Below are 144,179 nucleotides of genomic sequence, written 5' to 3' on the forward strand. Positions count from 1 at the left end.
GCAAGCTCACTAGGGATATTATATGGATATTCACTAGATGAATATCCATACCAGATTCTCTCGACAAGGTTTCCATTGATGTTTCTGAAGGAACTAAAATATAAGCAATTATGCACACCTCAGGAAAGTACGGGGGTCCTTCACGAACTGTAAATATTCTAAAGGTTACGCTTTTAGAGATTAAAAGATTACCATTTTAGAGAGACTTTTTTAAAGATTAGGCTTGATATTCCTTTAGCGCTTTTGAGGACAATTTTAATCACCTTCAATAATTTTTTAGGAAATGAGACTATATTAATTTACTACTGATTGTGAACTGAAACACAATTTTTTTCTCTCAGGTCCTTCCTCCCCTAGGATAAACTAAAGCTGGCTTCCAACAAGAGTTCAATTTCACTTTGGCAGCCGGATTCCACATCTCTCAGTGAAAATGAATATTCAAGCAGGGAAAAACTCGGTTCACTTCTGTTCCAGTTTAGAGTTTTGAATTCGCTCTTTGGTTAGCAAAATCACGTTGATATAAATAAAGACTTTCTGTTCACTGGTAAAGATTTGCTATCCTTTTTAAGACGGCCAATCGAACGTTTTTTTTTCTCGAGACTTTCAAGTAACATCAGAGATTGTCCCTTTCAATTGGATATGTACAATTAAGATAGGTACAGACAGAAGGTGGCAAGCTTTATTAAGTGTGAATAACCAAGTTTCGGCTTGTTCGTTTGGTCAAAAGTGAAATTTAGGAAGCCTTCTCAGAAAATATTTGAAAAAATAGAGCTTGAATATCTATCCAACTAAGAATGTCGGCAAACAATTATTGGTAGGTCGTTATTACTACTGCTAACTCACTAAAGTAATAAGCCACCTGATGCCAACACAGCTACCTAAGCTTTTCGTCTATCCCAATCTTTTTAAAGCCTCTCTATTTGCACCCTCCCAAGAAGTCCCCATTTCCATTAAATCTTTCCTTACGACATACTCCCAGCCCATTCGGGGACGACCTACTTTTCGTTAAGTCCTAGACTGTTGGCCGACAGGTACAAACTTTGAAAACCTATTATTCTTCATTCGCAGAACATATCCCAGCAATCTCGTCCTTTCTCATATCATAGCCCTAGAAAACGGGATTGAACAATATCTTGAAACAGTTTACTGTTTCAGATACGGCCAATCAGTCCGGTACCTAAGACAATCTGTAGGCAATTTCTCTGGAAAACATCCGACAAATAGTCCTCTGTTTTTTGGTGCAACCACGCTTCTGAAGCACACTAGACCACTGTTATCACTGTAGCTTCCAGTGTTATACTCTTGGTTCACATACTTATCATCCTATTCTTCCAAAAAAATTTCAACTTTGAGAAAACACAGTAGGGTGTTAGCAAATACAAAATGAAGATTATTGCTCGATACTTCCTTAATAAGAAGTGTGTTTTGGTACCCCCCCCTTTTTTGTTCAGATTTTCACAAGGGAAATGGGAACTTCTGGGAGGGTGTAAAGAGAGGAAGGCTTTGAATAGACTAGGATGGAGGACGAGCGTGTGTAGTTGTGTCAGCCTCAGGTAGTTTGGTGCTGCGGTGAGGTTTTAGTAGTAGTAGTAGTGTAGAACGTGATGTCAACAGGATGACCTAATGTGAAGCCTTTTATTTTACACTGAGCAAATAAAACTGTTCAAACTGGAAAAATAAGCTGTAGAAAGCTATACAAGCTATATACCTGTTTATAGTTAATGATAATTTTTTAATTTGTAATATTATAGTTGGACAAACACACGCTTATAACCCTGTTTAAACATAGGGCTAGATAGGTTAGAAACAATATATTTGAATTAAATATTTTTGGAAGGGAAAATTATTTGGTGTCTTTCTCCCTTATTACTCAGACGGCTCAAAGTTAACCAGAACCTTTTTTTTATTCTATCATGAACAAATCAAAAATTTCTAAGAGGGAAGCAACAAGTTTAACCAACAGCATTTTGTAATTTTTAGCCAAAGTTTTGTCGGCCGCAGAATTTTTTTTTTTTCAATTTTGAATCAAAGCATAGCAAAGTAAAATATTCAACTTTAATACAAGACTAACTGGAAGGTAGCCTATATGATTTTACTTCAAGAAAATTCCACAGCTATTATGGAAGAAACTCCAGGTTAGCTGTTCTGATATTAGAGTAAGATATACAACCATTTTTATTTGTATTTTTTGTAAGAAGCTTGTGTTAGTCTTTAAAGGTACAAACAAACAAACGTATTCTATTTTATATCAGTTAATTTTTAACTGTCTTTAAAATAGATAAAAGTAAAAAAGTAAAACATGTAGAATTTCTTTCTTAAGATAGGTTTTCAAATGAGTTTTTTCAATAGATTTCTTAGTATCACATCAAAGAATTACAATTTCAAAAATAAATACATGCTGGAACTCGGGTAGCTTTTCTCGATCGCTTACGTCCACGTAGCCGTAACCAAACTCATTTAGTTGTTTTCGATTGAAAAACTTAATCGCCTTCTATCTGAATTAGATAAGGCCATATTCAATTTTCCTATACCAGATTTAAGGTGGTTTATATAAATTTTTTTCCTATTTTTATCAATTCACAAGCAATAGAAGCTCAGAGAGCAGCGATACAGTGTGAGTTATATCTGAAAATGCTAAATTTTTATGCATGAATTCTTACACTGTAAGACTCCTAATCCCCATCTCCTCCTAAGTCTCTGACAATGGTTACAAAAGTGTCATTGCTGGCGAGTAAACAAAAATAGGTTTGTTAGCGATTAATTTATTATTGCGGAAAAGAGTATTCGTTAAAAAGAAAGGTCACACAAAACTGTTGATACTTCGTCAGTGTCTTAGGTCCGTTGGTCAATATCCTCAATAATGTATGGGATAATATCCACCGTATCTGTAGGCATAAGGTGAGTAGCCAAATGGTGATGTGTAAACATAAGAACGACCTGGGTAGCCATAACCATGTCCATAGTAGCCATAAAATGACTCTGATGAGCTCAAATCCTGAGTTGGCTCAGCTACTTTTTCATCTGCTGAGCAAAATGCAGCTGCTAATATAGCAACAAATATGAATATAACCTGAAAGTAAAGTTTCATTACCATAGGATCAAATTTGACTAATTGGAAAACTGAACAGACAACTGCTTCGCTTGTTTTTGAAATACGCAACATTCATTACATTTTTAGTTTTTAACCGTTTTTAACAATAATCGAAAAGTGAACGTAATGCATCCTCACTTCTTTAAAGAATTTATCCAAAATACAATATAATGAAAAATGGACATTCTATTTTAAGATCATCGAAAAATTCATTATGTTTAAGCACAAGAAAGGAAAAATAGTACAAACAAAAGAGGATGATACGCTAGAGGTTTTTAAGACAAATTACTAGGCATGTCCTTGTGATAAACAAGATCGTATTCCTAAAACATTTTGAAAAAAGTGCCCGCAAAGTTTTAGAGGAAGCTAGACCAGGCTGGGTCAAGATTATAAATGACTTTAAATTTTCAAAAATTTCTTGGAATGTGGCCAAAGCAGAAGCTTCAAAAATGATAAAACGGAGGAAGATTGTTCACTAGTTTATCACCTTGGGGCTACTAGATGCATAGTAGCTTTTTACTAGCGGCATTTCTGATTTAAGCTTGAGTTATAAAACCACATTTTTATCATTTTATTAGACTTTTATGATTTTGGAAAAAAAATGGTTAGATAAAAAATTTGTGAGGAGCATTAAATGTGAATTATTCAATTATTAATTTCAATCAGCTCAGTCATAAGGTTCATCTCGCTCAACAATACACATTTCACTATTCAACACTCCTCAGCTCAGATTCTATATCGTGTGTAATTGCTGTGGAAGGAATGCTAAAGCCAACAAAGAGCTACCTATTGAATGGCAACTAACATAGATGGAAGCATTGTACTTTTCCAAAGAGCAATATAGTATTTAATGTACTCAAGTTTCAAGAACTAATAAACCAATTTGCTCTTTTACCTCGATTTTGTGCAATAAGGGTTTGTTTTTTCAGACAATCTGATTTTTCATAATTAGGGAAATGGTATAAACCCAAACCCTTCGATTGGAATTGTAAATGTAAATGAGTAAAAAATTTAAATGAATAGTAATACAAAACAGATTATTGCATAACAATTATCAGACAATCCTAATTATTGAAAAGAGCATTGAAAAAAGGATGAGACCCGAGGAAGGTAAATAGGGTGGGTGAGTAAAAGCACAGGATTGCTGGCCCCTAATCCCCTATTGCACTTTCCGGCTGAGGAGCCATGAAAGAGATCAACACTGCCGGTGAAAGTCCAATGTCGTATTTTTTTCCCTTTTTTTGCCATTACCTAAACTTGCCTTTTGAGAAATTCAAGGCGGTCCCAATATCAATAATATTATTCTGAAAAATACCTTTTCCAGTTCCAGAATTCGTAAAAGGGTATTTGGACTACCGCACAATGTCTTTTAACTTCAGAGTCGAATTGTGTAAACGGGATATTTCATGTTCATTTTATCATAATTGTAATTGCTCAACTTTGCTTAAAAATAACGTATGAAAGAGAAGATAAGAGATTCCAAAGGTTCTATCTGCATTACTTACCCTTAAGTCTTACGATTTAATGTCTTCTGGTATGTGTTTTTTAAATTTAAATTTCAAATCAAGAATATAATCCTTTTCATTTTAGAACATGTATAACTGTGGAAAATCCATAAAGTAAGGCAATAGGCCTCGGATCAACTCTAAAGTAAGGCCACCGCTCTGATGCTCGTTTTTACCCTCCAAGTTTTCCGAAAGACATTCTTTTGCTGACAGAACATAAATAACATTTGCTTATATCGAAGCAGCTTATAGGAAATAAAAACAACCAAAAGCAGCACTTACCAACTTTTGCATGATTTAGCCTTGCTAGTTGAGATGCTATCTTGCTATTAAACTGTAAAACTCTTAGAGGTTATCTGAATTGGGCAACTATTTATAGGACATTTACAGGGCGGTGCTACTAGCACTTCCGAGTTCCTTGACTTTTCAGGCACTGAAATTTTGCTCTTTAGAAAAAAATCAACAGCTTTAAAACGTATTCTTTGTATTTTTTCACTCAAGCTTTGAGTTTTTGTTAGTACAAAGTAATTATTTCGAAACATTTAATCGTCAAATTGTTTGCTTGAACGATAGTACTTAACTTTGAACAATACAAACATAGCCTTTGCTTTTTACGTTTTTAAAGTAACTCAGCAACTAAACAAGGAATTTTTTATTTTTGTTTATATATATATATATATGAGAACATGTATTTCATATTCACACTGAACATATGTATATATATGTTTATAATGTTTATATATATATATATATATATATATATATATATATATATATATATATATATATATATATATATATATATATATATATATATATATATATATATATATATATATATATATATATATATATATATATATATATATATATATATATATTGTTAAGTTTTATTTTTATTAATAAACTTAACTTAGCTTAAAGTGTGGAGAGGAAGAAATAAAGAAAGAGAGTAGACAAAAAAGGGCAGTCAGATAGAGACATAGAGAGAAAGAGAGAGGAGAAAAGAAATTCTTTATAAAGTCAATGCATGACATTAATATTTCAGTATGTCACTCATTCGATTCTTCAAATTGTATTTTTTTTTAACTGACCAGGGAACAAAAACTTTTTGCCTGTTTCCAGGACCCCTAATCCCCACATAAATTGTTCTCTATTACGAGCGGAGCTGTCATTCCGTAGTACATACATTAGAGACTTCTTCCGAAAATATTCCTCGGAGTCAAGAGAAATCAGGGTAGGAATCTTCTTGTTTTTTAATATTTGTCTGAAATCTCACTGAAATTCAGAATATTTGGGCCTGAAACTTATGCTCGAGACTTCAGACCCGCCTCTTAAACAGAAAGATTTACATATTCTCTATGTAGCCTAATTGAACAAACCCAATTGCTTGAAGCTACATTTATCGTTTATTTTGAAGACTACATGACATGTGGTCCAAAGATACATCGTAATTTTTGGTACAATTAGCTACTGTGCAGTATTATTGCGTCTGAAAGTAGGAAACTGGATATACAGCTTTTTGCATTAGATTGACTATCTCGAAATTATTCCGAGATTGTTTTTCGACTCACTTCGAGCCAAAATTGTGGCTTAACATCATAAAATGGCAGAAATGTCAATTTGTTGTAATTTCTTTTACCTTTTTAAAAGGAAACTAGAAACTCCATTTCAGGTTGAAAGATTCCTCTTTCGATATTCTAGGACCACTGGCTTGACACAATCACCCCTAGGTAAAGAAAATTAAAATAAACAATGAAATAATCACGCATCCATGACCTACCTTATATAAAGAAAAATACAAACACGGGATTTAAACGCATGTAGAAAGATTCTATGAAACACTGAAAATCTATGGAGTAATTTTTATCAAGATCACTTCACCACTTGGGGAAGGGGGTTCCACCTTTTTCTATAATTAGGCAAGCTTTCCCACACTATTAACTTTTCATACGTAGTTTTAACCTTAATGAGTATTGTATATATGTAATCATCGTAGAAATTCATTTCTTTTTATGTACACAATGTTGTAAAGTTCTTGTATTTTTAAAGTTTTGAGTCAATCTTTACTTGAAGTAAAATACACTGAGCCATCTACAATAAAACTGTTTTTTCAGTTCTCTACTATTCTGTACAAAACATCTATAAACAATTTTGATCAGTTGTTTTTTAGGTTTACTACAGCATTCGAAGACGAAGAAAGAACTTTCAGTTCAATAGGCACTAGAATTTCAGTTTCCAATTGAGCCAGTTCCGTTCCAAGCTTCTACGACCACTCTTTCTGTTTAAAATGGAAGGGGAAGGGGATGTAAATGGGTGGAACATTGTTCTTTACTAAGTCACCGCTATAGTGGCGACTCTGATGAATGTCTGAGGTGGAGAAAAAGAGACATGAATGCAAGAACAAAATCAATTAATGAATGTAAAAACCGCGATCAATTTGGAAAATATCTATAAAGTATGACGGATTGATATACTTGAAATTCTAAATAGTTTTAAAGTCATTTAAAACCATCCTCTTTGCCTACGGATAATATTGTAATTTCTTTATAACCTAAAAGAATTAGCAAAATACCTCTGTGTTTTGAGTTTTACATCCTACGGTAGTTTATGTCCTGGCCATAAAATAGGCAACATCTGTTTTATTAAACAATATCGCTAGTGTTCTTCGCTAACTTGATTTAGATAGAATGTTAATTCTTTACTTAATATTTTTATTTTTCAGTGACTTATTTGTGCAATGTGCCTATCACGACACCGATGAAAAGATAGTTGGTGGAGAAGTAGCAAATCGAGGAGAGCACCCTTTCATGGTATTATACGTACAATAATCGACTTTATTCCAGTTCAATATTGCCAGCCTGATTAATTCCTATTACTCCTCAGTTCCTAACCATTATCACTCGTTACATAACCGTTACATAAACGTTATATAACTTGATAAATGTGACAAAAGATAAAGTTACCGAATATAACTTAGAAATTAATATTGTTTGATGAAAACCAAACCTTCTGCTATTTCTCACCGTAAATTTCAAGATTGTATTCTAAAAATGTTGTTATTTCTGATTATGGTGAATACTGAGGAAGGAGGGGAGATGCGTCTAATCCAAGGTAATATTCTAGAGGCATTGACCATGCGTTTATTGACAGAAATGTGAGAAATTGAATTTTTGTTGTTGAAAGCAATGCAATACACTTGTACGTACGAGCTTGTCCCTCCGATGATTGACATGACGTCCCTAACAATTTCTAACATTATCCACATACTTTTCTTATTTCTTAGTAATATTTTCAAAGTCGTACCCCCCCTCCCTGAAACAAAATTCCCGTGTGCATACCTAATAACACCATTAATTAAACATTTAAAATTAACAAGAGCTAAGAGCTCATATGGCACTTGTGACGAGGTCGGAAGAGCCGAGAACTCATATGGTACGAGGTCGGAACAGCCAAGAGCCAAGAGCTCATGCTTCCTTCTCAAACATGTTTCCTTCTTAAATCGTAAGTTAAAAATACCTAATTTTTATAATCTTTCAGAATTAACCCTCGCCCCCACTCCCCCAAAGAGAGCGGATCCGCCCTTGCAACTCCCCCGAATGTCACAGGATCTGGTCGGAATTTGAAATTAGAACTTTATAGCACAAGATCCTTCTAAATTTCAAATTTCATTAAGATCTGGTTACCCTTTCGTAAGTTACAAATACCTCAATTTTCAAAATTACCTCCCCCCTCCCAATTCCACCAAAGAGAGCAGATCCGGTCCAGTTATGTCAGTCACGTATCTTAGACAGGTTTCTATTCTTCCCATCCAGTTTCATCCTGATCTCACCGCTTTAAGTATTTTCTAAGATTTCCGGTCCCCCCAACTGCCCCCCCCCCAATTACGTTTGATCCGGTTGAGATTTAAAATAAGATATCGGAGTTACGAGGTCCTTCTAAATATGAAGTTTCATGAAGATCCGATCACTCCTTCGTAAGTTAAAAATACGTTATTTTTCTTATTTTTCAGAATTACCCCCTCCCCCCGCAATTGAGCGGATCCGTTCCAATTATGTAAATTACGTATGCAAGACTTTTGCTTATTTTTCCAACCAAGTTTCATCCCAATCCCTCCAATCTAAGCGTTTCCCATCATTTTAGGTCTCCCCACCCCAAACTTCCCCCAATGTCACCAGATCCGGTCAGGGTTTAAAATAAGAGCTTTGAGCCACGATATCCTTCTAAAAATCAAATTTCATGGAGATCCAATCACCCGTTCGTAAGTTAAAAATACCTCATTTTTTCTAATTTTTCAGAATTAACCCCCCCCCCCAACTACCCAAAAGAGAGCGGATCCGTTCCGTTTATGTCAATCATCTATCTAGGACTTGTGCTTATTTTTCCCACCATGTTTCATCCCGATCCCTCCACTCTAAGTGTTTTCCAAGTTTTAGGTTTCCCCCTCCCAACTCCCCGCCCCCATCACCAGATCCGGTCGGGATTTAAAATAAGAGCTCTAAGACACGATATCCTTCTAAACATCAAATTTCATTGAGATCCGATCACCCGTTCGTAAGTTGAAAATACCTCATTTTTCTAATTTTTAAGACTTACTCCCCCCCCCCAACTACCCCAAAGAGAGCAAATAGGTTCCGATTATGTCAATCATGTATCTGGGACTTGCGCTTATTTTTCCCATCAAGTTTCATCCCGATCCCTCTACTCTAAGTGTTTTCCAAGATTTTAGGTTTCCCCCCTCCAACTCCCCCCAATGTCATCAGACCCAGTCGGGATTTAAAATAAGAGCTCTGAGACACAATATCATTCCAAACATCAAATTTCATTAAGATACAATCACCCGCTCATAAGTTAAAAATACTTCATTTTTTCTATTTTCCCGAATTAACCGGCCCCTACTCCCCCCCCCCCAGATGGTCAAATCAGGAAAACGACTATTTCTAATTTAATCTGGTCCGGTCCCTGATACGCTTGCCAAATTTCATCGTCCTAGCTTACCTGGAAGTGCCTAAAGTAGCAAAACCGGGACTTTAGGTTTTCCCCCTCCAACTCCCCCCAATGTCATCAGATCCGGTCGGAATTTAAAATAAGAGCTCTAAGACACAATATCATTCCAAACATCAAATTTCATTAAGATCCAAATACCCGCTGATAAGTTAAAAATACTTCATTTTTTCTATTTTTTGCGAGTTAACCGGGCCCCCACTCCCCCCCAGATGGTCAAATTGGGAAAACGACTATTTCTAATTTAATATGGTCCGGTCCCTGATACGCTTGCCAAATTTCATCGTCCTAGCTTACCTGGAAGTGCCTAAAGTAGCAAAACCGGGACCGACAGACCGACAGACAGACCGACAGACCGACAGAATTGGCGACTGCTATATGTCACTTGGTTAATACCAAGTGCCATAAAAACAGTACATGGAAAACTAAATATTTAGATTCATTAGTACTTAGATCGGCTAACCAAGGCAGGTGCATGATACTATGCCAGAGAGCCTGGACCTTATAAAATGCCCCCTTTTTGAAATAAGTTATCCTGTTTATGGTCCCTTGTTTTAGATAATTACCCCCTCCATACTTTTTCAAAATTTACTTTTTTAGGCTTTTGTTTCGTCTCAGAACCGCCCCCTTTTGGAGACCCTTTATTCCCGCTCTGGATTCTATTGCCTTTGCTTTCTACAGGAGGTCAATTTGTAAAATCATTGCTTTAACATTTCATCATCTTCCTTAATCTAAAACTCGTTACGCAAATTACTAACATTTTGTGGACCTGTCATCGTTCAGAATATAAAGTGATAAGAGATTCGTAGAAATTCATCTTTTTTTAAACCTGTTAAACAGAAATTGATATATTCTTTCAATTAAGTGACAACTGAATTTAATTCCCTCGATACCTTGGTTACAGTAGTAGCTGCAGCTTGGTAAAGATCGAGTCATAGCCCATAATGACAAAAATATAAAAATAGTTTTGGAAGAGGCTGTCTAGTGCGAGATATTTGTTAAACATTAGTATTTTTGAGAACTTGATAATATTACCATTTCTGGATTCAACTTAATAATATTTAAAATAAAAAAAAATTCGCGAGCGTTTCGAAAAGGACGGTAAAATCCTTCGAAAGCGGCGTCATATAAAAAAAAAAACTAATCATCTGAATCCTAAGTTTTTGGAAACCTCGACCATAGACTTGTAGTTCCCCATAAAACATGGACCTTTTCTTAAATTAAATAAAAAAAGTTTTATTAACTGAAAGTAAGGAGCGACATTAAAATTTAAAACGAACAGAAATTACTTCGTATATGAAAGGGGCTGCTCGTTCCTCAACGCCCCGCTCTTTACGCTAAAGTTTGAGTCTTTCTCTCAACTATACTTTTTAAAACAGTAAAAAACTTTAGCGTAAAGAGCGGGGCGTTCAGGAACGAGCAGCCCCTTCATATACGGAGTAATTTCTGTTCGTTTTAAGTTTTAATGTCACTCCTTACTTTCAGCTAAAAAAACTCGTTTTTTTACATTTAATATCTGAACGTTTTCGAATTAATGTTCTGATTTTGGCTCTAATTAAAACGAAATTTTTATATATTTTTTTTTGGCTACATGACTTTCTCATGGTTTTGATCGGACGATTCTGAGAAAAAAAGGAGCACGGGAGTAGGCCTAGTTACCCTCCAATTTTTTGGTTATTTAAAAAGGCAACTAGAACTGTTAATTTTTTACGAACGTTTTTATTAGTAAAAACATACGTAACTTACAAATTAACTTACGTAACAATCTTCTATATACATATGTTTTTATAACTTATATGTGGGGGTTCACCCCCTCGTCAATACCTCGCTATTTACACTAAAGCTTAAATTTCGTCCCAATTCCTTAAGAATGACCCCTGTTTCACAAAGGCCGTAAAATAATTAGTTGAAATTGATAAAATTACTTTAGCATAAAGAGCAAGGCATTAGGAGGAGGTGAACCCCTCATATTCGTAATAATTCCTGTTCGTTTTAATTTTTAATGCTGCTCCTTACTTTCAGTTGAAAAAACTTTTTCATATTTATTTTTTCATTGTTTTTTTTCAAAAAATGCAAAAAAGTCCTGTGCCCACTTCATGGAAAATTTTCCCCCCATTAAAAATTCCTCCATGGAAAGCTCCCCCTCATAGCCCCCCCCCCAACCAAAGAAATTCCCCTGATAGCGTCTGTACACTTCCCAATAACCATTACTACGTGTAAACACCGGTCAAAGTTTGTAATTTGCAGCCCCTCTCATGGGGACTGTGGGGGAGTAAGTCATCCCCAAATACATAGTTATTAGGTTTTTCGACTATGCTGAATAAAATGGCTATCTCAGAATCTTGATCCAGTGACTTTGGGAAAAAATAAGCGAGGGAGGGGGCCTAGGTGCCCTCCAATTTTTTTGGTTACTTAAAAAGGGCACTTGAAATTCTAATTTCTGTTAGAATGAGCCCTCTCGTGACAGTCTAGGACCACTGGGTCGATACAAATACCCCTAGAAAAAAAAACAACAAAAACAAAAAAACACGCATCCGTTATCTGTCTTGTGGCAAAAAACACAGATACGAGCTTGAAACTTCTACTGTATGGTTCTCTGATATGCTGAACCTGATGGTGTGATTTTCGTTAAGATTCTATGACCTTTAAGGGGTGTTTCTCTCTATTTTCTAAAATGAGGCAAATTTTCTCAGCCTCGTAACTTTTGATGGGTAAATCTAAACTTGATGAAAATTATATATTTAAAATCACCATTAAAATGCCATTCTTTTGATGTAAGTATTGTTATAAAAATTCCGTTTTGTACAGATTCAGTTACTATTGAGCCGGGTCGCTCATTACTACAGTTTGTCGCCACGAACTGTTTGAAAAGCAGGGCTCGAATGTAGGAGAACAGAAAAAAACAGGCCCTTGTTTTTATTTCTGGTAGAAATTGAAAACGGACGTCTTTTTTGAAAAAGCAGACGTTTAAACCGCTATTTTTTTTCTATTATTTGGTATTTTGAAGGCCAACTACTCTTGTAAATATGAGAGAAAGAGTCATTTATAACTTAATCCCTGAAAAGAATAAATTGAAAACGTATCAAAGATACACCCATTCACACGGCACAGGTACTAAAGTCAGTAGCTTTTGTAGACGACAATGCTTTCTCAGTAATGTAAAAACATCTTGACTCCAAGATGTTCTGGAAATATCTCTGACTAAATTTGGTACAAACAGCTATACAACATAAGTGTCCACAAAAAATGCAATATCTTACCTCAAAGAGATAAAAAAGGAATTGGAAAAACCTGCTTAGAAAATTTTCTCGGTTACTAGGCGTGTCGATCACGATAATTCTTGCAGTAAGCATTGTCACAGAGAGAAATGCCTGGCAAAAAGCCAGGTAGCGTGTAAGAAAGTAGCAGAAATGCAAATTACAGCACACAGTACACGGAGTTATTTATTCGAGCTTTAGAGGTTACCATTTAGAAACATGCACCTTCCCAAAATCCTAGCCTTTGTCAAGGGACACTCCTTTCTCATGAAATACCCAGCGATCGAAACCACTAATTCGCTTGGCAAACTAAAATCAAGTATGTTAAGATGTTTAAAAGCCGATATTTACGAGCTTCAGACAAAAATTATTCTTTGTGGTTTGAGGAACAGAATGGGTCTCCAATCTGAAAAGAGTAACTTTGACTTCTCTCAGTGATCTCTCATTAGGGTTGCCACGGGTGATATTTAACTTCTATTTCAAGCCCTTTTCTGGAAGAAGCACTTTTGAGGAAATGGAGTAGTATTATGTCACTTTTCTGCCAAAAAAGGATAACTTTTAAAATAAAGGAACGGACAACTTGCTACATAGACAAGCATTGTCATCCTTTTTTAGAATTTAACACCTTTTATTCTATTTACCGTCCCAATTTTCCAAAAATATGATATTATGTGTATACAGCCACCCCTCAAATCTCTTGCAAATGCATACTAGTTATTTGAGACAAATCGAAATTGAAACAATTTTTGACATTAATACATCTTGTGAACTTAAAATCCTTCGTATTTAGGCACGGCCTTCAGTTTCTATTGCGCTGAAGGAAGTTGCACCCCTTTCATGACCTCTGTTTAAACCTTTTTATAATAGTGAGGTTTATTAAAGATAAACCGTATAAATTTTCATAATGTATTACCCACGTGTGTGGACGTCTCCTTTTTATAGTCTTCCTAAAATTCATAAGCCTGGTAATCTACTTCAGCCCATTGGTACCTCCTTTAATTCTCCTAAAGCAAAAATAGGAAAATTCTTATCAGTTGTATTCGCCCACTAATTCAGGCTCAAAATCCTATATTAAAAATTCGACCGATTTTGTTTCCAAGTTAAAGCAAGTCTCTGTTAAACCAAATACAAAAATAGGCAGTTTTGATGCGGATTCAATGTATACCAATTATCATCCTCAAAAGGCCGAAAGGATTTTGTAGGATAAATTCAGTTCAAACCCATCTGTATCAGAAAAATCTACACTTTCCAACCAGACACTTCTTTCACTTACAGCCCTTTGTAACAGAACTTCTTTTTACTTGCATTACAGAGGCATTTTTTATAGATATAAATATGGGCTTTCAATGGGCACCCCCTTTCACCAATTGAGGCTGATATCTTCATGAAAAACCTTGAAGAAAAGGCATTTTTCAAAGTTTTTGTAAACCGGAATTTTGGGTTTGTTTTAAAGATGATATTTCTTATTTGTGGGAGCATGGTGATGAATCTCTTGAGTCTTTCCTTCACTTGCTTAACTCTTTGGGTCCAATACTTAAATTTACTTAGGAATTAGAGGTAGAAAGGCGTCTTCCTTTCTTAGATGTCCTGGTTCACCGAAATGATATATGCTTCGAGTTTGGAGTCTATAGAAAACCCACACATCAATACGGTTACTTAAATTATTCCTTTAATCATTTTCTTGCTGTGAAAAGAGGAGTGGTTACTTCTCTAGTTGACAGAGCCTTGCAAGTTTGCTCTCCACGTTTCCTGGATTCAGAGCTTGACCACCTTAGAGATATTTTATTTGGGAATGGTTATCCAATTAGTTTAATAAATTCTGCAAATGCAAAACGTATTAAAAAATTATCAGATAGTGACACAGTAAACAAAAATCAAAGGGAAAATTCAGTTTATCTTGGTCTCCCGTATGTTAAAGGGGTTTCAGACCACATTTCCAAAAATCTAAAGAAAAATAATACGTTAACTTACTGTAAACCCAGAAAAACTATTAGTTCCCAAATCTACCAAGGTAAAGACCCTATCCCGATAGGGTCTGATGAACGACTTACGGATAGATTAACTCAGCACTCTACCTCAATTAATAACACCCTTAAAAAGCGGAAAAAAACAGAAAATTTTGACTCTGCCCTCTCAGAACACATATTTAATAATTCATACCATACTGTTTTATCTAACCAAGCTAGCATAATTTCGCATGACAAAGGCATTGTCCAGCAGTACAGAGAAGCTGTTGAAATTTACTAATACAAAAATTTAGGTCTAGCAAGGGCAGAGATTCAGGTGATTTAAGAATAAGTGAGTCTTATTTCGGTTTTCTCAAAAGAGAAGCTGATACATTAGTAATCTCTAAAATAAATGTTGAACCACTTCCCCAGTCACATAATCATTTACATCATCAACCCCTTAGGTCTCAAAGGGTATCCTCAAGAAATGCAATGGTTAAAATCAGAAGTCAGGTGATCTAGTTCTCCAATTTATTCAATTTCTGCATCGTTTGTTTGAGTTGATGGAAATTTTTTTCTTTTATTTCTCAGTTGTTCGTTAGTATCCGTCGTTGGCAGTTTCATTTTGTTTGGATTTTATGCAAATCGCGGATATTGGCGAATGACTCACTTTATTGTTTGTTAGGTATTTGATTTTAATTCTTTAAATTTTGGGTCTTTTGTTGAATTTTATTTAATTTTTAAGGCGTTTTTTTTTCATTGGTTTTGTTGTACTTTCCCCACTTGTTTTTTGTTTTTTTTCTTGATATTATTATTTTGTTCGCGCTGAAGAAGAGAGGCGATTTATCTTTTGAAATATTCGCTTTCTGCGTTTTTTTCAATATTTTCACTTGGCCTTTAAAAACCCCAATGTCTTAGCAACATTACAAAGAACAATTCAACAATTCAAAAACTGACATTTTTTTGTCCCAAGAAACCTTCGTTTGCTTCTATTCACGTTCTGAATTTCGGAGGTTGTCTTATTAACTCAAAAAAGATTATCAAAAGGAGATAAATGCAAGGAAAAAAGACACTTCTTAGTCCTCAATTCGAAAATTTTCCCCACGCCGCTGCATAGGACACCCTTTCAGGATAATTTATTTCCTAGTTAATGTGTCTGAGAGGCAAAACAAAGAAAAATACATATCTTAATGGCGCATCTCCGACAACTTTCACGGCGCTTTGTGCAAGAAAATATCCTACTGTTCTTGGCCATATATCGAATAAATTACCATAAAAACAATAATAAATTATACAAATGTCACGTTCAAAAGGAAAGATGAAAACAATGAAATAATAAAACAAAATTTCTTAAACACTGAATCTCAAAGAAACTTAGACAATTTGCCGCAAAAAATTTATTTCATGTATTCGCTTCTCTAAAGCTGGGGCTTGAAGGGAAGCAAATACAAGACAAACTTACTAGTAACTTACTTACTTACTAGTAACTATTCAGTAACATACTTCTAAATGTTCCGCTGCTTGGCAGAAGATGTTTTGGAAATTGAAATTTTGGAAATTTTGTAGCAGTTCAACTTTTTTGTAGATACGAGTCGGCATGCTGTTGATTTTGTCAACGCGTTTTCGCGTTCAACCCCCGAAACGTTCCCCATGACTAACTAAAAAGGTTAAATAAATTCAAAAATATTAACTTATTCACACCCCCCCCCCTCCCTATCAAAATTCGGATTGAATTTCAAGGATTCACCCTCCAGAATTCTCCCAAGCTTACGCTACTGAATTTAAGGAAATTAATGAAAAATAGAAAGATTCTCGGACGATTGGTTCTATGTCTATGTCACTGTGAAATATAGCCTAAGGCCTTTTCTTCATACAGTTTTAAAGCAATTTCGGCAGAGTTGCCGATGCCGCAGGAGCTTTTAATTTTTGAGAAACCTGTTGTGTCCAAAAATAAAAGGAGTAACTTCTCCTCAATGGACTCCATCATAGCCTCAGAAGCTTCAAATGTACGAGGACGAGTCAAAATAGGCCTCAGTCCAGAGATAAGAATTAAAAACACAGATAAAGGTCAAAAGGACAATCTAAACAGACAAATCAGGCAACGCTATAGCGTTGGCTATAGTAAAGCCCATAAGGCTCCAATGTTTTATTATTTCTTTATTTTCTTTTTCCATAGGCACTTCATATGGAAAGGGTGGTCATATAAACTTCGGTGGGGGCTCATTCGAATGGAAATTGGAAGTTCTATTGCGCTTTTTAAGACTCAAGAGTGATCGAAGAGCAACTAGCCCTCCGCCCTTTTCCCCTAATTTATCTGATAAAAATTGTGTGATAGCCATTTTGTATAAAAAAAAAAGTTCAAAGATCAGATATCAAAAACTCTCGGGTCAACATAACACTCAAGGGCCCAGGGGCAAGTGTTGTAAGTTCCACCCTGAGGGCAATTATGGTTTTTATAGAAGGGATGATCGTATAAATTTCAGAGGGGGGAGGGCTCATTCGATTGTAAATCGGAAGTTCTAGTGCATTTCATAAGAGTTAAAAGTGATCGGAGGGAACTACCCTTCGAGGCTCCTTTTCCACAAATACATTTTGAGATTACTATTTTGTTCAGAATATTTCAAAGATGAAATAAAATTACTCTATAGCTTTTTTTATGCTATAGTATTATTACTCTATAGTTTTTTTTTATGTTTTATTGTTAATTCTTCACCGAGGACGGTCGAGTGGAGATCTCAATCGAAATAATTGCAGTATTTTTTTTCTTCTCTTGCTGTGATTACCCTCGTTTTTCTTCTTCGTTGTGATTTTTCGTTTTGCAATGAGTTTTTTTCTCAGGAGTCGTTTTTTCCTCTGATAGAAATAGGTTTTAACTGGCTCGTTCTATTTTGAAAATCCGCGCTATATTTTAAACAGAACAGAAACAGAAACGGAATTCAAATAAAGTCGTACTTTGGGACGTAGGATAAAATTTTCTTTTCTTTTATTTTTTCTACCCGTGCAAGTAGCCTAACAAATAGTGGTAAGACGGCAGTTCAGGACACATTCGAAAGACAATTTTTCTCGCGCGCTTTTTAAAATGTTAACCTGACACCGTAAGGACGAATTTACATAAAAATAGCATTGGCATAGTAACGAATGGTAAATGGAGGCTGGACTTAAAGGAACCAAAATCATGAAAAGCGAAATTTGGTAGGAATGTGTAAAACAATAGTATTTCACCCCAATCAAGGTCAAAATTACTGTTTTAAGGGCAGAATTTGACACTTTTTTGCCGTGTTATGACCTGTTTTGTCACTTGTAACACTCCAACACTGCGGATAGTAATTGAGGACATGGCTTCCATGTATTATTCTTCCTTCCCCCCCCCCCTCAGCCACTACTTATGGAAGGGTGGTATGTAAACTTGGAATAAGACTCATCCTGCTGGATCATCGAAAATTCTAATGCTCTTTTAAGAGTCAAAAGTGATTGAAGCACAAACAGCCTCCCTCCAGTTCAACAGTTCACAATAGTCAAGAGGTCAAATAAATATGCCTTCGGGGATAACCTTGTCGTTAGAGCCCTTGGAGGCGTCATTATGCAAATTACCAATTGTTTAAAGATATGTGTTATATTAGAAAAAGGGATATACATTTAATCTTTATTAAGAGGTCTTTTTTCCTGGACAGTTCGAAATTTATAGGCGTGAATCCTCGGGCCAAGGAAAACATAATATAACAAAAAACTGTTTTTGGGGCAGAACCTCCAAAATGGAGCTTAAAAAAGAACAGAAAATTTCTGATTGAATCGGAATATATGACTACTCCTTAGTTGGTAGGCTATGAGGATCCGAATGTAAAAATAAAATTTGAAATATATTGATTCCCGTGAAAACGGAATCCAACTGTTTTTGACAAAACCTTTTCTCCTGATCGACACGAAACTTAAAGCCATAAGTACTTGGGCTAAGGGGATCCTGAAGTGAAAAAAATTTATATTGGGTAAAATAATGAATCGCAGAAATAAATCAAACAGTTTGTGATAAAGACCTGTAGTACTGTAGTAAGGAGCGACTAGGCTCGATAGTAACTGAAACTCAAAAAACGGAATTTTGTTACCAATAATTACATGAAAAGAATCGCATTTTAATGCTGATTTTAAATACACAAGTTTTATCAAGTTTAATCTTATAAATAAAAAGTTAAGAGCCTGAAAAAATTTGGCTTATTTTAGAAAATAGGGGGAAACACCCCCTAAAAGTCATGGAATGACTTTCAGAAAAGTCAAACGAAAATCACTCCACCAGATTCAGCGTATCAGAGAACCCTATTGTAGAAGTTTCAAGCTCCTATCTACAAAAATGTGGAATTTTGTATTTTTTGCCAGAAGACAGATCACGGATGCGTATTTATTTGTTTGTTTGTTCTTTGTTTTTTTTTTTTTTTTTTCGCAGGGGTGATCGTATCGACCCAGTGGTCCTAGAATGTCGCGAGTGGGCTCATCCTAACGGAAATTAAGAGTTCTAGTACCATTTTTGAGTGACCAAGAAATTGGACGGCACCTAGGCCCCCTCCCACACTCATTCTTTCCTAAAGTCACCGGATCAAAATTCTGAGAAAGCTATTTCATTCAGCATAGTCGAAAAACCTAATTACCATGTCTTTGGGAATGATTTACTCCGCCACAGTCCCCGTGGGTGGGGGTGCTAGTTACATACTCTTACCAGTGTTTACATATAGTAATGGTTATTGGGAAGTGTACATACGTTTTCAGGGGGATTTTTTTTGGTTGGGGGAGGATGGGCTGAGGGGAGAGGGTTATGTGGGGGGAACTTTCCACGGAGGAATTTGTCATGGGGGAAGAGAATTTCCATGAAGGAAGTGCAGGATGTTCTAGCATTAGTAAAAAAATAAAACAGTCAAAAAATAAATATTGAAAAGTTTTTTCAACTGAAAGTAAGAAGCAGCATTAAAACTCAAAACAAGCAGAAATTATTACGCATATAGGCTTCACCTCCTCCTAATACCTCGCTCTTTACGCTAAAGTATTTTTAGTAATTTCAACTATTTATTCTACGGCCTTTGTGATTCAGGGGTCATTATTAAAGATTTGGGATAAAATTCAAGCTTTAGTTTAAAGAGCGAGGTATTGAAGAGGGGACGAACCCCCTCACATATGAAATAAAAACATACGAATATAGAAGTTCGTTACGTAAGTTAATTCGTAAGTTACACATACTTTTTTACTAATAAAAACGTTCGTAAAAAATCAAAAGCTCTAGTTACCTTTTGAATTAACCAAAAAATTGGAGGGCAACAGGGCGTCCTCCCCCACGCCTTTTTTCTCAAAATCGTCCGATCAAAACTATGAGAATGCCATTTGGCAAAAAAAAAAATATGCAAATTTCGTTTTAATTATTCATGTGAGGAGAGCCAAAGTCAAAACATTAATTCAAAAACGTTCAGAAATTAAATAAAAAAAAAACAATTTTTTTTAAACTGAAAGTAAGGAGCGACATTAAGACTTAAAACGAATAGAAATCAGTCCGTATATGAAAGGGGCAGTTCCCTCCTCAGCGCACCGCTCTTTACGTTAAAGTTATTTTTTCTGTTTTAAAAAGTAGAGTTGAGAGAAAGTTGTCAAACTTTAGCGTAAAGAGCGGGGCGTTGAGGAGAGAACAGCCCCTTTCATATACGGATTATTTTCTGTTCGTTTTAAGTCTTGATGTCGCTCCTTGCTTTTCAGTTAAAAAAACTTGTTTTTTAATATTTAATCCTTAAAAAGGATCAAATCTCACTTCAGCTTGAAACTTATATCTTTAAACTCTTGAACCTTCGGGACCCCATCATCCAAGAAAGATTTAAAAGAAAATTTAGATTCCCTGAAAATGGGGCCCCAAAAGGGCTAAGAATGCAGGAGTACAGGTCCTCTAAACATGGGGCTAAAAGAGATCCAGCATTTTTTTATTAGGCTCGCTTGGAACTGTTGAGAATGTGTTGCCAGGACTATGGAGACCAAAAATTGTTCTGGGAAGAATAAGGGCTATCAAACCGAAATCCTTCTTCTTCTTCCCAGAGAAGAAGAAGGAGCTCTGGGAAGAAATTCCTCTATGAACTTTTTGAAAGGAGTTCTGGTTCAATCAAAACCATTATCCTTAAATGCTTGGGTAGAGATGACATTTTATAAAGCTCGCATTTACAGACACTCCCTTAGACTAAGCAAATTGCATCAATATGCCAAATGTGTTTTCCCCTATCCTGTTTGGTTCTCAATACATTTAGAAGTGTCAGTCTTTTCTTTCCATACGCATTAAATCCTTTTTTCACATGTAGAGACAACGCATTATATCCTTTTTTCACATGTAGAGACAAATGGAGAGGGAAGCTTCTGATATCAAATCTATTTATGTTGTTTCTTAGATGGTAAAAATAAATCCCTTGTACATTCGACCAGTCATGAATCACAACTAAAAACCTTGAAAATCATTTTTTTCCCACTCTCCTTTAAAATTTACGTGGCTTGAGATGATGTCTTTTGAGTTACCACATTTGACATCTACTCTGATAATTTGATATCGCCACGGTTGGGTAGAGCTAGCTCTTTCTTTCGCTTCTATCTTCTTTCACAGTTTCCTTACATAGGATACAATTTCTAATTGTAGGGAATATAGATTTAGAGAGATTAGCTAGAGATATAGCCTTAGAGGGGCTTTTTTCACAGAAATACCTGTACCTGTACTGATTTAAAAGTAAAGAAATTGAAAGAAAAGTTCTTTTCAGTCAAAAAAGGACAATATTAAAATTACCAAAAGAAATAAAAGCAAGTGAACTGATTTTCCTAGTCTTTTTAACGAAGATGTTTGACTGATAGCGCTTATATTTGAAATTAGAGAACTTGGACGCAGAGCCAAGTAACATTTATCGATTGCAATGCTTTTTTTTCAATTTCTGAAATAAACAAACCCTTTTCCAATTTAAAATAACATAATTTTCTTTCGATTACTCCCATAGGTATCGCTACAGAAGATATCTCAAAAGGGTATGAGAAGCCATTTTTGCGGAGGAGCTTTAATAGAGCCAGGTTACGTTGCAACAGCTGCACATTGTGTCATGAGGTATGGTCCTTAATTTGATAACCCTATTAGAACTTGGACTGTCGTTACTAAGCTAGATTCGAAAATTGAAATACCCACCACACTGCCATTTTTAAGAAGGTTGAATCCAGACACAGCCTTTAACCTTCGAGGTTTTGTAGCTACGTCAGTTCCAAAACCGCTTGAAGATATTTTACAAACAGGTTGTACACCTTGGGTCATAATAGTGGCGGAAGGATTGTTGTATCCAAGTTAACGAAACATTATAGGTGAGCGAAAAAAATTAAGTATTGACATCAACTGACAAACTAAAAAAAACAAAATACCATGAACACGACTAAAAATTGGAATACAATTCTTAATAGGAAGTAAAAGTGATCAAGATTCCTATTTATGCCTCTGCCAAACTATAGTCAAACATAAGGATAAAAAACCAAGACTTATGAGCAATAGTTCTTGATTTGAATTTGTCACTCGTGCTACTGAAGTGGAAAACTGGAAAGTCAACTGGAAATGGATTAAAATCTAGTATCAACACTAATTCACTCCCAGCTTTTGCCTGACAATGTTACGTCTTTGTCTATTTTGTCACATTCATTTTACATATAGGAAAAACTACTATTTCAAGTTTCCGTCTTTTCTAATTTGAAAAAATTATACGTTAAAACTTTACTCTGACTGGTCGATCACGAAGATTATGCCTAAAAGTTAACGATGTTGAACTCGACAAATTACCAATCGAATGCAAAGTGTTGCATTCGTGCATAATCTTGATTTTATCCATAGTATGACATAATGGGACACAGGCATTGATATAAATTAATTAATCACAAAGAATATATAATCTTCATTCATGAATCAAATCCATTTTTAAGTGTTTTTTTTGTTGCTCTGTCGGCTCTACAGAAGTATTTGTAAACACAGTTATTTGTGTACATGCATCAATGAAACAGGAAAGTGCGCTGTAGGGAAAACTTCATGCTGTTGTATGTTTGAGAATATAGCTTTTGTGAACCTAAGAAAAAGAGATTTGTCATCAATATCATCTTACCTTAAATTAGTAGAGGTCATTCCAAAAAAGCTCTGACTTTTAAATGAAAATAATACGGTTAAATATACAGTTTGGGTGCTTAAATGTAACTTTTGAAACCATGTTATGGTATTTTATATATAATAAATAAAACAATTCCTTTATTCCCCCTAAATCCTTAAGTGGCAAAAATTCAGCATGCTCGGTTTATCTCTGGAACATGGTCAAAATTTTGTGAAAAGAAATTCTTTTTTTTAAACTTGGATATTCCAAACCAAAAATAGTATTAAAAAACAATAAAGGAATGACTAATTTCTTTATTAATACCGCAGCAAATATGAACTGAATTACAGGCACACATATATAATCGTCGAAAATCCTGGGAAAACCATTCGAAACCGACAAGACCAATCGAATAGCAAAAGGGTGAAAATCATGATTACTAGCAGTAATGACTCATCGCAGCGCCAAGTGGCATGAAGTCAACATTGCTGCGCACACTCCTCCTCCACACAAGCCTACTTAAACCCTCACTCAATAATCCCTCCAATAAAGTTCAATTTCCTCTAATTCTGCCTCATGGCACTTTCGGGTGATCTGCATCAATCACCATCACTTACAAACATCACCATTTTTACAAATAATTTAAAGAAGATGTTCTTTCGGCTTACAGTAGCGGCTGCTCTAGTGCTTTCTATGTTTTTTGGTCATAATCATCCATAGGTCCAGTTACTCTTTTTCTCCCATTACTTCCCCATCACTTTCTATTTTCTCCTCTTCTTCTTTTTCTTTTTGAGAAGTGAATATTTTTGATGTTGTTGGTTTATTTTTTGTGTTGAAAGAGACTACCAATTTCTACCTCTCTTTGTTACGAGTTGATACGTATAATATGTGTTATGTTAATTCAAATAAACTGTTCAGCCTCAGATAGACAGTCAAAAGGCAAGTAAAATGTCTGTCAAAATCTGGCATGACCTAAGTTTTCCTTCATTATAGCCCTAGGTTGTAGAATAGAACTAAATTCTTGGACCAGCTTTTTGTTTGAAATGGGGTCAGTCAAACCTTCCTTAGATAATTCCTCTAGAAGACGAGTTCAGACATATCACATATCAAGGGTTGCCAATCCTAGTGATTTACCAATATTTCTAGTGACTTTTTTATTGCCTAAAGTTAAAATCACTAAATCAGCACATAAATCACTAGATCATTCTAGATTAATCACTAGAAAATCACTAAAATCCTGTGATTTTTTTCACCGGCCGGCAACCCTGCTTACGGGTCGTAATTGATAAGCGTAAATATCAAAAAGACAAGGCACATAATATCAGAACACCTTATAGAATAAAACACTGTGAAATTGAAAATAAAAACATAAGTAGTGATAGGTCTCCAACTCTCATGCTTACACCCTTATTTGGGCAATAAAGCTTCCCTACACTAAACTAGAGCATTGACCTACTTACATAACCAGCCGCCAAGGCAGGTATCCGACGCTTTTGGGTGAATGACCTGTCCGGACATGATTAGCAAATATTCGATCTTCGCTGAGTAAAAGCAATGTCCAGTTATTATAATACTTGATATTCAAGTCATGACAATTATATGAATAATTTTTTGGTTTTTTGAAAATATTGTTTAATATTGGGGTCTGCACAAAGTCGAAATTAATAAAGTCGTACATATTTTAAGCAAAAATACGACAGCCGGTCATCAATGACCCAACCTCCAAGGCCCTCATTACCCCTTCCTCCAAAATGTTTGCCTTTTGTACTTAGTTTTTTAACTTGAAATTAAAAAAATTGATTTAATTTTTTGCTTAAAAATATTTTCAGCTTCTTTCTTCATGTCTTAAAATGACATAAAGTATATTTCAAACAAAAAAAATTTACTTACGATATTTTCTAAATACAAAATGAAGATGATATATATATGTTAGTCGTAATTTTTCTTATTAAAAAAATAATGTTTGTAGTAACAGTTTTAATTTTTTTTTTACTAAAAATTTTCTGAAATGAATTTTTTGACTTTTTGATGTCTCAAAAAGACTCAAAATATACTGAAGACAAAAAAATCCCGCGTGATATCTTCGAAATACGACATGAAGATGAAATAGATATGTTAGTCGTAATTTTTGCTATTAGAAAAATAATATTTGTAGAAATATGTTTTTTTTACTTAGAACTTTTCGGGACTTAAAATAAGGCTGGTTATTGACAGTACCTAGTTTATTGTGTTTTTTCAAACAGTGTTATTTATACATTCGAGGGATAAACACTTATAAAATATTAAAAAAAAGTGAAGATGAAATATTCCAAGAAAGTGTGTGCACATGATAAAGTCATTGTTGTGTGGAATGCTGACAATGACAAGCCTTTAAACTATGAAACAACTACAAGTGGTAAAACTAATGAAAATGTATGCGTGCCTCGTCATGGCAGTGAAAGATTAGAATCCTTTGGAGTACCGAAAAAATTCAACTTTAATATGGTGGATATGTGAGAGTAACTTTTCCAGAGATGTTAGTACTTAAAGAGAATGCAAACGTAAAACTATTAGTTGATGACAAAGGCCATATTATTGATACTGCTGTTGGTAAAACGTTACCTAATGATAGATGATATCTTTATCTTCTGGTATTAGCATTCAAATGAAAACAAAGGGAAAATAAATGCTTACTGCTGCACTAATTTCATAATGCATATTTTTCTATGTGCCAAAACTGCAAACTACGTAAAAATAATATGGTAATAGACAGTGAAATCGAAAGCAAAATAAAAATGGCATTGGCACACACGATAACAACAGGTACAAAGATGAATTGACGAAAAACAAAGCGCATGTGAATATTATTACTACCATTGATTGTATACCAACAAATATAGTTAATGAACCCGATAATATCAATGAAAAAAAAAAATGTGTGATACGGTTGTAACTAACACCATGTTATAGCTCGTGTATAGCCCCAAAATGGAAAAAGTGTCATGTCAAGAGAAAACATACTGAATTATTTTATGGAATGGATTCAAAGCATTCAAAGCAAAATTTTTTTTTTATTCATTACCTTTTTATGATTCGATTCTTTGGGTTTGCTACGAAGTCGAACATTTAGAATGTTTATTTAAAAGTTGGAGATGTAAGAAAATGGATTTTCAAGGACATAGAGACTGCTATCAGGCTCACAGGAGTATATTAGAATCTGAGATAGATTACAAGAGTTGTTACAAAAGCCTGAATGATGAACTGGATTTTTCCCAAAATCCCCAAAGACAAGAAAACACCTGCTCAGACACACAAGCATAGAGAGAGAGAGAGAGAGAGATAGAGAGGAGAGAGAGAGAGAGAGAGAGAGAGAGAGAGAGAGAGAGAGAGAGAGAGGAGAGAGAGAGAGAGAGAGAGAGAGAGAGAGAGAGAGAGAGAGAGAGAGAGAGAGCGCGCGAGATATATATATATATATATAATATATATATATATATATATATATATATATATATATATATATATATATATATATATATATATATAGAGAGAGAGAGAGACGCATACAAACACCCAGATTAAAACATACAAACAGAGAACCCTGTACACAGAAACAAGCAAACACCCACTCAGAGATATTGCACAGAGAGAGAGAAGCAAACAGCCATTGATAAACACTGGCACAGAAAGAGATAGTGAGAGAAACAGCAAACAGTTAGTCAGACACACAGGCACAGAAAGAGAGAGAAAAAAAGCAAACACCCACTTAAACACATAGGCACAAAAAGAGAGACAAAAACACCTGCAAAAAGACACAGTCAGACACACAAACACACAAAGACAGACAGAGAAAGTAGCATAAACCCACTAAGACACATAGACACATTGGGAGAGACAAGCACTCATGTGCTCAGAAAAACAAGCACAGAGAAAGAGAAACAAAACACATAAAAACACACATAGTTACACACATAAAAAGACAGACACAGGGACAAGCAAACAATTACTCAGACATGTTTGCTTGTTTGTCTTTGTGTGTGTGTATATCTGACTCTGTGTGTTTGTAGGTGTTTTTTTTCTCTCTCTCTCTGTGCCTGTGTCACTGAGTGGGCATTTACTTATCTCTCTCACTATGCCTATGTGTCTGAGCAGGTGTGCTCTTGTTTCTATGTCTGTCTTTGTCTGTTTCTGTGTCTCAGTCTGTGTGTTTTCGTCCCTCTCTTTCTCTGTGCCTGTGATTCTGAGAGGTTGTTTGCTTGTCCCCATGTCTGTATTTCTGTTTCTTACTCTGTGTGTTTGTAGGGGTTTTTGTCTCTCTCTCTCGATGCATTTGTGTCTGAGCGGCTGCTTGCTTGTCTCTCTCTCTATGTGTCAATGTGTTTGAGCGCCTGTTTGCTTGCCCCTGTATCTGTCTTTGTGTGTTTGGGAGTGTGAATCAGTGTACTTGGATGCGTTTTTGTCTCTCTTATTCTCCATGCCTGTGTGTATGCGCGGGAGTTTTCTTGTTTCTCTTAGCATGTTTGTTTGTCTGACTCAGTGTGTTTATAAGAGTTTTCGTCTCTCTCTCTCTCTGTGCCTGTGTGACTGAGCGGACGTTTGCTAGTCTGTCTTATTATGCTTATGTGTCTGAGCGGGTGTTTGCTTGTTTCTCTGTCTGTCTTATGTGTGTTTGTGTGTCTACCTCTGTGTGTTTGTAGGTGTTTCTCCCTCTCTCTCTCTCTCTCTCTTTCTATGCCTGTTTGTCTGAGTGGATGTTTGCTTGTCTCTCTCACTACACCTGTGAATCTGAGCGGGTGTTTGCTTGTTTCTCTGTCGGTCTTTGTGTATTTGAGGGTTTGACTCTGTGTATTTGTAGGTGTTTTATCTATCTCTCTCTCTGTGCCTGTTTATCCGAGCGAGTATTTACTTGTCTCTGTGTCTTTATTTTTGTATTTGTGTTTCTGAATCTGTTTATTTGTATGTGTTTCGTTTCTCTCTCTCTGTGCTTGTCTGTCAGGCCACATATTTGCTTGTCTGTCTCACTGTGCTTGTGTGTCTAAGCGGGTACGTGCTTGTTTCTCTGTCTGTTTTTGTGTGTTTGTGTCTGACTTTGTCTGTTTTTAGGTGTTTTGTCCCTCTCTCTCTGTGCTTATATGTCTAAGTGGGTGTGTGCTTGTTTCTATGTCTGTTTTGTGTGTTTGTGTGTATGACTTTGTCTGTTTTTAGGTGTTTTGTCTTTCTCTCTGTGGCTATGCGTCTGACTGACTATTAGCTTGTATTTCTCTCTTTCTATGCCTGTGTATCTGAGCGGCCGTTTGCTCGTTTCTGTGTCTGTCTTTGTGTGTTTGTGTGTCTGACTCAGTGTGTTTGTAGAAGTTTTTGTCTCTCTTACTTTCTCTGCGCCTATGTGTCTGAGCGGATGTTTACATCTCCTTGTGTCTGTCTTACTGTGTGTTTGTATGTATTTTATTTCTCTCTTTGTCAGTGTGCGTCTGAGCAGATTTCTGCTTCTCTCTCTCTCTCTCCCCTGTGTATCTGAGCAATTTGCTTGTTTCTCTGTGTGTCAGATTCTATGTGTTTGAATGTGTTTTTGTCTCTCTCTCTATGCCTATATGTCTGAGCGGCTATTTGCTTGTCTATCTGTCTGTCTTTGTGTGCTGTTTTCGTCTCTCTCCTCTCTCTCTCTCTCTCTCTCTCTATGTCTGTGTTTCTTAGCGGCTGTTGTATTCTCTCTCCCTCTCTCTCTCTGTGCCTGTGTGTCTAAGCAGGTATTTGCTTGTCTCTGTGTATGTCTTTGTCTGTTTGTGTGTCTGAATCTGAGTGCATGGATGTCTCTCTCTCTCTCACTGTCCCTATGTATCTGATTGGGTGATTGCTTGTTCCCCATGTCTATTTGTATGTCTGAATCTGCATATGTTTTCGTCTCACTCTCTCTCTTCCTCTCTACCTGCGTGTTTTACTACCTGTTTGCTCGTCTCTCTCAATATGCCTGTGTATCTCAGTGACTGTTTGCATCTCTCTCTCTCTCTCTCTCTCTCTCTCTCTCTCTCTCTCTCTCTCTCTCTCTCTCTCTGTGTGTGTTTCTGTGCATCTGAAAAGGTGTTTGCTTTCTCCCCATATCTGTATTTGTGTGTCTGAATCTATGTGTTTGTATGCGTTTCTCTCTCTCTCTCTCTTTCTCTCTATCCATATGTGTCCGAGCAGTTGTTTGCTTGTCTCACCCTCTGTCTTTGTATGCCTGTCTCTGTCTTTTCCTCTCTCTCTCTCTCTCTCTCTATGTCTGTGTTTCTTAGCGGCTGTTGTATTCTCTCTCTCTCTCTCTCTCTGTGCCTGTGTGTCTAAGCAGGTATTTGCTTGTCTCTGTGTATGTCTTTGTCTTTTTGTGTGTCTGAATCTGAGTGCATGGATGTCTCTCTCTCTCACTATCCCTATGTATCTGATTGGGTGATTGCTTGTTCCCCATGTCTATTTGTATGTCTGAATCTGCATATGTTTTCGTCTCACTCTCTCTCTTCCTCTCTGCCTGTGTGTTTTACTACCTGTTTGCTCGTCTCTCTCAATATGCCTGTGTATCTCAGTGGCTGTTTGCATTTCTCTCTCTCTCCCTCTCTCTCTCTGTGTGTTTCTGTGCATCTGATAAGGTGTTTGCTTTCTCCCCATATCTGTATTTGTGTGTCTGAATCTATGTGTTTGTATGCGTTTCTCTCTCTCTCTCTCTCTTTCTCTCTATCCATATGTGTCCGAGCAGTTGTTTGCTTGTCTCACCCTCTGTCTTAGTATGCCTGTCTCTGTGTGTTTGTAGGTGATTGCTTCTCTCTATCTCTTTGTGCCTATTTGTCTGAGCAGGTGTTTTCTTGTCTGTGTGGATTTTGGAAAAAACCCAGCTCATATCTCTCAGGCTTTGGTAAAAGCTCTGGTAACCTATCTCAGATTCTAATATACTGCTATGAGCCCACTAGTAGTATCTATGTCTGTAAAACTGTCTTTTTTCACATCTCTAACTTTTCAAATAAACATTCTAAATATTCAACTTGCTACTGTGCCCTGAAAAATAATTGAAACATAACAAAGTAATGCATAAATCATTTTTATTTAAATAACGATGTAGAGAATATCATCATAAAAATAAAAATGGATGCTCTTGACATGACTCTTATTCCATTTTGGAGTCATAGACCTATTTTAACATGGCTTCAGCTACAATCGCATCACAAGTTTCATAAAGGGTATTATCGGGTTCATTGACTATATCTGTTGGTATACAATCAATGGTAGCAATAATCTTCACATGCGCTTTGTATTCTTCATCAATTCTTCTTTATACCCCGTTGTTATATTGCCTGCCAATGCCATTTTTATTTTGCTTTTGACTTCGCTGTCTATTATCACATTATCTTTGCACAGTTTGCAGTTTTTGCACATAGACGAGACATGCATTTTACATTAGTGCAGCAGTAGGCATTTCTTTTTCACTTTGCTTTCATTTCAATGCTAGTACCAGAAAGATTGCGATATGATATATCAACAGGTAACATGTTACCACCAGCAGCAGCAGGAAGCCGGCCTTCGTCATCAACTAATAGTTTTAGGTTTGCATTCTCTTTGAGCACTAACATCTCAGGAAAAGTTACTCTAACATATCCACCATCATAAATGTTGAATTGTTTCGGTAGCCCTAAGGATTCTATTATGTCACTGTCATGACAACGCACACATACATTTCCAATAATGTTACCACTACTAGTTGTTTCATAGTCCAAATCTTTGTCTTTGTCAGCATTCAACGCAACAATAACTTTATCAGGTGCACACACTTTCTTGGAATGATTCATTATCATTTTCTTAAATATGATTTAAGTGTTTCTCCCTCAAATGCATAAATAATACTGTTTGAAAACATACAATAAAGTAGGTACTGCCATAATCAGCCAAATTTTAAGACCCAAAAATTTTAAGCAAAAAAAATGACAGTACACACATTATTTTTTTAATAGGAAAAGTCCCGACTAACATATCTATACCATCTTCATTTCGTATTTCGAAAAATATCACAAATAACTTTTTTATTTTAAGTATATTATATGTCATTTTAAGACATGAGAAAAAGGCCAAAAATTCAGCCCAAAAATTCTAAGTAAAAAAATGAAAAGTGTTACTACAAACATCATTTTTCTGCATAAAAAATATGACTATTATATCTATACCCTCTTTATTTTGTAATTCGAAAATATCAAGTGATTTTTTTTTGTTTCAAGTATGTTTTGTCATTTTAAGATATTAAAGAAAGTTGAAAAAACTTCGAAGTAAAAAGAAATTAAAGTTAAGAAAGAAATTAAGTTAAAAAAATTAGGTATAAAAAAGGAGGAGGGGAAAAGATTCGAGGGGAGGGGGCATTAGAGGTTGGGTTTTGGATGAACAAGGGCTGTCGTACCATTGCTTGAAATATATACGACTTTATTAATTTCAACTTTATGCATACTCTGATACTAAACAATATTTTCAAAAGACAAAAAAATTATTCATATAATTGTCATGACTCAAATATTAAGTATTATAATAACAGGACATCACTTCTATTCATAGAAGATCGAATATTTGCTAATCATGCCCGGACAGGAAATAGTAGGTCATACACCCAAAAGCGTCGGATACCTGTCTGGGCGGCTGGTTATGTAAGTAGGTCAATGCTCCAGTTTAGTATAGGGATGCTTTAGTGCCCAAATAAGTGTGTAAGCATGGATCTGGAGACCCATCACTACTAATATAAATGAATAAATAAATGCAAGACTTTTAATGGCTGCATTAGCTTCGGCATTTTGGACCTGCTGAGGTTATGTGAAATTGGTCTTGTTTGAAACTGCTCCTGTATTAATGAAGTCATGTGATTCTAGGACAACTGCAGGTGCAGTAAGAGTACTTGCAGGATTACACGATTTGAGCAAAAAGGAATTCTACACTCAAGAAAGAGCAGTTGCGGAGATTACTATTCATCCTAACTATTCATTTAAAAAATTGTCGCACGATATGGCAATTATCAAGGCAAGTCATTATGAAGAAAACTAATTTTCCCTTTTTATATCTGAGTATGGGTATGATACAGAATGGGGTTACACTTGTAACTTTATTACAAATACTCTGAGACCTTACCCTCAGGCATAAGTTCTTTCGGTGTCGAGATGATGCTAGGCACTTTTTGAGATAGCATATAGGGCATTACAATTGACTACAGTTTTTTTCTAGGGACTCGTTGTCTCAAGTGTGTAATTTCTTAATAGCGACTTTAATTTTATAAATAAAGAGTTCAGAAATATAAAACAAAATATTTTATTGTTATTTTGCAAGGCAGAAAGAGAAAGGCTTTAGCCAGACTACCACGTGCTTTTTTCTATTCTTATGAAAGGTGTTCTAGAGAAAAATTGTAAGTTAGGCCGTGAAGTTCTAATCTTTATGCTATAATTATGTGAAATGAATCCGCTAATCATGCAGTCCCTTGCGCTATTCTCTGCACTTCAACAACATTCGTCTAACCTCACCAAATTGGTCACTTTGACATTTTGGGACGTGTTCGTTGACGTCGACGACCTTCCAGATAGGCATTATCTTAGTTTTATTCCTGAACTGTCTGGAACGTAGGAACACTCACTGCATTAAAGTAGGCCCGGAGATTTCTTTGAGCATGCTGCATGTTTTGATAAAGCAACATCGAATATAACACAAATTTTACGACAACCATTTGCTCGCAGATGACAAGAAAAAATATGAGCTAAGAGCTCATATGGCACTTGTGACGAGGTCGGAAGAGCCAAGAGCTCATATAGCATGAGCTCTAGCAAAATTCTAAGAATTAAAAGATTAATTTAAAACAACAATCAAAGGCTTAATGCCGATCGGGATTTAAAATAAGAGCTCTGAGACACGAGGTCCTTCTAAATATCGAAATTCATTAAGATCCAATCACCCACTCGTAAGTTAAAAATGTCTCATTTTTCTAATTTTTCTTCTCGCTTCAACCCACCCCCAGATGGTCGAATTGGGGAAAACAACTTTATCAAGTCAATTTGTGCAGGTCCCTGACACGCCTACCAGTTTTCATCGTCCTAGCACATCCAGAAGAACCGAACTCGCCAAAGCACTGGACCCCCCTAGCTCCCCCAAAGAGAGTGGATCCAGTCCGGTTACGTCAATCACGTATCTACGACATTTGCTTATTCTACCCACCAAGGTTTATCCCAATCTCTCCACTCTAAGCGTTTTCCAAGATTTCCGGTTTCCCCCTCTACCCCCCCCCACAATGTCACCAGATCTGGTCGAGAATTAAGATAAGAGCTCTGAGACATGAGTTCCTGCTAAATATCAAGTTTAAAAATACCTCACGATCGGATACCCGTTCTTAAGTTAAAAATATCTCAATTTTTCTAATTTTTCCGAATTAACACCTCTCCAACTCCCCCAAAGAGAGCGGATTCAGTCCGGTTATGTCAATCACGTATCTAGGACTTGTGCTTATTCTTCCCACAAAGTTTCATCTTTTTCTCTCCACTCTAAGCGTTTTCCGAGATTTCCAGTTCCCCCCTCCCCCATGACAATGGATCCGGTCGTGAATTAAAGTAAGAGATAAAGTACGAGTTACGAGGTCCTTCTATATATGAAATTTCATTAAGATCCAATCAGTTCTTCGTAAATTAAAAATACCTCATTTTTTCTAATTTCTCAAAATCAACCCTACCCCCAACTCCCCCAAAGAGAGCGAATCCGTTCCAGTTATGTCACATCACTTACCTAGGACTTCTGCTTATTTTTCCCACCAAGTTTCATTCCGTTTTCCAAGATTTTAGGTTCCCCCTCCAATTCCCCCCAATGTCAATATCCTTCTAAATATCACTTTTCATTAAGATGCGATCACCCGTTCGTAGGTCTAAAATACTTAATTTTTTCTATTATTTCCGAATTAAACGTCCCCCCCCACTCCCCCAAGATGGTAGAATCGAGGAAGCGACTGTTTCTAATTTAATCTGGCCTGGTCCCTGATACGCCTGCCAAATTTTATCGTCCTATCTTATCTGGAAGTGCCTAAACTAGCAAAACCGGGACCGACAGACAGACAGAATTGCGATCGCTATATGTCACTTGTTATATACCAAGTGCCATAAAAAGAAGAAAAGCTTCAACGATTTTTTTTTTTTTTTTTATTTTCTGCTTGTTACATCTAATATTCGCCCAGAGAAATAATTGGACCATAAAGCTTTTAACATCTATGTTATTTTAGTCACGTCTTGGTGTTATTTTAGCGTCAATTGAAGGGGGCAGGCATTCTGTTCCAATTTGGCCCCTCCCGCTATTGTATTTTTAAGAATACTATTATTGGGGTATTTTCACTGAAAACGCTTTTTTTAGTATTTTCATTGAAAGAATTGAAAAATACGGCAATTTTTGCCTCGATATTAAAAAACACCCTTTGACCCCCTCCTCCCCCAGATTTCATGAATTGAGGCTGCTGACCTTAAAGATCTAGTATTACTTGATATAAACTCAAAGCCACATGGCCTCATTTTTTTAATTTATATTTTATGAAGTTAAATACTGTACATTTTTGAAGGTGGTTTAACTACGTCACAATTGCAATTATTTTTGGGAAAACTAGATGGCATAGAGGCTTTTTGATTAAAAATGACTACTGCCAGAATTGGCAGTACAGTCTATGTTTGAAAATTCTCACAATTGTCTGTCACATCATGGCCAAAATTGACCAAGTTAGTTTGGCCATGTAACTTGAGTGTCTTATTTTGTGTTGTAAAAGAAGAGGAGAGGACATAAAAAGAATCTTGGCAATTATCGGTTAAATAGTAGTATTATCAAGGTATCTTCTTTTTATATTACCAATAAATTTTGTCAAGGAAAAATGTGAATTAAAAATAAGAAAGAAAGGTTTATTAAAAGCAAAACGTGATCAAGAAAAGAGTGTAAAGAGTTAAAAGAGGAAAGGAACAAAAGGAGAAAGAGAAAAAAAAAATAACTAAAGACTCGCTTACATTTCAGGAATGTCTACGGGTATGGAATGCTGCAACAAGTTTTTTCTTTAGTATTTTCCGTGCTTTAATAGTATTATTTCAGTAGTTTTAATACTATACTTAAGTCTTAAAATATCCTGCCATACCATTGGGAAAATGTTTCCTGCATATATAAAACTATATAAGTTTTAAAAAGACAATGTTTTTTTTCGAGCATCCGAATTTTACTTGCTCTAATTTCTGTATCTTTAGCTCGCAGCCCCTTTTCTTCTTGGAAAGGTCAATACGGTTGAACTTCCAGAGAGTTGCAGTAAACGCGAAGATGATCAGAATTGCACAGTCTTTGGCTGGGGAGCAACATCGGTAACGTATATTTTTCTCCATCAAAAGCTATGTATTTACTTATTGCTTTCTTTTCACAGGGTCACTTCGTATGGAAGGGGTGGTCGTAACTCTTTATTTCTGGTCAATTTGGAAATTACAGCCGTAAGCCCTTAGGCCAAGAAGAACCTAATGTATAAAAATTCTGGGGCCGTGCTCCCCCTGAAAAATAGGGCCTGAAAATGAACCAGGATAATAGTATGTGTTATCTTCAAGTTTGATGTGCTTCATTCATTTTAATTTACGTGCGTTTTGGGTTTCACCTATTCACTGACATAATTTCTGGCCTTTAGAAGCTTGAATTGTCATATTACTTTATTGTTCATTTTACGCTCCCAAATAATGGTTCCAGCAATAGCTGGAACTTAGTAAGTGGTTAACCTCAGCTTATTGTAAATGAAAGTTTAAAAATAGGTTCCTAAGAAGCTGTCTATAGAAAAAATCCCAATAATCATTGATTCAGAAATAAGAAATCTTATTCAGGTGAATCAAAATAATTTGCAATTATGAATTTTTTTTCGAACTCTGGAAAAGCCTGAATACCCTAAAACATGATGTCGAATTGAAATAAAAAGTACATAATCAAAATCGCTGTCGCTGAACATCCTGAACTGTGGACTTCCAGTCCCCTCCCCTTGAAAACATAGAAAAATAGGTTTTTTTTAATCATTAGCATGAGTATCCATCTTTTTCCGTCAGTTCTAGAAGGTTGCTGAGAAATTTTAGAGATATGGTCAACGGCTCATTTGAAGAGCTAATGCACATACATAAGTACGTACTTTCTATAGATTTCTTTTGTGACAGTGCCAGAACAGAGGGCCGTATGGCACTTTTGGTGTCATTTCTAGAATGGAGAAGGCTAGGAAGCATGAAGATTACACTTTCTAAACTTTTAACTGGAGGCTTACTGTCTCCCATCAGGGTTGCATCATTCTAGTAAAGAGCAAACCATCAACCGAAATTTTTAAACATGTTTTCAAAGAAATTATACAGTGAAAAAAAGTAGTTGATGTTAATGCAGAGATATTAACTATTGTAAGGATGTGGTAGAATAATAAGTTTTAATTATTAAACTGCGTTTTGTCAATTCCGAAAGGGCCCAAAGCCCCTCAATAATGATGTAGCTTTTCAAAGTGAAAAGTGCACACCTTTGAAATCGATATCGTTGCAAAACCGTAGTACATAAGTTTACTGTCCCACGCCTGAAAAAATAAGACAATTGAATTTTTCAGTAATCGTGACGTGCCACTTTTCTCCTCCCAGTGCAAGCAGGCTAGTGGAAAATCGTAGAGATGCGGCTAAGGGCTCCATTACTGTGTTAGCTTCTTTGACTACAATGAATTCCTTTTGAAACCGATCTTTTTTCTTTCTTTTGCATTTCCCGGCGACTAATACATTTTGCAGAATTGTCAGCTAACAATTCTTGTTGGCTAACACATTCGTTTCCACGGGCTACCAGATAATTAGCAGCTAACAAGAAAGCCTGCAATCTTTACTCTTGTATACGTTTCAGGCATAATATGAAAATGTGATATGTGCAAAATATGCCAATAGTGATATCTAAGTGCATTATTCTAGTTTTGTATATACACTTTTAAAACTAAAAACACCAAAAATTTAAATAAAATAGCTAATATTTTCTGTTAAAAGTAAAGAGCTGAGTTGAAGCAAAAAAAAAAGAAAATTACTGCTTCGCACCTTTGCAACGTATAATGTCAAAATTTGTACCAATAGACCGACTGATGATATTTGACTATGTTTGTAGGATTATGCAAAACTACAGTTTTACTAAGAGCACAACACAATACAGTCTTATTTTTGTATACTAGCAGGAAAAAGCGTTTTAAGATATCTTTACTGTATGAAAATAAAGCACTCTTGTTTCTTATGCTTTCAGTAAAGCCCTAACTATGCATAATCCTTTAAACATAGGAAAACATCGTCAGTAGATTTGCATGTACTGTATCTGAAAAATGTTAGTTTATTTGGACATATTTTTCATAGGCTGCAAGGCAATAATTTTTGTTCGTTTTAAGTTCGTTCTTTACTTCCATAAGAAAGGCTTTTCTTTTAAAATCTTAATCTTGCAACAGGCCAATTTATCAAATGACAAATTTAATTTTGAGCCAATTTGATTTATATAAATGGTGAAATCAGAGATAAATTTGGGAAATCATATTCGGAACTTTGATTTTATTATTTAAAATTATCGGCCACTCTTTCAATCAAAAACCGAAAGAGTTACCTATAATTTTCCATATAAAATAGTATCAAGTCTCGGATTGAAACTTCGTAAATTCTTAATTCAGACAGTGAGTTTCTGTTTTCTGAGCCCAAAGGTGATTTATATGACTGAGGAACAACATCGATGAAGCTTATATTCTCTGTGCATATAAACTAGTATCACAATAGTGATTATAGTAAACATGGTTTATCTTGATTAAAAAAAGGACATAATTATAAATGATTTATAGCTCTAGCGACACCCTTACATGCCTCTAGTCTTAATAATTATTGTTGTTTGACTGAAACTGGTCTTAAAAGACTTTAAATATTGCATGGTGGTCAGATGGAGCTCAACGTTCCAACCTACAAATATACTTAGATAACTTCGAAGACCACACTGCCTTACCATGACGAAAGTAAAACAGTTCAAAATAGGGATGAAACCTTTTTATTGACAGTGAACAGATACAAAATTTAACTGGATATTTCGAACACATATACAGTGTTCATCATCAGGAGTAAAACTCAGTTTTACAGCAGTTTTACTGCTGATGATGAACACTGTATATGTGTTCGAAATATCCAGTTAAATTTTGTATCTGTTCACTGTCAATAAAAAGGTTTCATCCCTATTTTGAACTGTTTTACTTACAAATATACTTATGAAGATAATTAGTGCGAGTAACTTCAAGACAAGAAGCATTATATACTTCCAATGGTAAACCATAAACTTGCAGAAAATTCACACAGTTGTTAGGTTAAAACACGTCTGTCTCGCATCAAGTAGAGTAAGGAAGCAGATAAATTGCAAAGGGCTGATATCTCAGGGTTTGACTTTTCAGGTACCCTATTAGGACTATTTCAGTCTACTGCACCCCTGGAAACAAGACAACTAGGCGCAATCAAAGATCTGATGCAGGAGATACACAGTGAAGGAATAGAGCCATCTAGGAGGAGAGTTTTATAACTCCAAGAGATGTTTATTTCCTAGGCGAAGGGTTTTATAAATTTTAATAGCTCCCACTTTTCAGAATAAGACGAGATGAGCCAATTCTATTCACAGGGGGGGGGGGATCAGGATGAGAGATCCAAGCATAAATAAATTATTTCAAATGCAATAATTTTCAACCAGTCAATTGAGAAATATTCTTCAGTTAGTAGAAAAACAAAGAATTGAAATCAAACATTTGTTTTGTTAATTCATTTTAAGCCTTATTGCCCTACAAGCAAACTCTTCCTGAGTTCTTAAGCGTTCAAACTTCTTATTTTATTTTTTTAGACCAAACAGAATGAGAAAACAATCGGGGAGATGGAATTTCCTATAGAAACTTTTTAGACACCATAATACTGTGGTCGTCACGTGCACATTCCTTATGCGGATAAATTTAGTTTTCAGAATAAAAAAAAAAAATGACCGACAAAGGCTTTTCAACTGTTGGCCATACATTCTGCGTCCTAATGTTATTTACTTGTTTTCATTTGGTTTTCAGATTTGAAAAACAACTAAACATATTTTTACACCATTTAGTGGAATTAATCTATATAAAGTTTTCCAAAAAGCAAGTTTTCTAAAGAAAAACAAAGAGTTGAAATAAAACCTGAAACAAGCAGAAATAAAGTCATATAATAATACAAGCTTAAAATGAACAAGCAATACTGTGAGTGAATAAAAGAAACCCAAAACGAAAGAGATTGAGACGAACAATTGCGTCAAACCTAAGGATAACAGATATTTCTACGGATGGATAGATGAGTTCTAAAATGAACAGAAATGAATATTCAAGTCGAACTTTAAGCAAACAAAAATTGCGCTAAATAAAAACGGAACTACTGACCTCCTAAACCCTCCAAAGGCCAGAGTGTCATTTACATTTTACTAAAAACAAAAGGTATTTTAAACAGTTTCTGTTTCGCTTCATTGAGGTCTATCCGGCGGTGTTTAAATGCCCTATGAGTTTCAAGACTATCACAGAAGAATTAAATTTGAAGCCAGTTTTTGGTGTCTCAAATAGAAACAGCCAAAATTAGAACTAATTGTCCTTGGTCAGTTTTGAACTTGCTGCCACAAATCCATGAGTCAATGGGAACTTAATGTAAAAAAATGAGTTGGGCCAAAGGAGGCCGAAAAAACTCTCTCAAAGATTTAGAAAACCACAGGTAAGTTTTTCCTTACTAGCTTCAAAGTTAGATGTAAACAGGGCCAATAGAACTGAAATGTTTTGAAAATAATCCGAAACGTTTTGACCTTTCATATATGCTTAACAGAATGGCTATCTCAGAATTTTGATTGGATGTGTTTGAAGAAGTGAAGGATATGGTGGGGGGCTGGTTGTTCCTCAAATCACTTTCACCTATTAAAAAGGGCACTAACCCTCTCGAATCAAATGAACCCTTTTCGAAATTCCTACAGTATCTCCTTCTATACGAAGTGTCCTGGTCTAAAAAAAAAAATGAATAAATGAATAACAAATTATGCCCGCATCACTCTTTACTTAGGCAGCGCTATTGCGCTGCCTATGATATACTTTAGATTAGTTTTGCTTAAATACAAGATAAAAAATTCTCCATCAGCGCTAAAGCAACTTAAGTTCAAGCTTTTGTAATTTTAATTTACTAATGATGCAAAACTGAACATCTTCCTGGCATCCAGTCCTAAATCTTAACTACGAATGGGGGTCACAGTTTGGATGCCACAAAATTGCAGAAAATAATAGAACTTACCAAATTCAGCGCTCTTTGGAGAAATTCGGATGACGAATCCTGAATCATCTTTTCTTACCTTCTCTACATCTTTTCTTTTTTCAAATTTTTACAAACATAATTCCGAATAATCTTTGCAAAACTAATTCTTTTCACGAATTTTTGACACATCAGGGGAGGGAGGGGGGCATTGCGACCAATTACTTTGCCTTCGAATTATCTATACTTAACAAACGTTTTGTTGTGAAGTACGAAAAGTTAAGGCCTAATTTTGAACTATGGCACTTCAGAATCCATTTGATCGGCATTATAATTAGAAATATGAAAACGTGAATATTTGGTTTCTCATTTTTATTAACCAGAAAAAGATTTTTGATTTAATTGAGCATAGCATTTCAATTAGTTAGCCTTATATCAAACTCCGAATGGACAATATTTTGATAAGTGCATTCTGCCAAGTTTAGCAGCCTTGGCATTAGTTCTCCTAAATCTTTATGTACCTTCCTCCATCCTACTCCACCTGAGATGACCCTGGCTACTATTAAACTTCTCGGGAATCTTGTATCTAGTCATCCTAGGCTGAATCTTTGCGTTTCTATTATAGCTAAACCAACACAATCCTCCATTTCCCACCTTGACCTCTTTAATAAATTTACCTATCCCTTTTGCCATTTCCCTCCGCATTTTTGTGCAATGCGTCAGATCGTTGCTGCAATATGTCTGTATCCGGTGCCGAACTTTGCCCATTCCAGCAAAACTTCCGATAAAATTGAATAAAATCAAAAGCGTGCCCTAAAAACTGTTTATAAACAGGGTAAAATGGCTTAATCTTACCTGATAAAAAAAGAGGCTCAACTGATGACTTTAAAGTAGAGAAGGATTATACTTTGTTCAAACTTCTGAAAATCAGCACTTGTTAATAATTAAACACATATATTTTCCCTGGTTTCCACAATCCCCTTGAACCTCCTCGAATGGTATCCTTCAGGGTCCACATTTATGCTTGTAAAGAAAAGTTGAAGGAAGTTTGATACCCTCGGTAACTAGGCACCTCAACAATAAACCCCCTTTCCCCCTTATTTTGTAGGCCCATTTCCACGCTTCGTGCTTTTTGTCTGCTTTAAAATTCTTTACATCACAAAAAGGGCTTTTCTTATATTTGGTTTTCAGTTGATTGCAGAATTATTAACTAGCTGTTTTTTCTTTTTTCATTGTTACTATTTTTGCATTTGTTACCTCTCTTTAACATTTTATCCTCCTCTCCTTGTTTTTCAAGCTTCTTTACCTATTATCTCCCTTTTCTTGTTTCGACCTCTTTTATAGTTCATTAGCAGGTTAATCTTTTTAATTTTTACTCTTTTTTTAACTATTATATGCATAGACAAGTCTGTGCTTTAGGTTAGTTGGTGTTATCAAGCTCTCTGTTTTATTTTGTTTGCCATAGAAAAAAAATCCTGCAAATTTTGTCTGGGATAACGATATTTTTCAGTAAACCTTATAATGCCTAAGTTGCTTTGGTCCCACACAAAAAAAAGAACATCCTGCTAGGGAAGGGGTCGAAAATATAAAAAGTGCAATTTGGTTCGGGTTTTTCTAAAAGAACGTTTCTCCGAGAGTCATTTAGAGCTGTCTTGAAGATATTTCTATTCCCTTGCCCCTCCCTGTTTACAAACATGTGTGTTTGAAACTTATATCTGAAAATTCTTTGATGGGAACAATAAACGAATACATGTTTTCGAGATATCATTTGTTTTAGAAAATGATTAAAAACCAGAGTTAGACGAGACAAACCCTAGAGCGACTAAGAAGAAAGGTATTTCCTTAAAAACGAGGGCCCTTAAGATGAGGTCCCTTTGTAGAATTTTAGAAACCAACTGCACTAAATTTGACTCGTAATTACCTCTTTTCTCTTGATAGATTCGCATAAATGGCACTAAGCCCCCCCCCCCTCACACACACAAATTAGTCTTGCTTTCAGCACACCGAATTTATGGATATACCCTATCTTATACAATCCTAATAAGGGGGATTAATGCCAGATTTGCCTCTCACTCAATCGGACTATCCGTCTTGGCTACGGGCGACGGACTATCCGTCCTAATTTATACAATTAGCCATGGTTTGACGACCACAGCTACTTGATTTTGATTCAGTCCCTTGTTGACCAAATGAGACACAGAAAACGGACTGACGAAACCGATCCGATAAAATCGGACTGATGAAATCTGCTTAGTTTCTCGGGGTGGCGCATGTCTATTAGTTTGACAAAAACCTCACAAAATATATTTTTATTTTCGCATCAGAGATAAAGGCTGAATACTCCCTATATGACACAAATCTGTCCAGTGAGTAAATTACAGCTGAAAATTTCAAGATCTTAAATTTTTAGTTCAAGACCTTCTCCTCACCTACTTCGATTTTTAAGCAAGTTACAACATAATTTCTTTTTACTTCATTCTCATTTTAGGAATCTGGAAGAGTTGTGAAAGAACTTCAAAAAGTGAAAGTTCCTTTGTTTGATAAAAAAAGTTGTTCTACTGCATATTCAACCTTGAATTACACATTAGATGACACCATGCTCTGTGCAGGCACTAAAGAAGGAGGTAAAGATTCCTGTCAGGTAAGCAATAAAAAACAAAAAAAGACATTATAAAAAAATAATAGAGTTTTAGGGCGTCCCAATCAAATTATTACGACTAATTTGATCCCTAACTTCTATTCCCCCTTTGAATAAAAAAGAAGAAAAAAAACATCAAATCAAGGGAAATAGAAGTTAGGGGGAATAGAAGTTAAAAAAGAAAAAATAAAAAAGAAGAAAAAGAACATCAAATCAAGGGAAATAAAAGTTATGGGGAATAGAAGATAAAAAAGAATAAAAAAGAAAAAAAAAGAACATCAAATCAAGGGAAAAAGCTCCAAGGGAACAGACTACTATATTACGAGCTAAAATAACGATTTACGATGCTGTACCTTTTCGGTCAATGAATCAGTCAATCAATTTATTGTATTAAACGAATACAGATTACAAGTAAAATTTTGGTCCCAGAAAAAGGCTTATGCGGGGGAGGTAAACAAACAGATAAAGTTAAAAAAAAGCAAGAGCTAAGAGCTCATATGGCACTTGTGATGAGGTCGGAAGAGCCAAGAGCCAAGAGCTTATATGTTAATGAGCTCTAGCGAAATTCTCAGAATAAATAGATTGCTTTAAAAGGAAAATCAGAGGCTTAATGCCGGTCGGGAATTAAAATAAGAGCTCTGAGTCACGAGGTCCTTCTAAATATCAAAATTCATCAAGATCATACCTCAATTTTTCTAATTTTTCCTCTCCCTTCAGCCCCACAGATAGTCGAATCGGGGAAAACGACTTTATCAAGTCAATTTGTGCAGCTCCCTGACACGCGTACCAATTTCCATCGTCCTCGCACGTCCAGAATCACCAAACTCACCAAAACACTGAACCCCACCACTGAACACTCCACCAAAGAGAACAGATCCAGTCCAGTTACGTCAATCACGTATCTACGACATTTATGAGCGTTTTCCAAGATTTCCGGTTTCCCTCTCCAACTCCCCCCAATGTCAAAAGATCTGGTCGGGATTTGAAATAAGAGCTCTGAGACACGAGTTCCTTCTAAATATCAAATTTCATTAAGATCCGGTCACCCGTTCTTAAGTTAAAAATACCTCAATTTTTCTCATTTTCCAAATTAACAACCCCCAGCTCCCTCAAATAGAACGGATCTGTACCAATTATGTCAATCTCGTATCTATCTTATTCTTCCGATCAAGTTTCATCCCGATCTCTCCACTCTAAGGGTTTTCCAAGATTTCCGGTTTCCAAGATTTCTGTTTCCCCCTCCAAACCTGTATGTCCCCGGATCCAATTCGAACTGAAAATGGAGCATCTGAGACATAAAATTCTACTATATATCAAGTTTCATTAAGATCCGATCACCCATTCGTAAGATGCCTTGATTTTCGCGTTTTCCAAGAATCCCGGTTTCCCCCTCCAACTCCCTTCAATGTCACCAGATCTGGTCGAGATTTAAAATGAGAGTTCTAAAGCTCAAGATCCTTCTAGATATCAAATTTCATTAAGATTTGATCACCCGTTCGTAAGTTACAAATACCTCGTTTTTTCTAATTTTCCAAATTACCCCCCCCCCCCAACTCCACCAAAGAGAGCGGATCCGGTCCGGTTATGTCAGTCACCTATCTTGGACTTGTGCTTATTCTTTCCATCTAGTTTCATCCTAATCTCTCCGCTTTAAGCGTTTTCCATGATTTCCGCACCCCCCTAATGACACTGGATCCGGTCGGGATTTAAAATAAGAGATCTGAGTTTCAAGGTCCTTCTAAATATGAAATTTCATTAAGATACGATTACTCTTTCGTAAGCCAAAAATACCTCATTTTTTCTATTTTTTTTAGAATTAACCCTCCCCCCAACTCCCCCAAAGAGAGCAGATCCGTTCCGTTTATGTCAATCCCGTATCTAGGACTTGTGCTTATTTTTCCGACCAAGTTTCATCCCGATCCCTCCACTCTAAGCGTTTTCCAAGATTTTAGGTCCGCCCTCTCCTCAACCTTCTCCTTCACCGGATCCGGTCGGGATTTAAAATAAGAGCTCTGAGACACGATATCCTTCTAAACATCAAATTTCATAAAGATCCGATCACTCCTTCGTTAATTAAAAATACCTCATTTTTAATTTTTCAGAATTAACCCTCCTCCCCAACTCCCCCAAAGAGAGCTGATCCGTTCCGGTTATTTCAATCACGTATCTAGGACTTAAGATTATTTTTACCACCAAGTTTCATCCCGATCCCTCCACTCTGAGCGTTTTCCAAGATTTTAGGTTCCCCCAACTCCCAACAATGTCACCGGATCCAGTCGGGATTCAAAATAAGAGCTCTGAGACACGATATCCTTCCAAAAATCAAATTTCATTAAGATCCGATCACTCCCCCCTCAATTCCCCCCAATGTCACCGGATCCAGTCGGGATTTAAAATAAGAGTTTTGAGACAGAATATTCTTCCAAACTTCAAACTTCATTAAGATCCGATCACTCCTTCGTAAGTTAAAAATATCTCATTTTTTTCTAATTTTCAGAATTACCCCCCCCCCAACTCCCCAAAACAGAGCAGATCCGTTCCGGTTATGTCAATCACGTATCTAGGACTTCTGCTAATTTTTCCCACCAAATTTCATCCCTATCCTTCCATTCTAAGCGTTTTCAAAGATTTTTAGGTCCCCCCAGCTCCCCCCAATGTGACCGGATCTCGTCGGGATTTAAAATAAGAGCTCTGAGACACGGTATCCTTTCATATATCAAATTTCATTAAGATCCGACCCCCCCCCCCCCGTTCGTAAGTTAAGAATACTTCATTTTTTCTATTTTTTTCCGAATTGACTGACCCCCCACTCCTCCCCAGATGGCCAAATCGCAAAAACGACTATTTCTAATTTAATCTGGTCCGGTCCCTGATATGCCTGCCAAATTTCATTGTTCTAGCTTACCTGGAACCTAAAGTAGGAAAACCGGGACAGACAGACCGACAAAATTTGCGATCGCTATTTGTCACTTGGTTAATACCAAGTGCCATAAAAATGTAGGGATATAAATTGAAAATGGAAAGAGATAGGATATGGAAAAGCGGAGAAAGTATAGGAAATAGAAACTGAAAGAATAAACAGATTAGCGTTAAGAAAAAAAAAGCATTACTAAAAAACAATTCAAGGTTAGCACTGGGAGCGATTGAATTCCATGGAGAACTACCACACACTGTGATCGATTTTAAAGTCTTAGCAATTGGCATGTAAAAGAGAAGAAAGCAATGCTACATACCATACCAGATCGAATTGCAATAAAAAACAGGTTTGATTAATTTGTCTAAAAAAGAAAGAGAAGAGACAATATAAATACTTGAAAAAACTCGAAAATTCGTTAACTCGGGGAGTGCTATCAAACTATTGGAATCTTTGAAGAAGGTTCAGATCTGGGATAAGGTGACTGAAATTAATTAAAAGAGATTTCTTGCTTCAGCCATGCCGTTAAGGAACACTAATCACTCACTCATCTTATTTAGAAGATTTAGGGCAAAAGAAAGGGGTGGAACCGAGGGCAGAGCCCTGCGGTACATCTTTTTTTTTAGAACAGAAATTGAGAAAGCAAATAGTAATTCACTCGAACTCTAGAAACGGTCACTAAGAAAGACGTTAAACTCGTCACGGGCAATTTCAAACACTCTGAAGAAACACAATTTTTAAGAAGGATCTTGTGATCAAGTGTGTCGATTGCTTTCAAAGGGTATAAGAAGAGATCGAAGGTATGAAGACCTCAAGAGAATCTATTGAACAACTCGGTGGGCTACTATCAACGAGTGTAGGTTACAAAATCAAGTGGTAAATCCATTTTCATCAAAGTTTATTTTAACAAATTGAGACTTGATTTCTTTAAAAATGGCTTACTTCTAACGCTTTCCACATTTTGTTCTTTTTCATCTTGAATTGACTTCTTTGTATCCTATTAATAGCCATCCTCTTCTTTTTTCGTGTCATCTTCACTGTTTTTCTTTTACTATGGCATAACATATTGCTTTTGGGTAGATAAATATTATTTTCTTATCTCCACAGAATACGCCTCACAAGCACAAAAAGTGTAAAGAAAAGTAAGCAGTAATGATACATGCTTTGTTCATACTATTCTTCAGATGTCCAATGAATCGGTGTATATGCCACCTAATTTTTCCGATTAACCATAAAAATATAGTAATAACCTTTTCTTGCATTCAAAGACTACAAGAAAATACTTACCAGAAAAGAAATTGAGGATATTATAAGACCATAATTATTAAATTATTCACTCTTTTTTTTTATTGAACTGTGTTTAATTTTTTATGCAAGCACAAATGTAGTAAGACTTAGTGCCATATCGGTTGCCACGGCTTCATAAAATATGTTGTAAATTTTTTTTTTCAGGGAGACAGTGGAGGACCTTTAGTTTGTGGTAAGGTTCTCACTGGAGTGGTTTCCTGGGGATACGGCTGTGCTCGGGCTGGTTATCCAGGAATATATGCAAAAGTTTGCAAATTTGTCAAATGGATCAAGAGTATCACCCACTCAAACGAACTTGAATTATTGATTGGATCACAAATAATATTCAATCAATGACAAAAGATTATTGCTTTGTCTTGATTTATGCTGGAAATTAAATTTTAAATATTTGTTGTAGTCTAATTTGACGTTCAGGACTGAAAAGGAATAAACCCAAATGTGATTTTTATTTTATCTCCGTTCTGCTTTCAGTTTGTGATTTTTCTTTAGTTCTCCATTTTCTGTTTATTTGTGACGTTGCCTTTTAAAGTCACCATAGCATTTCAATATTCACTATTGTATACAAATATAGTTCCCTTTTTCTGAGGGGTACCTTGTTGCTTATACAGAGACGATATTTAACCATATGTTTTTCTTCATTGAATGTAATTGGCCTTAAATCCCTTTCCTTAGTTCCTTAGTTTTGTCGTGATTGGCCAGTTCCATTTTACATTTTTCATCCATCCAACTTCGTTGTTTTTCTACGCTTTCATTTAACTTCGTCTCTGTACGTATTAAATAAAAAAAACTAATTTTTTTAGCTGAAAGTAAGGAGCGACATTAAAACTTAAAACGAACAGAAATTACTCCGTATATAAAATGGTTTGTCCCCTCCGCAATGCCTCGCTCTTTACGCTAAAGCTTTTAATTGTTTTAAAAAGCAGAATTGTGACAAAGAGTCAAGTTTTTAATTGTTTTAAAAAGTAGAATTGTGACAAAGAATCAAACTTTAGCGTAAAGAGCGAGGGATTGCGGAGGGGACAAACCATTTTATATACGGAGTAATTTCTGTTCGTTTTAAGTTTTAATGTCGCTCCTTACTTTCAGCTAAAAAAATTAGTTTTTTTTTTTTATTTAATTTCTGAACGTTTTTGAATTAATGCATGTTTGGTTTTGGCTCTCCGCACATAAATTATTAAAATGAAATTTGTATATTAATTCTTTTTTTGGCTAAATGGCTTTCTCTTAGTTTTGATCAGACGATTTTGAGAAATAAGGGGTGGAGAAGGAGGCCTAGTTGCCCTCCAATTTTTCGGTTGCTTAAAAAGGCAACTAGAACTTTTAATTTTTATCGAACGTTTTTATTAGTAAAAATTATACGTAACTTATAAATTAGCAACTTACGTAACAAACTTTCATAATCTTATATTTTTATTATGTATACAAGGGGGTTTGTATCCTCGTTAATACCTCGCTCTTTACACTAAATCTTAAGTTTTGTCCCAATTCTTTAAGAATGACCCCTGAATCAGAAAGGCCGTAGAATAAATAGTTGAAATTACTAAAAATACTTTAGCATAAAGAGCGAGGTATTTATCTCCTCCTAAATACCTCGCTCTTTATGCTAAAGTATTTTTAGAACCCCTCATATGCGTTATAATCTCTGTTCGTTTTAAGTTTCAATGCTACTCCTTCCTTTCATTTGAAAAAACGTTTTCATGTTTATTTTTCATTGTTTTCTTATAGTAATGCTAGAAAATCATGCGCCCTTTTCCTTGAATTTTTCTTCCCCCATGACAGATTCCTCCAAGGAAAGATCCTCCAACATAGCCCCCTCCCCTCAGCCCCATCCCCCAAACAAAATAAAATCCCCCTGAAAACGTCTGTACACTTCCCAATAACCATTACTATATGTAAACACTGGTCAAAGTTTGTAACTTGCAGCCCCTCCCCCAGGGATTGTGGGGGAGTAAATCATCCCCAAATACATAGTTATTATGGTTTTCGACTATGCTGATCAAAATTTTGATCCGTTGACATTGGGAAAAAAATGAGCGTGGGAGGGGGCCTAGATGCCCTCCAATTTTTTTGGTCACTTAAAAAGGGCACTAGAACTTTTCATTTCCGTTAGAATGAGCCCTCTTGCGACATTTTAGGACCGCTTGGTCGATACGATGACCCCTGGGAAAAAAAAACAAATAAACACGCACCCGTGATTTGTCTTCTGGCAAAAAATACAAAATTCCACATTTTTGTAGATAGGAGCTTGAAACTTCTACAGTAGGGTTCTCTGATACGCTGAATCTGATGGTGTGATTTTCGTTAAGATTATATGACTTTTAGGGGGTGTTTCCCCCTATTTTCTTAAATAAGGCAAATTTTCTCAGGCTCGTAACTTTTGATGGGTAAGACTAAACTTGATGAAACTTATATATTTAAAATCAGCATTAAAATGGATTCTTTTGGTGTAGCTATTGATATCAAAATTCAATTTTTCAGAGTTTTGGTTACTATTGAGCTGGGTCGCTCCTTACTACAGTTCGTTACCACGAGCTGTTTGATAAAAAAATAGTAATAAAAAAAAAATCAAATCGTACCAACACCTTGATTATAGCTCGTGGTTGGCCATTAAATTGTTTTTAAAACGTTGTCAAGAACTAGCCTGTTCTTATCTTTGTTTAAGTAATGGTACGTTTTATTAGCGTTAAGAGTAACATACGACATTTTACTCCAAGATTTGCAAAACACCAATTCTACGGAATAATTACGGTTATGAATGGTTAACATCACAAGTGTCTGACAAATGTTGGAACTATGAAGGGTCAGAAGGCATGTATGTAGGTTTGTAAGTGTGAATTGTTCACTGATCATGCCATTAAAAGTTAAAGCAAAACAACACGAGGTTAAAAAACAGCTTTATTTTTTATGTAATGATGTAATGTAATTATTTTGTTATGGAATGATGAAGAGGTTTAAAAAGAAGATTTCAATTTTAGAATTATCTAGTCGGTAATAAGATTTAGGAAAAGAGTGGAAACACGATTTAAATGTCCCAATAAAATAATAAAACTGTGGACTTCAACTTATTCATAATGAAATTTTACCAATTACCGACATTTAGCTAGCGCCAATTTGAGCCAATCAACTATTTCATAGAATTTCCTGATTGGCTCAAATTTGCGCTAGCTAAATCTCAGTATAAGTAAAATCTCATTGCGAATGGGCTTTCAGTTATATAATTATAGTCTTTAATTTCCGCTAAAAACCGGTATAATTTTAACGAAGAGTTTTAATAATTAACACATTTAACAAATCATGTTATTTAACGCGACTTAATAATAATTTACTACTACTACTCCTACTGCCAACAAACCACAGCACCAAGCCACCTGGCCAACATAGCTACATATGCTCCTCCTCCATCCCAAACGGTTCAAAGCCTCCCTCTTTACACCCCCGAGGAAGTTCCCAATTTCCATAAAATCTTTCTTTACGGACATCTTCCCATCCCAAACTGTCATTCTTCATCCACAGAACGCGCCCTAGCTATCTCAATCTTTTTTCTCATTGTAGCGCCAGAAAGCAGGATTGAACCACACTTTTCGCACAGACTACTGCTTGAAATACGGTCAGTCAGTCAGGTACCCAAAACAATCCGTAGGAAATCCCTCAGAAAAAGATCTAACAAATCTTCCCCCGTTTTCCGGAGCGCCCGTGCCTCAGAACCATTATTTGGCCATTGTCATCACTGTAATTTCCAGTATTCTAATCTTGGTTTGCACACTTATCTTCCTATTCTTCCAAACTTTTTCAATTGTGAAATACACCCTGATCCTTGACTGTTCTACTTCTAACATCTTCACTGCACCCGCCGTCTTTACTAATAATACTACCAAGGTAAGTGAAGCTATCCACTTGAATGATCTTTTCGCTACCCAACGTCACCTTTTCATCTTCACTAATTTCTAACCTTAGCTACTTAACATCAATTTTCAAACATATTCTAGCACCCTGAACTCACAAAACCTCTAAAAGTTCATTCATTTTGCTCACACTTTCATCTAGGATGCTTAAATCATCAGCATAACTCAAGTCCAGGAAAGTTTTTCTTCCCAATTTGATTCCATATTTTTCCCATTGCCTCTCCTGTGCTCCTTAAGGCAAAACCCATCAAAAGGATAAAACAAAACCCTGCTCAACTCCTGATTTTGTACAAAAACCAGTTATTAGCCTCATTTTCAACCCTAATAATAATTTGCGTTCATATCTACTACATTAGCAATTAAAAGGCTCGAAAACGAGCTTTAGACTTTGTAATTAGTTTCTAATTTTCGTTATTATTTAGTAAGTAATGAAATTTAGAATAAGTGGTGGGAAAATGATTTATATATCGCTCAGTGGCGATCTAATACTCACTAAAAAAAGGAATACTTTTCGCATGTAATTTTAATAATGAACAATTCTAAAAAATCATGCAATTAGCTTAATACTCCTTAAAGTCCTATGGAAAGTGAAAATAAAGTCTGATCGTCTGAATTATTATTATCACTTGTTGGAAACCAGTCTTCGCACACAAAAAATGACAGCACTACAAAAAAAAAAGAAAAAGAAAAAAGAGCCCTATACTTTCTAGGACGAATTGGTAAGTGCTAACTTACATAATCATGTAAATCTTTATACTTCCAAATACAGTTATCAAGTTTTCGTTAGTAGCATATATAAAGTTAAAAAAGAAATATGGGTGCAAAAATCCGTAAGAAATAAGCTAAAATGATGTAGTACTAAACAGCTTAATAAGGTGCAGCTTTCTTCGGCGAGTGCCGCTACCATTTGGACTCAACAATTTGTTACTTGAATATACATATATATATATATAAATATATATATATATATATATATATATATATATATATATATATATATATATATATATATATATATATATATATATATATATACATACATATATATATATATATTATATATATATATATATATATATATATATATATATATATATATATATACACATATATATATATATATATTATATATATATATATATATTATATATATATATATATATATATATATATATATATATATATATATATATATATATATATATATATATATATATATATATATATATATATATATATATAATATATATATATATATATATAATATATATATATATATATTATATATATATATATATATATATATATATATATACACATATATATATATATATTATATATATATATATATATATTATATATATATATATATATATATATATATATATATATATATATATATATATATATATATATATATATATATATATATATATATATATATATATATATATATATATATATATATATATATATATATATATATATATATATATATATTAAATGCAGCGACAAAGAAAAAATTTGTTCAAGGCTCACTGACAATAAGCCAAGTCAGATGAAACAAGAGATGGACCTGGCGAGACAGCCCCACGAGTAATCCCACGAAAACACTTTTATTTCAAAAAATACTAAAACAAGAAAAACATTCACATTTTTTGAGACTTAAAATTAAAGTGCGTTGTGATCATGGAATATCAAAGGACGGCTTTTATCTCATGACGGTCCTATAATTTCATTTTCAGCCTTAAAAACTGCAGTTTTCCCTAGAAGCAATAAAAGAACTGTTTATAATTATTAGTACACTTTGAAATTTAATATTCTTATCAAAAGTCCAAATACACATAACTTCATAGGGAAGAAAAATAAGCAAATGTAAAAACTCTTAGATGAGTTATCATTAAAAAAAATATCGGTTTTACATTTACCAAAACATGGTTGAATGATGTACAGGACGGAGTATTTCTGTATAATTTACATCTAATATGCATCAACAAAAAAAATACGAGTTTAAAAGAGTATATTAAATATTACAAAATACAAAAAGGAGAAAAGAGATGGATTTTACTTGTAGTGTCAGAAACTATCTCCTTTACCAGGATACACTACCTCATCAAGGACAAAGTCTGTTTCCGTTGTCGGAACACTGTCAAAAATGGATTCTTTAAAAGTCAAGCCAATCGTATAGGGCTCTGATTTTAGTTTTGTATATGAGGCCAAAAATCGGTCATAGAATCCTTTACCACGGCCGACACGTTTCCCATCCGTCGAAAACGCCAACCCGGGTACCAATATAAGATCCAAAGGCACTGTAAAAGAATATAATATTAGTTATTATTAATTTAGCCAAAGAATACAGTTAATATTCAGGTATCTCCTTTTCCAGATCATAGCGAATTCCCAACTGTTTTCCAGGTTAGCGCCCCGCTTAAATCGTTTTTAGCGTCGTCCCAGAAATATTTTCCTGTAGCCCCTTGCTTCCCAGTAATGGCACATTGATCCCCAATTGAGAGATTTGGTCTATACATAGGAATTATAGTCATTACATCTTTTTGGAAGCTAGATGATGCAAATGTCAAAATAGGTCAAAAGGTGATGGACTACAAGCCTAGGGGATACCAATATCGGGCTCACCAGTAATCCACTGTACTGATGATCCAAATTCAAAAATATAAAATTCATTGGGACACCGTGGTCACTAGGTAGTCTACAGACAAAATATCGTTTTTGAATCTGGACAATCTTGGGGTTCGAAACCTACCCTTAACCTGGAGCTTCGACATCCAACGTTTTTCTCGGGACTCAATTAGACCTCAGTAGGATGTGGCTTAGAAATACAAACTTTATACTGGCTTTTAACCTACTTGAAAATACAATAGCTAATTCTTACGCCTTTTAGAGCAGTTTCCCAGGCACTTGGAAATATTATTTTTCGTTCGACCTAACTGCACATACACAAATGAGTTTCTGGTGAAAGGACAGGCTTTTACTACCCGAAATGCTCTTTTACTGTTTAATTCTTGATATCCGATATAAGGCTTACATAAATCAAAGTACAAACCTTTACTGGCGAAGACATCTTCAAATATTGTATCAGGATCAGGTTGAAGAATATGATATGGATTGTCTCGGGGGAGATTATACAGATCATCCAACGTTGGAATTCTCACCATTGTCATGAAATGTGTCTTTGCATCAAACCTTAAACAAAAGTAGTTGACTCATTTTAGGCGATTAAAAAGTGATGTAAACACATAAATGAACTGGTTACAGGTAACTATTTTCTGTCTCAAGGTTCTACTTCAAGTCACTGTAAGGTCAACCTCAATTGCTTTAAATTTGGTCATTGTGCGTTCTATCTCACATTGAAATTTCATCCTGGCGAGTGATATTCTAAATTGTTTTTTAATGAAGTTTTTCTTAAAGTCTTTAGAAATCCTTATTTTCTCTCTCTCTCATTATGTTCTCTTCTTGTTCTCCCTTTCTCACTCTCGCCTTAACTTTTATTCTATTCGGTGAGATGGGATGAATGATATCCATGTTTCTACCTTTGAGTAGAAACTCGAAGGTAGTCTACCATGTTTCATATAGGTAACATGATATCCATGTTACCTACGACAAAATTTGAGAAAAAAAAATCCCAAATTGGGTGTGTAGATATCATTTCCAATATTTTTTTCCAGTGCAAATTGCGCACATTAAAAAAAAGGAACTAGTATTTAAAAAGTGATAGAGGGATGAAACCAAAAACTAACCTGCCCCCTCTTGGCCGCACTAAGTTTAGACAAAACATACCGACAATTTACTCCACAAATTTTGACCAAAATTCTTGAATTTCATTGGAAGCGGGAAACAGCATCACTAGCATTGGGTATAGTCTGATAGATGTAACTTTCTCCTCTTTAAAACATTTTTCCCTTGGATTTTGTCAAAGTTGTGCTTGAATATTCCTTTTCTAGCTCTGGATATGTTCCTGCTACACAATTTAATTATCTTATTTATCAACTTATTTTAGTTATCAATTTACTTACGTTGGAAGTGAGAGTGCTAACTGTATATCCATTGTGCAACTGTTAAAATTATATCAAATAAATTATTTAGTTTATTTTCAAGTAAGTTCCACCAGTAGCCTAAAAAAGATATATCTATCACTGTTTGTTGAAATTTAGTTGTCGAGGACATCATAATTTTCTCAACCTGTTGCTACTTTTGCTCAAAATTCCAAAAATAGCTATAAAATTTTGTATAAAGAAAAAATTAAAATAATTATCGAAACTCTGAATTACGATTTTATATATTCACTGTGCGTAAGATAATGTTGTAATCGAACTAACGGACACTATACCGTTTAAAATTCCTTATTTCATTAAAAAAATAAAAATAAAATTTTATAAGTTTGACGTTGTTTTCCAGTTTTAATTTTAAATAAAAAGTGTTTGAAATTAGAAAGATGTCTCTTCATAGAAAATGTATAAAAATTGCTAGAAGAAAATAAGTCAAATCGAATTTTAGAACATAGCTTGTAAGGGATATAAAACATACGAATTAAGAGCAGGAAACTTTTTGAATATACAAATTAACAAGATAATAACAAAAATTGCTCAGTTAAACACGCATAACTAATTAAGATACGCAGACAAATAATTAGATATCTTATCAATTCCATATCCTGTCCATGAAATTTCCAAATATTAGAGACGAAACTGTTTGGTCGTGCCAAAATATTGGAAACGCTGAAGCACGTCATAAAGATTTTAACTCCTCCCCATGATGTCCAACATCTTTTTTGGTAGTTTACGTGTGTTGTTTTCTTTCCTATTCGTCTTTAGCACTATTTTTTTCCACGAGGTTATTGTTTCAGCCATGGAAAGTTAAAACTGAGTCTTAAAAAGCAATCTTTCTGGCATAATTGTCTTTAAAAATTGACAAGTTTTTTTTTAACTCTCATTAGTTTTCACTGCATGTCCGAAAGAAGCATTAAACCAAAAAGTCTCAGGCAAACATTAAAGCTAGCATAATACTGGATTTGCATACTTTTTTTGACACAGAACACTATATGTATATCTGAAGAAACAAAAGTATGGATTTGGTTAACGTTAAAGTACCAAGGATATCAAACCGAAAACATTCTTTGCCCCTCGGTCCACTCATACCTGAAGACCAGGATTTCCTACGATTTTCCTTTTGACTGTTACACGCATATTAAGATTTTTGTTATTGTGGAGATCCTCTCCGTTGTATCAACAACCTATTCGTGAAAGGGGCAAGCAGAAACTTTCCTTGTTTAAAATACAAGTCTAAATAACGTTTGTAGCACCAGGTATACGTCTAGCAATACAATAACCATTAGGGTGATACGCCCATTATGTTTAGTCGGGCTATTGAACAAACATAGTCTAGTGGGAATATGTAAAACTTAAGTAACAAAAGTGACATTTTTTAAACAGAAGAAAACAATTATTCTATTTACGTGTCAATAGTCAATTATAGGGATAAATACAACAGAATAACCTAATTGGCCTTCCTTACATGATGTTTTTCCAGGTATGACTATGGCAGTGTTTGTTCTTTGCTTAAATGATCAGATAAGCCACACTTCTAGAGCTCCACGATGATTTCGCTCATTTTCTGATGATCTAATAGTAGTGTATAGCAATCGGATTAATGACGCGTCTTGACTACTAAGGTCTCTGTGTCGGACCTGCAGTGTGTTGCAACAGTTGGGTTTGATCTTTTAGTCCCGTATTATCAAGCCAAGGTCAAAGCCACTGCGCCACTACAGGACTTTCTGCTGATCTTTCAAACACGTTTCTTATTTTCAAACCTGGCGTCCACTTAGCGTAAAACTACATAACTATATATGGAGGCCGTCTTCATTAAAAATTGAGTCCGAGTTTTCCTAATTTTTTAAGACGTACATAGTTGTTTCCAAGCTGTGAGTCCAAGCAAATTCAGCCCACCTTTTGCATACAAGTCATGTCTACATTATCCGTCATTAGTCAACCCAAAAATCTCGATCATCCCTCACTTTTATGACTATCTAACACAGTTCTGCCCTAGGATGGATGAATGATAGACTACCTATCAACAAGTGAAAATTACATCCTTTTTATACAATCCTGAAAAAGGCTTAGGCCAGCTTTGCTTCTCATTTAGATTATCTGTCTTGGCTTTTTCTCCAATTAGCCACTGATAAAATCAAGTTGCCATAAGCCATGGCTAATTGGAGAAAAAGCCAAGACAGATAGTCTGAGTGAGAGGCAAAGCTGGTATAAGTCTTTTTCGGGATTGTATAAAAATCATGCCCGAGACCGTTCTTTGAATTAAGATCAAGTTGCCATCAAGCCATGGCTAATTGGAGAAAAAGCCAAGACAGACAGTCTGAGTGAGAGGCAAAGCTGGGATAAGCCTTTTTCAGGATTGTACAAAAATCATGTGATTTTCACTTATTTCCAGTTAGCCAATTCTCCAATTCCAGTTAACCAGAATCAGATTTCATTTTGAGTGTCCTTGGTACTTTCAGTTTGCAAAAGAATCAAGATTAAGAGTTTTTGGCATCAGATAAAAGAACATTTTCTCATAGATTGGATAATCTCTATGTGATAAAAACTATGATCTCAAGTTGAATAATCTAACTTACAAAATCTTAGAGCCCAGAGACTACCTGTCACGTTTACACAAGCACAAAAAGTAAAATCACGCTCAGTTTTACAGAAAAGAAAGCAGCCTAACAAATATTAAAGTTGTTAAATATGGTAAAAACTCGCACATTGGACACCAAAAGGTTCCGCTGTGACCTTGAAAAACTTTACCCAAGAAATTCTCTGGCTCTACAGTAACTTTGAAACTTTCTTCCCAGATAATTTTCCTTGTTTCTCTTCTGATATCGTTCTATAAGACTTACCCTAAGGAAGTGCCATGTTGCCTTTCATCGTATACCTACGCATAAAAGCCAACCTACCAATACAGGGGAATGGTACCTTCTTACCGAGGAACAAAGCAATATTTGGATTTTGCATAGATGTCAGCTATGATACATTTCGTTTGTATTTCATCTTCCAAACTTACATAAACACCAACAGCATTTGCCTCCGCATACCTTCTGTGGCCAAGGATCTACGAAAAAAAACGTAGCAAGTCTTAAACGCTAAGTCAGTACTATTTAAAGAATGTTTGGAATGACTTTTAATTGCAGAACACGCTGATTGCCGCGGAGACATGGGTGGCAAATATTAAACGCAATAAAATAACAAGGCAAGTTGAGCTCAAAATAAAAGTAAAAAAGAAGAAAGGCCGAAGAAGAAACAGTGGTCACTGAGTTTTTTGTTTACAAATCTTATTTGTTTTTTAAGTAGCACAAAAAAAGTAAAGCAAAAATGCTGGTAAATAATTTTCCTTTGTTCAAAAAGCTGGCTCTTTTGTCAATTGAATATAAGTTTTGTCCGAACTTGGATTCATTTCGAAACAGCCTTCGTATTCTTTGATAAAAATAAAACAAAAAATTACAAAGTAAATGGCGCTTTCTTTTACAAACCTAGTCATGGGGCATTTTATTAAAGACGCTAGTAAAAACGACACGAAAGAATTGTTAAACCGGTTAGTTCAGCAAGGTGCTGGCACTGATTTGTTCTTCTTCCTAGCATTTATTATTGAGTTAGCAGCAGGGGGTAAAAGATGTCGGTGCTTGAAACAAGCAAGAAGAAATTGCCGAAAATATATTACCAACTTAAAACAACGATCTCTAAGGGTTTCAATGTTTAAATATTCAAGAGTGGAATTAAATTCAGCGATTTTTCTCTAAGACTGGAGAAAAGGTTTTTCTCCAAGTCTTTCTTCCTTTCACACATCATGACTAGGATATTCAGTGTTATAAATCTGAGACCCACAGACGCGACAGATATATATATATATATATATATATATATATATATATATATATATATATATATATATATATATATATATATATATATATATATATATATATATATATATATATATATATATATATATATATATATATATATATATTTATATATATATATATATATATATATATATATATATATATATATATATATATATATATATATATATATATACATATATATATATATATATATATATTTATATATATATATATATATATATATATATATATATATATATATATATATATATATATATATATATATATATATATATATATATATATATATATATATATATATATATATATATATATATATATATACCTGCAGGCGGATCTCCAACGAATCGATGACTGGATGAAGAAGTGGATCATGGAAATCAATACCCAGAAAAGTCATATCCTCACTCTGGGTCCACAAAACTTTTCGTCCTCATACTTTCTTGGTTCTGCTGCACTCACTCTTAGCAGAGAAGAAAGAGATCTAGGCATCTTAGTGGATTCTGAACTGAACTTCAGTAGCCACTATGAAGCTGTCGTCAAGAAGGCCTCCGAAGTTGCTGGTATGATCAGAAGAAACTTCTCGTGCGAGGACGACAAAATGCTTGCTATGCTCTATAAGTCCCTTGTCCGCCCGATTCTTAAGTATGGACATTGTTCTACAAGACCATACTACAACAAGGACATAGATGCTCTCGAAAATGTTCAGAGGAGGATAACTAAATTCTCTCCCAGGTTACGCTTCCTTCCCTACGAAGAGCAGCTTAGAAAGCTTGAAATCCCAACCCTCGCCTATAGATTCCATCTTGGTGATCTTATTGAAATGTACAAGCTCTGCAATGGAGCCTATGATAACGTACCAGCCCAGAGAATCGTGCAGTTCAATAAAAATCATCTCCGAGGACATCAGTACAAAGTGAATATGGAACGTTTTTACAAGGACATGGGCCGATGGACTTTCGGCAACCGAGTTGTTCAGCATTGGAACAACTTACCAGAAAGAGTAATCTGCTCCACAAACCTACGGACATTCAAGAAGGAAGTTGATGAATATTATTCAAGTGACATTTTCTCCTTATGCAAATTTAGAAGAAATGCAAATTAAGATTTTTGTTTTGTAGAGGCTTAACGGCCTGCCATCAAATTTGCGAATATATTAACTCATTTTCACAGATATTACGATTCTAGTTTTGCTGCCGTTAGTCTAGAAACTATTTTTACTGCCATTCATTGTTGACCTTTACAAAAGATCAGGGCTGAATTGGGGCATAGCTTGGATATTATCTATCGTGACCTTGAGAAACGCAATTAGGTCATCAACGTGTTTGAATTGGTCATCCCCCTTATCCTTTGCATAATCAATTGCCAAAAGCAATCGCAGAGCAGGTAATGTTGTGCCTTGAGGGGCTCCGCACGTTACCTCAGCCCAATCAAAGTCGAGATCATAGAGAAGGAGGGCGTAGAGTGGCTGGTCCCAAAAACGTAGAAAATATATAACAAGTAGTGAGGTATGTTTACGTGCGCCCATTCTTTTTAGATTAATAACAGTTACGAAATGTTTTCTCAAAGCAAGCACTTTCTCGCAGTCAGCTAGTAATATAAAAATGAAAACCTCTCCCAAGTCAAGCCACTGAACAGTAAGATAATAGGGTCGTATTAAAGACAGGGTTGTATTACACACTTTTAAATATCTATTCTGGTACAGGTTAAGTGAATGTGCGACTAGTCATACGATTTCAAGGTATACACAGGACTCAGTGACTTTGGCATGGTCCTGTGTAATTGAAATGGGTCTTAATTGACCAAACTAATCAATTATAGTCACATAAGCTTTTCCAAGGCTGAGGAAATGACTGATCACTGAAGCAGTGATAAATAACTGAAATTAGGAGCTTTGTAAGATATGTTATGTATTCTCGTAAAAGTTTTACTGGAAGCACAGCTATTTCACAGTTTCTCCTTGTGAAGACTGTACTCAGTAGCTTCACTGATTCATAACATTCGAAATCTTTGTCTGGAATATTTAGCTCAGCTTCATTAATGGATTCGTGGCACAGATTTCCTTAAAAAAAAAGAATTAGCTTCTTGCGCTGACATGAATGTCCCGTCTGTTTGGAACATCACGAGTGAACTGCTAACAGATTGTCAGGTCATCTTTTTGACAACCGGATTCTAATTACCGTAAGCAAATCATGGTTGCAGCATTAGCTGTAACCTAGTAAAGAGCAAACCACGGCCAATAGTAACCAAATGCTTAAAACACGTAAAAAAATAACAGTCTAGTGCGAAAAAAATTGCCATTTGTAGCTGGTTCAGGAATTGTTCCTATTATCTCCCTGTTAACTATTATTTCGATTAACTTTAACAGTAAAATGTTACTGCGGAAATAAATTTACACGAATTTTGGCGAAGAGGCTGAAACTCCTCCAAAATGGCTTCAGATCAAAACAAAAAGTGCACCACCGGAGTTGCCATGGTCCAAAGCTCTGTACAGGAGAACTAAAGCCCCCACCTTAAACATCAAGGAAAATCACTTTTTGCATGGGAAGCACTGTTGTGTCCTTTTTTCTCGCCACTAACGTGGCACTGGAAAATTATAAAGAGCTGTTTCAGGGCTCATTTGAAAACCAATTTTTATATCAACTCGCTTAGTATATGCTCAACTCGATGGTGATATCATAAAGTGCCATACAGCACCAAAAATGACACCCCTGCTGCCAATTCCGGGTGGAAGGGCTGGGAAGTAGAAAGGGGTACTAAAAAGCAACACCCTTCTTCTGCCTACTCCACCTCACAGTCTCCTTAATAAGTTTCATAAATCGTCTGCTGACAAGCAGAACTAATAAGCGACTGCAAAATCACATTGAGATGTTTAAGGGCTAAATTCAAGGCTTTTGGTCATACCAACGTGCTTTTCATAGATTCATCTTGATAACACCATCATAAATGCCATATGCAATTTTTGGTGCCATTTCTGGAGTTGAAAGGCTGGGAAGCATAAAAAGTGCAGCATGATAATCTCTATGGTTTTTACCGCCCTTCAATTGTCTAAAATTTCATGTTACATTTTTATTCGTAATAGTAGATTTGAAAAGTTCGATAAGAGCCTGAATCCCCTCAACCATGACGAAATAAACCCGCAATAAAAAAGAAGGCTATTTTCGTTTACCGTGTTAAAATTACCAAGGAGACGAGCAAACAGTAAGTAATCAACCATCAAATTAATCAGCACTCTCAATTAATTTGTGTTTCAGATAAGCTATAGCAAATAGGCATATGTGAGTAATGAACTTCCATAAGATTAGTCACCAGTTGGTGTATTCTAAAGGAAACATGCTATACAAATAAAATTACCACAACTGGATACCTTATTTTATGCTATTTGTAAATATTATGATCACTTTTTGTGACAATACATCCCCCCCTGATCGTCGCAGATACAGTCCTAATAATATATTTCCCTTTAATTGGTCTCATGATACACAAACTAGCAGACGGAACAGATATCACAGCTATAAATGCCACGTAAGTGAAGAGGGCAGTGCTATTGGGCCCATGGGAAATGCTCATTCTTGGATCTCAAAATTTTTCTGCTTAATAATTCACGGAAATATTTTAGAAATCAGGCCAGAAGACCCTCGCAAATCTTGAGCAGTTGCTGATTTCAATCTAACTTCAATTTTAAACTACTGCTTGCTAATATACATGGTTGAACACAGCTTTCTACTTAAATCCAGAAAAAATGGCTGGAAGAAACAAAAGCTTGAAAGAACAACTTCAGACAGTCCACCCAGATATGGACTATAAATACCAACATAAGCTCAGATTCTTTAGGCTCTGGCTAAAAAATGACAAGCATATAGCTATCCTTTTTGGCACAGGCAAAAATTATATACAGCTTATCAAAATTTAACGTCATGTTCATCAATCCAGCCAGAGGTCCACACTTTCTGTAAAAACCTCAAAGGCTTGACCCTCACAACTTTCTCACAACAAACTGAAATTGGTGGTATGAAAAAAGAAGTCAAAACCTAAGCATTGCTATGATAACCAATTTTTTATTTATTATTTAAGAATTAACGACGCTTCTTGACTACTATGGTCCCTGCGTCGGTCCTGTAGTGTATTCCTGCAGCGTGATTCGATCTCTGGGTCCCATATTACCAAGCTAAGGTCAAATCCACTGCACCACCACAGGACACAATAACCAATTAAAGTGGATATTAGATAAATTCAAAATGTACACTATTTTCTCCTAATCATATTTAAGCATATATATATATATATATATATATATATATATATATATATATATATATATATATATATATATATATATATATATATATATATATATATATATATATATATATATATAAAATATATATATATATATATATATATATATATATATATATAGTGAAGAATACAAAAAATTAATTTAAAACTATTAAATGACAAGTGAAGAATGAAAGAAAAAACAGTGCAAAAGGGCTAGCAAGCAGTGACTACCAAATATTTACCTGTTTTGTTACATCTTGCGACTGATCGCGTATGCTGTCTTTAGTGATGTCTTTTAGACGTCTCCTCACTTCTGTCCTAATAGCTTGTTTTGAACCCATGAATTTAATAGTTTCTTTCCTACAAAAAAAACTTCAGTTAGCTGAAAACTAAGTAAATAACAAAGATTATAAAGGAATTAAATTTACTTTGATGGCATATGTGTATTTTGATCATGAACCCCATCAATAGACCCAGCAGGTTAATACCACACGCAGATTTACCTTTGTTTCCTTCCACCATTTTCAAAATGTACACGTACAGTGTTACATTGGAAAACAATGACAATTGCATAAGGACAACTTCATATTTTTTAGAACAAAAACATGATTTTCACTTTTAACATGAGTTTTTGGGTAGAAAGTTCTTATTATTAGCCTTAGCCTGTCTAACCAGAAACAACAAAATCAGTCAGAATGTGCATACAAGTGATAAGACATGTCTCATTATAAGATAATTATTTTTGTATTGAGGTTCTACTTGTCCTGATGGAAATAAATCGACTCAAAAAGAAGATTAAAAGAAATATAAGGAATGAAAGTCCTCAAACAAATGCGAAAATACAAAGAAACTGAAAATTTTCCCCAAATATGAGGGAGCTAATGCCCCCTAAGTACCCCCTAAGATAAAAAAAAATCCCTCCACTTTTATTTAATTGTTAGGGCTAGTCTGGATTTCCATAAATGATGGCTATAAGTTAAACAGCTATAAGAGAGTAAAATATCTTTGCCATGGAGCAGCCATAAATTTTCTATACATAGAAAACAACAAAACTGTTAGACAATTGTCATTTTTTGTTGTTTAACACACCTCAATAGCGGTTTTGTCCTAGGAACATTGCAATGAAGGGGTCTAAGTGCTCACTTGACCGTGGCCAATATTCTTATTAGAAATTGAATGGGCTACAACAATAGAATAATACCAATGATAATAATCTTAATTTTAATCTAACAAAAAGCTGAAGCCTGTTTAAAAAATATGGACATCTTTTGCAACCAGGTTGCCACCCAGTGAAAAAAATCATTAGATTCTTGAAAAAAATCACCAAATCATATTTGGGCAAATATATAGCCCAAATTAAATAAGTTCAATCAATTATCAATGTAATCAAATAAGTATCAATGTAATTGATGATTGTTTTTTTACCATGTTCTATAGGTAAAATAGGTGCACCAATAGGAAAGGGGTAAAATCACCCCTCCCTAAAGGTGTGGAAAACACCTTTAGATTGATGTTTTGTTTTTCTTCAAGCAAAAATTACCCTTGAAGTTTTGAATAATACCTTTTTGCATCTTTATGCAGATAATCTAACAAAATCCTTGATTCCTTCCTTTATGTTCTCAAATAGGGACACTTGGCTTATGCCTGGTCACTGAGAATCAGTGATCTAATCAAAATACTTGCTTTTCATTTTTAATTTCTTGCCTTGTCAACTCAAAACCCGTTTTTTCCAAAAAAATATTGAAACTATTTCCTTTTTACTCTAGTTGAGCTGGTATAATTGCTGGGACACCAGTAACAATATTGAAAATGGCCTTGTCATATTTTTTAGGGAAAAAATTTGTCTCACCCTACATAAATTTAGATAAGCATTGGTCTCATTCTTCAGTAAAAAAAGAGATACTTGTTAATTCTACAGAACACGCCCAAGAAGAGAAGTTTAGTACTAATGAATCCTAGTAAAATATACCAAAATATGATAAAATACAATACATAAGTTCACATGATAATATAATTTGGGCTATATGTTTGCATATTAAGGGGGAGGGTGAGTGAGGGTAAAGTAATATAGCCTAACATTATCCCCACCCTCCTAGTGTGCAAATATATAGCCCAAATTAAATAAGTCCAATGCATTCTGTTGCCTGTTATTTGTCTTTGTGGCTATTAAACCAGTTTTCATAGATTGTACATTCTCCTTAATATCCCTAGCAAATTATCCTTATCATACTTTTATCCCCAGACCTATCCTAAGGGATGCAGGGGTCATGTTAAACTAAAGATATAATTTTGGAACCTTTCAACTATGCTAAACAAAATGGATCTCAATTTTTTTATTAAACAATTTTTGGGGGAAAAAGAGACATGAGAGGGGGACTAATCACCATCCAATCTTTTGGATCAAATAAAAGGGACAACAAAAAAGTTAATTTTTGTTCAAATGAGTCCTCTCCTGCTGTTCTAGGACTGTTGGTTTGATACAATCACCCATAAAAAAATTAAAACACATCCATTGTTTTTGGCAAAAAAAATTACAGAATTCAACATTTTTACAGATAGGAACTTAAAGCCTCTACAATAGGGTTCTCTGATGCGCCAAATCTATTGGTATGATTTTAATCAAAACTATTTGACTTTTAGGGGGTTTTCCCTCCCTTTTTTGAAAATCAGGCAAATTTTTGCAGTCTTGTAGCCTTTTATGAGTAAAACTAAGATTAATGAATCTTATATATTTGGAATCAACATAATAAGCTGATGATATATTGATTGATATCAAAGAATTTTGGTAACTATTGTGCCATTTTTTTCTATTCTTGTAGTACATTACAACACAAAACTGTTTGATATATTAGCAAATGAATCCAAAAACTCAAAGAATAGGACGTTATCTGTGCTTGCTAGGTGTTTCAATTACAAATTAGAGAATTTGGAGAATTATTGGAGTTTGATTAGATACTAGAAGTAAAGATTAAAGCTTTTAGACAATTCCCAGTGTGGATCCCTCCCCCTTACTCCCAACCAACTTCAATCATCAAACTACAATCAATTTAATCTATCTAGTTAAATTACAAACCCTATCATCAAAATCAGTAAGTCCTATTTTCTTTTTCAATGTTTCCTTTTACATTTTTCATGGTCATCAAAGGTCAGGGCCCTCTAGATGGAGAAGGAGTGGAGGTAGTTGCTTCAAAATACCTTCCTGGGAAATACTTTAGTCTGTAGATTCATCCCTGAAAGTTTCATTTGACTAACCTAAACCCTTTCTGAGATAGAAAGAAGTCAATTAACTAGAATTTTACCAATTAGTATATTTCCTTAAGATTTTGTCACTCACTACAAGCTTATCTAAATGTTCTAGCTTATTTTTCAATTGGGAATCAAGTGATACGTCTTCTTACTATCTGATTTCTGTCCTAAGAAGGCCTAACCTTCACTGAAAATATTATGAGAGAAATAATTATTTATGCTATGTACAATCTAGAAGAGATAACCTACTTTAACAATTACACAGAATCATTATCTTCAGTAAGCATTAGACATTTTTAAATTTCGCTGCTGCAAGTCACGGATGCTCTAACGAAAACACACCAATGACCACATAGGCAGCGCTAATAGTAACATTGCTTGTTCATGTTACTAGTGAAAAATTGACCTGACATGTGATAAGTCAGTCTTCTGTTTTTAAAGGTTATGGGTAGTAAGTTGAAACTTTGGAAAAAGTTGAAGGTATTTTATAGTAAATCAAAAGGTACTAAGTGCATTAAGTTATCAAAAAGGAGGATTTGTAATATTTTAAGAACGGCTGAGGGCATTAACTTAACGCTTTCAGGAAATGTTGAGGTGGATGTTGAAAAGTGGTTGGAGGGCAGCCAGCCTCCTCTCATCATCTTTTTAGCTACTCTCCCTCTTAAATCATTCGGTCAAAATTATAAATAGCAATCTTGTTCAAAATAGTTTGAAGGTTAAGAAACTATACCTATGCAGATGACAGAAACCCTCCACTGCTTTTGATAGGAATGCCAAGAGCAATAAAACACACTGTTTGTATGCTGGTTGTTAAAAAGGCGTATCATCAATATCTAAAGAACGGTTGAGGGTATTAATTTGAAAATTTCAGGGGATTTTGAAGAGCTATCGCAGGGCAATCTACCCCCTCGCACTTTTTATATACTCCCTTCTCTCATTGCCAATAAAAATTTTTAGAATTTTGGTGTCATAGTTAGAGAGAAAAAGAATCGCTACAAATTGAAGTTTGGCTACTGTCCCCTTCCCTCTTTCCTAACTGTAAAAGTCGAAAGTCTATTGTTTCATTCGCACTTTGTTCAAAACAAATTATGTTAAAAGCATTTTTTTTTATTTTTACAACACTAGAAAAGAAAATTACAGTGAAATAAATCTTTAATTGCTAAGTTTTCAGCATTTAATATTATTATAATGTCAAATATTCCATTTATTTTATTAATTCTTTCGAAGACCAGTTTTAATGGCTAGGGGAGGGAAGGGGATAGGAGCCAAACTCCTGTTTCATTTGATTTTGTTTATTTTAACTTTGACTTGATAATATGACTATTTATTTAATTTCTGTTTGCTTTGGGGTTCATTTACCGTTTTCTTATGCTCCCTTTCCTCACTACGGGTAAAAAAATTTCAAAATTTGGTATCACAAAGCAAGAAAAATCAGAATTTTGGCTTCTATCCCCTTTCCCATGCCCTAACCGTAAAACTCTAAAGTCTATTGTGTCATTTGCACTTTACTGAAAGCGAATTATGTTTTTATTGTTTTCTTTTATGTTTACAAAGCTTAAAAATAAAACTTACAGTGAAGTAAATTTAATCGGTAATTTTTCAGGGTTCACATCATTATCACGTCAAATATTCAGTTTATTTTTACTACTTCTTTCCAAGGGCTGTTTTTAGGGTAGGGGAGAGGAAACGGGGCAGAAGCCAAACTTCTATCTTTAGTGATTTTGTTTATTTTAAGTTTCAATTAATGATATGACTATTTAATTTAATTTTTGTTCACTTTGGATTTCATTTACCCTTTTCGTTGCCCCTTTTCCCTTTTTTATGCTCTCTTTCCTCACTACGTTTAGAAAATGTAAAAAATTTTGAATCAAACTTAAAGCGAAGAAAAATCACTACAAATAGCAGTTTTACTACTGTCCCCTTCCCCCTTTCCTAACAGTAAGGGCCTAAAGCCAATTGTGTCATTCACGCTTTATTGAAAACAAATTATATTACAGGGATATTCTTTTATATATTACCACAATAAAAAACAAAAATTACAGTGAAATAAATATTTGATTGCTTTGTTTTTAGCAGTTAATATAATTATGATGTCAAATATTCCGTTTATTTTTATTAGTTCTTTCCATGGACTGTTTTTGCAGTTAGAGGAGGGAGAAGAGGGCAGGAGCCAAACTGCTGTTTGTAGTGATTTTGTTTATTTTAAGTTTGACTTGATTATACGGCTATTCATTTAATTTTTGTTCACTTTGGATTTCATTTACCCCTTTCATTGCTCCCTTACACTTTTTGTTATGCTCCCTTTTCTCACTCCTGATAAAAAAAAATCAAGGTTTTGGTATCAAACTTAAAGCGAAGAAAAACCACTACAAATAGAAGTTTTGCTAGTATACCCTTTCCCCTCCCCTAACCGTCAAACTCAGAAGTCTATTGTGTCATTTGCACTTTACTGAAAGCGAGTTATATTTCAAGTGTTTTCTTTTATGTTTACAACACTAAAAAATAAAACTTGCAGTGTAATAAAATCTTTAATCGCTACGTTTTCAGCAGTTAATATAATTGGCATGTCAAATATTCCGTTTTTTTATTAGATCTTTCCAAGGACTGTTTTTACGGCTAGGAGAGGGGAAGGGTGAAGGAGCTAAATTACTATTTGTAGTGATTTTGTATTTTAAGTTTGACTTCATTATATGACTATTCATTTAATTTTTGTTCACTTTGGATTTCATTTGCCCTTTTCGTTGCCCCCTTACCATTTTTATGCTCCATTTCTTCACTACTGGCAAAAATTTCAATGTTTTGTTATCAAACTTAAAGCGAAGAAAAATCGCTACAAATAGAAGTTTTGCTGCTCTCCCTCTCCCCCTTTCCTAACAGTAAAAGTCTAAACCCTGACTTGATTGCTTAGTTTTTAGCAGTTAATATTTTTACTGCTAGAGGAGGAAGAAGGAAGCAGGAGTAAAACTACTGTTTGTAGTGATTTTATTTATCTTGAGTTTGACTTAATTATAAGACTATTTGTTTAATTTATATTCACTTTGGATTTCATTTACCCTTTTCAATACCTCCTTAACCTTTTTATTTGCTCCCCTCCCTCATTACTCATGTAAATTTCAAAATGTTGGTATGAAACTTAAAGCGAAGAAGAATCGCTCCAAATAGAAGTTTTGCTACTGTCCCCTTCCCTTTTCTAACTGTAAAAGCCTAAGGCCAAGTGTGTCGTTCGCGCTATATTGAAAAGAAATTATATTACAAGCATCTTCTTTTATATTTAAAACAATAATAAACAAAAATTTCAGTGAAATAAATCTTTAATTCCTAAGTTTTTAGATGTGTCGACCAAATTTTTACTCTTAGGTTACTAATTGAGAAGTACTATAGTAGTCAAACACCTTTAGTCCTTAGTTTTATAGATTATGCAAGCGTTCAATTCCGTTAATAGAAGAGCTTTAGCAAAGGTCTTATCCTTATATGGTATAGCAGAAAAATACATTAAAGTGACTAGTGCTATGTACGAGATTAATACTGCTGCGGTTAAGGTAAGAAATGAGGTTAGCAGCCGGTTTTGTATTAAATTAGGAGTTAAGCAGGGTTGTGTTCTATTCCCTTTTATTTGGATCATTCTGATGGACTTTGTCTTAAGGAGCACAGAAAAAGCAATCGGAGACCATAGAATCACATGTGGAGGAAAAACTCTCCTAGGATTACATTATGCTGATGATCTAAACATCCTATAACTTGTAATTTTTTACGAACGTTTTCGTAAGTAAAAAAATGCGTAACTTATGAATTAAATTACGTGGCGAACTTCTATATTCGTATGTTTTTATTACGTATATAAGGGGGCTCACCCCTCGTCGATACCTCGCTCTTTACGTTAAAGCTTAAATTTTGTCCCAATTCCTTAAGAGTGACACCTGAATCACAATGGCCGTAGAATAAATAGTTGAAATTACTAAAAATACTTTAGCGTAAAGAGCGAGGTATTACGAGGAGGTAAACCCCTCATATGCCTAAAAAATTCTGTTCGTTTTAAGTTTTAATGCTACTTCTCACTTCCAGCAGAAAAATTTTTTTCATATTTATTTTTTCATTGTTTTTTTGAAATAATCCTAGAAAATCCTGCACCCCCTCCATTGAAGGTCTCTTCCCCCATGAGAAGTTCCTCCATGGAAAGATCATCCCTAGTAACCCCCCCCCTCAACTCTCCCCCAAACCAAAAAAATCCCCCTGAAAACATCTGTACACTTCCCAGTAACCATTACTATATGTAAACACAGGTCAAAGTTTGTAACTTGCAGCCCCTCCCACGGGAACTGCGGGGGAGTAAGTCGTCCCCAAAGACATAGTTATTAGGTTTTTCGACTATGGTGAATAAAATGGCTATCTCAGAATTTTGATCCGGTGACTTTGGGGAAAAAATGAGCGTGGGAGGTACAATTTTTATGGCTAGGGGGGAGGGGACAGGAGCCAAACTGCTTTCTCCATGGAAAGATCCTTCCTCGTAACCCCACCCCCTCAACTCTCTCCCAAACTAAAAAAAATCCCCCCTGAAAACGTCTGTACACTTCCCAGTAACCATTACTATATGTAAACACAGGTCAAAATTTGTAACTTGCAGCCCCTCCCACGGGGACTGCGGGGGAGTAAGTCGTCCCCAAAGACATTGTTATTAGGTTTTTCGACTATGGTGAATAAAATGGCTAACAGGGAAAAAATGAGCGTGGGAGGTCCAATTTTTTTGGTCACTTAAAAGCGCACTAGAACTTTGAATTTCCGTTAGAATGAGCCCTCCCGTGACATTCTAGGACGACTGGGTCGATACGATCACCCCTAGAAAAAAAAAAAAAAAAAAAAAACACGCATCCGGGATTTGTCTTCCCGACAAAATGCCCGAATTTAAAAATGCGAAATTCCACTTTTTTGTAGATAGGGGCTTGAAACTTCAACAAAAAGGTTCTCTGATACGCTGAATCTGATGGTGTAATTTTCGTTAAGATCGTATGACTTTTAGGGGGTGTTTCTCCCTATTTTCTAAAATGAGGCAAAATTTCTCAGCCTTGTAACTTTTGATGGCTAAGACTAATCTTGTTGAAACTTATATATTTAAAATCAGCATTAAAATGTGATTCTTTTGATGTAACTATTGGTATCAAAATTACATTTTTTAGAGTTTCGGCTACTATTGAGCCGGGTCGCTCCTTACTACAGTTCGTTACCAAGAACTGTTTTATTATTATAGGAATTTATTTCTGCTGGTCTTTAGTTTAATATTGTTAAGGGGGAAGGGGGCACTAACCATCTTCTGAAAAACCTTTGATTTCCACAAGCTTCTGAGGACTTCTTGCCTTAGCCTATATTAATTACATTCACGTTGACCAGTGGTCAGAAAACATCCTGAATGGTGCTATATTACTCATAACACATTTGCATTATTAAATACAGATTTACAGGAGCCAGGATTTTATGATTAAACTTTTTTCAAATAGAATAATTTTGTTTAAAGTAAGTGCGAAAAGTAAATTTTTTTTAAGCATTATTATCAACACAACACTTACAGGAGTGTTGTGTTTGACTTGAAGACTGAGTTTGCTTAGATTTGTTAGTTTTAATTAAAATATTGCAAAAAAGAAGAATTAGATGAAACAAAAACAAAACAAAAGCAAATGATATATACAATTTCAGATATTTCTCTGGCAGATATTGCCCTTACAGCCCCAATGGTCCTGGTGTGAATACTTTGTCTCATTAGGAACCAAAGGCACCATCTTATGATTCCCGAGGAATCATAGAACTGTTATAAATTATTTTTGATTAGATCCAAACGGTGAGAAAAAAGGATCTGCTTTTACGTTCGCAAGATTATGCCTTTGGGTCTAATCTCTGCCCACAGTGAATTACCAAGATTTTCACAATATCTCCTACTTTTCATAAAATTCGCTTGGGGGCTTTGACAAACTTCTTCACCTAGTAAATAAATTATTATTAAGGCCACTTGCCCTGTCTCCTTAGCTGTCTATTTTTCCCATTCAGAAACTAGTGTTCTCAAGAATTTGAAAAAAAGGTACTCAACGTCAATAATTAAGATATTTCACATTAACCCTCGTCTACACTACACGCTGCGAAGACAAACATTTTCGAACTTTTACCTAAGAGATGCCTTGTCAGATTTTATAAAGGGTGCAAGGATCCTCTTGCTTTAAGTAATACCACGCCACGCTGCCTTAATCTGCCTTTATATTATTCAGCTATTTGGACTGACGAAAGCACGGGACTAGTCTTTATATTAAACAAACCCATAAGTACGGAAACTGAAGGACAGAATATGTTCATTGCCAGATGCACCATTTCTGAAAAAACTCTGCCTGGCTTAAAGTCCATCCATTGGCGTCTCGGCTTTCCCGAAGAGTATCAGCATCAAAGTAGTAGCATCAATAGTAGCAAAGTTGTTTCTTGTGAGACTTTTCTTAGATTTTTTTATTCTGATAGGTAACACTATACTATGTATGGTATTATTAGATTCCAAACGCTATTCGACCTATATCAAAGCATCAAAGTTCCGTCTCTATTTTCTATGGAACAAATGTCATACATTAAGCCTCGTATCTTTAGGCAAGCAAATGTAACAAAATGGAGTTACCAAATGACCCAGTTTGAATGGTCTTTATTAACGTTAACCAGGCATTATTAAGAATGAGCAGATTAATCACTTAATCTCCGACACACATAAATTAGGCGACAGGGATAAAACACATCAATCGCAGTAAAAAAGTCGCTACGTAAACAGATTGAAACCAGGTTGCGTCAAGACTGCCAACAATTTTGGGATGAGGTTGCTTTAGAGATGGAAAGAGCATCTAGAAAGAATGACACGAGAAGGCTGTATAGAACCCTCAAAGAAGTAACTATGAAAAAGTCACCTATTGCTAGTCCCTGAAAAGACACTCAAGGAAGCGTAATCCCTGAGGTACAAAGCGAACTTGATCATTGGAAGAATCACTTTAAAGACCTGCTTAACCCAAATACAAATGGGCAAGATGCAACACCATTGATGTCACCAACAGCTGAAAGACCACCATATGATATCGACATGGCACCACTTTCACCTTCAGAGATACTAAACGCGATCAAACACCTAAAAAACAATTGAGTCTTCCGGAGAAGATGGTCTCGAAGAAGACCTCCCTGTCTCACTGGAAGATGTGAGTAATAATCCCAGTATTTAAGAAGGGAGACAAATACAACAGTCGCAACTACTGAGGGATATCACTAATGGATATGGCAATGGATTCGCGATGATTACGCTTAAAAGGTTCGAGGAAGCAAGGGATGAGCGGGCACGTCAAAATCAGTGCGGATTTCGAAGAGGGAGAGGTTGCACTGATCAGATCTTCACTCTTCGCCTTATTCTCCAACAGTACGAACGCTACAACCTCCCCATAATTATCATGTTCCTTGATTTTGTGGCCGCTTTCGACTCAGTAACCCGCTAAAACCTTTGGCGAATCATGGTGGAAGACGGTATGCTGTTTGAATTCGTGGAGCTGTTGAAAGCCTACTACGAGCATTGCAAATCGACTGTAAGAGTGCTGGGCAAAGAAATTGAGCCCTTCAGTCTGGAAAGCGGTGTGAAAGAGGGGTGCATATTGTCCCCTGTTTTGTTTAACTACAGTATAGACTGAATTCTAGAAAGGGCACTCTCAAGTTTTGATGGTGTTGTTATGGGATTGGGCATTGACGTGTCTGACCTGGACTATGCGGATGACATCAACGCTCTTGCTGCTAATCCAGCAACAACCCAAGCAATTTTAAATGAAATAACATACTTCTCTCAGCTACTGGCTATGAAGATTAACACGGCCAAGACGTACAAAACAGAATTAACTAAGTCCAAGCCATCTTTTCACAACTCCGCCGTCATTTGTGGAACCGGAAGAGGGATCAGCATGAAGAAAAAATTTCTTTATATAAAGCAGCTCTGTTCTCATCTATGCAGTCGAAACTTGGCCACTGAAGGTGCTTCATCTCAATGATTTGGAAGTCTTTGACCGCCAATGTCTACGAAAAATTTTGAAGATTTGATACTCAAACAGATACTCAAATGTTGATGTGCGCCACCACTACAGTAAAATCAGACCCGCCGCCATGATTGTCAGACAGAGAAGACTGCGTTGGCTTGGCCATATCCTTAGAAAACCCAATGACCGCATCATAAAACAAGTGCTTCTAGCTGCCCCGTTGCTAGATTGGCGCAGGCGACCCGGCGGTCAATTGAAGAATTGGTGGACAACTGCCAAAAAGACCTCGACCCCATTGGCGGATTTCGAAGACTTGGCAGAAAGTGGGAGAGTCGCTGGCTCCGGTTTGCTGAAGAGTTGAAACAAGATCACAACAAATGGGAGTCAACCATACGTACTCTCGAGGCGTCCTTGTCTGGTCCCGCCAGAAGTACAAAAAGTAAGTAAGTACCCATAAATTAATTTTCGCAACATCCCTGAATCGAATCAAAAACAGAACAAAATAACATCCAACTGTGAATAATATTACTTATACATAGCCTAAGCGTCGTTGACAAAGTAACCGATAAGTATAATATTTACAATACTTATGATTATGGATAATGCGACTTAGAACATAACCAAAGAGTATGGCAAACTTATATGAATAGAAACTGAGACTAGTGTAAAAAAGGTCATCCAACGCCACCTAGCGTTTGACATTTTGTTCCTGTTTTTAGTCTACCCTAAACGGCAGCATACTTGTCTTTTTGGACATTCAAAATATAGAAGAACTTAGAGAAACATAATTCTATCATTGACAGGTCATCAGATTCAAATCAACAAGCCTACTTGACTTGCCACTGCAGTTTCATTAAAAGTATTGGTTTAAATACAGCTTTTCAATCTGAATCGATCACCCACAGTTTTGCGTGATCATTTCTGTCGGATTTACTACAGAAGTGAAAACACGGATAAAGAGGAATTACAACTTTGAACTTAGTATAAAAATTTACATGTGGGAAACGTCAAAAAATAACATAATACCTAAATACTATTAAATATCTATGCCAGATTTAATTCTTATTCGTACTGTGCATTATCAATATTATTAAACGAATCTTATTGTCCATATCATGTCAATAGATTATGGTCTTCAAGCTTTAATTTGAAAAAACAAAAATGATGAGCTCGTAAGAAATTTAAATAAATTATTTATTCAAAAATAATGACAAACTAATAATTAGCCCCATCTGTAATGAGCGTAGGCTTTATTTGCTTCACACTGTTTATGTAGATCTATCTTTCTGCGGACAACACGTCCCTATAAAAGAATAAATGACATCAAAGGATACGTACAAAAAATGACAGTAAATCAGGAAGTATAAATATATCATTGCTGATAAATCAAAATATACCAAAGAAAAATGTCACAGGAAAAAAAAATGTATTTATTATCTACTACGCTCAGGTACACAAGAGAAAAGCTTCTAGACCCCCAAAATCAGCTAAACTAAAATATTTTCAGGCGACTTGGTGCTACAGTGTTGTATTAGTAGTGGTATTTATTTACCACACCTTAATTTTACGATTCTTTCGTAATTCTAGTAAATGATTTTTTTTTACTAATTTCTTACATAGTTCAATATAATACGTCCAAGATCAAACATCTATCAAAGAGCAAAGAGGAAATGGAGAACCAAGGCTACAAAAATGTCCGCATAAAAAGAATGCATTGGCCGGGTGGTCGACTAAAATGAAGTTCCAGTTTTATTTACCTCGTGTTGTTCTTATTTTATTAGTTTCATTCAGATTGACATTTCTGAAAAGCTTAACTTATTCCATAATATTGCTTTTAAGGCTTGATTGATTATAGGATTATCACGCAGCACTTTCTTATTTTTTTTTTCCAGGAAAGGAAGTAAACGCATATCATTCGGCTTTTTGTGGAATGAAGCAATTTTTCACCCGGGTTTTTTAAATTGTAGGTATCTGATCAATGTTCGGAATTCAGTCCCATAAGAAAAGAAAAAAGGGCAGAATTGTGAAGAGGACGGTAGGAGCCATAGGGGCTTGATAAAGTAGTCTTAAAATCTAAAGAGAGAGGCGGAGTTGAAAATGATAACTTTCACCCAACGACGGAAAATAGGGAGACCCATAAAATTATTCACATTGGTTAAAGTAATGGCAAGAGAGGTGTTTTCATCTGTTACTGCTATTTTAACTGTTTGCTTAACACTGAGATAAAAACAACTAGACTCAATCTTAAGGTATTTGTCACCAACTAGAAAAAAGTCCAGCGCAGTGTTCCTTAGTAACAAAAAACTCAGCACTGGTCTGTGATTACTGGAAAGATCTACTTTTTCCTCAACCTTTTGATTTGGCAAGTAATAAAGAATAGGTTTTGCAATACTATTTAAAGGATGGGGGGGGGGTACTTAGGCCTGATATTTAGCAAATGAATTACTGTTAGGATACTATATAAGGAGGGCCAAAGAATGATTTAAAGGCTATTCTTAGTAAAAACCACACACCATCACCTTTTTTTTTCAAATGAGGGCTCTGGAATACGGGCCTTAGTAAACTGGGAGCGATTTGACAAAATGAAGGATCTGAATCATGGAAGTGTACTTCTGTAACAGTTCCACCATCTGTCTATTTCATTCCACAAACAACTCAATTTCAGTTATCTTGTCAAAAGTTAGACTTTCAACGTTACTGACTAAGGATTACGGAAACTTAAAACGATTTGAGAAGCACGACATTCGTTGGGTTTGAGTAATGCTTGACTTAGTAGTTCTTGATTTGAATAATTTAGTTGGGGCGCTGAACAGCATTATAGGCTGCAGGAAAGATAATTATTTAATCAAGACACCCAATCCCCAGTAACTACCTTGCTGGAACCTCAAAAAGCAGGGTGATGGGCGAACTTATTTTGAGTCGTGGTAAGTGGTTAAGAAGGGAAAGGGTGCAGACGAAAGAGATCAGGTTCAGGGTTTTAAGAGAGGGTAGAAAGGATGAATGGTAATGCAGGATGGTACAAGAATGTGGTAGTAGGAAGGGAATGGCTGTGAGAAGAGGGAGGATATTGGATTTATTCCGATGAATGGAAGATGAAAACTCGTAAAAGCTGGTAGCTTCTTATAATAGTCTGCTAGGGTGAGCTGGCTAGGTGGAGTGGACAGGAGGTGGTGAGCATTGGGGATGTTTCATACAGCAGTCCAAAATATTTCGTTAAAAGGGGGCTTTCCTAGGTTGGGTTCTGGCGGGTTTAAACAGCGGGGCTGCCAAAGCTCGAATATCCGGAACATACTTGTAATATGATTTTCCTAGCAAAAACATAGAGGGGACATGGATATAGAGGCCATCGCAGCCCACAACAACGACCAATTCATACTAACTTACACATACGTATATGGTTAAAATAACGCTTTGCTTCAAAATTGATTATTAGGATGAAACTGAGACAAATATAAAAAGAATACTCTTTTTGCTCACACCCGACGAAACAAAGGACAAACTCTAGGCCCAGTTTGATTACGCTTGTCAAGACTAATTATCATAGAAGAATGATTATAAGGGCACTTTGTGCCAAATTTGCAACCGCTACATTTGAAAAATTTACAACTATTTTTATCACTGCTACTTCAGGATTAAGTTTGAAGACGGATATTAGTAATAATAAAATAACATATTCTAGGGGAGAAGTCCCTGGTAAAGCCACAATAATGCCTTTACGTACTTAAGGAAAAGATTCTATACCATTTGGCATTGACCATTTATTTTAAATTGCGATAGACCTCTGTCAAGAGAATCTAAAATTGCGTTACAAAATATAATTAAATAATCAGGGTTGCCAAATGCGTACATGGCATACGTGGTATAAAATTTTTCGGTAAATTCCACAGCTTCATAACCATATCAGTAACGATTTATGACCCTATAGCCTTTCCCCCAACTATTGGTGTATCCTACATGCATAAATACTTCTACACGAACAAGAAGATCTGCTTTTTTAAGCTTTTATTACCTTTTTTCAAGCTTTGTTTTTTTTTGTTGCTATTTACGGTTTTAAATTTGTTTTTCTTTGTTCCATACTTATCTCGTACCGAAGGCTACAAAGCAAAGGCCGGCTGAAACAATGGATTTTCTTGAAATATCAATTTAAAACAACTTTACCACAAAAGAAGTAATAATCATTCAAGCGTAAAAGGAATATAAATCCCTATCAATAAGTGAATTAAACCCAGAACGAACAGAAATTACCACAAATATCCGGTCAAGCTTGAAACGAATAGAAATTACGACGAAGAGATGAAGAGCTAATGCACTGAAGCCATATCACTCTCTATTTAGGTAGCGCTATAACACCGCCTTCGATTTGTTCAGTGATTGGAAATATTCCAAAGATTCGTGTCACTTCCATCTAGCCAAGGCGGTCTCCAAGCTTATTTATATATATTTTGAAGAGTCGCTTGCCTTGGGGCTACGTTTAAAAATGCGAGCCTCAAGGGATTTGAAGGCACCTCAAAAATTTTAAGTGCCAAATGTCACATATCTGGAGTCCTGGGGAAACTAAGCATAAATGTTGTCTTTGTCGAGCGTAAAGTAATAATAATAATAACACTTTCCTCGTAATCGCGTAAAAATGTAAAAGAGAATTACATACTGAGCGGCACCTAAGTTGCAGCCTGGAATATCTTTCTAAGCCTTTGAACAAATAAAGCTGCTTCATATTAGAATCAAAACCAGCAGCATTATTACAATTTGAAATTTTTTTATAAACCCCAACAGCCTAATGAAAGGAGTACTCTAGTCCCTTAAATATTATCTTTTCCACCGTCAATCAACATCCCTCCACAAATAATTTAAAGTGTTAAATGTCACTAAATGCAGTGACTGTAAAGCAGCTTAAATTAAGGATATCCGTGCCTATGAAAGATACATACAACTATCACTAGCTTTAAAGCCCAAGTTCTATCACATCCAGGTTATTATCATCTCACGAAAGAACTTCAGGCAGGTTTCATATCAGGCAGGTGTGGTCCTGTGACCATTTTAGATTACCACCAAACAATGGAAGTTATTATTATTCCTACAAGACGAACAACCACTGTGCGATTTTTCTTACTTTTTTATTAATCACACGCACCGTTTGCAATTTCAACTAGGTTGTGATAACGTATACGACAACCAGCTGTTAAAAATTACCCGTACTCGACATTACCCTGAAAGATCTTTTGTGGTATTATCTAATGTCAGTTGTGGAATACTCTCTCAGCTAAATTAATCCTCGGTAGACCATTTTCTTTGACATTATTAAGATGTGTTTGAACCGTCTGATGCGATGCAAAAATCGCATGGATGACCACCTCTATCATTCATACGAAACAATCGTCTTTTGTGGTATTATCTAATGTCAGTTGTGGGATACTCTCTCAGTCAGATTAATCCTCGGTAGACCATTTTCTTTGACATTATTAAGATGTGTTTGAACCGTCTGATGCGATGCGAAAATCGCATGGATGACCACCTCCATCATTCATACGAAACAATCGTCTTTTGTGGTATTATCTAATGTCAGTTGTGGGATACTCTCTCAGTCAGATTAATCATCTGTAGACCATTTTCTTTGACATTATTACGATGTGTTTGAACCGTCTGATGCGATGCAAAAATCGCATGGAGGACCACCTCCATCATTCATACGAAACAATCGTCTTTTGTGGTATTATCTAATGTCAGTTGTGGGATACTCTCTCAGTCAGATTAATCCTCTGTAGACCATTTTCTTTGACATTATTACGATATGTTTGAACCGTCTGATGCGATGCAAAAATCGCATGGAGGACCACTCCATCATTCATACGAAACAATCGTCTTTTGTGGTATTATCTAATGTCAGTTGTGGGATACTCTCTCAGTCAGACTAATCCTCTGTAGACCATTTTCTTTGACATTATTAAGATGTTTTTGAACCATCTGATGCGATGAAAAAATCGTAAGATGGACCACCTCCATCATTCATACGAAACAATCGTCTGAATGGTCGAACAAAATGTAAAGATTTTTTCTCATCATAGTTTGCTAATTTCAAAATAGTTGTCCATTTCCTGTGTCTTCTTGAAAGCAATAACACTACTATTTTTTGAGCCAGAAAAAGAGGGCTTATATCATGTTCTGCTTTACAGACTTTAGGTTTTCTTTTTGTCGTGGTTTGTTAGTAGGAGGTTACAAACTAGAACACTGAACTAAATACAAACCAAACCATATTACCTCTCCATTATAAGCGTTAACTAATTCGGTAGCCAATTGATCATAAAATCTTTTGGTTCTGTCTTTGTCTTTACCAGCGTCAATGAGCCAATTCATGGCTATGAAATTGGCCTTTTTCTCAGTAACAGCCACTGGGACCTAAAACAGAAGACAATTTTAAGTATACTGATAATAAGCCAAATTTCCGTTTTTAGACAGATATCCAAGAGGGAGTAGAAGCCAGTGGCTTGTTGGAAGGAGTAGTCAATACTCCTCTTTTAAAGACGTTAAGATCGGCACATGACTGAATATACTCCTGGCTTATTTAACCTCTACCTCCCCAAGGAAAACTCTTTAATGCTTTCTCAAAGAAAGCAGAAAAACTCCCGCTAAGACTAAAATATCTTTACATTCCTTTGTTTTTATAACCAACACAGTAGTATTGTCCAATTGATTAACGATTGCTTCCTTCGTGTTACAAATTGAAATAAGATTTTTCTTCCAAATACAAGTAAAGTCAGATATTAAAAATTAAACAATCAAAAGCTGCTTTAAACTCACTACAAATTGAATAAATCCTTGACGATCAGTTTTAAATTGAATATTTTAGAGTGTCTAGGCAAGAAGTCTAAACCTAATGAAGTCTGATAAAATGGCAAAAGTCACATGGCATATTTAATTACTATACCGAGGGTGGATTCACCAAACTGAGTTGCAGCTCAGGCCACAATAGCCCATTGCTTCATATTCAATTTATAACAGGAGAAAGGCAAACAACTGTTCAGGAAGGTGCCCTCACTCTTTTTTTTTTAACAAAAGTCATCAAACAAGTCAGCTAAAAAACAACAACAAATCAAATGGGTTTCGAAAAAATACTCATTGGTGGAGGGGGTAGGCGAAGAGAGCACAGAAAAATTTACAGCTTGATAAATTAAATGGTAAAATTTGCATGTCCATTGAAAATCTTTTCCCTAACTGGATTGGATCAAGGATATTTACTTTTCTTAAAAAGAACTGGTTGTAATGCAGCTAAATTGCAAGATATCCATGGAATCATACATTCTGGCGATTTAATTGTTCAAAACTGAAGTCCAACAAAGTTTTTGTTTGTTTTGAGCAGTCAACAAGGTTTGCTTTAAACAGAACTATCTAATATTTACAATTGCTCTTTTGATTTCCCTGTTACTTTGGCGCTAGCTTTTGTTTTCGTGCATTATTTTACGTTTCTATCTATTTTAGCCATTTTAAATTTAACCACATTATGTACATCTCCATGGCTTTGAATTCGACTAAATGGTCAACAGCGATTTCTTAAAAGTATTTGTTTTTCTTATATAAACATATCTCCTGATTTAAAGAATTTTGTTAAATGTTTTTTTCATCCTCCAGATTTATGTGCAATGAATTTTCAAGTTTGTGTTACACAAAGTTTGGATGTTTTGGACGATAGACACTCAATTGTTTAGGAGAGTGTGTCTCCAATGCAACTTTTTATGCCAAATTTAGAAACATGTAACACATAGTCGTTCTTGCATTTAATTTTTTTTTTCTATTTTCGGCATAGCGGACAGAAACGAAAAGAATATACAATTTAACAAATAGGATTATTTGAATAGATCAAGCACCCACACACTAGATCTGAAATGCAACCCAAAGAATAAACCTTGGAAAATATACAAGTTTTTATGCCAAATTCAGAAATGCAATCAGATTTTTTCTTGCACCCACAGTTCTCCAGTATCTTTTTATTTACCAGTAATATTATCTTTTGGAATTTCAGAAAGAACAAAAAAAAAAGTATTCAGCACACTTTTGGTGTTGAAAAAAAAACTCTGAAAATTTTATTTTTCAAACTCAGCCTAACAATTTGAAGTAGAAAAAACACAAGGAAACTGAACTTTATTTCTTTTTAAGGTCCAAAACAGACAAATTTTGCAAATAAAACTTTGGAAAATAATTACTCAGAAAATAAGGGCGATGAAAAACGTCCAATAACATATAAAAAATCAGCACATAAATACAATGAGGATTGTTTTTAGTTCGTATTCATCAGTTATTAACAGGAAAAAATGTAAATTTTGTTGGCCAAATTAATATCGGGTCCACTATTAAAAATTGGGCTATTTTAGTGATTAGCTGCTAACTAAAAACAGCTAAATTAAATTTTTGAGACTTAGCACAACCATTTACTTACTTAATTACTTGTACTTGTTGCAGGATCAGAGGTGGACACCTTACCCTTTATCTAAAAGACTCCATGATCTGTGCCAGCTCTTCAACAAACCGAAACCAGGAGCTCTCCCACTTTCTGCCAAACTTTCAAAATCCATCAATGGTATCAAGGTCGTTTTTGACAGCTGCCCATCAATCCTTCAATTGACCGCCAGGATGTCTGTGCCAATCTCGCAAAGGAGCAACAAGAAGCACTTGCTTGATGATGCGATCACTGGATCTTCTTGGGGCATGACCAAGCCAACACAGTATTCTTTGTTTGACAATCCTGGCAGTGGGTTCGATGTTAAAGCAGCGGTGACATCAGCATTTGAGATTCTGTCGAGTATCGAATCATCAGAATTTTTAGTAAATAGCAGTGGTCACAGACGTCCATACCATAAGGTTGAAGCGCCGTCAGTGCACATCCATTTACGCACGATACCAAAATTCCACATGTGATTCCATCAAGACCACGTTCACCGCTTAAAGCACAGATGCTTAAAGCCGTGAATGGTTAGACCGTTTGCTCAAGCGGTAACCATGCGCTCTCCCGACGTACTATCCAATATATTTTCCAACTATCAAATATATTAGAAAATTTTCTATTACAATGGAAGAACCGAGCGTGCTGAATTTGAAAGAACCTCACCAGCTTGACTCTAGTTCGGCATTGTGGAGTGACATGAGAGGTGTAGCATAAGTGGGAGATGGTAACGTCGGCAATGAAGGGGGGGAGGAATTAATGCCAGGCTTTTCTTCTCTCTCAATCGGACTATTTGTCTTGGCTTTTTCTGAAATTAGCCACGACTTGATGCCAACAACTATTCCATTTTAATTTACGATACGAGTATGAATTTTAAAATATATATAGGACATATAAAAACACATATATGTTTACACTAAAATTTAAAGTTAAACAGGTACATGTCTAGATTTGAGTACATTACCCTCTTTTTCTTGATTGCTATACATCCATTATTATGCAGGTTTGGAACACATTTTTGAATTTTAACAATCACTCAAGGATCAACTTAAGAAGAACCATAAGAAGTTTCCCTCTCTATTTTTTTTTCAAATAAGATGTGCCTTGGAAACACGTCTGGAGATAGACCTTTTTCATCTGCGTTTAGATTTTAAGTGTGACAGTACGTCAAAATATGTAACCAAATAAGTAACCAAATCAAAATTAATACAAATTTATTTCCAGTTCTTTTCGGCTGACTTTTTACCTGATACGTTTGTCCACCTCTTTTGATGGGGGTCAGTTCCAAAATGGGCGTGCAATTTCGGACAGCCCTGTGAAAAACGGTCAATGGATTCAATTCAATTGCTTCCCTTTCTTCTTGTGTTTGTGCATCCAAAAATTTGGTCAACTGAATCTGCTTGATTTTCATAAATGTCTAGAAAAATGCAGAAAATACAAATAATTGAAAATACTATTTAGTATTTTGTCAGTCTGCTCAGAAATAAAATAGATCGAGTCATGAAATAAACGAAAATACTATGCAAGACAAATTGCCTTTTTGTGAATACCGTATCAATCAAAAGATGGAACAAATTTGTATTTTTGTGTATCTCTATGTGATTGAGCACCAAATGTGCTTACATTCATTTATTATCTCTATTTTTATTTATTCATTTTATATTTATGTATATGTTCTATTTATGAATCTAGCTCTTGCTGTGAGAAAGTCTTTATGGTTTTATGTGATATTCATTTACAGCTTTACAAGTCAAATTCAGGACTAATTAATACAAGGGAACATTTCTCTGCAAGATATGCAAACTCATGCTTGTGAAGAGCGATTAATTCCTAGAGGAAATTGTTTTATATTTTGTATAATAACATTCAGAGTGAGTGAATTATCAGTCTTCCCCATATGTTTAAAATTTGGTCTAGGCAGTTATCCGTTGGCTCTGAAGCCAATCATTTATTTTGAAGCGACGCAGAAAGTGCCAAAAGAGGAGGAGTCAGACACAGAGACAGCTGAATCAAATGAGATCAGACATTAATTTCGTTGATTAATATTGAATTTATACTTCTTATTCATAGTTGTATTATCAAATTCATTTTATAGTTTATTTTATAAATATTTGATTATGAATTTATTCGAAGTTGTCATTACAAAATTGGTTAGCACTTAATGACAAAAAATCTCTTTGTCTTTACTATTGCCAGTTCTTATTTTTAGAGAATGCGTGACAAATTTACAAAGTGAAGCAGAAAGGCAAGAAGGGGACTTATTTCTACTGCTACTAGCGTAAAAACTCTATGAACATTATTAAACATTTCCCAAAACAGGCTTAGAAATCTATGTTCTTTACTCAATCCAGATAAAAAAATATTCCTGGCAAAAAAGAAATAGCAGCTTTCAGCAATTACAGTTTGAAGGTTACTGGGCTACAAGGAGAATAATGCCCATTATTCAGCTTCCCAAACTAAAAAATAAAAGAAAATGATATTACCATCTTTCTCATACTTTTTTAATCAGCACAGCAAGACTGGTTCCAAATTTTTTAATCTTATTTGAAGAACTGTTCAACTTAATTCTAAGAGTCCCATATAAATGCAACCAAACAAATATGAAAAATTGTCTAAATGACTGAAAACAAATTGACCATATTTGAGTCATCATATGAAATTTATAGATATTTAAATCTAAATATATTTTTAAATATGTAGAAACTGCAAAATTACGGCATTAAAAACTTGTGTTACTATTTTGTTAAGCTGTATAACTTTGAAAAATTCGCAAACACCCTCATTGATCCCCAGATTCCAAGATAGCGATTTTTCCAGCGCTTATAAAAATTCTGAATATTTGGGGTACCGTAATTATTTATAGACCCGTTCTGACCTGTAGCAGAGTGCCAAAATAATTTCTTAAGACTACCCTACAATTTCATTACAAATAAAACAAATGAAAAAAATCAAAAACAGGAATTATAATTGAATGTGATAGCGAAATCTATCTATATATATATATATAAATAAGTTGTCTGTGTGTGTGTGTCGAGTGACGTCATGTTTGTGTGTCAACTGACGTCATGTTTGTCGACTAACGTCATTATAAGGATTGAGCTGTATGCGTCATGAAGTTGTTTGTCGACTGACGTCATGTTTGTCAACTGATGAAATTACATACCGGGACACAAATGACGACCGGGACACAGGGAATATAAATGACGACCGGGAACCTCAAAGAGAAATTACAGACTGGGACACCCGGACACAAATCACGACCGGGACAGAGGGAATATAAATGACGACCGGGACACAGGGACACAACTACAACGGGGACGCCGGGGGCACATGCGGGATATATAAATGACGACCGGGACACAGGGATTGTTCGAATAGAAATTACAGATCGGGACACCGGGACACAAATGACGACCAGGACACCGGGACACAGGGAATATAAATGACGAACGGGACACTCAAAGAGAAATTACAAACTGGGACACCGGGACACAAATGACGACCGTGACACAGGGAATATAAATGACGACCGGGACACAGGGACACATCATTAGAATAATGAGGTATAGATCTGAATACGGATTGTTTTTACCATGGACAATTATATGTTGCATGTTCAAGAGTCAGTAAACCTGACAATCTATTTATATGCAACATATATATAAATATATATATATATATATATATATATATATATATATATATATATATATATATATATATATATATATATATATATATATATATATATATATATATATATATATATATATATATATAGGATACGGCATTAGACTTTACAGTCCCTACCGGCGGTGCTGATCTCCGTTTCTTGGCCCTTCAGCCAGGAAGTGCAATGGGGGACTGGGGGCCAACCATCCTGTGCTTTCGCACACCCTTCCTGTTTACCTTCCCCAGATTTCTCCAGGTACCCATTTATAGCTGGGTCGACTCTGGATCTGAAAATGTTTGACCAGAGTCATCGTTTTGCAATCGGACACGCATGTTTGTAGTTAATTTTAATGTTTTTACGTGTGCCCATAAATTAGAATTTGTGTTCCGGTGTCCCAGTCTGTAATTGCTATTTGAGTGTCCTGGTCGTCATTTATATTCCCTGTGTCCCGGTCGTCATTTGTGTCCCGGTGCTTTGTTGATGGTGATTGCTAATCAAACATTCCTTGTGTCCCGGTCGCTTTCTCTTTGAGTGTCCCGGTCGTCATTTATATTCCCTATGTCCCAGTGTCCCCGTCGTCATTTGTGTCCCGGTCTGTAATTTCGTCAGTCGACAAACATGACGTCAGTCGACACACAAACATGACGTCACTCGACACACACACACAGACAACTTATTTTTATATATATAGATAGATGTCCCGGTGTCCCGGTCGTCATTTATGTCCCGATGTCCCGGTCTGTAATTTCGTCAGTCGACACACAAACATGACGTCACTCGACACACACACACAGACAACTTATTTTTATATAGATAGATTTTATATATATATAGATAAGTTGTTTGTCTGTGTGTCTGTCTACTGACGTCATGTTTGTGTGTCGACTGACGTCATGCTTGTCAACTGACGTATCTAGAATCCACCGGACACAAAGTTAACTGCTTTCTTTTCGCTATGCAAAAATGATTCTTTTGCAAAAAAACTGCTGTATACTGAAGTGCCTTCGTATTACACGTGGAATACTAAAAATAAAGTATTTGAGCGTCGAAAACAGGGTAAGTCAGTCGACGGCCAACCTACCATCTTCAAAGATACCACGATAGGAAGACTCTACACCGTTCACCCCAATCAACATAAAAGCTTCTTTCTACGCCTGCTTTTGGTGAATGTACCCGGTCCGACGTCCTTTGAGTATTTGAGAACTGTAAACTGTACTATACACGACACTTACCGTGGTGCATGCCAAGCTCTGAATTTATTGGAGAATGACCAACACTGGGATAACTGCATCAATGACGCGTGCGAAACGTCAACTCCAAGTCAAATTCGTGCATTGTTTGGAATCATTCTAACAACTTGCTCTCCTTCAGCTCCTACAGAGTTATGGGGAAAATATAAATCGAAGATGTCCGAAGATATACTCCATCGAAAACGGTTAGAGACGTCAGATATGACTTTTGATTTTACATCAGAAATTTATAACTAAACTGTAGTTATTATAGAAGATTTGTGCGTATGTATGGCAAACAAATCTCTTCAGGATTTGGGAATGCCTTCACCTAATCGTACTGCTGCTGTTTCGACATGTGTAGAATTGGATCGTGAACAATGTTACAGTACAAGTGACCTATTGTGGTATGTACAAAATAACATTTCCAAGTTAACGTCGGAACAAAAAGACATTTATGATACGATAATGCATTGTGTCGATAACAACGTTGGAGAAATTTTCTTTTTGGATGCGCCAGGAGGTACTGGTAAAACGTTTGTGATAAAACTGATTCTGGCATCAATTCGTTCAAAAAATGATATAGCGTTGGCAATTGCGTCGTCCAGAATACCCGCGACGTTGCTGTCTGGTGGAAGAACTGCTCTTTCCGCTTTGAAATTGCCTCTGAATTTGCATTCTACAGAAACTCCCACGTGCCATATTTCCAAATCATCTGGGATGGGTAAAGTATTGCAGCAATGCAAACTTATTATTTGGGATGAGTGCACAATGGCACACAAAAAATTGCTCAAGGCTCTGGATCAATGTTTGAAAGATTTGCGAGGGAATTCGAAACCCTTTGGCAGCACATTAATATCGCTTGCGGAAGATTTCAGACAAACATTACCTATAATACCTAGATCAACCCCTGCAGACGAAATGAATGCTTGCCTGAAAAATTCTAATTTATGGGCACATGTAAAAACATTAAAATTAACTACAAACATGCGTGTCCGATTGCAAAACGATGACTCTGGTCAAACATTTTCAGATCAATTGCTGGCAATTGGAAACGGAAAGCTCCCAGTAGACTCAATTTCAGGACGTATACAACTACCTGCTGAATTCTGTAATTTAGTGATGTCCAAAAATGAATTGATTGAAAAAGTATTTCCGAATATTCTAAACAATTATAAAAATAATAAATGGCTAAGTGAAAGAGCGATTCTTGCACCCAAAAATATAGACGTCCACGAAATCAACAATATTGTTTAAACCAAGATTCGAGACCAGGCAGTCCTTTACAAGCCAGTCGACGCAGTTTTGGAACCAAATGAGGCAGTTAATTATCCATCTGAATTTTTAATTCCGTGGATCTTTCAGGGTTTCCACCACACGTGCTATAACTAAAAATAGGCGTACCAATGATACTGTTAAGAAATATCAACCCACCAAAGCTTTGCAATGGCACGCGACTCGCCATAAAAAAAAAACAATGGAAAACGTAATAGAGGCCACAATTTTGACAGGGCCTTTTGAGGGTGAGGCTGTTCTTTTTCTTGCATACCCATGATTCCAACGGATCTGCCTTTTCAATTTAAAAGATTGCAATTCCCAATTCGATTAGCATTTGCAATCACCATCAACAAAGCTCAAGGTTAATCATTAGAAAAATGTGGTATAGATCTTAATACTGGTTGTTTTTCCCATGGACAATTGTACGTTGCATGTTCGAGGGTCGGTAAACCTGACAATCTACTTATTCGCAGCGACAATTGGACAGCGAAGAATGTTGTATATTCGCAAGTTTTACGCAGTTAATTTGTATTGTATCTATCTATCTATCTATCTATATAAAAACGAGTTGTGTGTATGGATGTTTGTTTGTTTTTAAAAAGAGCGTTTGCATATGACGTCATTATAAGTACATAAGGCTTTCTATGTGCACAGACAATGGGAAAGCCAAGAATGTTGTATATTCGCAAGTTTTACGTAGTTCAAAACACATATATAAATCTATCTATATTCCTAGGTGGGACACAGGGACACAACTACAATGGCACGTAACTAATATGGCGCGTAACGACTTATGCGCGAGGGGGGCTTGGGGGGGGCACGAAGCGCCACCTCAACAGCTAGTTATTTAGATAAAACTGTCTTATTTAAAATATTTTACCCATTTTTCGTCATTTTCATTTTTTTTTAGTACGGGAATGCCCTGTTGTTCTCTCTCTCTCTTCTCTTGTATGCTAATAAATAAAACTTTTTAAAAGATTTGATTTTCATGCATCATGCTTAATCAAGGTAAGTTCAGCTTCTATAATAAACATGGCTAGTGGGTTTAAATTACTTATTCTGTCTTGTAGTAAACAAGACAAAAAAAAACAAACAATTCTCTAAATATATAGAAAAGAGAAAAAAAAGAAGATAATATATTTTTCATCAGAAAGAAGAAGCTAATAAATTGACAATGCTTTTACATTTCCTCTTATTACTGTGTTATTTGTCATAGGAACAACAAGTCCATGATTATCTCTCCTGGTTTGTGTATTTCATTTTAGGCCTTTTAATTTTTTTTTTCATAGTTCACTTAAAAGCAAACCTTCCTCCCCCTACGTTGTTTTATGTCTTAAGTTTCAAACATTGCAACTTGCCTTCAGGAGAAGGAAGGGTATCCTAAAAGCCTGTACCAGGGTTGATATTAAAAAAAAGGAAAACAAAAAAAAACACTAGAATCGTTTTAAAAAGCCATAGTATCAGCTCCCATCCTCAAAATATCCTCTGAAACTCTAAAGTTCTGGATGTGTATATGAATCGTAAGCAAACATGAAGAAGAAATAAAACAGAAGGTGATGCCCAATAACTCTTTCTTTTCAAAAGAAAGAAAGAAACAAAGAGAGAGCAAGAAAGAAGGAGATGGAGCAAGGGAGAGAGAGAGAAAGAGAGAGAGAGGGGGTATCTGTTTTGACTATAAAAAGCCTTAGCTATGGTTCCATTACTGTATAAAAGGAAGTTTTGCGAGGCCTTTTTGGACTAAAACTTCTTAAAGAATATCACAAAAGAAAATAAAACAGATATAATAACACAAAAGTACCTTAAATAAATTTTTGGATGGCTTTTGCAGCAAAGCTGAGATTTTATTCAAAATGGCTTTTTTCAGAGATTCGGAAAAACAGCTTTAAAGAGATTACTATCTGCCAAGCATCATCCCTCCCAGTAAAAAATCTAGGCTAAATTTTACATGAATTACTGAAATTTATTTAAGATATCAGCTTACCCTATTCATTAGATGTTGAGCTGTTTCTTTCATTCCTTCCCTCATAACATAGTTTGTGAATTTTCTGAGGGTTTCATCATAGAATAATAAAGAAGTCTGGTCAGACTCAGCTGCTTTGACACCTATCGGCTTTGGACGTTGACCTTGATTAATTTTCTCCAGTTCCTCATGATCAGTGATGGCTTCTTCATAAAAAGGAGCATATCTACTATAGCTTCTTAAAACAATGATTTTACTTCTTTCTTTTGCTACCAGTGACTTGGATATCCTGAAAAGAGTTCAAAAATTACTTAATAAGGAAAACAAAGTAGCATCAAGAAAAAACAGGAGAGAATGAATTGAAATCAAAAGGATCACAGCCCATCACTACAGAGCAGGGACTGGGAGAGATGTGCCAGATGGAGCAATGACAATGATTTCCTTTACCTAAAATCCATATTCTGAAGCTAAAATCATGCAAAAGTGTTTACTGTTACCAGTCATGGGTCAGTTTTTCTGTTGCTAGAGACCAACAGAGTCAGATGACTTTTAGTTCTTTTCTTGTTCATAGCTGCTTGATAATAGATTTGGTCAATCTGGAGCACTTTTTCAATAAAAGTAAATAGGAAGGTCTCGACAAGAAGCAGACTGCATCACAAACTATTTGTCAAGGTTCACAAAAAGCATGGTGAAAACTTGGAGAAGCTTGTCAAAACTAGGTGGCCTTTGGAAGAAAAAAAAATGTTTTTGGTACACTCTTAATGACTAACCACTTGAGGCTTTTACTGAGGATAGAGATCTGGGTGTCTTGGTTGATGAGAAACTTAAATTTGATTCTAATGCTTCTATTGCTGCTTCATCAGCTAACCAGGCCCTAGGAACAATTAAGAGAACAATCAGCAGCCACTCTCCTGTAGTCATGACAACCCTATATAAAGCACTTGTTTGACCAAAACTTGAAGTTGGCATTACACTTCCATCCCCTTTTTACAAAAAAGACAAATTCATCCTAGAAGCAGTCCAAAGGTGAGCAACAAAACTGATTAGCAAATTCCCAACAGTCCCCTATTGTGAGTGTCTTTGTTGCCTCAAACTACCAAGCCTAACATATACGCGCAAATGCAGTAATGTCATAACTGCCTTCAAACTTATCTCAATAAACATTGTCCCTGATTTATTCTTGTTTGCCACCACCTCTTCTACCAGATGTCACTCATAGAAACTGTCTAAGATGTCATGCAGACTCCATCAGAGAAATCAGTTCTTTTCAAACAGAGTCACCAGCCTTTAGAATATGCTGTCTCTGCAACTTGTCTGGAAACTTTCAAATCAAGAGTGGATGGTGAATGGAGTGATGTAGACTGGAATCATGATTGGGTAGCCCATGAGTCTTCAACTCGTCTTTAATTCTTCATGGCGCCTACAAGGAGGAAATCCTTAGATTTCTCCAAGCTGCAATTTAAGATGATTTAAGGTAAAGACACTTTGTTTCTTTTAACAAAAATTTAGCCACCTTTTATGTTGATTCCACTGTTGGCTCATGGAAAAGGAAATGTTCTAGTAGTGGCAGGACTTTTGACCACTTATTAACTTTAAAGCAGACATTCTCTACTTTGTTATTTACAGACTGGTTTCTGAGTTGAACCATTGGTTTGATCTCAATAACTCTCTATTGCAGTTACTTGAGGCCTTCAACCCAAAGTTTTATAACTTCCTTGATCAAGGATTCTTTCAAATGCTCCAGAACAAGCATTTGATCTGTGAAATCTGACAATCTAACTTTGCTGTCATAATTAAGCTTTGCAAAGATGAACAATTATTTCATATACTTCATATGGCTTGGACCACAGAATAAATTGCATGCTCAATCACTTCTTATGAAGAATCCAGAAGCATTCAGTTTGGTTCTCAACACATTTGACCTAATTTTATCACTTGATTTGTCTGTTACATCAAATGAACAATTATTTTTGTATGAAATGCATAAAAACATATCTTTGTATACATGTGTCAGATGACCAACTAAGTGATCTTTTGATCATTGGTACCCAACCCAAAAAAGCAAAGACTTTAATCCTGCTGAAGTAGACAAACTTGAGAATTTAATGAAGCATTGCTTCACCTTGGTCAATTAGTGAAAAACCCGTTTGTTTAGATTACATTTTTATTCTTGAAATAAAACTGCTCTTATCACTTGACTAGAAAAAATCAGCTGCAACTTTGCCCCCCACCCCCCTAAGAATTTTAATAATATTATGCTTCTGTACTCTTCAAGGCCCTTCTACAGCATTGTTTTTGTTCATGGTTCTGGTAAGGTTACCTTATGGATTGTCTACCCTAAGGCCACAAGGGGGGTATACATGCAGGGTTTCTCTTCTAGGAATAAGGGCAGAGGAAGCACTAGAATATATTCAATTTCAACCTCTCCATTATAACTTCCTTCTTCTTGAAAATTTTTGTAAAATTCTAGTTTAGCTACAGTTTGCTATCTTGGAAAGGGGTTAGGTTAGGAAAATGAAACTTTCAGTAATGAATCTAGGACCAAGGTATTGACAAGCTTCAATGTTAACCCTCTTTTGATTTCAAAGTCTTAGAAATTTGTTAGTACTTACTGATTATATAGTAAAATCCTTATTATCCTTATATTGCTCTATAGTTATCCTTATATTGCTCCAAGCTACAATTTAAGGTAATTTTAAGAGAAAAAAAAACTTGTGAAGGGAAGTTCAATTAATGTTAATGAAATCAAACAAAATATGATAAAAATATAATAGTTTAAAACCAAATTTAGGCTATATATCTGAACATTAGGGGGGGGGGGTAAAGCATGGTATATATTAAATTTGTGACATAACCTAACCAAAATACCAACTAAATACTTGAATAAAATATAACTATAATTTATTTTCCAACCAAGTCAAAGCTAATTGTGTGGTAGGCTATAAAGAAGTTGCTTGACCAGTTTCTTGTGTCATGTTTGCAGCATCTGTGACCAAAATTCATTAGAGTTTATTATATAACCAATAAGTACCAATTTGCCTACTTGACAGGTCTATAATTAAAGAAATTTTGGTATATCAGCATTTTGAATTAATTTTCAGTTAGCCTAGGCCATTCACTTTATTTTTCTATGGTTTTAGCTTTGAAAATGTAATTCCTGTTATTTAAGTAGGCCTAGAATTTTCAGCCATCTCAATGTTATTTTCTCTAAATATAGGAAATGTTTTAGCATATCTTTAAAACCTCATAAACTGGGATTGAGCAAAGTTGTGAAGCTGAAAACAGTTTTGTTATATATCATTTAAGCAAAAGACATATTTTGCAAGGTTTCGCTTTAATAACACAAAGACTTCTAAAGCTCACTGCCCTCTAGAAGAAGAATGAGTGGAGGTAGGTACAAAGATACTACAGGAAACACTTTAATCTGTAGACCTGTCCCTGAAAGTTTCATTTTCCTAACCTAATCCCTTTCCACGATCACGAAAAGTAGATAAACTAGATTTTTATCCAAATTTTGAATAAAATAAGAAAAAACTTACGACGATTATAAATAAGGAGTATTCTAACTACTTACCCATTTCCTAAAACCTTGATATATAAAGAAGACATGCCTGAGGACGTTTGAATTTAACGCGATTTTCTTGATTTAAAAAATTTGCAGATGACATCGAATTCAAATTGGATGATTCCACGACAGGTTTGATACAGCCATCCTGTGAAAAATTCGAATTCTTTCTTAAAGTCCTTACCTATTAAGGTCGTTTTTGTGGCCAGTCAACGCTGTTCCTTTTTTTCAACCGTCAATTTCACTGTTTTTAGCACCTTTGTAAAATTGTGTTTTTTTTGTAATTGGGCCTTCAACTTTTGCCTTGGTTGGTCTTTTGTCCTTATGAAAAACATAACGCTCGACCTATGTTTTTAACAGAGGCTGATTCAGTATCAGACTGTTGGCTAGCATCCTTATGAATTTTTAATGTCGTAATTTATAGCTATTTCATTGTTTGGAGCTTTTAAAATTGTAGAACATTAACTTTTGCCTTGACTTGTCTTTTGTCATTATGAAATACATATCGCAAAAACTAAATTTTTAAAAAAGGCATTGAAGTATTTTGACATAATCCATGTCAAAATACCAAGTCCAATTACCATAGCTATTATTGTCAATTTTGGTACGTTTTGACTCCGCTATCACTCATCTTATAATCCTGTTTTTCTTTCTTCTTTATTTTTGATTTTTATTACTTCAGACAATTTCCCAATACTCTTTACTTTGGCTACCCCTATTAGTCTAGTTTTATATGACGGTCCAGATTTTAGCTTTGTTGATTATTCATGTGGAAGACACATTTTCCTTTTTCTTCCGATGAATTGTGATTTATAACACTTTTTAAATTTTCGTTTTTCGGGCCTTGTCTCATTTGATAGTCCCGGTTGTTGATTTTCATCCATTGTGAATTTAATTTGTTCAGGATGTTCTCTTGGTCTTATCACGTTTGATAGTTTAGGTGGTCCCAAAGAATCATCATTTTAATTCTCATCGCTATCATTTTCTATTTTGACACATTTTTATTCTTGTTGTCGCTTGTCTTCTAACCCCATTTTTATTTCTACTTCATTTTGGATTTTCATTACTTCAGACAATTTGCCAATACCCTTTACTTTGGCTGCCTTTATTGTTATTGGCTTACATGATTGTCCAGGTTGTAGATTTGTCAATTATTCAGGTGATGGGACAAAAGCTTCTTTTTCTTCCAACAAATTATCATTTATAACGCCTGTAAAGTTTTGTTTTTTGGGAATATGTCACGATAAGCTTTTCCTACTGATGTGTCTTTTCATATTGTCCTTTTCAAAGATTTTTGATTATTGAAGCAGATCCGATTTCTAACACCAATTGTCTACTAAGCTTGAAACGTTTGGTTTTCTTTGAAAGGTTTTTGAATTGTTGTAATCCATTGTCCAAATATATACAAATATTTTTGTAATTACTCGTTTTTGCTTTTTAAGCAACCTTATGTCTTTTCATACTGGGGTCTTTTCAAAGATATTTGATTATTCAAGCAAGTCTGATTTCTAACAACGGATTCTTCTAAGCTGCAAACTTTTGGTTATCTTTTTTAAGATTTTTAAGTTTTTTCATCCCTTGCCAAAATATAGTATAGTATATATTTATAGTATATATATATAGTATATATGTATAGTAAAGATAGTATATATTCCAACCCATTCCATTCAAAGACGCCCTCTTTACGACATCCCAATAAATTTCCACTTCCCTTAAATCCTTTGTTAAATCCTCCCATCCCGTTCGGGAATGATTTGCTTTTTGTTTTGTCCTAGACGGCTGGCTGACAAGCACAGTCTTGGGCAATCTGTTATCCATCATCCACAGAACGTGACCCTCCCATCCCGTTCGGGAATGATTTGCTTTTTTTTTGTCCTAGACGGCTGGCTGACAAGCACAGTCTTGGGCAATCTGTTATCCATCATCCACAGAACGTGTCCTAGCAAGCTCATTCATTTTCTCACTATCAAACAGTTCGTGGTAACGAACTGTAGTAAGGAGCGACCCGGCTCAATAGTAAACGAAACTCTAAAAAACGGAATTTCAATACTAAAAGATATATCAAAAGAATCGGATTTTTATGCTGATGTTAAATATATAAGTTTTATCAAATTTAGTCTTTGTCATCAAAAGTTACGAGCCTGAGAAAATTTGCCTTATTTTGGAAAATAGGGGGTAACACCCCCTAAAAGTCATAGGATCTTAACGAAAATTACACCATCGCATTCAGCGTATCAGAGAACCCTATAGAAAAAATTCCAAGGTTCAATCTACAAAAATGTGGAATTTCGTATTTTTTGCCAGAAGACAAATCACGGGTGCGTGTTTATTTGTTTTTTTGTTTTTTTTTCCCAGGGGTCATCGTATCGACCAAGTGGTCCTAGAGTGTTGCAAGAGGGCTCATTCTAACGGAAAAGAAAAGTTATAGTGCCCTTTTTAAGTGACCAAAAAAATTGGAGGGCACCTAGCCCCCCTCCCACGCTCTTTTTTTCCCTAAGTCAACGGATCAAAATTTTGAGATAGCCATTTTGTTCCGCATAGTCGAAAACCATAGTAACTATGTCTTTTAGGATGATTTACCCCCCACAGTCTCTGGAGGAGGTGCTGCAAGTTACAAACTTTGACCAATGTTTACATACAGTAATGGTTACTGGGAAGTGTACCGACGTTATCAGGGGGATTTTTTTGGTTTGGGTGTGGGGTTCAGGGGAGGGGGATATATGGGAGGATCTTTCCTTGGAGGAGTATTTCATGGGGGAAGAGAAATTCAATGAAAAGGGCGCAGGACTTTCTAGCATTACTATAAAAAAAAACAATGAAAATATAAAATATAAAATATATAAAATATAGTTTTTTTCAATTGAAAGTAAGGAGAAGCATTAAAACTTAAAACGAACAGAGATTATTACGCATATGAAGGGTTCTAAAAATACTTTAGCATAAAGAGCGAGGTATTTAGGAGGAGATAAATACTTCGCTCTTTATGCTAAAAAATTTTTAAATAATTTCAACTATTTATTCTACGGCCTTTCTGATTCAGGGGTCATTCTTAAAGAATTGGGATAAAACGTAACGTAAGTTACGTTAGTTATGTACGTTTGTTACGTAAGTTAATTCAGTTTGTTTGATTCTTTCTCGCAACTCCACTTTTTAAAACAATAAAAAACTTTAGCGTAAGGAGCGGGGTGTCGAGGAGGAAAAGCGCCTTTCATATACGGAGTAATTTCTGTTCGTTTTAAGTTTTAATGTCGCTCCTTACTTTCATTTTAAAAAACTTGTTTTTTTTATTTAATATCCCTATAAAGCGGGATCAAACCACAATTCTCGTACATCTTACTATGTGAGATACAGCCAGTAAGTTGGGTAATCAAAACAATAATTGTTTTGTTGGGTCAACAAAACAATTTCTTTGGAAAACATCTAGCAGCTACTTTTCTTGCTCCTTAGGACAAAGTCAATAAAAATGATCCGAATAAATGGGGATAGAACTTAGCCCTGCTTAATTCCTGATTTAATCAAAACCACCTAGTAACCTCATTTCCTAATTCAACCCTTTCGGGTTCCTTGCTTGATAAGAAGCACAAGCGTTTGTCATGGTCATGCTCTAGAGACCAATGAATAGCCTATGCCACTACTTATAACATTGGACACCAGATGTCAGCATGATCGACTCTGACCATACATGCATTATAGTCACTGACTATTTTAGGACAATATATCGTCATTTTTTTCTGTCCTCCTTCTTCCTAGCAATTATTTTCAGCTCAAAGGAATGCCGATTTGACGCTAAAAGACACTTCTATTGTCCTCGATAAGCTCCGGGGAATCATTTTTTGTGTTCCTTATTGTCTCAAACAAATGAAAACATTTTTCTTTTATGTACAACAACAATTGAATCAAAGTAAAACTTAACCGGCTTCTTTGGGCTATAATGCTTCATACTGGATCAACCTTTGAATAATGTAATACTCTCACCAACTTAGAGAGCCTGTGTCCCACTCTAAGAACCCGATACCTGAATGTTCAGCTTTTAAATCAATGGTCAAATTTTTGAATAGTTTGTCCTCACACCTTTCTGATGTTGCACGGTGGTCATTGAGATGGATAAACCGTTAGATAGAACACATACTGTCCCTAGTCATTGTTTTTTTTTTATAGATAGCTGGTACCTGCATATCTTCTGAGCTTTCCCAGTACATTCTCGTATCCGGGAGAAAACGGTATTACACAATTATGTTGATGTCTAAGAACCCCAAGAGTTCTCGTGATTAGGGACTTGAAGGTCTTGGAGAAGACTAATTTATCCATCTTTTAAAGAAGTACAGGTTAGTTTGCTCAATAGTGACTTTCAGTAACTTCCTGTCAAATAACCGATGGAAGAAGTCAGTTGGTATGGTACAGTCATCAAAAAGGCCAATTCTCGGTCCACTTTCTTCCAAAAACGCTTCCATAGTTGGGGCTACCGAAATTTGTTTGTTCCATTTGGGTCGAGACATATCGACTAAGCATTTTCGTTTACGGTTTTCATGAAAATAGAACAGGCAGAAGTACTTGTTGAAGATCAAACAGCACTCTTGGTAAGCTTTGCAGATCTCTTGTCAAACATATAACCAACATGGAATTGCCGTTGGTATGGCTTGAGCTTGACTGTTTGTGAGTAAATTTGAGTTAGATGACCCTGTATCACTTTCTGGTTCTTCACAACCAATTTTACTTTTTCAAGAGCCTTCATTACTTTAATGCTGTGGCCAGAATGAGGAAAGGCACTAGATAATCGGAGAGAGCGCAATCTGACTCTATGTTGGTGTTGGAGTCGAAATAGGATCGTAATTCGTCTAGTAAGGTTGAAGGATCTCCTGGAGCTATCTTTTTTATGCTCAGAAGAACAAACATTCTGTAACGAAATACGAGGTAATAAATATAAAGAGTAAGTAAAAATAATAATAAAAGTAATATAGAGAAATAATAATTCAGACAAAAAATATTAATAACATCAACGAATAATATGAGCAATAAATAATAAAATAGAAAATAAGAATAACCAATTAAAAGACTCTCCTAAGAGTGGCGGATTCATGAAAATTTAGAAGGAAGAATTCATTTTCAAAATCTAGGGAAGGTATTTTGTTCGTCTTTCTCGTTTTTAATGACACGCCAAAGAAAGGTATTTTCCCAAGATTATACAACAAAGGCATATTTAAAAATCTAAGGGGGAAAACAAATATAGGAGGTGTTCCCCCTTGTCCCTCTCCAAGACTACTCAGGCATCTTGCTGTCAGTTGTCTAGCTTTAAAAGATCGGTATTTCACAATTTTTTACAAAACTGGATCAAAACACTCTTTGCTCAGCAAGTACTTTTAATGACTGACGGGACATCAGGGTCCCTGAGAAAAATATTCCAATAATCCCGAACCTAAAAGGTGTGGCCCAACCTTATGTAATTCAAATTACAAATCAGTGCTTATTAAATTTGGAAAAAAAATAATGTCTACCTACGTATGTACGAACAGCCGAAACACTTAATTACACAATAACATATTCCCTTATGTAGCTTTCTTATGTATGGCAAACTTCCTGACCATGTTGTGCAATCTGTATCCAATTTTGACAAGAAAATGACACATCAGTCTAATAGTCCTGGAACAAAATATCCAATAGCATCTATAAAATATTGCTATTTTGACACATCCTCTACCCTTCCAACGACCACATTGTTTGCCTCTTAAACCTTTGTATATAGAACCTCTAAGTTAAAAAGTATCAAAATACAAATTTCACATTATTTTTCATTTTCACATACCTGTTAGTCGGAGGTATGAATTTTAATCCATACCAGTTTAAATTAAAACTTGTGTGACGGTTTATCAAGGTGTCAACATCTATCGATTTCACATATTTGATATTCTGTGGACTTAAATTGAATGTAAGGAGAGAGGGAATAGAAGGAAAGGAGAGAAAAAGAAAAGAGAGGAAGGAGAGAGGGAAGGAGGAGTAAAGGAGTGAGGCAGGTTAATTTTAGAAAACATTTGATCAGTGTGAAATGGAAGACAAATTGATTTTGAATCCTGTTTTGAACTTTTTAATCCGATCTCTAACTGATGGAGTTAGGCAAGAGTTAATCCAAAAGGCAGCTGTCGCTTATTTTGATCGTGATATTATCATCCAAGCAAAGAAAGCTCTTTGCAAAATTTGTTATTCTTAGTCCTTGCGAAGTCCCAACTATAGGAGAGGCCGTAAATGTCACAGTTGTATCCAAGGTCAATGAGTTATCGCGTAAATTGAACAGCGTTCTGGCAAACATGTCTCACCCTTCAGGTGGCCTCTCTGACCAGTCACTGGTCTTGCCCCAAAGTCATGACTCAATTCCCAAACCCTCGTATGCTGTAACACTAAAAAACCCTCCAAAAGAGCTAAAAGGCCCAACTGAGTGCCAAGCATTTGTAGACAGTCTTTGTCATAGCACTGGCAGCGATGTATCTGAGCTACGCCGTGGCAAGAATGAATGAAAACTTGTCGTCTAGTCTAAAGAAACCGCTAGTCTAATTGTTGAAAAGGCAAAGCGTTCTGACCCCACTCTAAATGTTACACTTAAAGAGCCTGCTTTTGTCGCTGTTGTTAAACAAGTACCGGATGAACTAGTCGACTCGTCACCGAAGGATTTAATCCCAAAATGCATCACAACAGTTAAGTGTGGTGCGTCACACACATTCAAAGTGTATTTCAAATCAAGAAAAGACTTAGATCAGTTCCTTCAAGAATCAGCAAAAATTGCCTATGAGTGACTTGCCACCCAGGAGTTTGTGTTTTTGCCTCGTCGGTACTTTAACTGCCATATAGCTGGCCACCTTGCAGCAAACTGCACAAACACTACCTTGTGATCAAAATGTGGAGCTAGTGACCATAAGTCAAAATCTGAATCCCCGTGTAAGGACAGTCCTTTTTCTGTTAGTTGTAAAGCTCCAGGCCATACTTGCTACAGCATTAATTGCCCTAAAAACCGTAAAACCGTGAGCCAATGACTCATGTGGTAAATTTCCTATCTTGGCATATATTTGGTTCTTTCGCGATTAAATTACCAGTGCTGATTATTTGTTTATTTCTTGGTTTTTCCTTGTTTCTTTTTCCTTCTCTTTCCCTGCTTTTTCTTATTTATCCTTACCTCGATTAAATTATTTTTTGCTTTTTTCCTTATACCTTTGGTCTGGTGGGTTTGGTCATGGAGCGGAACTGCCATCCACCATGAGTAAATCGGCGATTTTTATTGACGACTAGTTTGGTATCAACTCTTTGGGGGAACGTTTAATTGAATTACAAAATAATCCTTTAGATATTGAAAATATTATTAACAATTCAGTTGGAAGTAGAAATTAGAAGAATAATGATTCTAATTCGGCTAATAAAAGTAAGTATGTTTCGCATTTAAATGGTTCTGCCTCCTCTAAACGTGATGATATTTTCTCTGTGATTCATCTTAACATTCAGGGACTTCGTTCATCTTTTGATGAGCTGAAACTGATCGTTAGTGGTGGAAGTCCTGATGTTATAGGATTATGTGAAACTTTCCTCGATTCAAAAAAGAATATTCTTTTAGATATTCCAGGATATAGGATGGAGAGGCTGTATAAGAAACAGATGGTAAGAGGTGGCCTTGTCCTTTATATTGATGATCGTCTTGCATATAATGTCCGAAGTGATTTGAGCAGAAAATAGGAAGGAATCTTTGAATCCTTTTTTTATTGAGATTAAATCAATGCGTAAGTAGTTAGCTGTGGGTTTGGTTTATAGGTCCCCACGTGGATCTATTTCTTTGTTTGAAAACTGAATTTAATATAGCCTTTATTTTTCTTCGAAAAACTTCTTTTCAGATTAAAAAAAAAATTGATTTTTGTTCGTTTCTTATTGCCAGAGTTTCAAGTTTTTCCCAAAACTATTTCAAGTCAAATTTATTTTCAACATCAAATTTTCATCAGAGTATCAAAACTAGTATCAAAGTAACACTATCAAAGTAATAAAGTATCAAAGTAAATAAAATATCAAAGTAAACAAAGTATCAAAGTAACAATTAGCAACTTGCATAAATTACAGCCCTTGCCCTGTAAATTAACTTTTACCCGAAAATCAGTAAATCCAAGTATCGAAGTAAACAAAGTATTAAAGCAACAATAACCAATTTACACATAAAACTCACAGTTCATGCATAACTCACAGTTCGTTCCCAAGGGGATGGAGAGGGGGGTTCAACCCCGGAGGCATAGTTATTCGGCATTTGGATTATTCTAAATAAAATTGCTCTCTGAAAATTTTTGACTGGATGCCTATGGGGCAAAGGGGGTCAGGGAGGGGAGGTGGGGCTGGTTGCCCTTTGATCACTTTTTACTCTTAAAAAAGAACTAAAAGTTTCAATTTCTAATAGAATTTGTCCCCTCCGAAGTTGATACGGCCACCCCTTCCACAAAAACTATATGTGTTGACAGCAGGCAACTTGCATGAGTTACAACCCTTGCCCCAGGGTCTGTGCGGATTTTTGAACAAAATAACTGTTCCAAAATTTTAGTTGGGTGGATTTACCCGATTTACCTCGAACGTTTATACGACCACGCCTTGCATAAAAGCTTTGTATATTAACGATGGGTATCATAGCATAATTTATAGCCCTTTTTCTAAAGGCTCGAGGGGTGGGGTTCAAAGCCAGAACCATAGTTATTTGACATTTAGACTATTTTGAACACAATAGCTATCTTAAAATTTCGATCCGATACATGTGAGTAAAAGAGAGCGTGAGGGGGAAAAGGGCTCGTTACCCTCCGATCACCTTTAATCGTTAAAAAGGAAGTAGAACTTTAAGTTTTCAATCAAATAATCTTCCTCCAAAGCTTAAATGGCCATCATTTCCATAAGAACCTGATATGCCCATGAGGCATAGCTTACAACCCATTCCCCAGGTTCTTTGCTCTTTACGCAAAAGCTTTTTAGTACTTTTTAAAAAGTTCCTTATTGTTCTAATTAAATGGACCTTGTGTTTCAGGAGTCATTATTACAGAATTGGAACATAACCAAAACTTTAAGGTAAAGAGCGAAGTGTTGAGGAGGGGGCAATCCCCATCATACACTAAATTATTTTTGCTTGTCTTAATTCTTAATGATGGCCCACATTTTCAGTTGAAAAATCTTTTTTTTATTTAATCTCCGATCGTTTTTCAAATAATGCCAGGAAATCTGGCTCCGCATCCATAAACTCCCCCCCCCAATGGAAATACTCTCTAGACAATTCAATCCTGGTGAAAATTTAGACCTTAAAATCACCCCAAATAACTCCGAGCGTAAAATTGAGAAAGAAATTAGAATGCAAGACACATCAAAATAATTTTGTTTAGGAATTCTGGCATGAGGCTCCAGTTTATATTTTTCCCTAACAAGTTCACCAATGGAGACTTCCCTCCCCGTAGAAAATTCTCGTGTGGAAAAACCCCCAGAAGAAAATTCGTCCCCCATAGGAAAATATACACATGGTTCTCAATAACAAATACTATGCACAAACAGTTGGAAAATCTTATAACTGTAAGATCTTCCCCTGGGGGTGTGGGAAGGGTCATTTTGCATCCAAAGGCATAGTTTTTGGGCCTTTGAATTACGATGAACAAAATTGCTCACTCAAAATCAATAATTTTTGTTCGAGCGAGCCATCTCACGGAATTATAACACTACTGGGCCGATACGATCACCCCCGAAAAAAAAAGTAAACACGCATAATAAACTGCTTCTTTTAATATCCTAGAAAAAAAATTCTTAGACAGAACGGTAAAGTCCAGATACAGTACTGACAAAGGTACTTGTTAAACGTCCCGACCAGACTCAAGAAGTTTGATCTGTTAAAACCGGTTTCTCTGTTTGCATTCGGAGATAGTTAGCTTAGGTTCAATGAGATAGATTATTTTTTAGGCATATTATAATTAAATATTCAATACATAGAGTTTTTTTTTTTTTTTTGGTTAGTTTAAGTATATAATGTAATGTGTTTTGTGCAGCCTGCTTTCCATAATTCTTTGTTGTAGTTTCCATAATTTTGTTACTAACCTTTTATATTTTCATCATTTTTTTAGCATATTTCACTATGATTAACCTAACTAAATTCCATAAGTTTGGTCAGGATATTTAAAGAGCACTCCGAAAAATCAAAATTTGCTATAAATGATGTCACTCTTGAATCCGTTTCTAAGATTAGAAGCTGAAGGGAAATTTAATTTACACGGCATCTACTTCAAACTTACAAGATGCCGCTATTTTAGGAAAATTGCACTGGAAAATATTTAGTTTCAAACCAGTTGTAATTAGGAAACCCGACAGACAACACAGTGCTAATAATGTATTCAATACCTAAAAGACCTTTGATGCGACAAGCTAAGTCAGGTAAGAACAAAAGATAAATTATTCAAGAAGAATAATAATGTACCAGTCATCTTCGGCATGGTTCCAAGTTTCGTTTTAGGACAGCGGTAAATCTTGGAAACGTATTACGGGCAATAAGATTTTCTAAGAATTTGATAAATGTATCATCAAATTTTTAGTTGAATATCGAATCTAGGAATTTGTTTGTGACTTGAAAAAAGAAGAAGATTGCGTTGACCGACAGGCACTTTTTCTCTGGGCTCTCTGTATAAATGACGTAATATGTATATATATATATATATATATATATATATATATATATATATATATATATATATATATATATATATATATATATATATAATGTGTATCTGCTAATAGACAATTCAAAGAGGGTTGGATCACTTCCCATGTATGATAAGATCAAATTGCACAAGAACTGAAAAGTTTTCTAATATCCTAAAGGGATCTGAAGCCTCTCTGACAGAAGTATTCCCAAATCGTTTTTTTTTTTTAGAATTACTCAAATGCATACCATAGGTCAAAACGTCCTTCGAGGTCGGTTAGATAGGGGTTATGGTCCGACTTTATAATCATGTAATAATACTGTGAAAGAAACCTTTTAGCGGTGTTTAAATTATAACTATGACGATTTTATCATATAGTGTATGCTTGAGCCATTCTGTAGTTTTCTTTAAAAATAGATTTGCCATTATAGCTATCACGATGAGTAAGAGCAGACTATAGTTGACCTTAGGAATTTAGTTTGACACATCTAGGCCTACATTATTTTTTTCTTTAGCATAGGCATTTGAAGATAACCTAAAACCACAATAGTAACCAAAATCAGCCCATTGAGTCCTTATTGCGTAAATGATGCTCTCCTGAAATAAGGGAGTTCTTGGAAGATCAGAAAATGACTTTTCCCAATTTAGTTTTGAATCAAAGCAGGTCTATCATATCACACTGATTTGCTCAATATTTATAAAAAGGTAAGTGTAAATAGGTTTCTTTTTTGTGGATTGTATTTAGCTGAATAATAACAAACAGTTTTACAGTATATTGCGAAACTTGTGGTACAGAAAGACAAAGTTAAGCCTCTATTTTTTTGTGGAAAAGCAAAAATGATTACGTAATAGCAATAGTGATTAATATTTTCTAGAGCTCTGTCTTATCATGTTTTATAAAGATAATATTTCTATTATAAATCTTAAAATTAATTTTATTTAAGCAGTAACTATGTTAATTTCAGCACGATAAAATAAATCATTACCTACAAATTTCAATAAAAATGGGTTCAAATAGCAAATTACGTAACAAATTTTATTGTTCTAATGCGTAAATCCAAAGGCTTGACAAACTTTCTGAAGATATAGACACGCACATCATGGACGACAACAGAAACTTTTAGATGGGATAATGTCAGGCACTTACGGGATAATTTGGTCTCAGAAGGGCAAACAGTTGGGAGGGGGATAAATTTGAATAAATAAACACGTAAATCATGTAATAAATATAAAAAAATAGTGAAAATCTTTAGATCTTGAAAAGAGCCCAAACTAAAAGCCCACATCCCTTGTGAATGTATAAGAAGGAAAGTACAAATGCTTTTTGTTGGGGGGGGGGTTTGAATATCACATGTTGTCGGCCGGAAAACTGCCACGTTTTCCCAAGTTTTAAAGAATATGAGACTTATTGATTTTTTGATTATCTTTGTGGGGGGGGGGGAAACACCTGGTTTGATCCTCTCACACTTGCGGGTCCCCAAGAAACTCATATATAGGTGACCTAGAAGGGTGGGAGCAGTTTTATGGTAATACCAAAACACTAGTCATGTAAATATTATGAGAAAGGAAAGGAAAATCATTAGATCTCCAGAAAAAATCATAATATTTTTGGGAGCCTTGTGTCGGTCCTTTGTTACGCACGTACGTGCAAAGACAGAATACCTTCTGTTCGAATTTATCTATAAGCTGTAGTAAATTAAACATAAAGTAAAAAAAATAACGTTTGAAATTGCTGCATAGCAGATATACATGAGAAACGAAGCTTGACAATAAAAGTATTCCCTTCTGAAAATTAGAAATTGAATTCAAGTAAGTCTAAACATATTATTACTTGCTAAGATTATGTTTAGCTTTCAAAATTATGGTATGTTTTATCTTACAGTATGAATAGTAAATGGGAAACGGTAGCAGCTAGTGTTTCCTTAGAAATCCTAGTTCCATATTCATGAAAAAAAAAACTTTTTAATGGCAGCAGCAACGACGTTTTATACAAACACAAAGGCCACAAATAAACAAAGAATTTCAAATATGTCTCTAGGGGATGACGGATGGTTTTGATCAGCCCTGACATAGAAGATCTGAAATATATTGCACATGCAAACACGGGCATTCTGGGGACATTTGCCACTATTCTGACAAGTTTTTCAAATTTTTTCCCGTGAACGTTTTTGCAGCCCTCTTCATCACCTATTCATACCCGGAAAAATGCCAATGGCTCTTTTTGAATAATGCTGTCCTTTTTATCCAAAATGTTTTGCACATTATTTTTTAATGACACTATTTATATCTAAAACGTTTGGATGGACGTTCAGGCTATTGATTCATGTGTCCTTAATCACAGCTAAATTTCCTTATTCGTTTTTGTTTATTTTTTCTTTCCTTTCTTATTTCGATGAAATAATAGAGTCAATTGGGACGCCACCAAATTGGCTCTTAATTCGGTCCTTATAGAAAAAACAATTTTATAGACTTTTTGGAATTCGAGTTAGTGGACACTCTAAAGAGCGTTCACGTCTTGGATGACTGTTGAATATTCAAGTGTTTTACCCTCCGTTGTTGCAGCATCTCTGATCCTTTAACATTCGAACTCCAGTTAACTTTTCATAATTACCGTCACTAAGCAGAGTCAAAAATGGTGTTAAAGTATTTAAAAGGACTTCATGAAGTTCCTTTGAAAATTTGGCTTAACAATGTGAAGACTGTCCAACTCACTAGGCGAAAATGTTCGACGTTACTACCTTGTCAGAACTTCAGTTGAACTAACTGTAGCTAAGCAAGTGAAGTAGATAAGTATGACGGCACTAGACCATCAAGGTCCAAACTGGCGGTACTGATCTCTTTTTCATGGCCCTTCAGCCAGGAAGTGCAATGGTGGGCTGCGGGCCAGCCATCCTGTACTTTCGCACACTCTTCCTGCTTACCTTCCCCAGTTTTTCCCAGGTACCCATGTAGAGTTGGGCCGACACGCCACTGACCCCTTTCAAACCAAATAACTACCATAGTTGGGTAAAGCGTACACCCGCTCTTTAACGTCTGGGTTGCTCATTTCTATGTCAACTGAGAATAGTGAATTGGACGCATGTTTTGGCGGTAGTTTCAAATTTAACAATTTTATGCTATTTAAAATTGAATGATGCAAACTTCAGGTTCTTTTCAATTATATATTTGGTTCTAATGCAACTTACATTTCTTGAATGCAAGTAACAATAATTTTTTTTTGAATTTACAAGCTCCTGTGTCGACAAGGAAAACAATAATTTTTTTTCAGTCGTCTAAAGACGACAAAATGTGGACATGATGTCAAAATTTCTCAAGTCGAACACCCGCCATTCTGACATAGAATTAAATAAAATGGCAAAATTCCTTGCCCTGTTGACAGAAATCCTAACCCAAACAAGGCCTATGGCTTCATTTGATTATATTAATAGACAGGACCTTATTCTTGCTGATATGCTTTGCAGGTTGCGAGAAAAATTTGTAAATATTTGAATGGTAGTCTTTTATATTTCACTATAAAACATTACTTACTTTTTGGAATTCAGTTCGAATATGTTGATTTGAATTTTCATTTTCTTTTTCCTTATCTACGTATTTTTACAGTCATAGAGACGTCCAAGATTAGTGCAAGCGAAGAAAATGGAAACATCAGAAGTAAGAAACTATCCCAGCAGATAGCTGAACAAGGAATAACCGGAACTGTCGACCAAAGGTCTGATTTTTGTTGTTCTGTTGATATACTTTTATCGCCGCTGCACTGTTAATGTGCTTGCCAAAAAAAGCGCTAAATTCCAGCTAATCCTGTCAAAAAATAATGATCGCTTTGACAGGGTTTTCATATGGGAACCGTAGGCCACATATGTTGGACAGTCTTCTAGGTACCTACCGCACCAGATTTTCTTGAAGTATCAAAAGTTTTTCCTGTATTTTTTTTCATTATTTTCTATCAAATTGAGGTATTTTTTTGCATTCTTCAAATAATTTGAAATGTAATTGCGACCGTTGATCTAAAAAACAACAAAAAACAAACAGATATTGAGTATTTATGAGATAGAGGGGCTGTCAAAGAAAAATGTTCTAAGGTGTGTCGAAACTGTCACCATAGTTAGTATCCATAGCCATCAGCTATTTGAGTCAAAAATTGAATGTGATTTAAATTCTGACCAGAAGGCATGTTTATCAAATAGAAAGGTCCCATGAATTAAAGGAGTTTGTGTCACCTTTTGCTTGTTTGTCAACATTATTTGGGCCAGGAATGTTCCCTGAAGTTCTAATTTTGGAAAATTGTTGACAACGCTAATGATAAGTACTGCTTACGCCTTTAAAAATTGAGATGGTAGTGCTTTCTTTTATATCAAAAATAAAATGTTCCAGTCTAGCTATTGCTGAGAATAAACTATAACAAAAAACATGCAGTTGCTCTTTTTTACTGAATGTTTAATTTTTTTGTCGTTGCCGAGATGAAAGGTTGTAGTCGCGTAACTAGGGTATGCGTAGCGTCCCTGGTGGCACTTTCTAGATGGTGGCAAGAAGAGAAGAAAAGAACAAAAAGAACAATGCTCGAGTAAGATTTCATTAATAACAACCTACCCATGTCTTTGTTTACAAAAAATTCTTCACATCACCTATGTCTTGGGCTACTTTTTTGTTTTGTTTAATAGGTATTTTAAAAGTTTTCCAGAGGAATTATCCAAGCCAAAGAGAGTTTTCCGTATGTGTTAGCCTGACCGTATATAAAGCCATAAGCTATAGCCGAGGAAGCCAGTGATAAAAAGGATTAACCTCAAACAAATTTCTACACAAATGTTTGATATTTGTGGTTTCCGACACTAAGTCTTTCAGAGTCTGAACAGCTTGTTCCTTTTCAACTTCTAGCTCCACTGTTCCCTTTCCTATACTATGTGACAAATGTGGTTTGATCCAACTTCCCCCTGTTGTAATAGAAGAACAGTCATGATGTTAAAAACGGCCATTCTAGTTCGTTCATCTCTTTCTATGTTCTATAAACGAAGGATGTTAACGTTAGCTAGAGAGGACTCAGAAGACTTTTCGTGTTGCATTAGGGAATGATTATTTCCCTGTCAATCAAGTTGTGGAACGATAAGAACTTGCTACTGCAGCAAGTTCTTACCATTGCTTAACTTGATAAAAGAGAAAAGGAGTATTTGTTTATTATTTATTAACTAAGCAAAAAAAGTTTGCCTTTTCTTCCGTAGTTAACTGAAGTTAACATTACCCGTCAACAAAATGTAGAAAATTGGGAATGAACTGGAATGATTTTTTTTTAGTAAAACAGGCCACAGGTTACGTTTTGCGTGCGCTAGATTGCCAAAGATTGTGTTTTTGGCCGTCTATTGGATGTAAAACGACAAGCAGGAAGTCTCTGAATGAGTTGGGAAGAGGCCACAAGGAAGGATTGAAAGAAAATTTGAAGATTATGGAGGCGAGTAAAGACTGAAGATGTGATTAAATTAGGGTGGGGGAGACAGGTGCAGAGGTATGTAGTGTCGTTTGGCGGCTTGGTAATGCAATTACTCGTTTGCAGCAGGAGTAGTAGTATTTTATAATCTAATAATCTGTCATTTTTTCTTTAAAAGTATGTTTTTTCACATGCTATTATGATAAATGACTCTATTGCATTTATGGAGAGACTGACATATGGTTGAGACGTTTGAATTCGTCCTCCCCACCTAAATCACGATGCTCAAACATTGTCCCTAAACCCCTTATAAACTATTTCACCTATGCTTTAATATTTTTTTCTTATTTTTGGAGGGGAAGGGGTCCAATTTAAAACGTTGGTTCCCTTCCAAAATAAGTTTCCATGTATATCCTTTTTTGTGTATTGAACTCGGTTCAAATAGCTAGGTTTCCACCAGCATTGGAGAAATTTTGTTTCTTAGAATTGATGTTTCTTCCTTAGAGAAAACAAAGAAAAAATAAATAGAAGAAATTCTCACTGAGTTTACAGCGAATAGCAGTAAAGCCAGAATGACAATCATAAAAAATGAGAAAAAATCGCAAAGTCTACTCCTTCGCCTTTTGCCCTTCCCTCCCAAGACAAGACAAGATTTTATTTTGACAAATTACATGATTATAATTTTCTAAACTGATCGACGGGGACCAGGGCTCGGTGTGTCGGCCATAAACAGAGGTAAGAAAATGCCGAAATAACAAAAAAAAGAATAAAGAAGAAAAAACATACAAGGTAGGAGATAACAGAGGAGGCCACTCCAGCGTGAGAACACCACGACAAAATTCCTACTAATATCTATTATTCATCAATCCCAACATCCAGACAAAGGACTATTTTTGAAATATGTTGTTTCAAAGAAAATTGTCTCTTGAAACTTGGGGATATTTCTACTAAATTAAGTTTATTTACAACATGAGGAATCTAATATCTGATTGAGAATATAGATCTTTCTGATTTAATTGGTGGAGGGTGAAACTTCTTGGAGTGGACGTGGTGGGCAGGAAAAACTGGAGTCTCAATTGTACCCAAATCATTGAAATAATTTGTTTAAGCTTGGATATCATAATACCTCATTGCTGTATGCAAGTCTTTCAGTTGTTTGAGATTAAGTATATTGAGAAAAATATATAAAGTTTGGGTTTCCAAGAGATTTTTAAGCTTCGCCGGGCGATGAACAAAAGTACCCAGAATTCTAGTTGCCCTATTTTGAATTATCTGAAGAGGTTGCAGATGGACTATAAATGTGTTGGGATAAATTACAGGGTAATAATTAAGATATGGTTCAACTAGAGAATGGTATAAAATTTTAAGGATGGGAAAAGGAAATACATATTTCAATCTATGAAGATAACCTAAGTTTCAATCTCAAATATTCAGAATGCTTACGGAAAGATAAAAGCTCGTCGAGAATTATCCAAGAGTAACGAAGTGAGTTTATTATTTTTATTCTACTTTGGTTTAAAATTAACTCTTTAATGGTAATTTTATTTACCGCCCGCTCTGACCGCCCAAAAATCATGAATTCAGTTTTAGAAAAGCTTGGAGCTAGGCAGTTACAGGCAAACCGTTTATTCAAAGATTTCATTGCTGTTACCATTTTCTCAACCAACAAAGGTGGGGTTTATGATTACTGCTAAGCTACTATCTTGGGGTAAACATTTTGGAAGGTCATGTATAAAAATCAAAATAGTAATGGCCCCAATACTAATCCCTGAGGAACTCCAATAACATCAATAACAATATGGCTTGACAGGTGCCCATTTATTTCTATCTGAATTTTTCATCCATGCAAGTACGATTCTATTAGATCCAGGCCTTTATCTCTAATACCTGTGTTATTGCTTTTCTCCATCAAAATCTCATGGTTTAGCGCGTCAAATGACTTTTTTATATCATAGAAAAGAGTAGACAAATGATTATCATTGTTAAGTAAATCATTAATCTTTAAAATAACGCAGCAATAGCTTGTTCAGTGGAATCACCCGACCTGAATCCAAACTCATTTTTAATACATAAATTCCTTTTATCCCAATACGAAGCAAGTCCTTTTTGAATAGTTTTTTCTAGAGCCCTAGATATTGGGGAAAGATTAGCTATTGGGTGATAGTTGCCCGTATCTGACTTATCATCTTTCTTATGAATCGGAACAAGTCGTACAGAATTACGTACTTCTGAAAAGATCCCTGATGATATAGATGCGTGATCTCTGATGATATAGATGTGATAGAAGACAAAACTCAAAATTCCCACCTCCTCGTGAAAAATGTCCATTAAAGCTGCAACTCGACCCCCCTCCCAGTCGTGGGATAAAACAAGGTAGTCTTACTAAAAACATGGCCTTGGGAACATTTTTTTTTACGAAAAGAAAAGATCCCTCTTTAAAGCAACTTGAGTTTTTCACCTGTCTGCATGCTAAATTAGTTTAATATTGATTTTTCGCCCAAAAATGGAACATTTGAAAAAAAGAGCGTATTTTATTCCATATTTTAATTTTTATTACCAGAACAAAATTGGCATCGGGCTCAAATCCACAGCCCTAAGACAGGGAGTCTAATGCCCTACTATCTGAACTAACAGCGCCTGTTATTGGATATTGTACCTGTTACGTTACTAAATACAGAGAAAAAGGTTTCCCATAAAAAGTTCTCCTCAAGCTGTATCGATATAACCGAACAGATACGTAGATTAGGGTCGAATCTCTCATTACATTTTAAACTAGCCAAAGCTGGCTTTGCCAAATTCCAAAAACAATACTAACAACTATTAATTTATAATTAGCACATTGTTATAGTTGCTAAAAAAGGCCATTGAAAAAGACTTTTTGTTGAAATTACAACTAGAATGTCTCTGGCTTTCATTTTTTTTCTTTTTCCAGTTAGTACCTCAGTAATTGGCTGCTAAAGGAAGGTGCATGAGTTTCCAGAAAATTCAGATCTAGCAGAAATTTCCTGGAATTTCATTTTACTTTTAATGTTTCTACTCCTTTAGTCTTAGCTAGTGACTTTCCAGCATTTTCACATTTCTTTATCTTATAGTGACTCTAAGCCAGTATTTCGTCCCGTTAACTTGAGGCCAACCCGTAAGTCAAAACAAGCAGATAAAATTTCTCCGGAGCATGAAGAGCTCGTCAAGTTTGTCTCAGAAGGTAAGAAGCCTGCGTAAGATTAATGTCTGCCATATTCTCGATGGTAGCAGTGCTTTGCAATAAAGCACCACCCCTCCTATTTTTATTCTGTCCTTTTTATTTGCTTGTATATTTTAGACTTCTTTTAGCCCCCCAAGGTGCTTTATTACTTTTTTTCCCACTACTGCTTTTTCATAGTTATTCTATTTTTTATATTGTGACTTTTTACTCCTTTTAATCTTTTATTCGCTCATCTTTCATATTTTCATTCTTAAAAATAGCTTTAGCACATCCATAATCGTCGCATCTGGTATTAATCCATAGATTGAATCTATCTTAAAAGTCAACCTCAATTTACTTGCGGATACTAATACTAATGCTACTGACAACACGATGCAGAACCAACCCACATGAGGCCAAAACAGTTGTACACGCTCCTCCTCCACATCACTCTGTTCATTGCTTCACTCTTTATCTCCTCAAATGGGCTTACCTACTTCCCTTAAATTTTTATTTAGTGCATCTTCCCAGCCCATTCGAGAACGTCATATTAGCAGTTCTTGTTTCCTTTTCATTTAAATAGAGGCCTTATACTTGTCTATTTAGGCCTTATTTTTTACACTCAACACAGGGATGTAATTTGTTCCATCAGTGGGAAGCAATTCATTGAGGTTGCACTGGTTCAGTTATAAATTTTTTTCAGTCTTCACGGGAGATTTGAAACTAACACCATTTTGGGAGCTTATTTCTATTTCATTTTCATCTTTACTTATATTATATGCTAGTGACGGTATTGATTAATAATTGTGTCCAAAGGGTCCAAACAAAAGAAGCGACTTATAGTGTGTCTAATAGAGAGCAAGCTAATAGAGAACTCAAAAAGGACTAAGTAAATCTTTTCTAAGCAACGATTTTCCAGGGTGGAAGCAATTAGAAGAAAAAAAGAGTGGCGTAACTGATTCATCCAAGTCAACTGCAACAGTGAGACACTATAGAAGTACAAATATAAATATATCAGGTGAGATTATCAATTAAGAGTGATTGGTAATGCTGTTCAAATTTGGCATTTTCTAGTTTTACATTGGTGGTGGTTTGACGGGTAAATTTTGCAATTCCCACAACTAAGCCAAAGAGTATTTTTAACTCATAAGAGTGGAAACTGGCGCTAGTGTAAAACAAAATCACCAACCCCATCTAGCATCTGGCGAAATTTGGCATTTTTAAGCCTAATTAATTAGACATGATTTGCCCTCATCAAACCTCATCAAATCCAACTCATGATTAGGCCTAGTAATATATACTGCGCCTAATAATTTTACCAAGGCAATTAGGCATAACCCTTTGCCATCATAGACAAAGAGGCTAGGCCTTATATATGTCTTTTAAACAGTAGGTTACCCTACCCTAAACAGCCAAATACTGGATTTTTAAGACTTACACAGAGACTTCACCCTTAGTGATATAAATATACAGATCTGGCCCAAAGAGCATGGGAAACTATGAGTTTTCAAAACTATTCGGTTAGGCCTTTACCAATTACCCAGCTCAACTTGAATTTTTTCCACTTATTTAAAGACATATTAATGATTTCGCCAGCCACTACGCCGCGTCTGGCGCTAGTAGTTTTCAACTCTTATCTTTCCATGTTAAATCACTGAAGTTTCCACTCTTATAGTTTCCCATGCTCTTTGAACTAAGCTGTTAAGTAGCAAAACCAACTGTGTATAATTTTGCATTTTTGAAATTTTAACCTCAGAGCATTTGTATGGCTTTTAACTGTATATGGAAACAATGATAACTCATTTAAATAAGGATTCATTGAATTGAATTGAACTGGATGATTCCTCCTCTCTTCCCGCAAGGACTCAGGAGGCTTCTTATACTATGATCACTATACCACTTGGTTCATATAAGATTTATCCGATTAATATCCTTTAAAAACTTGCATATCAACTTAAGTCCATCAGCACAATCACTGTTCAAGCCTGCTCCGCTTAGTATGTCACTATTCTGTCGAATTCTGTTTTCCCTAATAAATTTTCGAATATCCTTCCTACTGTCTTCTGTTCCTTCACAATCGAATAAAAGATGTTCTACCGTTTCCTCATTTCCACAAAATGTACATTTCGGATCATCATTATAGAAACGGGCTCTATATGCCTGAATTCCTGCATGACCTGACCTTAGTCTAAATATCACCCTGGCTTCAGATTTACATAGCGCTCCATACATTTTCTTTTCAAATCGCCTTTCTTTCTTTTGTATAATAAATTTATTTGTTGAGAACGCACGAGTGTCCTCGAGTGTCCTTATTTTCAATTTCTTTATCACTTCTCCAATTTGATTAACCATCCTGGGCGTAACACTTGCAAGTGGTTGCCCGTCTTCTATGGATGCTTGTTTTGCTGCAGTGTCGGCCATTTCATTTCCCCTAATGTTCGCATGTCCAGGTACCCAATCCAATGTGATAGTTACTCCTTTTTCCAGTAGTTTCTGTAATTCTTCATGGCAATAAATCACTTCGGAAGCTACTTTATTTTCTACATAAATATTCTTTATTGCCTCCAAACCACTCTTTGAATCCGAGCAAATTCTATAATTTTCACCTGCAGATGCAGAATCTATTAAGTATCTCACTGCTTTGGCTATTGCAACTAATTCTGCTTGAAACACTGTAGTTATGTCACTTAATTTGATTAATTTAACTATATTTTTCGAGGGGATTACAAAAGCAGCCCCCACTTTATTGTCCACTTTGGATGCATCTGTGAAGATATCTACAGTGTCAAGATATTGCATCTCTTTTGTCATCTTGAATGATTGATCACAATCTAGATTATCCCACTTTTCAAATTCAGTATTGCACTGGTATGGAATGGATTCCCACTGAGGGGTTATGAACATATTGGGCACTCTCAACATTGATGTCAACTGACAATCCATTTGAAACTCTTCCATTATCTCCTTTGCCCTCACAATACCGAACTGTTTTTTCCATGAACACCACAATCTTCCCTCTTTCAGCATTCTTGATTTAATTGGGTTTGACTGGTCAGCTATCCATGTCTTCTGCAAAAACTTTAATGTTGCTATGTCTCTCCTGCTGGCTAGCTTTTCAATTCCACTCTCTGATTCCAGAAAGCTCCGTGGAGTTGTCTTTCTTGCTCCAAAAGCTGTCCTTAAAGCGTTGTATTGAATAGTTTCCAGCTCCTCTAACAACGACTTTGACGCTGCCATATAAATTATTCCTCCGTATTCTATTTTTGCTCTTATGTATTTTATATAAAATTCTATCAAAAAGTCGGGTTTTGGGCCAAAATTTGCTCCACTTAACATTTTCATAATATTTAATCTTTTGGCACATGCTCTCTTTAACTGTCTTATATGACTTTTAAACGTCAGATTTCTATCAATTGTAATTCCAAGCCATTTGAATTCATTCACGATTTCAATTTGCTCCCCATTTAGAAAAAGGAGAGGAGTCGCATACTTTTTCCTTCGCGTGATTATCATTGCTTTTGTTTTATGGACCGAAAACTGCACACAATTTACCTTGGCCCACATTTCCACTAATTTTATTTTCTCCTGGGCCACCCTTTGCCCCTCCTCAATACTATCACACACTATCCACATTCCATTATCATCAGCGAAAATTGCAGCTCTATCCTCTCCTGTATCTAGTGGTATATCAAATTCACTTATGTTGTAATAATCAGGCCCCAATGAGGAGCCTTGTGGAACACCGCGTTTTCTCAGTACCTTCCTTTCCGAGTATGCTTTGCCCACTTTTACTGTCACTTCTCGTTCTTGTAGATAATCATAAGAAAATCGTAGTAAACGTCCTCTAACATTTGCTGCAATCACTCCTTCTAATATATGTCGATGAACCATACTATCAAAAGCACTACTCACATCGAAGAAAACTACTAAACAGATTTTCTTATTTTCTAAGCAATATACTGCGTCATTTACAAACATTTGTAACACTTCTGTAGTAGATCTGTTCTTTCTAAAACCACATTGAACATCTTTCAAAGTGTTAGTTGTTTCCACTTTCCATGTAAGCCTCTCCTTAACCATTCTTTCATAGACTTTTCCTAAGACAGGTAGTAGAGTAATCATCCTTAAGTTTTCAATTTTTGAATTATCTTTGCCTTGTTTAGGAATCATAGTCACTACCCCATCCTTCCATTTTTTCAGAAATTTACCATCTTCCCAGGCCTTGTTAATGATTTCTAACAATGTCTTTATCCATTTGTCACTTAAATGTTTGATATACTGTGGGTAAATCATGTCTAACCCCGGTGCTGTTAATGGTAACTTTTGAATCACTTTGTTTATCTCCTCTACTGTAAAATGTCTATTATAATCTATATCATTTTCTATTTTAGAGAGTCTCATTACCTTAGCAAATGTAAGTTGTTCCTCATCATTAAAATCGTCTGGTCTTCCAATCACTGACTCTACAAAATCTAATACTTTATTCGCTTTCTCTTGTTCTTCCACTATCTCCTCTCCATTAACAATCAAGGGTGGGTTACGATTATCTTCTTTATTCCCTGAAATCAGTTTTTTCACCGTTTTAAAAACTCTACTTGCAGGTTGTCTAAAATCTAACTTCTCCAGAAATTCTCGATACGAATTTTTCTTTGCTTCCAATGTTTGGCGCCTAAAGGCTGCATATTGTCTTTGACACATTAGAAAGTTTTCAAAGTTTGGGAGCTGCCTGTACCTTCTTCTTGCTTCTAATAACTGTTTCTTTGCAATTGTACATTCATTGTTCCACCAAACACTCAGTTTGCGGTGACTAGGAGCTCTTTCACTTTTTGGAGCCAGTTCTTGCGCTATTTCTAGGAGTGAATTTTGAAATGTCTCTATTTTCCCATTGACATCTTCATAACAGTTCACTCGTGACTGAACGTCTGTCTCTTGTAATTTATTCTTAAGAACTTCCCAATTAATCTTCTTTAAATTAACTTTACTAGATTCTTCATAATTTGCGTATATACTATTATCTTGAGAAATCTCTACCAAAATGGGAAAATGATCACTATACAGGGTAGATTCCTTATCACTTGTTATTGATACTTTTGATGCTAATGAGGCTGACCCTATGGTCAAGTCTATGGTCACTGATCTTCCTGTTCTGCTATTAATTCTAGTTGGTAAATCCTTTGGGGTAAGCAGGCAGATATCTGAGTTTTTCATTAAAAATTCATAGATTGTTTTTCCATTTCTATTATCATTTCCACATCCACACCAAAGACCGTTGTGTGCATTTAAATCTCCTATAATCAATACTTTCTCCCCTCCAGGCACTGTATCTATAATTTTTTCTAGACCACGGTCACTTAAGAGTAGGTTACCGTCTGGTATATAAATATTGAATATATTCAGCTTTACTCTATTTTTAAGATATAGTTTACATCCAACAACTTCCATTTGGTAATCCTCCAGCATTGACAAATAAATTGGGGTATAATTGATTTCCTTATTAATTCCAATAATCACTCCACCTCTCTCTTTATTCCATCTATCTAATCTCACTATTTTATAATCTCTGAATGATGGATTTATATATGGTTTCAGATAAGTCTCTTGAATGCAAAAAACGTCTATATTATTCTTAATGCAATAGTCTAGCACTAGATCCTTATTCACTTTAACCAATGATCTTGCATTCCAAGACATAATTGTTATGTTTGATTTAACAGTCATTTATTTATGCACTGATTCAAAATATGGCTGCTATTCATTTGCATGATTCCCAAACTTTCAATAAAACTACAGAGTTTATCGACTTTTTCTCTGATAGGCAGGTTCTCTATGCTTAAAATTTCTGGTGACAACGCTAGACCAATCACAATCTTATTTATAGTATTACTCACTATTCTTTGCTGCATCTGACTATTTTCATTATCCCTAAAAGGCACGTTGATTTTTGCTTGTTCTTTATATGCTTGTTTGTTAGTCACTTCAGCATATGACCTATAAACTATTTCTGCTCTTCTAAAACTCATTTGATGTCTTTCTGCAACTTTTAGAATCTCAGTATTCCTTTGCCTGACAATACATTGCATTGAAGTTGATGGATGGTTACCATTACAATTAATGCATTTGTATAGTGATGTTTTATTTTGTAGATTGTTGTTCTTCATTTGACACAGTCCAGATGCATGCTTTCCAGCACATCGTAGGCAAATTTCTTCTTTTGCTGGGCAATATTTCTTTACATGTCCATATCTTTGGCACTTATGACATTGTAGCAATTGTCTCTTATATTCATGCACAATCCGCCTCCTCCCCCCCATCCAGACCACTGGAGGAAGGAAATTATTTTCAAATGTTATCAGTACTGCTAGACTGTCTTCCATTTTTCTAGTCTCTCTGTTAAATCTTTTTTGCCTTTTGGCCCCAATTATTGTAATTGGGCTATCTAAACTATCTAAAACATCATCCTCTGAAACATCAAGGGGTATTCCCTTGATTATCCCTCTTACTGTCTCACCTCTTCTTTTGGCTTCTATTGCCAAACCACACATTTGACTTTGCTTCAAAATTTTCTCAGCTGCCACCTCATTTTTTACAAAAATAACCATTTTCCTTCTTTGGGCAAAAACTTCAAACTCAAACTTGTTTTCTTTTAATATTTCTTTCATGCACTTTGAAAGTCTGAAATCTTCTGGGAATCTTTTTGATTCCTCTTCCTCCTTTACTTCAATGACCATTCCAATCTTGAAAAGTTCTTCTTCTGGTATATCAAATTCTTTATTAATATTTAATTTGGTTGACACCCACTGTCTCTGGTTTGGCTCCTTATTTATCCCTTTCTTTCCATCTTTTGGAACCTGGGATGAGAGTCCATCCTTATTCACTACATTATACTTTTTCGATTGAAGTTTATTTAGAAACCTAAACCCAATTTCAAATAATTTATTTAAGTGACTATTTTCATTGTGTTAATAATAAAGGGTAACTGCACATACTCTTTATTCAAAAATGCAAAATGAAACGTTTGTTCTCTATTGCTTGTTTTACAGATGTGGCCTAGTTAGCTTTGAAATATTTCAATTTATAGTTGGACTTGTTAAAAAAAATTCGATTAATTCCTATTCGCTCGCCAAACCAATTAGCTCTGTAAAACAATCATGGAATGTCTTTCCACTTTTTCGTGTAAGAATCTTGTAACTGAAGTTTTTTTTAAGCGGTAGATATTGTCCTAGAAGTTGCAAAAGAAAAGATAGAAAAGGAACATGACACCTTTGAGCCCCCCCCCTAACGCAAGGGGAAAATAAAGTTCTTAATGTTAAATCTAAATTTGTCCACATATTCTTACCCCTTCTTCTGTCCAAAGGAAAAAAAAAATGGTGATGCCTTTGTCTACAATTGCACGTTTTTTTATGGATTCTCCCCTTTCCAAAGACCGACTTAACCTTTATGGGATCTCCATTTTAAGTTACTAACTATGAATCGAAAGTAAATCTTGAAGCCGTTTGAAGGCGTGACGACTAGGCTTGAAAATATTTCATCTAATTCCATGTATACCTATTGGGTTTCCTCTGACCCTGTAGTCATTCCTCCACGTCAGAAGTAACTTGCCAATTTTTATTAAAGGAATAGTTGACATGGGCCCTGACCCATGGTGTCGTCTGGAAAATCAGACGGGAAAAACAGAGAAGGAAAAAAGATTAGGTTTTAATGAAAATTATCATATTAAAGGTAATGCAAACGTCAGAAAGAACCATTCAGATTGGCAGACCATAGTCCGATTGGCAGACCATAGGCTATTTGGAATCGAATAGCCTGTCATCAAATTTGCCAACATCTACGTTGACCGTCCTATAAAGAATATTTTGACTCGAAGGAATGCGGTCATTTGAAGTCAGCTTTAAAGCTGATCTTTCAGGCCGCATTTCACTTTTAAGATCGACGAAAGAGCTATTCAACTAAACACAATTTCGCCCGTCAGCTTTGACTTGCTTTAAAACGCTGAAAATGTGCTTGCCAATGATCTTTGACATTCACGTTGAAGAAAAGAACTCTACCATTCTCAAAATGTTTGGAAACATGACGCCTCGTGCAGGAGGTTTATTGTTTGAATATGGAACGAACAGACTACTATGTCCAAATCGTCTAAATTCTTAAAACCGAGCTTCTGTTATTATCTTGAATTCTGCTGAATTAGCTGAATGATCCCGTTAGCATTCAGTCCATCATCAGAAGTTGAGAGCAAAAACTTGTTCCTTTTTCTATAAAATAACATTTCTCAACGTAAATGCAGCAATAAGAACATTTTCCGGTGTAATTACGGTATCGTGAGAAAATTGTTCGACATTTTTCTTGAAGTTGTGGTATTATACCAAAAATATGGTATAAGTGACAACACAGATGCAGATACAAGTAAATTTTGTTCAACTGCCCTTAGTCCAATGGGAAATTGTCGCCTACTACACGGGTGGCTAACCTTCGATTACTACTTGGTATATTATTTTGCCCTGGATTCTGGCACTTTGCTGTTTCTTTTTATTCATCGGGGTGATGGTGATTCAACCTATAGTAACAATTAATCTCCTATGAAAAGCTATATTTTTATTCTATCTGAAACCTGACACTCATTGTAAACTATGAAGTAACTAAAGAGAAAAATAAAGAAAATATGTTTATTTACATAAAATGCAAATATACCTTTCTCTCCTTGTCCATTCATAGCAGAAAAAATGATACACTTAAAGACAAAGCAAATATATCAATGAAAAGCCAAGCTTTCATTCTATCGAAATTCTGACAAACCATTGAAAGATGCAAAAACTTGAGAAGGAAAGTAAGAAAAGTGTGTTTATTTACCAAAAAATCAGACTTTCATGTGACCATTGGTTCTAATGTTGGAACCTTTGACACACTTTCTAAAAAATGTAAATGTTTCCGTGTGTAAGCGCAAGCACTGGTCAAAAATAATGCGGCCGGGAGGTTACGCAGATAAGACTTGTTATTCACACTCGCCACCCTGAATACTGTCGACTGTATGTAAAGTTAGTAGTGATGCCTCCATGGTTTTTACGACACACGTATCCCTGATTTAAAATACACAAATATCGCTGGATTCCATGAGGGCACTATCGAATCATTCCATGACAGTCAGCAGATGTTTGTTAACTCATAGGGAATGTTTTCTAAGAGATGCAAGTGTCTGTTATATAACGGATTTTGTTTACTTTCGAATGTTACGTAATAGGGAGGGTTTACTTTGGCTGTTTTGGGATAGTTTGTTTGATTCTTAAGAACAACTTCAGGGTCCCTGCCAAAACAAGATTTCTATATTGATTCTTTAAAAAATCTTCAGGGTTCCAAATCAAGATCTCTTTGCTTTTTATGTTTAAAAGCCTGCAAGAGCCAGGAAGAAACCTCCAGGGCCCGCTAGTGGGGAGCCTTCAAGATAACAGAAACCCTACAGGGAAATTCCACCAGCCCCCTAGCATCCAATACAAATGGGGCCCTAGAATTCAATTCCATTGGGGAGTCCTAGTATTAAATTTCGTCTAAGGCCTAGCCTAACCAACCGGGGCCCTAGCATCCAATTTCATCGTGTCCCTAACCTAACCACTGGGGGCCCGAGTACCCCATTCCATCGGTAGCTCTAGAATCAAAGTTCATCGGGGGAACCCTAGCGACCAATTTCACCGACTAGACGTTTTCAGGACGTTTCAAGATTTCTTTGGCTGTTATGTAATAGAGGAACGTTTACTTATGTTTAGGATGGGACAATCTCGCGTGACATGGTAGACTTCAGGGGGAGGGTGGGGGATCCCCGTTTATAACGATAGAAGGGCACAAATGGGGTGCTACGTAATGACGGTATACACATGCGCTCTATATTGATGTACGCAGAAAGCAAAAATGATTCTCCTGTCCTAGCAGGACACGATCTCGCTTGTGCTTTCGATTCAACCATTCACGAGCAGATACTGTTTTCGACAGCACAAAGAGGAGTCCAAGCATGTGTTATAAAGCCCTTTGACTCAATGTATAGTTCATTTCGAGTTAGAATAATGCCCAAATTGTAAATTGTGATGTACTAGTTGAGTCTGATATACCAGTAAAGAAGGGTATCAGGCAAAGGGAAGTGAACTTGCCAGATTTGTTATGAATGAGCAGATTTGCTTACTCATTAGCTATGCAGACGATATTTTAAATATTAGTAAGACTCTACAAGGAATAAAAAGTTGTTTCAGTGCTTTAAAGGATGATTATTCTCGTATTGGCCATTCGTTTAACCCAACGGAAACGGAACTACTGTTTTTTAACTATAATGTGTCTACCGATGATGTATCCATTATTCTGGAAGGCACTGAGGTGAAACCAGTTCAAGCTATTACTTACCATGGAGTTCCAATTGGTAAATCGCTCAAGGTTACGCGTGAACTTGCTATTGATTATACCCTTAGGAAAGTTCATGGTGGATATGGAAGGCTTGACTGAAATAAGACAAGATTTAATCGTCATATTCTAGCCCGGTTATATAATCTATTTGTTCTGCCACATTTTGTACACATATCTCCGCTTGGAAATGTTTCACTCAGACATTTAAGAAAAAGCTGTTATGATTCATTTTAAGTATGCTAAGTATTTTCTTCGGCTACTACCGTGGACCAGTAACCAGTATTTGATTAAAAGATTTGGTCTGATAGATCCAGATGTTGCAGTCCCTATGAGAGTAATTAATTTTCAAAATAATTTCCAGGCTCTAGATCACCCTCGGTGACTCTTCAGAGTATGTTTTAAATTAACAAACACAAAATAGAAACAATAGGGAAAATCTTTTCAAGACAGTGGCAATCAATTATGTGAATATTTCGGCTCTATGTCCAAGGGCCGTCTTCAGCACAATACGAAAAATATATAAATATATATATATATATATATATATATATATATATATATATATATATATATATATATATATATATATATATATATATAATATAAATATATATATATATATGTATATATATATATATATATATATATATATATATATATATATATATATATATATATATATATATATATATATATATATATATATATATATATATATATAAACAAATATATATATATACATATATATATATATATATACATATTATATATATATATATATATATATATATATATATATATATATATATATATATATATATATATATATATATATATATATATATATATATATATATATATATATATATATATATATATATATATATATATGTATATATATAAATATATATATATACATATATATATATATATATATATATAAATATATATATATATATGTATATATATATATATATATATATAAATATATATATATATGTATATATAAATATATATATATATATATATATATATATATATATATATATATATATATATATATATATATATATATATATATAAATATATATATATATATATTATATATACATATATATATATATATATATATATTATATATATAAATATATATATATATATATATATATATATATATATATATATATTTATATATATATATATATATATATATATATATATATATATATATATATATATATATATATATATATATATATATATATATATATATATATATATATATATATATATATATATATATATATATATATATATATATATATATATATATATTTATATATATATATATATATATATATATATATATATATATATATATATATATATATATATATATATATATATATATATATATATATATAATGAAAAAAATTTTGATATGGATTCTAATACACAATTGGTAGAGATATTTTTGTATTATAATGGAGCGTTGAAGTAAATCAAAACGTTTTATGTGTATACAGATTGTTAAAAGGGTACAACACAGGAATAACTGAGTATATTAATTTGGAAAATTCAGGAAATGCTAAGGAAAATGACAAAAAGGCAAAATTTTTATTCTAACTTACCACTACTACTACCAAATTACTCCACTTATGTACCAATAGCTACGTCAAAAGAATCGTATTTTTATTTTGATTTTAAATATATCAGCTTCAACAAGTTTAGTCTTACCCATCAAAAGCTACAAGCCTATTTGCCTTATTGAGAAAATAGGGGGAGACACCCATGAAAGTCACCGAATCAAGATTTTGAGATAGCCATTTTGTTCATCATAGTCGAAAAACAAATAACTATGTCCTTGGGGACGAATCAATCCCCCAGAGCTCCTGGGGAGGGGCTGCAAGTTACAAACTTTGACCATTGTGTACATATAAATAGGTTTATTGGGAAGTGTACAGACCTTTTCAGGGGAATTTTTCGCGTTGGGGGGGATTTTGAGGGAGGGCCCTACGTTGGGGAATCTTTCCGTAGAGGAATTTGCTAAAGTTTGACTCTTTCTCTCCACTCTACTTTTAAAAATATTCAAACACTTTATCGTAAAGAGCGGGGTGTTGAGGAGGGAACAGCCCCTTTCATAACGGAGTAATTTCTGTTGTTTTAAGTTTTAATGTCGCTCCTTACTTTCAGTTAAAAAACTCGTTTTTTTATTGTTTATTTTTATATTATTCTTTTCTTTGGCTAAATACCTATCCCATAGTTTTGATGGGACAATTTTTAGAAAAAAGGAACGGGGGAGGAGGCCTAGTTACCCTCCAATTTTCGGCTACTTAAAAAGGCAACTAGAACTTTTAATTTTTTACGAACGTTTTCATTAGTAAAAATATACGTAACTCACGAATTAACTTATGTAACGAACTGCTATATTCGTATGTTTTTACTACTTACATGAGGGGGTTCGCCCCCTCGCCAGTATACTTCGCTCTTCACACTAAAACTTAAATTTTGTCCCAATTCCTTAAGAATGACCCCTGAATCACAAAGGCCATAGAATAAATAGTTGAAATTACTAAAAATACTTTAGCGTAAAGAGCGAGGTATTAGGAGGAGATGAACCACTCACATGCGTAATACTTTCTGTTTGTTTTAAGTTTGAATGCTGCTCCTAACTTTCATTTGACAAAAGAATCCCCCCTGAACCCCCCCAACCAAAAAATTCAACTGGAAACGTCTGTACACTTCCCAATAACCATTAATTTATGTAAACAGTTGTCAAAGTTTGTAACTTGTAGCCCCTCCCACGGGGACTTTGGGGGAGTAAGTCGTTCTCAAAGACATAGTTATTAGGTTTTTCGACTATACTGCATAAAATGGCTATCTTAGAATTTTGATCCGGTGACTTTGGGAAAAGAGTGCCCGTGGGAGGGGGCCTAGGTACCATCGAATTTTTTGGTCACTTAAAAAGGGTACTAGGACTTTTAATTTCCGTCATAATGAGCCCTCTCGCAACATTTTAGGACCACCGGGTCGATACGGTCACCCCTGAGAAAAAAACAAACAAATAAACACGCATCCGTGATCTGTCTTGTGGCAAAAAATTGAAACTTTTAGAAGTTTCGAAACTTTTGTATATTAGTTATAGAAGCTTGAAACTTTTACTCTGATACGGGTTCTCTGATACGCTGTATCTGATAATGGGATTTTCGTTAAGATTCTATCAGTTTTAAGGGGTGTTCTCCCCTATTTTCTAAAATAAGGCAAATTTTCTCAGGACCGTAACTTTTGGATGGGTAAAATTATACTCAATGAAACTTATATTTTTAAAATCAGCATTAAAATGCGATCCTTTTGATGTAGCTATTGGTATAAAAATTCAGTTTTTTAGAGTTTCGGTTACTATTGAGCTGGGTCGCTCCTTACTACAGTTCGTTTGCACGAACTGTTTGATAAGCTTCGACAAGTTTAGTCTTACCCATCAAAAGTTATAAGCCTGAGAAAATTTGCCTTATCTTAAAACATAGGGGGAAACACCCCCTAAAAGTCACCCGATCAAAATTTTGTAATAGCCATTTTGGTCAGCATAGTCGAAAAACCTTATATGTCTTTGGGGACGACTTAATCCCCCACAGTCTCCAGGGGAGGGGCTGCAAGTTACAAACTTTGACCATTGTTACATATAGTAATAGTTACTGGGAAGTGTACAGACGTTTTCAGGGGGAAGTTATAGCGTTTGAGGGGGAGGGGGTTACACGGGAAGATCTTTCCACGGACGAAGTTATCATGAGGGAAGAGAGTTTTCATGAAGGGAGCGCAGGGTTTTCTAGTATTTTTTAAAAAACGAGAAAATAAATAAAAAAATATATTTTTTCAACTGGAAGTAAGGAGCAGCATTAAAACTTACGAACAGTAACTATTACATATATAAGGGGGCTCGTCTCCTCCTCAATACCACGATCTTTACGCTAAAGTATTTTTAGTAACTTCAACTATTTATTCTACGGCCTTTGTGATTCAGGGGTCATTGTTAAAGGATTGGGACAAAATTCAAGCTTTAGTCTAAAGAGCTAGGTATTGAAGAGGGGAGGGACCACCTCATATACGTAATAAAAATATACAAATATAGAAGTTCAGTAAGTAAGTTAATTTATAAGTTACGTATATTTATTACTAATATAAATGTTCGTAAAAAAATAAAAATTTCTAGTTGCCTTTTGAAGTACCCAAAAATTAGAGGGCAACTAGGCCTCTTCCCCCACCCCTTTGTTTTATCAAAATCGTCCGATAAAACCATGAGAAAGCCATTTAGCCAAAAAAAAAACATACAAACTCCGTTTTAATTATCATGTGCAGTGAGCTAAAATCAAAACATGCATTAATTCAGAAATGTGCAGAAATTAAATGAAAGAATTTTTTTTTTTAACTGAAAATAAGGACATATATTAAAACTTAGAACGAACAGAAATTATCACGTTTATGAAAGGGCTGTCCCCTCCTCAACGTCCCGCTCTTGACACTAAAGTTTTTTATTGTTTTAAAAAGTATAACTGTGACAAAGAGTCAAACTTTAGCGTAAAGTGCGGGACAATGCGGAGGGGACAGCCACTTTTATATACGGAATAGTTTCTGTTCGTTTTAAGTTTTAATATCGCTCTTTACTTTCAGTTGAAAAAACTTGTTTTTTTTTAATTTAATTACTTGTAGAGCTAAGAGCAATGAGATTAAAATTTCAAGAAGTATACAAACATAAAGGTTATCAAAAGGACATATCAGCAATGTCATAGCAGTGGCTAATTGTATTAAGTTGAATCTTCAAAGACTTGATGAGAGGGATGTTCAACTGGCAAAAAGGCTGAACGTTAATGCTAATGCTGCTGCTAGTAGTACTGCCGCCATTCAATACTATTACTAGCAATATCAATACTACTACTGCTACTACTATTACAACTATGCCTAAGGGCATGAAGGACAAATTTCCAAGAAATTTTTAGGGGAAGATAAATTGAATCAGAACAGACCCTCTGTATGCAGGTTATCAAAAGGGTGTAACAGCAATTTATTAGGATCAGTTAGGCGCGCAAAGTTGAAATTAACCGGGCATGTCGTGAGGTATGTTGAACTATCCAAAAGAAAATATTTATATCCTAATGCTTCTTCTTCTGCTCATACGATTATTGGTGTTACTATTATTACTACCTCTATTACTTCTACTGCAGTAAAGCTTAGGCTACTACAATTAATTCTACAGCTACTACTACTACTACTGCTGCTATCAAAACTAAGGATATTAAGGCGATGAATTTAGGATCTATAGAAGTTGTATGGAATTAAATCGAAACACGCTAAGCCCACACAGGTTGTCAAGCGGACGCATTAGAAATGCTTCAGGAATGGTTGATATGTATTAAGCTGAAACTTTCAGCTTGTGTTGAAGGGGATGTTGAAGAAGCCAAAGGTGCTATTCCCATGCTGCTACTAATGCTGCTAAGACAGTTGCTGCTGCGCAAGCTAAGGGTATTAGGGTGAAGCTTTGAAGAAACATTTAGCCGGATGAGGAACTAAATAAATAAATAAAAAAAAAAAACTATGAGCATGTGGACTTTCAAAAAGGTGACCAGCAATATCTGAAGAACAATTTACACTATTAATTTGAATTTTTAAGACTAGGTTGTGGGAGATTTGAACGTGCCAGAAGGCACTATATGTATACTTTTAATGCTACCTCTACCGTTAACGTAACTAATGACGCTAAAAGTATTAAAATGAAACTTTTAGGGAAAGTTTAGGAGATTCAATTAAAGGGTAAAACTGTAGGCATGCAGGTTTTCAAAAGGGTATATTAGCAATATCGTAGGCAACATCACTTTTTTAATGGCTAGAAAGGCCATTGAAACTTTTAAAGGAGCTAATTCAATTCGAAATCTAAAGTTCTGATTCCCTTTTTAAGATTAATAAGAGACTGGAGGGCAAGCAGCCCGTCTCTCAAGCCCCTTCATTTTCCAAACGCATCCAGTCAAATTTTGAGACAGCCATTTTGTTCAGCATAGTAGAACAACCCAGCAACAACGTCTTTAGGGATATTAGGCATGTCAACTCCCCCCAATTGTACAATTGGCTCATTTTGCTTTAAAACTAAATGCTACTTTAAAATAAATTAAAAGGCATTGATTTTATAGTTGCCAATAAGACACCTCAGCAACATATAGAGAACGACTGGGGGTAATAAGTTGAAACTTTTGGAGATACTACTATTACTATTTCTGCTCTTACAATTTAAATAAATAAAAAGATTGTAAGTGTATTCAGGTTGTCAAAGAGCATAGATATAATCTTTTGGGAGTTATATTAAGTTTTATTTTTCAGTTCAACTTCAGGAGCTATACAATTAAATTAAAATGCTGTTTGTGTCATGATTTACAGTTGCTGAAAAAGTTTCACAAACATACAAATAGCAATCAATACTATAGATTCGTATAGAAAAAACTGAAAAAGCATAAAATATTATTTTTTCATGAAAAAGACTATGCCAAGAAAAAACAAACGAACAGAAATTAAGTTAAAATACCTTTCCCACAGCACAAGTTTTTCGAAGGAAAGTAAAGAGCTCCGTTAAGCCAAGAATGAGAAAAAATAGAGTCAAATATCTTCCAAGCATAAAACTACCACAAATGAAAAAAACAACAACAACAAAAAATGACCGTGGATTGTCAGTTTAGTTGACATATACTGATATTTATTCCTTAAAAGTTTTGAAAATTATTTGAGTTTGAGTTTGACTGAGTTTTTTTTTAGTTTTAAGTTTTGCTCGTTTCGAGTTTGACGTGGCTGTTTATTGTAATTTCTGTTCGGTTTCAGTTTCATTTATCTATTGATAGTGATTTGTGGTAGGAAGATTATTTGACTTTATCTTGGCTCATTCTTGGCTTAATGGAGCTCTTTACTTTTGTTCAAAAACTTTTTTAGTGGAAAGTTTTTTTTAATTAATTATAATTAAACAGCCTTTGTGATTCAGGAATCATTTTTAAATAAGTAAAACAAACAATAAAACTTTAGCTTAAAGAGCAGGGTATTGAGGAATGGGTGACCCCTTCATATATGTCATAATTTATGTTCGTTTTAAGTTTTAGTCTTGCTCCCTACTTTTGGACATTACTTACGGATGTAAATGAATAAATAAATCCTAAAACGAGACGAAATTAAAATGTGTTATCAAGCCAAGCTTAAAACGAACAGAAATTACTACAAACAGGAGACCGGCTACTATCCCTTAACTGCAAACCTTCTAAAGTATATTGTGTCATTTGCGCTTTACTGAAAACCAAATTTATATTAAGCGTTTATATTTAGTAACATTGGAAAATAAAAATTACTGTTGAATAAAATCTTGCATCTTGAATTGCTGACATATCGTGGAAACAATATTAATATATTTTAAACATTTAGTTTGTTTCATTAGTTCTTTGCATTTGTCTTTATTATCATTGTGATTTTACTTCATTTTTATTTTTTGTCGATAATTGGAAAAATTAAAGCACTGTTCAAAGCACATATATTTTTCAATAAAACGCAAATCAAGTAATAGACTAGATTGTCTACGGTTAGTGGAGTTAGGGGTGGGGGGAAGCAATCTCCAAACGTCTGTAGTAATTTCTTTTTGTTTTAAGTTGTTTAACTTTAAAGTATCAGTAAATTTATGTCCAGTCTGCCAAATCGAAAAAAACGTATAATTTTTTTGTGAAGTAAAGCTTCTTGTTTTCTCCATTACTGAACTACATGTATAATAAAACGGATGATTTTGATTTTGAAGTGATTAGTTTCCCATTCCCTGAAAGTAATATACACTCAAATATCACATATTCAGCGTTTTTCTCACAGTTACTTCGTTATGCAAGGATTTGTAGTAATTATATTGATTTTAAAAATAGATGTAAAATCTTAAGCCAAAAATTGATATCAAGAGGTTTTTCTGCAAATAAATTAACTTGGCAATTTAAAAAATTTAGTTTTCATTATAACGAACTTTTAAATAAATATCAAAAGAATTATCTAGAAATACTTAAAGAAATTTTTAACTAATTTCGGAGGTTCGAGAAATGTTGTCACAGCGCCATTTATTTTGAATTGTGTTTCTAATTGAGCGGATTTTCTAAAAAATTAGCCACATGGTAAAGATGAATTCTATAATTGTTTAGTTCATTCAGGTTTTTTGCAATGTGTTAATATTTGTGATTTGGTAAAATTTATAATATTTAGTTTACCTATTGTTGCTAAAAGGAGGGATATATTAACAGGATAAGCTTGTTTTTGGTTTTACTTGGTTGTTTTACATTTGCTGTTTTTTTTTCATGGGCATGTATTTTGGGGGTGATACCTGACGCGGGGATGCCATGGATATTCTGTGGTAGCCACAACACTGTGCTGGGTAGAGAATTTAGAGTGGCGAAACCCTATATAGGCCAGTGTATTCTCCTGATGAGCCCTTATGTTGGGTGTGGCCTCTGAATTATTTGTCTATATTATTTTTTCTATTGTTTGGTAAATGACGACTTATACTTATTGACGACATGACTGCCTGTCCATGGATTATTCTTTATGGTTGATTGTGTGTGGCTATGCTGTTTGACCTATGTGATTGTATGGATGAGTAGGGTTAAGGCCTCATTCAAGTGCTGGTCTATATTAATCACTAATTTAGGAAAACAGTCTTCCTTTTCTCCTTCTGTCTCCTTTTTTTTTTTTTTTTTTTTTTTTTTTTTTTTTTTTTTTTTTTTTTTGTGTTTGTGCTGTAGCATTGGTGATTTCTCTTTTCATTATATATATTCGCTTTCGTTATTTTCTTTTGTTATTTGCTTTCTATTTGCTTTCTTTCGTTATTTGCACGGCTTTAACAAAGCTGTGTAACTTTTGTTCGATTCTAAAAACGGACATTCAAAATAACTATTTAAGTTGCTGAGAAATCATGAAAAATTAAAAACCTTTAAACGTTCAGTTTGACGAATTACGAAAACAAATTTCCAAGGAAAAACAATTTGCTAAATATAATTGGCAGTTTATCTCCTTATCGTTTTTTGTTCTTTTATACACGCTCAATCTAATAATCTAGGATTAAAAAGTACTTTATCTTTTTCGTCTCAAGGTTTACAGAAACAACGTCCATCAGTAGATAAGAAGTCATTATATCAACATTGTAACCCAACAATAAATAAATAAATAAAATAGTTGCTATCATGGAACTTTTGCGAATGTATTGACGTACCAAAAAGTGAAAACTGCTTTTACATGACGATATTTCTGAAAAAATAAGAGATACTTAGGGATGGAATGGCTGATGACTTTTGTTTTGTCATAGTTTTCGGAATTCCTTAAATAGGGAACATGAAAATCCTTACTTTAAATGCGGGGGAGGGTGGAAAGACAGTAAATATTACATATTTATATTATATATATATATACATCTATATTTATATATACATATATATATATATACTAGCTGTTGGGGTGGCGCTTCGCGCCACCCCAACACCTAGTTGGTGGGGGCGCTTCGCGCCCCCCCCAAGCCCCCCCGCGCGCGTAAGTCGTTACGCGCCATAATAGTTACGCGCCATTGTAGTTGTGTCCCTATGTCCCACCTGTGAATATAGATATATATATATATATATGGTTTTAACTACGTAAAACTTGCGAATATACAACATTCTTTGCTGTCCCATTGTCTTTGCATATAAATAGATTGTCAGGTTTACCGACTCTTGAACATGCAACATATAATGGTCCATGGGAAAACAATCTGTATTCAGATCTATACCTCATGATTCTAATGATTGCCCTTGAGCTTTGTTGATGGTGATTGCTAATCGACCATTCCCTGTCCCGGTGTCCCGGTCGTCATTTACATCCCCCTGTTTCCCCCGGTGTCCCCGTTGTAGTTGTGTCCCTGTGTCCCGGTCGTCATTTATATTCCCTGTGTCCCGGGTCCCGGTCATCATTTGTATCCCGGTGTCCCGGTCTGTATATACATTCGTTTTTTAGTTTTGTTTTTCTCCTTTATTTTTTTCCTTTTTTTTTCTTTTTTAGCTTATTTAGATTTTTAGATTTTTTAGTTTTTTTTATTAGTTTTTAGTTTTTATTTCTTTTTAGTTTTTTTGTCCCGGTCGTCATTTATATCCCCCTGTTTCCCCCGGTGTCCCCGTTGTAGTTGTGTCCCTGTGTCCCGGTCGTTATTTATATTCCCTGTGTCCCGGTCGTCATTTGTATCCCGGTGTACCGGTCTGTATATACATTCGTTTTTTAGTTTTGTTTTTCTCCTTTATTTTTTTCCTTTTTTTTTCTTTTTTAGTTTATTTAGATTTTTAGATTTTTTAGTTTTTTTATTAGTTTTTAGTTTTTTTTTCTTTTTAGTTTTTTTGTAGTTTTTACCTTCTTTTTAGTTTTGTTAATTTTTTTTTTTACTTGTGTCCTGGTCGTCATTTATACTCCCTGTGTCCCGGTGCTTTGTTGATTGCTAATCGAACATTCCTTTTGTCCTGGTCGCTTTCTCTTTGAGTGTCGTCATTTATTAGTTTTTTCCTTTTTTTTTTAGTTTTTTATTGGTTTTTACCTTTATTTTAGCTTATTTTTCAGTTTTTTCCTTTTTTTTATTTTTTTTTTATTTTTTATTTTTTTTAGTTTTTTACCTTTTTTTAGTTTTTATAGTTTTTTTAGTTTTTTAGCTTTTTTACTTTTTTTATTAGTTTTTAGTTTTTTTTTGTAGTTTTTGCCTTTTTTTAGTTTTTTCAGTTTTTTTTTTAGTTTTTTATTGGTTTTTACCTTTATAGTTTTTTTAGTTTTTTAGCTTTTTTATTTTTTTTATTAGTTTTTAGTTTTTTTTGTAGTTTTTGCCTTTTTTTAGTTTTTTCAGTTTTGACGTCACCTAATCCAGTTTTTTCAGGTGACGTCACCTGACACATCCATCCATCCATCCATCCATCCATCCACAGACAGACAACTTATTTTTATATATATAGATATATATATATATATATATATATATATATATATATATATATATATATATAACATTTATATATATATATATATATATATATATATATATATATATATATATATATATATATATATATATATATATATATATATATATATAAACATTTATATATATATATATATATATATATATATATATATATATATATATATATATATATATATATATATATATATATATATATATATATACACATTTAAGGCCAAAAATCATTATATATATATATATATATATATATATATATATATATATATATATATATATATATATATATATATATATATATATATATATAATCAAGCTTACACTAAAGTAAATGAACACACTCCAAAATTACTAAACTCGAAATTAAACTTAATAATTTCATAAGGGGGAGGGGAGGGGAATATATTCACAACTAAATATCTAAGACTGATGTAGCAGGTAAAAGTCATCGGAAGCTACCTGAAGTGAACTGTCCTAATATGATGTTGCCATAGATGTTAGAACGAATACGTGGTATTCGAAAATTTTTACAATTTTGAAGTAAAAAGATTAGCTTTCGCCCAGCAAAGCAATACCACATCAATGGACGTTGCCAGAATTTTATGTTAGAGAAGGTCAAATTCTTTTTCATTGTGGTTGCTCCAAGTAAGTAGAGGCTCAACAGCCCAATATGTGACACCTCTGTCTAATCTTGATCTCATAATTTTAGATTTGAATCACCCGCAAAAAATTGTCACTAATCATCCTGCAGAACTTCAAACTTCTGGCAGGTTTTCTTTCAGAAGTTTGCCATCCAATTCTATCAGATTTCTTTAATTCTGCTTCCTGTCTTGGAATATTTAAGTTTTATTCTTTGAGTCTTTGATTGCTAGGAGTATCATCTAGCTTAGCTTGCAATTTCTAAAAAGTTTCAAAAAGCAACTAGTTTTCCTTTTCGTCTGTTCTTTTAAAATGGTTCCTACTACTACTACTACTACTACTACTACTACTACTACTACTACTACTACTACTAACATCTCACCGCCACACCAACCCGTCCGAGGCAAACACAGCTACTTACACTCCTCTTCCATCCCAATCTATTCAAAGCCTCCCTCTTTAAACCCTCCAAGGAAGTACCCATTTCCCTTAAGTCTTTCTTTATGACATCCTCTCACCCCAGACGAGGATGACCTGCTTTCCATTTAGCCCTTGACGGTTGGCCAAAAAGAACAATCTTGACCCATCTGTCTTCATCCACAGAACGTGCCCTATCCATATCAACCTTTATGTCAGTATAGGCCTAAAAAGTGGGATTGAATCACACTTTTCGTACGGCCTACTGTTCGAAATACGGTCAGTCGGCCGGGTAACCAGATCAATCCGTAGACAATTTCTCTGGAAAACATCAAGCAAATCTTTTTATCTGCTTTTCGGAGCGCCCATGCTTCAGAGCCATATGCGACCGCTGTCATCACTGTAGCTTCCAATATTCTAATCTTGATTTGCAGACTTATCTCCTTATTCTTCCAAACTTTTTTAACTGTGAAAAAACATCCTGAGTCTTGTCTATTCTACTTTTAACTGCTTCCATCGTTTTTACTAATAATATTACCAAGGTAAGTGGAGCTGTCTACCTGGATCAATCTTTTGCGAGTTCAGGGCTCTAGAATAGGTATGAGAATCAATATTAAAAAGACTAAGGCTATGAAATAGTTCCTACTGAGCTCGAATCTCATTATCGAGTTGGGATTACTAAGGAAGATTCAAGAGTTTTTAATGTATAGTAATTTCTGTTTTAGATTTCGAGCCATTTGACCTTGAAGCCTGGTGGGGTCGTCGATTATTAGAAAACATTGAAAAGTCTGCCATATGAAGGTAATTCAAACTGCAAAACATGCTGCATTTTGAAGTAAATGCCTTGGTTCACTGTAACACTCTAGCTCAATTTTTAATCTGTGATACAACTTATTATTTAGTTTATGGAAATTTTAGAATAAATTCTAATCTTGTTATGTCTTCCAGTTTTGTTTTTGGATCTGCAACATAAGCTGTGTTTCTTATCTACCGTTCAGGCTATCCTAAAATGTTGGCTGCCACCTTTTGTCGATGCACAGAAACATAGATGATAGCTGACCAAATTCATAGCCAACAATTGGTGGAAATGTATCATTTTGAGTTGCTTTTAACAACAAATCATCCAAGACAGAGTAAATAGATTTTAAACAAAATTTACCAGTTTCCTTTTTACGCTTCAAATTTGTTGAATCTGACGGTTAAAATTTAGCTACGATTTTCTGATGCGGCGTTATATAAACAATTCTTTGTCAGAGTTATTCATCAAGAACTTCCTGCATGTTTGTGAACATGAAAAATTTTCGGGACAGATTAGGCTGTTGATACTCTGGACAACAGTTTTTTACCATCCAGAGTTGTAGAGTAAGCAAAATAATGTCAGAAGAAATATTTTCTTTTTAACAAGTAGATATTTTTAATACAAATTTCCAAACAAGTGCAAAAAAGATGATTTGGGGCTTTTAAAGCTAAGCTCTGACTTAAGAGTGCAGGTTTTGCCAATTAAAAACAACTAAATGGCTTCAGTTCTTAAATGTGTTCTAGTATATCTGATTAAAAGAAAATCTCCCAAAATATTCTAGATTTAAAAATAACTAAGTAAATCCGTTTAAAAAAAAAAAAAAAATGTTACATTTTTACCAATGTATCAAACAGTTCGTGGTAACGAACTGTAGTAAGGAGCGACCCGGCTCAATAGTAGCCGAAACTCTAAAAAATGGAATTTTGATATCAATAGTTACATAAAAAACCGCATTTTAATGCTGGTTTTAAATATATAACTTTCATCAAGATTAGTCTTACCTATCAAAAGTTAAGAGCCTGAGAAAATTTGCCTCATTTTAGAAAATAGGGGAAAACACCCCTAAAAATCATATAATCTTAACGATTAGATTCAGCCATTAGATCACACCATTAGATTCAGCGTATCAGAGAACCATATTGTAGAAGTTTCAAGCTCCTATCTACAAAAATGTGGAATTTCACATTTTTTTGCCAGAAGACAAATCACGGATGCGTGTTTAATTGTTTTTTTTTTCCCAGGGATGATTGTATCGACCCAGTGGTCCTAGAATGTCGCAAGAGGGCTCATTCTAACGGAAATTAAAATTTGCAATGCCCTTTTTAAGTGACCAAAAAAATCGGAGGGCACCTAGGCCCCCTCCCACGCTCATGTTTTCCCCAAAGTCACCGGATCAAAATTCTGAGACAGCCACTTTATTCGCCATAGTCGAAAAACCTAATAATTATGTTTTTGGGGACGACTTATGCCCCCACAGTCCCCGTGGGATGGGTTGCAAGTTACAAACTTTGACCTGTGTTTACATATAGTAATGGTTACTGGGAAGTGTACGGACGTTTTCAGGGGGAATTTTTTGGTTTGGGATGGAGAGTTGAGGTGGTGGGGGGTACGTGGGAGGATCTTTCCATGGAAAAACTTCTCATGGGGGAAGAGACTTTCAATGAAGGGGGCGCAAGATTTTTTAGCATTATTTAAAAAAACAATGAAAAAATAAATATGAAAAGATTGTTTTCATACGCAATAAATTAAAGCTTAAGCATTAATACTTAAAACGAGCAGAAATTATTGCGGATATGAGGGGTTTACCTCCTCGTAATACCTCGCTGTCTACGCTAAAGCATTTTTAGTAATTTCAACTATTTATTCTACGGCCTTTGTGATTCAAGGGTCATTCTTAAGGAATTGGGACAGAATTTAAGCTTTAGTGTAAAGAGCGAGGTATCGACGAGGGGTGAACTCCCTTATATAAGCAATGAAAACATACGAATATAGAAGTTCGTTACGTAAGTTAATTCGTATATTACGTATATTTTTTACTAATGAAAATGTTCGTAAAAAAATTAAAAGTTCTAGTTGCCTTTTTAAGTAATCAAAAAACTGGAGGGCAACTAGGCTTCCTCCCTCTCTCCTTTTTTCTCAAAATCTTCCGATTAAAACTATGAGAAAGCCATTTAGCCAAAAAAAAAAAAAATTAATATGCAAATTTCGTTTAATTATTTATGTGCGGAGAGCCAAGATCAAAACATGCATTAATTAAAAAACCTCCAGAAATTAAATAAAAAAAACTAGTTTTTTATGAAAGTAAGGAGCGACATTAAAACTTAAAACGAACAGAAATTACTCCGTATATGAAAGGGGCTTTTCCTCCTCAACGCCCTGCTCTTTACGCTAAAGCTTTTTACTGTTTTAAAAAGAAAAATTGAGAGAAAGAGTCAAACTTTAGCGTAAAGAGCGGGGTGTTGAGGAGGAAAAGCCCCTTTCATATACGGAGTAATTTCTGTTCGTGTTAAGTTTTAATGTTGCTCCTTACTTTCATTTAAAAAAACTTGTTTTTTTTATTTAATTTAATAGGAAGCCTGCCGAAAGAACGAATCTGTCAAGTCTGACCAAGACCGAATATTTGCAAAAAGTAAAAGGATTTTCTACATCTTGCAACATGGAATCTGGAGGCTGAACTCAACTATTTTTTTCAGGCTCGTAGCTTTTGATGTTGACACTAAACTTAATGAATCTCATATATTTGGTTTCAGAATGAAGAGTCAATTCTTTTGCAGGTTTGAATCTAGGTTTTCCTCAAGGGGGGGGGATGTAGATTTCACCTTCCCCTGCCATACCATCAATAACTGTAAATATTGGAATTTTTTAGAGTGGAAGTTCAAAGTATTTCATGGGGAAGTAATGATAACCGTAGGTTAATATTACATTTATATGGTAAATTAATATATGGTATTTACCAAAAATGATGGGCTTATCATCTAACAATTTTTTCCAATAATTTCGAAATAAGTATACTATTATTGATCTAAAAAAAATCACTCTCTGAAATATAGCCTACAGCCCAAGCCTAATAAAATGTAGCGAGTCAGGTAAATCGAATGTAAGGCATTACATTCACAAAATTTATATTTATCCAGGTTAATACCGTACCGTTATGCATAAACGTACTCAGTCCACTTTTTGAAATTTTCCAGTAAAGGATAAATAAACTAAAAAAAAAAAAAAAAAATCATGAAAGTTGAAAAGTATTGAAAGGTGTTTTCTAAACAATTATTCAGTCAAACTTTGCCTGCTTTTTTAAGTGGCAATGTTGTAATTATTCTATTGCTTATAGTTATTTAGGAACTGGATTATGCGCCTTTAAGCATAATATGATTTTGCCAGAAATAGAAAAAATAGATCGCACAAACGTGTTCAGTCCGCCTATTTTTGTATCCTTTTTGATAAACCAAAGTAAAACTTGGCAAGAGTCAAAAATCAATATCGAGCATAAGGTAGGAAAAACAAAATCTTATTTTGTGTTTATTTTTTGTCTCGTCATTTGGGTAGAATAAAGGAAAATATATACATAGAAGCCAAAACTGTAAGAAGAAGCCTGACAATACAAGAACAAGAAGTATCAGGCTCATTCCTCTTCAAGGGGCTCTGATTCTTCAGAGGTCCTTATAGAAAGGATGATTCTATTCGTCAAGTAGCGTCAAAAGCAACATAAGATAATAATATTTTGATTTAGTTATTGCATTCCCATTTGGATATTCGGGTCTTAACAGTTTTATTATTGTTTTTCCTCTTCCCTGCTAGTTCATCATAGGCAACGCATAGGCAGCGCAAACGCTGCCAAAGTAAAGAGTGATGTGGGAACAATGTATTTGTTGTTATTTTTTTCTTTTGTTTAGACCAGGGCCCTTCGTATCGAAGGAAATGTCGTAGAAACTTCAAAAAAGGCTCATTTGATTGGAAATTGAAAGAGCTAGTGCCCTTTTGAATAGTCGAAAGTGAATGGAAGGCAACTGAACCCACCCTCCACGCCCATTATTTCCTCAATCACATTCAATCAAAATTTTGAGGTATCCATTTTTTTAAACATAATTAAAACATGTGGAAATTATGTCTTTAAGGATGACATCCCCCCTCCCCGACAGCCATTAGGGAAAGGGTTGTAAGCTATGCCCTGGGGGCATTTAAGGTTTATATGTAAAGGGTGATTGTATAAACTTCCAAGGGGGTTCATTGGATTGATAATAAGAAGTGTAGTGGCCTTTTTGAAATTTAGGGTGATCGCTGGGTGGATACCACCCTCACACACACCTCGTATTTTCCAGAAATTCATTTGATAGAAATTTCGAGATGGCCATTTGTTGTCGGAAAAACCTCAGAACAACTCAATCGATTGAAAATTGAAAGAGTGAGTGCCTTTTTTAATAGTTAAAAGTGATTGGAGGGCAACTAACCCGCCTCCCACGCCCACCATTTCCCCAAACACATCCAATCAAAATTTTGAGATTGCCATTTTGTTCATCGTAATTGAAAGATCAGGGAGTTATTTCTTTGAGAATGACAACCTCCCATACAGCCCTCACAACCAGAGTTATAAGTTATACCCTGGGAGCATAGGAGGTATATTTAGAACAATAGCTAAGAGCTCATATGCTCTGGCAAAATTCTAAGAATCAATATATTGCTTTAAAAGGAAAATCAGAGGCTTAATGCCGGTCGGGATTTAAAATAAGAGCTCGGAGTCACGAGGTCCTTCTAAATATCAAAATTCATTAAGATCCGATCACCCACTCGTAAGTTAAAAATACATCAATTTTTCTAATTTTTCCTCTCCCTTCAGCCCCTCCCAGGTGGTCAAATCGGAGAAAACGACTTTATCAAATCAATTTGTGCAGCTCCCTGACACGCTTACCAATTTTCATCGTCCTAGCACGTCCAGAAGCACCAAACTCGCCAAAGCACTGACCCCTATCCCCTAACTCCCCAAAGAGAGCGAATCCAGTCCGGTTACGTCAATCGTGTACCTACGATATTTATAAGTGTTTTCCAGGATTTCCCGTTTCCCTCTCCAACTCCCTCCAATGTCAACAGATCTGGTCAGGATTTGAAATAAGAGCTCTGAGACATCAGTTCCTTCTAAATATCAAATTTCATCAAGATCCGGTCACCCGTTCTTAAGTTAAAATATCTCTATTTTTCTAATTTTTCCAAATTAATAACCCCCAGCTCCCCTAAAGAGAACGGATCCGTTCCAATTATGTCAATCACGTATCTACAACTTGTGCTTATTCTTACCATCAAGTTTCATCCCGATCTCTCCACTCTAAGCGTTTTCCACGATTTCCGGTTTCCGAGGTTTTCGGTTTCCCCTCCGGCTCCCCCCAATGTTAACGGATCTGGTTGAAATTAAAAATGTGAGTTTTAAAGCACAAGATCCTCCTAAGGATCTAATTTCATTAAGATCTGATCACCCGTTCGTAAGTTACAAATACCTCATTTTTTCTAATTTTTCCGAATTACCCCCCCCCCAACTCCCCCAAAGATAGCGGATCCGGTCCGGTTATTTCCGTCACATATCTTGGACTTGTGCTTATTCTTCCCAACAAGTTTCATCCTCATCTCTCCGCTTTAAGCCTTTTCCAAGATTCCCCTACCCCCCAATGGCACTGGATCCGGCCGGGATTTAAAATAAGAGATCTTAGTTACGAGGTCCATCTAAATATCCAAGCACTCCTTTGTAAGTTAAAATACCTCAGTTTTTCATTTTTTTAGAATACCCCCCCCCCCCAACTCCCCCAAAGAGAGCGGATCCGTTCCGGTTATATAAATCACGTATCTAGGACTTTTGCTTATTTTTCCCACCAAGTTTCATCCCGGTCCCTCCACTCTAAGCGTTTTGCAAGATTTTAGGTCCCCCAAATTCCTCCCAATGTCAATGGATCCGGTCAGGCATTGAAAAAAGACCTCTGAGGCAAAATATCCATCCAGACAGAAATTTCATTAAGATCCGACCACTCCTTCATAAGTTAAAAATACTTTATTTTTTCTAATTTTCCAGAATTAACCCTCCCACAAACTCCCCCAAAGAGACTGGATTCGTTACAGTTATGTCAATCACTGATCTAGGACTTGTAATTATTTTTCCCACCAAGTTTCATCCCGATCCCTCCAATCTAAGCGTCTTCCAAGATTTTAGCCCCCCCCCCCAACTCCCCGTAATGTCACCAGATCCAGTCGGGATTTAAAATACGAGTTTTGAGACACGATATCCTTCCAAACTTTAAATTTCATTAAGAACCGATCACTCCTTCGTAAGTTAAAAATACCTCATTTTTCTAATTTTTCAGAATCAACCCCCCCCCCAATCCCTTCAAAGAGAGTGGATCCATTCTAGTTATGTCAATCACGTATCTAGGACTTGTGATTATTTTTCCCACCAAGTTTCATTCTGATTCCTCCACTCTAAGCATTTTCCAAGATTTTAGCCCCCCCCCAACTTCCCGCAATGTCACCGGATCCAGTCGGGATTTAAAACTAGACCTACGTTGCCTGGGCAACGTGAAGTGTTGCGGCAACCTTTGTCCGGCTTTGCCGATTAAAGTGTTGCGAGAGCAACACTTTGGTTTTGTTTCTTCGCTATCGGTTAAATGCTGAAGTTGTCAGCCTATCGAAGCTTTTAAAACAGTATGTTCAAAGAAGAACGCAATCAGTAATCACATGATCACACCCCAGGTTTGAAAAAAACAACAACAAAAGAATATTGAAAGAAAGGACTAAATTGACTTTGCAGCCAGTTGAACATTATCTTTTTCAATCGTAGACATCGTAACGGATGAAAACTAGGAACAATATCTTGTATAATCTAGTTGGTATTAATTATAAAACTATCCGGAGCTTTTCAGGATCAAAATACCATAGATGACATTCTATTAATTATTACGAAACTACCTCATTGTTTTGTATTATCGTTTGTACCCGTTGCGTAACATCTTAATTCTAGGTTACAGTGATTGATAGACCATCGATATGAACTTTCTTACCGACAGATTTACAGGGATCGAATACAATGTGCACCAATTTGGACAAATTTCTAGCCTAAAGTGAACCGATTTTTACTTACA

General features: G+C 35.1%; 4 protein-coding genes and 1 long non-coding RNA gene across 6 annotated transcripts; 2 read left to right on the forward strand and 3 right to left on the reverse strand.

Moving 5' to 3' along the window:
- Positions 1-2,746: 2,746 nt before the first annotated feature.
- On the reverse strand, positions 2,747-5,014 carry LOC136030097 (uncharacterized). The gene is made up of 2 exons (XR_010618181.1): positions 4,879-5,014; positions 2,747-3,070 (listed from the first exon to the last, which is right to left on the reverse strand). It is a non-coding gene; the product is annotated as an uncharacterized LOC136030097 (long non-coding RNA).
- A 2,237-nt stretch (positions 5,015-7,251) lies between these two features.
- On the forward strand, positions 7,252-47,410 carry LOC136030098 (trypsin-like). The gene is made up of 6 exons (XM_065708766.1): positions 7,252-7,409; positions 21,796-21,899; positions 31,758-31,905; positions 35,127-35,237; positions 42,649-42,801; positions 47,165-47,410. The coding sequence occupies exons 1-6, from the start codon at positions 7,287-7,289 to the stop codon at positions 47,354-47,356; spliced, it is 831 nt and encodes a 276-aa protein (XP_065564838.1). The 5' UTR covers positions 7,252-7,286; the 3' UTR covers positions 47,357-47,410.
- A 5,515-nt stretch (positions 47,411-52,925) lies between these two features.
- LOC136030099 (5-formyltetrahydrofolate cyclo-ligase-like) lies at positions 52,926-66,694 on the reverse strand. Its single transcript, XM_065708767.1, has 5 exons — positions 66,629-66,694; positions 63,376-63,493; positions 57,911-58,038; positions 53,984-54,123; positions 52,926-53,231 (listed from the first exon to the last, which is right to left on the reverse strand). Exons 2-5 carry the CDS (start codon positions 63,472-63,474, stop codon positions 52,999-53,001), a joined length of 600 nt encoding a protein of 199 aa, XP_065564839.1. The 5' UTR covers positions 63,475-63,493; positions 66,629-66,694; the 3' UTR covers positions 52,926-52,998.
- An 8,880-nt stretch (positions 66,695-75,574) lies between these two features.
- Positions 75,575-94,684, reverse strand: LOC136030100 (small ribosomal subunit protein uS7m-like). Its single transcript, XM_065708769.1, has 5 exons — positions 94,543-94,684; positions 90,990-91,257; positions 84,075-84,245; positions 80,653-80,790; positions 75,575-75,700 (listed from the first exon to the last, which is right to left on the reverse strand). The coding sequence occupies exons 1-5, from the start codon at positions 94,575-94,577 to the stop codon at positions 75,620-75,622; spliced, it is 693 nt and encodes a 230-aa protein (XP_065564841.1). The 5' UTR covers positions 94,578-94,684; the 3' UTR covers positions 75,575-75,619.
- A 10,140-nt stretch (positions 94,685-104,824) lies between these two features.
- Positions 104,825-137,203, forward strand: LOC136030101 (MAPK regulated corepressor interacting protein 2-like). 2 transcript variants are annotated; one of them, XM_065708770.1, is made up of 5 exons: positions 104,825-104,940; positions 108,807-108,915; positions 113,715-113,824; positions 114,723-114,821; positions 136,991-137,203. In XM_065708770.1, exons 1-5 carry the CDS (start codon positions 104,895-104,897, stop codon positions 137,062-137,064), a joined length of 438 nt encoding a protein of 145 aa, XP_065564842.1. In that variant the 5' UTR covers positions 104,825-104,894; the 3' UTR covers positions 137,065-137,203. The 2 variants fall into 2 exon arrangements, with proteins under 2 accessions (XP_065564842.1, XP_065564843.1); XM_065708771.1 differs by lacking the exon at positions 114,723-114,821.
- Positions 137,204-144,179: the final 6,976 nt, after the last annotated feature.

This window comes from Artemia franciscana, chromosome 8 (genome assembly GCF_032884065.1).
Source record: "Artemia franciscana chromosome 8, ASM3288406v1, whole genome shotgun sequence".
NCBI lineage: Eukaryota > Metazoa > Arthropoda > Branchiopoda > Anostraca > Artemiidae > Artemia > Artemia franciscana.

Bases quoted from the DNA above. Each gene is read 5' to 3' on its own strand.
- LOC136030098 (XM_065708766.1), top strand. From the start codon at position 7,287: ATGTTAATTCTTTACTTAATATTTTTATTTTTCAGTGACTTATTTGTG. The intron at 21,900-31,757 runs GTATGGTCCTTA...ATGTGATTCTAG, and splicing joins GCTGCACATTGTGTCATGAG to GACAACTGCAGGTGCAGTAA. The intron at 31,906-35,126 runs GCAAGTCATTAT...CTGTATCTTTAG, and splicing joins ACGATATGGCAATTATCAAG to CTCGCAGCCCCTTTTCTTCT.
- LOC136030100 (XM_065708769.1), bottom strand. From the start codon at position 94,577: ATGTCTTCTTTATATATCAAGGTTTTAGGAAATGG. The intron at 91,258-94,542 runs GTAAGTAGTTAG...AACTCTTTTCAG, and splicing joins ATCAAGGTTTTAGGAAATGG to GATATCCAAGTCACTGGTAG. The intron at 75,701-80,652 runs GTAATATGGTTT...ATTCTTTTATAG, and splicing joins TTAACGCTTATAATGGAGAG to GGACGTGTTGTCCGCAGAAA.
- LOC136030101 (XM_065708770.1), top strand. From the start codon at position 104,895: ATGTATTCAATACCTAAAAGACCTTTGATGCGACAAGCTAAGTCAG. The intron at 104,941-108,806 runs GTAAGAACAAAA...GTATTTTTACAG, and splicing joins GATGCGACAAGCTAAGTCAG to TCATAGAGACGTCCAAGATT. The intron at 114,822-136,990 runs GTGAGATTATCA...TTTCTGTTTTAG, and splicing joins TACAAATATAAATATATCAG to ATTTCGAGCCATTTGACCTT.
- LOC136030099 (XM_065708767.1), bottom strand. From the start codon at position 63,474: ATGGGTTCAAAACAAGCTATTAGGACAGAAGTGAGGAGACGTCTAAAA. The intron at 58,039-63,375 runs GTAAATATTTGG...TTTTTTTCGTAG, and splicing joins CGCAAGATGTAACAAAACAG to ATCCTTGGCCACAGAAGGTA. The intron at 54,124-57,910 runs GTAAGAAGGTAC...CTTTTGTTTAAG, and splicing joins AAATATTGCTTTGTTCCTCG to GTTTGATGCAAAGACACATT.